The sequence below is a fragment of the Oryctolagus cuniculus genome, chromosome X, assembly GCF_964237555.1.
Source record: "Oryctolagus cuniculus chromosome X, mOryCun1.1, whole genome shotgun sequence".
Classification (NCBI taxonomy): Eukaryota; Metazoa; Chordata; class Mammalia; order Lagomorpha; family Leporidae; genus Oryctolagus; species Oryctolagus cuniculus.
In genome coordinates, this window is record NC_091453.1 from 128,381,992 (window position 1) to 128,506,694 (window position 124,703).

Here is a 124,703-nt window from a genome sequence, read left to right on the forward strand (position 1 = left end):
CCAACCGCAGGCAATTCTGAGTTTGTGGACTCTGTTGCATTCGTTTTGCCAGGTTTTAGTACACTGATGTGCATCAGCTTCTTAGTTTCTGTTTGCAGAGAAACTATGCAATGCTTAGTGGGGAGAGGAATTGGAATCAGAGGTTGGCCCCAGGCTGGGAGGAGGGGAAACAGCGCAGCCCCCCCATATGAATGCTGACCCTGTTCTCCTCCCAACCCTGTCACCAGCTCCTGAAAAGTTCCCAACTCCTGGGTTGCTCATGTGTGCAGCATTGCTTATCTGCTCCACCGTGCGGGCTCAATACCTAAGGCATCTGGGGCAGTTCCTGATGTTGTCTCATGTATGGCATGCGAGTGGCTGTCATTTTAACAGCACTGGACCCCAGACCTTATCACTCTGGGATGCTGTTGCTGCTGTATTGTGCTCTTTGGTATCATAGCACCACAGTACAGGCAATAATTAACCAAATAAGGAAGCGCCGTGAATAAAATTGGGTCAACATTCCCATGTAGAGGACATCTTGCACCATCTTCATGAGCGTGAAGTTCGAAGCTGCCAGAATGGAAGCCAGGGAAATCGTCATTTCTTCCTTCCTAGCTCACTTTCCAGCCAAAGCACTATTTGCATTCAATTCCTATTCATCCAAAACTTAACCTTTGTTTAGAACTGTTCCAATCACACACACACACACACACACACACACACACACACACACACAGAGTAACCTAATGACAACCCCAGAGGTACCTGCAAGGGTGTTTGGTACTTGTTTCCTGGGAGAGTCACTCTTCTGTCCCCAGAAAGCCTTGTACTTGAGGGCCCTCAATCACTTGCGTCTTGGCACTGTTAACCTCACTGGGACAACAGCCTAGGCCACCTTCCCCTGTTGTCTCAGGCACAGAATCCTCTCTGCTTTATGTGACACCCAGTTCTCAATTCCTGGCTTTTCTGTGAGACCTACCTACGACCTACTCCTTGAGGAACTGGTCCCTGCTGTGACCCAGACTCCTCACAGGGAACTCCCACACAAGGAAATGCAGTTTCCCTAAGACCACAACTCGTGGAATTTACAATCGTCTGTCCTTCCCAGAAACTCAGCTGCTCACCACTCTTGGCTGGTTCTGTCTCACAGGACATTTCTCCACCTTTGGCTGGTTCTGTCTCACAGGACATTTCTCCACCTTCTGCCTATGATGGCAGCTCCTGGATTCTACACTTCTCTGGTAAGGGGGCTGTGGCCTGCCCCAGCATCTCCACTCCTAGCACAGGGCCTCCACTGAGCAGATGCTCAGTGGATGTGGAAGGAACAAATGAGCCAGTGATTACAGGAACTTATTGCCTTAATTATTTTACATTTTTAAGTAAGCCTAGAAGAAGCCCCCCTCTCTCCCTCTCCCTCTCTCTCCCTCTCCCTTTCTCTCTGTATGTGTGTGTGGTGGGGAGGGGAGGGGGGTAACTTTACAGGACAACCAGAATGTGATACTTGGAGGAAAGAATGAATACAACATTTCTCTGGTATTCACGTATTGTACTGCTAAATTCATTCACATATCAAGGAAATACCTGTCCCACTGCTAGGATAGCTTAGCTACCAAGCACAAAGAGAGATGTGCAACAAGGAAAACTCTTATTCCTAATCTCTCTGTTGAGCAATCAGTGTGTGAATATGGACCTGCATTTACATCAATGCAGAAGCTCTTAATGTCTGGTTAATAGAAATAATAGAAATAACATATTAATAGAAATAACATATTTCAAAGACTAATTTATTTCTTTATTTGAAAGGCAAAGTTACAGAGAGGCAGTGGAAAAGAGAGTTGAGAGGGAGGGAAGGAGGTAGGAAGAGAGAGAGAGAGAGAGAGGAGAGAGAGAGAGAAACTTCCATACACAGGTTCACTCTCCAAATGGCTGCAACAGCTGGAGTTGGGCAGATCCGAAGCCAGGAGCCTGGAGATTCTTCTAGGTCTCCCAGGTGGGTGCAAAGGCCCAAGGACTCGGGCCATCTTCTACTGCTTTCCCAGGCCATAGCAGAGACTGGGGTTGCAAGTAGAGCAGCTGGGACTCAAACCGGCACCCATATGGGATGCCGACACTGCAGGTGGCAGCTTTACCCGCTACGCCACAGCATCGGCCTCTAGAAATAACATCTTGATATATGAAACGGTGGGGGGGTGGGGGTGAGAGTACTTTCCAAGTAACCCGCACAGAGGTAGGACAAAGCCATGATAGCCCATGCTTGAAAAGGGCACTCTGGCATTCTGCTAGTCAGAACTCTCATTGCTGTCTTCGCAGTGAGAGTAACGAACAGGCCCACTTTCACAGGGGGCAGCGCGAGACACTGGCCCTGGCCCTGGCCCTGGCTCTGGCTCTACCCTGCGACTCTCACTCTCTACGGCCCCGCCTGCATCTGCGGCCTGGACACTCTCTTTCTCATCTCCCACAGCCCCTTGATTCATGGATGGGTGGAATCTGGGGTCATTCCTATTGAACCTGGCCAAATACTGCAGGACTCTCATCTCGCTGGTTTCAGCGTGGGCCCTTGGACCCCACAGAAACTCGAAGCGAGCGGGATCGCTCTGGGGCACCTGCCGGTACTCCAGGTACCCTGCCTGCACCCATTCTTCGGTGATGAGCTTCCTGGGCTCCCCAAAGATGCAGTGCTCACTCCCAGCATACAGCCCCATCACACTCAGAGCTTCCCATATCTGTAGCTCGGGGACACACCTGCCCCCGATGAACACCAAGCCCAGGATGGATATCAAGAGCCCAGTCTTGGGCATGGTCTGGTCGCCCCCCAGCACATCATGGCAGGTGAGGCCTAGTGCAGGGACGAGCCCATACAAATGGCCAGTGAGGTCTGCTTGCTTCATCTCAATGCCAAAGATCAGATGGATGCACTCAAAGGCTTTGCAGAAGATCCCAGGGAAGTAGTCTTCGTAATATATGGTGACACAACTCAGCATTTCCTCCACGGAGATCAGCTCTTTCCTGAGATACTTGAGAAGCAGGAGCTTCACCAACTTGGCCATCTTCTCATCCAGCGCATCTTGGAGCAAGAACTCTGCATCTTCCAGGCACTGCCAGGGGGCTGGGCCCTCTTCCTCCTGGCTGCTGGGGCTGTCATCGGATTGGCTGCATCCCGAAGATGAACTGCTGGTGGTTGAGGAGGCTGGCTGAGGACTCTTGGGAGGACGCGGGACCGCAGCCCCAGGCTCCCCCTGGGGGGTACCTGGTATCAGATCAGAGGAGGGGCAGGAGCCAGCAGCAGTGGCCTCCTCTTCCCCAACCTTGGACAACCAAGCAGCTTCTCCTGGAGCCTGAAGGCCTCCCTCACTTTTGCAGCGCTGGCTCTCCTGACCGTGAGGCATCATGACTTTCCACGGGACAGCTGGCAGGAGGGTAGCCAGTAGCTGGTGACCGGGAACCCTCAGGCCTGGGGGAGAGAGAGCGCGTGAGTGACTCCAGCTGAGAATCCCAGCACTGGGGACTGTGTCACAGGCCCACGTACAGGCCTTCTCTCGGGGAGCTGAAAGAGGGCCTCACAGGGCACCTCTCCTGCTGTTGCGACTGTCCCCTGAGAAGTGCAAGGAAGGAGCCAGGGGAATTGCCAGCTAAGGCTTCCCAGGGTGCAGCCATCTGGCCAGCACTGTGCAAGGCTCCAGCGATGACAGCAGTGTTGGCAGCGCCAGCAGCCACCCGTGGGGTCCCTCCCACCTTGGGATGGATGGGGCCCTTAGTTCACATTCAGAGACTGTGCCTTACCTTGATTCTTGGCACTGCCTGGGCCTTGTGTGTTCTGTGACCTGACGGCCCTGCTTAAAGTCAAGCTGCTCACTGCCAGCTCCTGGTGCTCTGTTAGTGGAATGGAGGGGACCCTAAAGCTTCCTCCCTAGGCCCCTGGACCTCACTGGAGGATGGGCCAGAGTCATCAGGTTCCCATGTGTTGTGTGGATGGTCCCCTTTGTGCTCATTTACACCCTCACTATTTATTTATTTCCAATTTTTAATTTATATTAAGAGAGCCCGTTCCAAGTATTTCATAAATACGGTATTAAGAACATAATGACATTTTCTCCTTACCCTCTGTCCCTCACACCCTCCCTTGCCCCCACCCTCCCTCCTCCTTCCTTTCTTATTCTTCTTTTAATTTTTGCAATGGTATACTTGCACTTTGCTTTATAATCACAAGCTTAAGCCTCCACTAAATACAGAATTTAACAAGCAGAAAGCAGAAAAACCACTGTCCCTCAGGAGTATAGACAAGGACTATAAACAATATTCAAACCTGGACATGTCAGTTCATCCAACAAACGTTTCATGTTTTGTACTCCGACTTTAGTTGCCAGAAAACAGGGACAATATTTGTTATTTGTGTCTTTGGGACAAGCTTATCTCACTGAGAATAATGGTTTCGGGGCTGGCACTGTGGCGTAGCGGGTAAAGGCGCTGCCTGCAGTGCCAGCTGCCCATATGGGCGCCGGTTCAAGTCCCAGCTGCTCCACTTCCGATCCAGCTCTGCTATGGCCTGGGAAAGCAGTAGAAGATGGCCCAAGTCTTTGGGCCCCTGTACCTGCATAGGAGACCCGAAAGAAGCTCCTGGCTTTGGATAGGCACAGCTCCGACCATTGTGGCCATCTGGGGAATGAACCGACAGAGGAAAGACCTTTCTCTCTCCCTCCCTCCCTCCCTCCCTCCCTCCCTCCCTCTCTCTCTCTCTCTCTCCCTCCCTCTCTCTCTCTCTCTCTGCCTTTCTGTAACTCTACCTTCAAATAAATAAATAAATCTTACAAAAAGAGAACAACGGTTTCAATTGCAGCCGATGTGTTTCAAAAGATAGGATTTCATTCTTTTTTCTGGCTAGTAGTATTTCATCATGAATATATACCACAGTCTCCCTACAGATCAACGCCCTGACCTGGCCCCAAGTGCCTCTACCTGTATGAGTGAACACACCGGGAGCTATCCTTCCGACCTGCTCCCTTCAGAGCCAGGAACCAAGATATCCAGACTCTGTGGGGGCCCTTCTCTCTGGGCTGCGGTACCTTCAGGTCCCGTAAATGGGCTATACCCCGAGGCCTGGTCGTCACTGGGACTTCACCCTCTGCTTACCACCGTATGTGGCTCCCTCTGCTGACGCAGACCTAGACCCCCCCACACTGAAACCTCCTATCCCCCAGCACATGGCAGAAGGGACAGCATCCCAAGTACACTCACCCCGCCTAGTGACTTCCCAGATGGAGCATTAAGGAAGACAGGCTCTGTGAGTTCTCTGCTTCTAAGGAGTTTGCATGTACTTTCATGCTTTCCCTACATTCTTCAATTAGACTCCTGAGAGTAGTGCACTCCTCCCTCGGCTGGCGAGCTGTGGCTCTCTGTGCTGACTAATGCCTCCCCTCAGACCTATTCCCACCTGATGCCCGGGAAGCTGGAGGAGAGGTGCGTAGGATATGGCCACCAAGGCCGGGGCTTACCACGGCCAAAACCGGGGGCCAAAGTTCCCTTTCTGTCTGTGGTCTACCATCCCTCTGACTTCCTACTGCTTCCTCCTCTTGACTCCTGGTGGTGTCCAGGGATCAAACCTTGTGGACCACTCCCATTCTCCAGAAGGAATTCATGGCACTTCAAAAACCTCACAGCGGTGCTGGGTTGGATATTTTTGATCCCGGCTTGCTGGCTCTCTCAGTGCTCACCTTGACTCCCTGCAGGCCCTGAGTCCTGTAGTCTGCTCACCTAAGGCCTTGCTTCTACTAGCAAGCTGCTACCTTCTGACCTGCACATTAAAATCAGGAGGGGCACCATCTAGGGGACCAGCTTGCCTTACAGAAGTGGTGGGTCTATAGTCCCTCCGTCTTGCAGGTCTAGGTCCCCTGCATCTTCCTTATGGTCCCACCGTTACACCTGCCAGGGACTGCGCCAAAGCCTCTGTTCACCTGAGGCTCTGATGTTCTCCATCTGCCAGGCCTCCAAGCTCCCGAAAGTCCAGAGGTCCTGGTTCGAAACACAGACTCATCTACCACCCTACAAGGGGCCAGCCGCAGATTTAATTCAGGGATATGCTTCTGCAGAGCCCCCTTCTTCTGCAGACTAAGCGCTCCATGTTCCCTACATCTTCCTGTCGCCTCTCCTTGAAGCCTGACAGAACAGGGGCCTTGTTTGTTTGTTTTTTTAAAGATCTATGAGACTTTCTGATTTATTGGATAGGCAGAGCTCCAGAAAAGGAGAGAGACCAACAGAGCAAGAAAGAGCTGTTCCTTCCACTGGTGTACCCCACAAATAGCTGCCATGGCCAGCCCGGGTCAGGTCAAGCCAGGAGCCTGGGTCTCCTACGGGGGTGGCAGGGATCCGGGTACACGGGCCATCTTCCTCAGCCTTCCCAGGCCCATTCACAGGAGTTGGACTGGAAGCAGAGCCGCCAGGACTCCAATGCTGCCTTTGCAGGAAGCGGCTTAACCCAATGCCCTCCAAGGCCATCCCCAGAGCCGCTTCTCACACCACAGCCCTCACATCTCTCCGCCCCAGAGGCTAAGTGGGCGCGCGCGCGGGGGGGGGGGGGCAATTAGGCCTCCCCGTGTGGGGCTTCCCCGCGTGGACAGCTACAGATTGACTCAGTGGGTCCCTCTATTGGGGTAAGCGGGTCCCCCAAATCCACCGCTCCCTGCCTCCTCACCTCGGAATCAGGCAGGGATTGACTCTGCCGACCTCAGTCTACCGTGCCCGGCCGAGGCTCTGACTCCCAGAGTCCCGGATGCGACAGGGGGCGGGGACACCAAGGGAGAAGTGGGTCCGGGGTGTTTCAGCGAGGACAGCCGGGCCAGACCCGGATTCTCTGGGGCCCTCCATTTGGGGTGGGGGTTTCCTCAGTCCTCCGCTCAGCGTCTCACCTTAACTGCTAACAGCCTGGGCGTTCTTTTGCCCGACAGGGAGGCGGTCCACCACTCTGAGGTAAACGCTTGTTCTGAAAGCGGAAATGAGTGTGCGTCACATCCGGCCACTGTGCCCGGATTTCCCAGGGCAGACGAAGGGGAAGAACAGAATTCCTTCTGCACACCCTGTCTTCTCTCGGGGTCCTCCACTTCTGGCCTGGCAAAACCTGAGTCCTTGCCGCCTGCAGACTTGTGTCTGCGCCCCACCAACTAAGGGCCCGAGTCCCAGAATCCGCGGACATGGAAGTTGGGATAGCTGGGCCAGCTGACAACCTTGCCTGCATTTGAAAAGCCACTTATCTTTGCCACAGGGTCCTTACCCTGGTGCCTGGCAGAGCCTGAATCTGCACCTTCTGCCAATATATGGTCCCCTGAGACCAGGACTCAGACTGCCTGAATCCCCTGATGAGGTCGTCCACGGAGAGGAGTTCTGGAGGCTCCCACGGCTGGACGGGCTTTCCGCGGTCTCAGAACAGGTGGTGGCCTGAATCTCGTCGGTTTTTATCTGTTCTGGGGTATTGCCCGCCTCGATCTCTATCCACTCAGACCCACGTCTTACATCTGCCACCTTAACTAAATGGCTAGCCCAGGATGCCCGCTTTTTACCACCTGTGGCTTCCTGTCCAGTATCAATGTGTGCAGGCAATGGCTGTGGTCCCAGACAGGTTTGCCTGGTGAGTTGCTGCAGCACCAATGACCATGGTCACTGCTGGGGACGATCATCTCCCATGGGTGCTTTCAGCAGCGAGAGGGAATCTTTGGAAACCTTGCATTCTCAGATTTCTTTTATGCTGAAGAGACTGAGCCATAGCAACTGATTTGGTTAAGTGGTGCTGTTTTGATGTCATCTAACTTTTCATGGTGCAGTGCCGGGATTTTTATATCTTACTGCTCATTCATAGTAAGAAATACTTTTTACCTCTCGACCAAGGATATGCTTAAGTTACATGCGTTAAGTGTATATGGGGATTGTACTTATATTTGTTTATATTCCTCAATGCATAGTTGCATGAATATATGTATATATGATGCCTTTGCAATGTGTATGCGTTTATATGCATATGTATTTTATACACGCATCTAGTCTGAGTATTTGCACATTTATTAAAGAAATCCACTGGTACTATTCATGATTCACACTTCTACTCATTATCCTGTTTCTGGTGTATTCATTTTAGTCTATTAAAATAATTTTTTCTAACAGTCCAGTGCTCCTCAACAGAGGCAGTCTCAGATGGTGATTAAGACCAACTCCAGACACTGCATACCAGATCAGAGTTCAACAGGTGAAGTAAGTTCCTAGTGTTACAGAGCATAGTGGGGGAGACTATAGTTCACAATCATCTAGTGCATAGTGTATGAACCAGTAGAAGGATGACGCTCCAAGCTGCTGATCATCGAGTAACATTAAAGAAGAGGAACTGTTGAGGTGGGCTTTTGATGCAGTGTGTGGAACCACCACTTGTGATGCCCGCATCCCAATCAGAGTCCTTTTGGGTGCCCTGGCTACCCCGCTCCCATTCCATCTTCGTGATAATGCCTCTTTGGAGGCAGCAGCAGATGATAGCTCAAGTGCTTGGGCCCCTGCCACCAAGTTGAGTGATTCAGGTCAAGATCAAAGCTTCCAGATTTCAGTCTGGCATGGCCTGGGCTGCTGTGAATATTTGGGGAGTGAACCAGAACATGGGAGACTCTGTTTCTGTGTCTCAGTCTTGCATTTTTAATAGATGAAAATAAATGAAAAAAAAATTAAAAAGACAATATTGATTTCAGATTTTAACTAGCATACATTGTATGCATGTGCTGAAATTGTAGAACTGTATAGCCCATAAATGTAAATGATTTTTGTTCAGAATTAAAAACAATGTTTTGGAAAGGCCAGCGCTCACTAATGATCATGGTTAGCAATTGGCACAGACTCGAGCCACATCCTGCCAGCCAAGTCAATTGCCCTGCTACCCTGTCACTAACCCAGGGCTACAGGAACCTGTGGTATGAGGTGCTAAGGTTGTGCAATGAAGTGGGGCCAAATTTTTTTATTTATTTGGCAGGTAGAGTTATAGACAGTGAGAGAGACAGAGAGAGAGAGAGACAGAGAGAAAGGTCTTCCTTCCGTTGGTTCACCCCCCAAATGGCTGCCACAGCCGGTGCTGAGCCGATCCGAAGCCAGGAGCCAGGTGCTTCTTCCTGGTCTCCCATGCAGGTGCAGGGGCCTGAGCACTTGGGCCATCCTCCACTGCCCTCCCAGGCCACAGCAGAGAGCTGGACTGGAAGAGGAGCAACCGGGACTAGAACCCGGTGCCCATATGGGATGCCGGTGCCACAGGCGGAGGACTAACCAAGTGAACCACAGCACCGGCCTATTTTGAGGTTTTTAAGTGTTCTTTATATGTTTGGAATACAAGTCAATGCATTGATACATAATTTGCAAATATTTTCTCCCAGCTTGTCTAGCCTTTTTGTTTATTTCATCTTAATTTTGAGGGAGTCTGAATTTATAAATTTCTTTTATGAACCATATTATCTGTGCCATTTTTAAGAATCCTTCACCTAAACATGGTGCAGGGGCCTGAGCACTTGGTCCATCCTCCACTGCCCTCCCGGGCCACAGCAGAGAGCTGGACTGGAAGAGGAGCAACTGGGACTAGAACCCGGTGCCCGTATGGGATGCCGGCGCCGCAGGCGGAGGATTAGCCAAGTGAGCCACGGTGCCGGCCCCGTGGGGCCAAATTTAAAACTACCCTCCTAGCCATCCTGCCATCTGTCATCTGTGCAGGCCACAGACCCTCCCAACCTTCCCTTCTTAACCCCACTCCCCAAATTCCAGGAGCAGTTCCAATCCTACATGCTTCATTCTCCCACAATGGTTTCTCATGTTTCTTGTTTAGATTTTCCTGCTGATATTCTTTCTTTCCCATTTCTCTTTCCCTTTCTTTTCCTCTGCAGTTGTCCAGTATTGACTTGACATGAGAGGAAACAGCCTTAACTTCACTCTCACTTTGGCCACTACAGGTGAGGTGTTAAATCTATGAGGAATTTTGAGACAACTGGCATCTTTGTAATGTTCTCTTCCTCAACTAAGAATATGGTGTTATCCTCCATTTCTTTTTGCTTTTTCCATGAATCTATCAGGAAACTCATACACGTGCCTCCGTAGTGAACTTGGATATTTTTTGTTAGGCTGCTTGTTAATTTAAATTTGGATTTTATTGCAGTTCAGAGTGGTAGCTTTTCTATTTTCAGCTCTAAGTTGCTTTTGGGTAGCAAGGCTCTTTTTTTTTTTTTTTTTTTTGACAGGCAGAGTAGACGGTGAGAGAGAGAGAGAGAGACAGAGAGAAAGGTCTTCCTTTTGCCGTTGGTTCACCCTCCAATGGCCGCTGCGGCTGGTGCATCGCGCTGATCCGAAGCCAGGAGCCAGGTGCTTCTCCTGGGCAAGGCTCTTGATTTTGCTATTTTGAGCTTAATTATGTTGTCTTCTTGTCATTTGTATATTCTATGTATTGCTTTCTTGCCAATAATACTATTGAATTTTTTTTCATTTTTCAGTTGTTTTCATTTTATTTGAAATGCAGAAATATAAGCAAAGAGAGCAATATTTATCTTCCATCAGCTGATTCACTCTCCAAATATTTTCAACAGATGGAATAGCTCCAGGCCAAAGCTACGGACTTGAAATTCAATTTGGGCCTCCCACGTGGGTGAAAGAGACGCTGGAACTTGAGCCTTCATTTACTGAGTACCAGGGTATGTATTAGCAGAAACCTGGATTGGAAGCAAAGTGGTAAGTATTCGAACCGGGCACTCAGATATGGGATGTTGCCATCATGCAGCAGCTAAACTACTGCACTAAATGCATACCCCACTATTGTCTTATCAATATTCACATCTCTTCTTTATACTTGCCACAGTTCTGACTCTGGGTATATTTCAGGCGTGGATCTTTGTGGTGAGTGCGTACAACAATAACTTGTCCCTGACTTGAATGAGAATGCATGCGATATCTAATATTCAACCATGTTTGCTTCAATTTTAAGGAAAGAAAATTCAATTTTTCTTCATATATATTTGAGAGACAGATAAGGAGACAGAGAGCTCCCACCTTCTGGTTGGTTTCCCAAATTCCTGCAAGAGTCAGGGCCCAGGGTCTGGAAACTTAAGTCTCCCAGATGAGTGGCAGGAATTCAGTGATTTGAGCCATCGCTTTTGCCTGCCAGTGTCTGCATTAGCAGGAAGTTGGAGTTAGGAGCCATAACTGTGTTTTAAATCCAAGCAATATGAAATAAGACAAGTGGCACCGGGTAGGCATCCTAACTGCTGTGATAAATGCCTGTCCCTGCATGGTCCCATTTCATTTTAGTTTGCTAAAATATTTAGGTTGAATTTCTTTCGGAGGCTTTTTCTGCATGCATAGACATGCCACACGTTTTTGCTTAAATGGAGAGATTTAATAAGAAATTTTTTCTGAGGTTAAAGAATACTTTGATTTCTTGGATGCAGGCTGGTATGTTAAATATGCTATTAATTTACTGAGGGTATTTGCTGCTATACAGATGAAGTTGGCCCAAATGTTCTTTTCACAGGGAGTGGATCTCATTTGGTCTCAGAATCCAGGAGAGCTTCCATGGGAGAATGAGTGGAAGAGTTGCCTGTCATTTTGTGTGCTTTGAAAGACTGATATCAGATGCTGATGAGGTTTCTTGGACCATTTGGAAGAAGTGGACTCCATACCTGTGTGATGCAGAGCTTTGGAAGGTGGCATGCACTTTAAATATGCATTTTTTCAGATGTTCTATGATTTACTTACCTGTGCACCTCCTGAATGAGGTAGAGTTTGGCAATTTTGAATCATCTACTATACACAATCTTGTACATTCTTTTGCATGTTTGAGCCCATATTTTCAATTATCTTAAATAAAATCTGGGAGTATGTCTGCTGGATATAATGATAACAGCATGTTTATCTTTTTTAAAGCTTTGTTTCCTTGGTATTTGTAAGGGATAAAGAGAGGGACAGAGGGCCATGAGGGAGATAGGAAGTGAGAAGGTAGAGGTAGAGGTAGAGGTAGAGGTAGAGGTAGAGGTAGAGGTAGAGGTAGAGGGGTGTGTGTTTGTGTGTGTGTTTGTGTGTGTGTGTGTGTGTGGAGAGAGAGAGAGAGAGAGTGTAGAGAGACAGAGAGTTTCCCTCTATGCTGGTTTACTCCCGATATACCCACTAGAGCCAGAGCTGAGAAGACTGGAAATCCATCTGGGTGTCCCTTGTGGGTAGTAGGGAATCAACCACTTAAGCCATCATCTGCTGCTGCAGGACTGCATTAGCAGGAAGCTGGATGGGATATGGATCAGCTAGGGCTTGAACAAGGGGCTGTGCTATGGGATGAAGGCATCCCATGGGCAGCTTAACCTACTGCACCACAATACCCGACATTTTTTATAACGTGAAATTTACAGAAAAAGAGCAATATAATTTCAGAGAATTTCTTTATGTCTCATACTCAGTTTTCCTTATCATTAAAATTCTGCAGTAACATGAACCCTTTATCAAAACTGTCAGGGCGATATTCATCCCCAGTTTTCTTTTAGTGTTCCAGGATTACCACAGTTTTCTTGAAATCTTCAGCACTAATTCATTACCACAAGAAGGCTGTGGTGAATTGCCGGTGTTTATTTACTATTGTGCCCTTCAGCAGTGAGAATTCTGGCTCACACCACTCTTCCAGCCATGTACTTAGTTGGCAATACACAGGTATGAGAGGACTTCACAAATTCCATAAAAATGCATATTTTGGAAAAGCTGTGTTTGGAATCCAAAAATTTCCCAGCACTCTACACTATTTTTTAATTCCATTGTCCATGAGCTTTCTAAATTGCCCTCTGGATTGGATCAAGATGACAGAGTAGGGAGGGAGCTTACTGCTCTAGCCTAGGGGAAGATAGTTTAAAAAAAGTGAAGAGAGTACAGTCTCAGGGAAGAGTTAGCGAAAAACCACCAGTGGAAACTCCACACAAATCAGAGGGACACTGTGGACCTACGTAGAGGGTATGGACGTGCACAACTCAGGAACTCAGCAGCCAAGAACCTCAGCACCAGCTCTGGAGTGAGGTGAGACCAGACTGCAGCAGCCCAAGCCATTCGCGATTAAGCTGCTGGGAGAGCCTGGAGGACATCCGGCTGGGGGTCCTGGGGGGATAGTATACCTGCCAGACTAGAGGAGAAATAAAAGGGGGGGACAGGTTTCTCAATCGTCAATCACCCTGCAATGGCATCCTGTAACAAGCTGATAGAGAGCAGGTGCCATTTTGGACATATGTAACAGCTGCTCCAGCTTGTGTCCAAGCGCCCATCAATGAGCTCAGTGGAGATGCCTGAGTCTGGTCGGGAGAACTGACAGGGGCTTGGGTGCTTGAGACTGTGGGAGGCTTGGGTACCAGGACTGTGGAAACACTGAGGCTGTGTGGGAGGACTCAGGATGTGGCAGGGACTTTGGGCCATCACTGTGGGAGGCTCCATGTGATCAGGACTCCTTGATTCCCTGGGGAAGATCATTGCTGTGGAATCTTAGTTACACCGAGGACTGCACAGATTCTTTGTGTGGTTCTTGTGGCAGTGCAGGTGAATATTATACCCACTGGGGCTAGAGTCCAGGCACTGGTCTCCTTTGTAGAGAGGAGGTGAACCTGAGATTATGCCAACAGAGCAGAACAAACCTCCCCTCTGATTAAAAAAAAAGAGATTTACCATGCCCAACCTGGGTGTCACCTTGAACACTCCCTTTACACTGGAGCAGTGAACAAGGCTCCCTGGTCACACCCACCACTCGCCTCTAGGTGTTCACTGAAAAAGTAGACACTCCACTAATACAGAGAGGCATAGTCCAAATATAAAAGCTGCCACACAGAAAAAAAAAAAAAAACAAAGAGGAAACCACTGATATCATCACAAATGCTGAATAAGGAATGCAGCAATTCACGAAACAAGAATGAGGAAGACAACAAGACACCACCAAAAGAACTCAACATTTCAATAATAGATTGTGAAGATAAGGAGATTGAAGAAATGTCAAAAACAGGATTCAAAAAAATTGACGTTGGATTACTTAGAAGTAATCAGAAGCAAATGCAAGAACTAATCAAATCGTAGGTGAAATGAAAGAAAATTTCTCCCATGAAATTGAGATCTTAAAGAGAAATCTAAATGAAATCTTGGAAATGAAGAATTCAATAGAACAAATTAGAGAACTAGAAAACACTGTTGGGAATCTACAGGTTACTGTCAATCGACCCAACATATGGATCCTAGGAGTTCCTGAAGGGGTGGAAAGAGAAAAGGGATTGAGGTCCTTTTTTAGTGAAATAATAACAGAAAACTTCCCTAATTTGGAGAAAGAAAGGGACATCCATGTAAGGAAGCATACAGAATCCCTAATAGACATGACCAGAAAAGATCTTCACCATGACACATTGTAGTAAAACTCTCTACAGTAAAACATAAAGAAAAGATTCTAAAATGTGCATGAGAGAAATAACAGGTTACGTTCAGAGGATCTCCAATTAGGCTCACAGTTGACTTCTCATCAGAAACCCTACAGGCTAGGAGAAAATGACGAGGTGTATTCCAGGTATTAAGAGAAAAAAATCTATCAACCCAGAATACTGTAGCTTGCAAAGCCCTCATTTATGAATGAAGGTGAAATAGAGGTGTTGCATCATAAACAGAAAATTGAAATAATTTTTCACCACCCATCCAGCCCTACAAAAGATGGTTAAGGATGTTCTACAGTCAGAAACACAGAACCATGGTCATAATTATGAAAGAAGAAGAAGGCGGAAAATAGGAATATTTATTTAAAAATGGCAGGGCAAAGACATTACTTTCCAGTAGTTATCTTGAATGTAAATGGCCTCAATTTTCCAGTTAAAAGACACAGACTGGCTGAATGAAATTAAAAAAAAAAACATTATTTGCTGCCTACAAGAAACACATCTCACCAACAAAGATGCAAGCAGACCAAAAGTGAAAGGATGGAGAAAGATATTCCATGGTAACAGAAACCAAAAAAAGAGCTTGTGTAGGCATCCTAATATCAAGCACAATAGAAATTAACACAAAAATTGTTAAGGGATAAAGAAGGGCATTATGTAACGATTAAGGGATCAATTCACCAGGAAGTTGTACCTACTATAAACATAGATGCACCTAATTACAGGGCACCTGACCGTTTAAAATGAAATGCTCAGGGATTCAAAAGGAGACAGAGACTCCAACACACTAATATTGGGGGACTTCAATACTCCACTTTCAGCAACTGACAGATCCACCAGACAGATAATCAACAAGGAAACAATGGAGTTAATCAACACTATAGACCAAATGGACCTACCAGATATCTACTGAACTCTCAATCCTACAGCTGCAGAATACACATTCTTCTCACCAGTACATGGAACCTACTCTAGGATTGACCACAAGTTGGGCCACATAGCTATTCTCAGCAAATTCAAAAAAATTGAAGTCATAGCATGCACTTTCTCTGACCACAATGGAAAGAAGCTGGAAATCAGCAACTCAGGAATCTCTAGAATAGATAAAGAAATGGAGACTGAACAACATGCTCCTGAGTGAACAGTGGATCATTGAAGAAATCGAACGAGAAATCAAAAAATTTATGGAAACAAATGAAGATGATCATTACAACATTTCAAAATCTGTGGGACACAGCAAATGTAGCATTAAGAGGAAAGTTTATAGCAACTGGTTCATACATCCAGAAATGGGAAAGGCAGCAGATAAATGAGCTATCAATGCATCTCAGGGATCTAGTAAAACAACAGCAAACTAAACCCAAAACTAGAAGAAGAAAAGAAATAATTAAAATTAGAGCAGAAATCAACAAAATTGAAACAAAAATGCAATAATCAGCAAAACGAAGAGATGGGTTTTTATGAAAACATAAGCAAAATTGATACACTATCGATCCAACTAACCAAAAAAAGGAGAAGACCCAAATCAATATAATTAGAGATGAAAAAGGAAATGTAACGACACCCAAGAAATAAAAAGAATCATCAAAAATTACTACAGAGAGCTATATGTCAACAAACTGGGAAACCCAGAAGAAATGGATAGTTTCCTGGACACAAATAACCTAACTAAATTGAACCAAGGAGAAATAGAAAACTCAAACACACCCATAACCTAGATGGAAAGTCATTAAGTAATAAAGTCCCTCCCAAGAAAAGAAGCCCAAGACTGGATGGCTTCACTGTTGAATTCTAGCAGATTTTTAAAGAGGAACTGACTGAAATTCTTCTCAAGCCATTGAGGACAATTGAAAGGGAGGGAATCCTCCCAAATTCTCTCTATGCAGCCAGCATCACCTGAATTCTCAAACCTGAGATTGATACAACAGAGAAAGAGAACTAGAGACCAATTTCCCTGATGAACACAGATGCAAAAATCCTTAACAAAATCCTAGCCAACCGAATCCAAAACCACATCAGAAGGATCATTCACTCAGAGCAGTGGGATTTATCCATGGTATGCAGGGATGGTTCAACATTTGCAAATCAATTAATGTGATACATCACATTAACAAATTGAAGAACAAAAACTCTATGAGTAATTATCTCAATAGATGCAGCGAAAGCATTTGATAAACTACAACACCCTTTCATGATGAAAAATCTAAGCAAACTGGGTATGGGAGGGACATTCCTCAACATGATCAAGACAAAGTCAAAGAGACACATAACCAGCATCTGATTGAATGGGGAAAAGTTGGAAACATTTCCACTGAAATCTGGAACCAGACAAGGATGCCCACTCTCACCATTGCTATGCAATATAGTCTTGGAAGTTTTAGCCAGGGCAATTAGGCAAGAAAAAGAAATCAAAGGAATATAAATTGAGATGGAGGAAGTCACCATATCCCTATTTACAGACGACATGATTCTGTATTTAATGCATCCAAAAGACTCCACCAAGAGACTCTTGGAACTCATAGAAGAGTTTGATAAAGTGGCAGGATATAAAATTAACACACAAAAATCAACAGCCTTTTTTATAAACAGACGATGCCATGGCTGAGAAAGAATTTCCAAGATCAATCCCATTCACAATAGCTACAAAAAATCAAATACCTTGGAATAAATCTAACCAACAATGTCAAAGCTCTCTACAATTAGAATTACAAAACATTAAAGAATGAAATAGAAGAAGATACAAAAAAAATGGGAAAATCTTCCATGTTCGTGGATTGGAAGAATCAATAGCATCAAAATACCCATACTACCAAAAACTATTTCAGATTCAATGTGATACCAATCAAAATACCAAGGACATTCACCTCAGATATAGAAAAATGATGCTGCAATTCATATGGAAACACAGGAGACCCCCAAATAGCCTGAGCAATCATATACAACAAAATCAAAGCCAGAGGCATCACAACACCAGATTTTAAGACAGACTACGGGGTGGTTATAAAGAAAACCGGTTGGTACTGGTACCAAAACAGATGGATAGTCCAGTGGAACAGAATAGAAATGCCAGAAATCAATCCATATATCTACGATAAACCTATCTTTGACAAAGTGTCTAAAATCAATCCCTGGAGCAAGGACAGTCTCTTCTACGAATGGTGCTGGGAAAACTGGATTCCCACATGCAGCAGTGCACAGCAAGACACCTACCTTACAAACCTTACACAAAAATCCAATCCAAATATATTCAAGACCTAAATCTATAGCCTGATGCTATCAAATTATTAGAGAACATTTGGGAAGCCATCCAAGGCATTGGCATAGGCAAAAATTCTTATAAAAGACCCCAGAGACACAAGCAATCAAAGCCAAAATCAACAGAGGGGGTTACACCAAATTGAGAAGCTTCTAAGCTGAAAAGGAACTCCTAGCTAAGTGAAGATGAAACTGACAGAATGAGAGAAATTATTAGCACACTATGCAACCGATAAAAGATTAATGACCAAAATATATAAAATGATCGGGAAACTCAACAAGAACAAAACAAACAACTCAATTAAGAAATGGGCAAAGACTTTAACAGGCATTTTTTCCGAAGAGCAAATCCAAATGGCCAACCAACACAGGAATTGAAAGTACATTTTAGGGGCCGGCGCTGTGGCACAGCGGGTTAAAGGCCTGGCCTGAAGTGCCGGCATACCAGGTGGGCGCCGGTTCTAGTCCTGGCTGCTCCTCTTCCAATACAGCTCTCTGCTATGGCCTGGGATAGCAGTAGAAGATGGCCCAGGTCCTTTCTCTGAAAGGAGGACAAAATTCCCACTTTGTTTATGGCCTTGTCTAAATCCTGATGGAGTTTGTGGACCCAAAATGCCTCTAAATAACCTAGGTAGGCAGCTCATGTCAAGAGCTTTGGGTGATCACTGATGTCACACACAAGAGTATTAATTGTTAAATTAACAACAGGAGTCAGTGTGCACTAACTTCCCATGCAGAACCTCTGTCCCCAAAGAGTTTTATTATTAGAGTTAGCAGTAAAACTTGCTCTCAAAGATTTATTTCATTTCAGTGTATTAAGTGGAGGACATGCTTATGTTTCATAAGCTTTAATTATGCCTCCGTGTCCATCCCCGTTGCTTGTTTTCTTAGTTGCTTCCTTACTGAATGAGAAAACTTCTTCTCAAGGAGTTATTTTGTTTTAATGTATTAAATGAGGAGGATATTCTTATGTCTCGTAAGTTATAGTTATGCCTAACTGCTCACAAAAGACATATAATTCTTGGGTGCCTCTTTAACATTAATTAAGTTTCTAAAACAAGTGAAATTAACTTTGAGATGCAATGAATTTGAACAGCCCTTGTTTTGTCTGTGTAGGAAAAAGGTTTTGTGTGTCTCTCTGTGTGTGCAAGTTGTTGAACTCTTTGCTTAGTAGGGAGTTGGTGTTCTGTGTATAAAGTTAATTGAAAATGGAACTTAGTGGAGCATGGGCTTGGGAATGGGAGAGGGAGGAGGTAGAAGGGTGGGAAGAGTGGGTATGGTGGGAAGAATCACTGTATTCCCAAAGTTGTACTTATGAAATGCATGAAGTTTGTATTCCTCAAATAAAAGTTTTCTTTGGAGAAAAAATAAAGTGCCCACTGATATTGATCACAGAATTACCAAGGTCAATTCCTGTAGGAAGCAATTTATCAACTAGCTTGCAGTTCATGAATACAGATGAATACAATAACTTTTCATCTTGTTGTTACAGTCTCACTTGTAGCATTCCTCAGACGTGCACCGTTTCCCATGAGACCCACCACAAAAGTTGTGTCACACCTTTGTCTCACGCTTAAGATGCTGTGTCATATTCTGTGTTCCATCTGGCCTTTCTTGAACTCCTAGATTTTTCTAAATGTGAACACATTAAGATTCACTCTTTTTCCTGTAGATTCTATGCATTACGGAAGATTTATAGTGACATGTTGCTGCCATTACTCTAGGAATCCAAATCTTTTCACCACTTGAACACATCCTCTGTACTTCTCCCATTCAACACTCCTCCCTGATCCTCATCCCTGCAACCTACAGGTATCATTCATGTCTCTACAATTTGGTTTTCCAGAATGATAAATATATCAGCCAGATGGGCAAAAAAGGGATGAGGACTGGTAGGTAGATGGGATGCAGGACCTTTGACCGGATTTTAGTGTAGCTTCCAGAGGATGTGACCTGCAACTTGCATGTCCACGGGGAAGCAACTTCATCCTCACATCCTCTCTCCTGGACCCCAAGTGTTCCTGGGAACCTGGTCTCCTTTGCAAAGGGGGAATGCCATCATGGAACTGGGGAGAGGCCCAAGGGGCAGTGTTAAGAGCGAGTCTCTCCCTGCTTCCCCACAGTTCTTGACCATGTTATCTGAGGCACTGGTCATTCAGAAACAGAGTAACAGCTGCCCCTCCCTGGTTCATCTGAGCCACAGCCCAGGTCAGTGTGGAGATGAGGCTTTGGAACTGTAGGAGGTTCACTTTGAATACGACTCTTGTGGTTTTCAAGTAAAGCACATCACTTAACTTCCCTGGGCCTCAGTTTTCTCACCTGCACATTGGTCATAAGAGAAAAAAGTTCAGAACATTGGGGTCACTTTATACCAGCTGTTGTCTGCATGTAAAATGCAGGACCTGAATGAAGAGGCAAGGTGGGAGCAGCATTTGCTAATTTGGATCTGAGATGTATCTTGCCCCCATATTTTAATGTTTCCCGAGCAGTATTTGTCCTGTGATCCACATGTAAGTTGCTGGGTGCAGGCTTTCTTTACCTCAGAAAAATGGTTAATATTGAAGGTTACTCCCTCACCTTAGGACTGTGCACACCTGATATTGTAGCAGGATCCATGTTCTGAGACAAGACCCCAAGGCCTTTTAACAGGAAGTAGGTGTTTACGATGCCGGCATCATCCCCAGGTGAGATTTCTTATCCAAAAGCCTGAGTCCCGAACAAAGAGGGTATTTCCTTAAACATGATTTTAGCCTCATTGTCTCCCTTTTATGGTTACATGCATACATTTGCTTGGATATGCTAATATTACATGGTAGCCACAGGACTGATATAATACTGTGCACTTGAACGTAGTTACTGATGTTTTTGACCACACACATACTACGCCACTTTGTGTTCTATTTATGACAAGACATGTGTAACACATTAGAGAAAAGTACCCATGAAAAGTGTCCAAATGAAGAGTTTGTCCCTACAAGCTCAATCCTCAGCCTTCCAGTTTGTGTCCATCTGTGCTTTGCCCAAGAATGCCGAGGACGTGACCTGAGCCTTGCCCCTCTCCAAATGAGAAAAACAATGCTGGAGAGAGAATCAACCAGAATGTCGTGGACTGAAACCACTTTTCCCCAGGTAGGAAGAGGGGGCCACTGTTGCCAAGACATTTCAGAACCAGCTTCTCACATTTATCGAGGAGTCAGAAGCATTGAGCATAGTCCCCTCACTCGTCTCTGTTGTTACATACCCACTCTCTTGTTGCCGTGGCTCAAGGACATCACACGGCTGTGACTCACACTGGGAAATAAAGAAGTTGGCATCATTGATCCATAGAAGGAGATGGCAATGAGGATGAGAACACAGGGCTTATATGTGGCAGGGGCTTCAGTTAGCAGGAACAATGCCAGCTGTGCCTTAACGCTCCCATTGAGCTGAGGGTCACCGCACTTGGGGAAAGGACAGGCTGTGCCCCTCCCTCAGGATTGTCTTTCCCAGTGGTTGCAATGTCCTAACCACCAGTCCCTTTGTGCGTGATTCTCGGAGTACTAACTGTGGATTCATGGACCTGTGACTGGTTGTATTCTAAGTGCCTGTTCCTTCTGCCTATTCAGCTAGGTTAGAGATGGGGGAAAAGTGCAGGGATTCCCTGTGTCCTGAACTCGGGGCTTCCAGTGAGCTTAGGCATGTGTCATCCGGGTCTAGGCTAGAACTCTCAACTGCCTCACCCTGTGGTGATCTGATCTCAGCGCCCTTTGGGAACCCAGCACCTCTACAGTGGACCAAAGTGTGTGAGAAATTGTAGTACTCACAGAAAGCAGCCCAAATCAGGTTGAACCCGGCAGCAGAAGTGCTCATGGGCCCTGGCTTTGCATAGCAGCTCTGTGGGACAGGGCAATGGCCCTGGCATCTTCACCCAGGTCTTCATGGACTCTCCCCCAGCAAAGCACGGAATTCCATCCCCTGGCTCATTTCCGAGGCTCCCAGAAGGAGGCTTCACTTTGCAAGGCTGTGTGTAACCCCAATACATTGAGGACTTTCTCCTTCCATAGGATACAGGAGTAAATTCTAGCTCCTATGGGTCTCTGCTACCTGAGTCTTGTCTGGTGTTTCATGAACATCTGTGCAGGTGCCATAGTCACACCAAAAGCCAGTACTCTCCTGTGGAGCAGGTGTCAGTCTGAGACAGCAGAACATTGGTTCCAGATTTGTCCTCCTCAAATTGGAGCTACCATGTCCAACAAGAAACCGCCTTTCACCTTGTAAATGAGTCTCAGGGTTTTGGATTGCATTTCAATGATGATGGTTGCCCCCACCCGGCACTTACGAGTGATTTTGGATTCTGACCCTTGAAAGTAAGCTCAAGCCACTACATAGCTGTTCACTTCTGTGCTTTGAAAAGAAACTCACTCAAATCCAGCTGCAAATATCTGAAAACTCTCATTACCTCTTTCCACATTCACAGCCATTTGATTAAGGGACAAAACACTCCACTCCCATCCAATTGGTAAAACAAAAAGCATGTTGGCAACCCCAAGAGAAGGATCACAAGTTGTCTAATATCATGGTCCAGCACGAACTTTTCCGATGTCAGTTGTTGTGGTTCTCAGCGAGAACTGAGTGTGAGCTACGGCAGATCAAGGATTTCTGCAGGGAGAAGCAGTGCTGCGTGTCACGCCGAGTGCAGATGATCCTGCAGCCTCCACAGATGCCAGGCAGCAGGGAAGTCAAGGGCAGCAGGCCAGATTCCAGTGTTGGATGGAGGCATGTGGTAGAGGTGAGGGGACGGTCACTCCACTCGTGAATGTGCTGGGGGCTAGACTGGAAAGATCTACACTTTGGTAGAGTCAGCTGTCAAGGAACAAATTGCAGGCAACATCCAAACTGTATTTGATTCTCACAGTCACCTTCTTGGGGTTAGCTTGTATATATTGGTCTCCACCAAGATCCTCTTTTAAATTTTCATCAGGGACACCCTGTGGAGTAGTGATGGGAAAAAATGAATTAATCAGATGGTCTGTCTTGGACTGAGAAGAAGGTGAAGAGTGCAGGCCCCAGAAGAATTACGACCCAGGGTTGTCTCCCAGCCCTGTCACTTACTAGCCAGGAGTCCGTGAGATATTCCCATGGGGGATTCGTCTGTCTTCTCTTGGCGTTCTCGCCTGGTTGACTGGAACCGCCTGGATTGGTGCTGCCTGCCTGCAGACTTGTGTCTGTTTCCCACTCACCAAGTATGTGAGTCCCAGAATCCCCTGACAGTGGCAGTTGGGATAGTAGGAGGCAGAGGCTGACAACCATGCTTACACTTTTGGTGCCCATCCATCCATCCATCCATCCATCCTGTAGGGTCTTTATTTTGGTGCCAGGAAGAGGCTGAGCCCCCAACCTCTGCCAACCTGTGTCTGATCCCCACAGACTGGGGCTCTGAATCTCACTGTCCCCTGACTTGGTCGTGGTGGGGAGAGGCATGGTGAGGCTCCCAGTGCTGCAAGGGCTCTCCCTGGCCTGAGGGAAGGGGCTGGGCTGAATCTTGTGGGGTGTTGTCTATTATTCAGTGGTGGGGGGTTCCCTCAGTCCTTAGCCACGAATGCTGGCATCTTACATCTGCCGTGTTGAGTAAATGACTTGCCCTTAATATCACTTCTGGCACCTCTTCTGTGTGCAGGCAATGGCTGTGGTCCCAGGTAGTTTGCTGGGTGAGGCACTGAAGTACCATGACCACGGTGCACTGCCCGGGAAGAAGGGTATCTCCCACGGGGTCTCTTCAGCAGCCAGATGTGGGCTTTGGAAACTTTGTGTTCTCAAAGACGTACATCACGTGGAAGAGATAGAGCCACAGCATCGAGTTTGGGTATTGGGGCTGATTTGAAGTAATTTAACTTTTCTTAATAGAGTGCTGGAATTTTCACATTTTATTCCTCACTACTAGTAAGAAATACATTTTACATCTCAAGCAAGTGTATGTTCAAACTATATAAAGTGTATGTGTGGATTATACTTATATTTGCTTATATACCTCAATGCACATATTAATATATTTGTATATTATGACTGTAACATGTATGTGTTTATGTGTATGTGTTTATGCATACCTTTTGAGCATTTGCACAATTATTTTATTAAGAATATCTAATGTGGACATTCCTGATTCACTCTTATTCTCATTCTGGTACATTTTGCATAGTCTATTAAGTGAGGTCCAGCCTCAGGTTTTACAATGAAGTGGGGGCAGAAGTTAAAACCGCCCCCCCCCCCAGCCAATCTGACACCTGTCATCTATGCAGGCCACAGACCTTCTCCACCTCCCCTGCCCAGCCCAACACCCCAAACTCCAGCCTCTCTTCTCCCCCAATGCTTTCTCATGTTTCTTGTTTAGACTTTCTTGCTGACATTCCTTCTTTTCCAAATCCCTTTCCCTTTCACTTCCTCTACAGTTGTCCAGGGTTGACGTGGCACCACAGGACACAGCCTGAACTTCATTGTTACTTTGGCCACTACAGGTGAGCTACTAAAACTATAAAGAATTTTGCAATAACTGGCATCTTTGTAATATCCTATTCCTCACCAATGAATATGGTGTTCTCCATTTATTTCTTTTTTCTTTTTCCCTGAATCTACCAGGAAACTCTTATGGTTTCCTCCATAATGATGTTGGATAATTTTCTTAGGTTTTCTTGTTAATTCAAATTTGGATTTCATTGCAGTTGTGAGCAGTACCACTTCTGGTTCATGTTCTCAGTTGCTTTTGTGTAGCTAGTCTCTTGATTTTTGTTATTTTGTTCTTAATTATGTTACCTTTTTCATTTGTATAGTATGTGCATTCCTTTATTGTCAATAATACTATTGTATTCTTTCATTTTTATTTATTTTCATATTATTTGAAATGCAGAAATACCGAGAAAGATAGGGGAAGTAGGAGAGGGAGGAGGGAGGGACGGGGGAGGGGGGGAGAGAAAGATATACATATATATATATATATATATACACTCATATATATATATATAAAGAGAGAGAGAGAGAGAGAGAGAGAGACTGACTGCTATCCGATGATTCCCTTCCCAAATATTTGCAACAACTGGGATGACTCCAGGCTGAAGTCTGTCCTGAAATTCAATCTGGGGCACCCATGTAGGAGGCAGGGACACAGGAATTTGAGCCTTCATCTACCATATCCCAGAATATGCACTAGCAGAATCCTGTGTTGGAAACATAGTAGGGAGCATTCGAACCAGCCACTCAGTTGTGGAATGGTGGTATCCCACAGTGACTAAACTACTACATCAAATGCCTGCCCCACTGCTGTCTTTTCAATGATCACATGTCTTTTTGTTATGCTTTCCAGTTATGACACTGGGTTACATTTCATACATGACCAGTAATGGTGATGGCATACAACAGTAACCAGTCCAAGACTTGAATGAGAATGATTCCAACATTTCAAAATCAGGCGTGTTTGCTGTTGATTTTATGAAATGGAAATCCCTCATCACATATACTTGAGAGACAGACAAAGACACACAGAGAGCTTCCATCATCTGGTTCACTTCTCAGTTGCCTGGTAGGGTTGGTGCCCAGAATCTGAAAATTCAGTCCAGGTTTCCCGTCTGAGTGGCAGGAATCCAGTGACTTGAACCATCATTGCTGCCCCTCAGGGTCTGCATTAGCAGGAAACTGGAGTCAGGAGCCATAACTGTGTTTTAAACCCAGGCAATATGAAACTGGACAAGCGGCAGTTAACAGGCATCCTAACTGCTATTCTGAAAACCTGTTCCCGGGGATGCTCATTGACTCTTAGTTTGCTTATTTAGGCTGAATTTCTAACAGAGGCATTTTATGCATCATAGATATGGGCAAATGCTTCTGCTACTCCATCTTGTATGTAGCGATTCCCAAATGAAAAATTTTTCTAAGGTTAAAGAATATATTGATTTCGTGCATGCAGGCTGGTATGTTAAACATGCCATTAAGTTGCTGAAGGCACTTGCTGCTGTACAGATGAACTTGTCTCAAACGTTCTTTTCATGAGTAATGGATCTTCCTGTGCTTTTGAATCCAGGAGAGCTTGCCTGGGAGAATGAGAGGAAAAGTTGCCTGTCATTGTGTGTGCTTTCAAAGACTGAGATCACACAGTGTCGAGTTTTCTCGGGACATTTCATAGAACTGGCCCCCACATCTGCCTGCCCTAGAGCATTGGTGGGTGGCATGCACGTTAAATGTGCATTCTGTTTCGGATGTGCCACTCTCTATTTGCCCATGCATCCGCTGAAGAAGGAGATTTGGAGATTTTGTCATCTACTATAAACAATCCTGTAAAATCTCGTGCATCTTTGAACCTATGTTTTCAATTTACTTGAGTAAAATTTGTGAGTATGCCAGCTGGATGTAAGGGTAAGACTGTATTTATCTATTGTAAATGTTTAAATATTTAGTCTGTTTATTTGAAAGAGAGGAGGGATGGATGGAGGGCCAGGGAGAGGGTTAGAGGAGGGGAGAGGGAGGGAGACAGAAAGGGAGAAAGAGGAAGCGGGGGAGAAGGAGAGGGAGGGGGAGGGGAGAGGGAGGGGGAGGGGAGAGGGAGGGGGAAGGGGGCAGGGGGCAGAGGGAGAGGGAGAGGAGAGGGAGGGGATGGGGCAGGGGGGAGAGGGAGAGGGAGGGGGAGAGGGAGAGGGAGGGGGAGGGGAGGGGGAGGGGGAAGGGAGCAGGGGGCAGAGGGAGAGGAGAGGGAGGGGGAAGGGGGCAGGGGGGAGAGGGAGAGGGAGGGGGAGAGGGAGGGGGAGCAGGAGAGGGAGGGGCAAGGGGGAAGGGAGCAGGGGGGAGAGGGAGAGGGAGGGGAAGGGGGAGGGGGAGGGGGAGAGGGAGAGACTCTTCCATGTGCTAGTTGACTTCGCAATTACCACAACAGCTAGGGCTGGGCAGACTGAAGACAGAAGCTCCCAAATTCACTTGGGTAGGGAGGAAACCGCTTGAGAAATCACCTGCTGCCTCAGGGTTGCGTTAGCAGGAAGCAGGATTGGATGCAAAAATATCCAGGAATCCACCCAGGCACTGTGATATGGAATACAGGCATTCCATGGGGCAGCTTACCCAACTGTGCCACAACCTCTGTGTTTATAATGTGAGACTTTTAGAAAACTTGTAAAGCCTTTTCAGAGTTTCTGTATGCCTCATACTCAGTATCTTTAAAGTTGTGCAGTAATGCAACACCTTATTCACAGCTGGCAAGGCAGTATTCAGCCCCAGTGTCCTTTAAGTGTGCCATGATCACAAGAGGTTTCCTGAAATCTTCCACATTAATCCATTACCACAGACGTTTCTGGTGTGGTTTCTGTGTTTATACAGAAATGTGCTGTTCGACAGTGAGAAATCTGGCTGACATCATCTTCCAACCAGACTCTTAGTTTGTCCATGGCAATTAACATATACATGAGGGGATTTCAGAAAGTTCATAGAAATGCGTGTTATGGAAAAACTGTGCGTGGAATTCAAGGTTTCCCCACCACTATAAGCTCATCTTTTAATTACATTTTCTATGAAATTTTTAAAGTGCCCTCCAATATTGATCTCAGAATATTAACCCCAATCCCTGAAGGATCAGCTTTATCAACTAACTGCTAGTCGTTGAGTACAGTTGCTCTTGACCTTATTTCTATACATTCACTTCCAAAGTTACTCAGACCAGCACCATTTCTCCTGAGACCCATCACAGAGGTTGTCTCATACAATTGTCTCACAGCTACCGTGCTGTGTCATAGTTTCTGCTGCATCTGTCCTTTCTTGAAGTCCTGCATATTCCTAAAACGTGAACATCGTAAGGGTCACTTTTTCTTGAAGTCGCTACATATTTTGCAAAATGAATAGTGTCATGCAACTGCCAGTACACAACCATGCTGAGCAGTTTCATCACTTGACTAAGTTCCCTGTGCTTCTCCTATTCAAATTTCCATTCTAGCCCTCATCCCTGGAACGAACAGATATTGGTAGTGTCTCCATATTTTGATTTTCCAGAAGGTTAAGTAAGTAATTTAGCCAGCTAGACCAGAAGGGGAGGAGGTCTGTTAGGTGCCCGGGGTGCAGGGTCCATCTCTGGATTTCAGCATACCTTTCAGAGGGTCCGACCTGCAACATGTTCATTCAACTGGAAGCGACTCCAACCTTACAGACTCTTTTCTAAACACCCAGTGTCCTCCTGGGGACTTGGTGTCCATTGCAGTGGAGATGGTGACTCAGGGATTAGTTGGACAAAAGCTGCGTGGGCAGTGTGCCGAGAGATGCTCTCCCTGACTTCCCCACAGTTCTCAATGATGTGATCTGAGGAATCGAGCACTCAGTACCCGTGGGTGACAGATGCCACTCCCTGGTCATGTGGGCCACAGTGCTGGTCAGTGTAGGGACAGGGAATAGGACTTATAGGGGGCTCAGTTTAAGTATGATTCTTGTCCCTTCTAAGTAGAGCCCATCAGCTAAACCCCATGGCCTCCATTTCCTCATTTCCACATCGGGAATGTCGTAACACAGATGCAGAGAATTACAGTGACTTTATACCAGCTATCAGCTGCATGTAAAATGCCTGACCTAAATGAGGCGGCAAAGTGGAAGTGGCTTTTGTTATTCTATGCCTGAGACATAACTTACATCCACACTTTAATGTTTCTGAACCTGTATATGTCTTGTGATCCACATGTACATTGACGGGTACAGAATTTCGTTTTCCCTCAAAGCCTGTTATCAAGGAAGGTGCCTCTCTCACCTTGGTATTGTGCAGACCTGACACAAGTGGTTCTGTCGCTAGCTGGGAATACACTCAGGGCTAGTGCACCATTGGAAGGGATCAGGATGCTGGCCTGTGGGAGCTGGCCCTGGCAGAAGCTTCCAAGACATACATGCACCTGCAGAGAGGACAGAGGAAAGGCTGTGTTCCTCCCACAGCACTTTCCTCCATGGGGACTGGGGAGTCTATTGTGACCCAGAACCCGCTGTGCCTTTGTGATGACTGTTCCAAGACATCAAGGACAGAGCAAGGGGTGCACTTTTTCTTCTATTTATCACAGCAAGAAGATGTGTAACACCTTAGAGAAAAGTACCCATGAAATGGGTCCAAATGAAGAGTGTGTGCCCCTATAGGCTCAACTGTCAGCTTTCCAGTGATCATTCCGCTGTGCCTTTCCCACCAATACCAGTCATGTGACTTGATACTTGCCCCTCTCCTAAGGAGGGAGCAGTGCAGGAAACAGAAGCCTTTGGAACGTCCTGCACTGAAGCACCCCTTTCCCCAGGTAGGAGGAGTGGACCACTGAGACCCGGACCATGAGCTGAACGTCAGAACCAACTTCTCCCATTCGTCCAGGGGCCAGCCCGCCTTCAGACTAGTCTCCTCACTGTGTCCGAAGCTTATATAATCACACTTCTGTCGCTGTGGCTCCAGGACATATCACTGGGGCCCCTCACACTGGCAAAAGAAGGAAGCTGGAATCACTGATCCACAAAAGGAGGTGGGTTGTGAGGATAAAAATGCAAGGCTTAGAGCCTGGCTTGAGACTCAGTCAGCAAGAACAATGTCAGCCACGCCTGGAGCACGCTCCTTGACCTGAGAACCACAGCCACGGGGGAAAGGAAAGACTGTGGCTGGCTGCTGTCTTTCTCAGTTCTCTCAAGGTCCGAATCACCAGTATCTGTGTGTGATCCCCAGAGTGCTCGCTGACGACTCAGGCCCTTATGACTGGCTGTATTCTAAGTACCTGTTCCTTCTGCCTGTTCAGCTGGGTTAACGACATAGGAGGAGAGTGCAGGAATGCCCTGGGGCCTGTCCTCAGCGGTTCCTGTGAGGGTAGGCATGTGTCTCAGCCAGGTCCTGGCTAGGTCCCTCAACTGCTTCACCCTATGGTGGCTTGAGCTCAGCTCCCTTTGGAACCCAAGCACCGTCATCAAGGTCCCAAGTGTGAGCAACGATCGTACTCACAGAAAGAAGCTCGGGCCAGGGTAAGACTCAGCAGGAGAGGGGCTCATGGACCACAGCTTTGCACAGGAGCCTGGTGGGACAGCACACTGCCCCTGGCATCTTCAGCCAGGTCTGCCTCATCCTGTCCTGCCAAAGCAGAGCATTCCATCCTCTGGCTTGTTTCTGAAGCTGCTACACTCTGATTGCTCCACTTTGCAAGGCTGTGTGCAACCCCAATAGCCTGAGGCATATCTCCTTCCATATGATGTAGGAGTATAATTTCTAGTCACCATGGATATCTGCTATCTGACTCGTGACTATTTTGCCTGAGCACCTGTGCAGGGGCCATTAGTCACACCAAAAGTCAGTACTTGCCTGCAGAGCAGATGTCAGCCTGAGACAGTCAAAGATCGGTTCAAGACTTGTGCTCATGAAACTGGAGCTACCATGCCTATCAAGAACCTGCCTGTCACACTGTGAGTCCCAGGGTTTTTGGATTGCATTTCAATAATGGCTGCCCACACCAACCATTCATGAGGGGTGTTCAGTTCTGATCCTAAAGATAAGCCCAATCCACTGTTTAGGTGTTCAGTTCCCAGTCATGAATTAGAAGCTCATTCAAATCTTACTGCAAATATCTGAGTGCACTCATCCCCTCTGTCTACTTTCAGTGCTGCATCCTCAGAGCCACTTGATTACAGGACCATTACATTCGACTTCCTGTCCACTGGGAAACAACAGGATGTTGGCAACCCCCAGGGAAGTACGACCAGGTGTCTATGATCATAGTCCAGAGTGCACTTTCCCAGTGTCAGGGCGTTGGCTCTCAGATAGGTCTGTGAGGGATGGGGGTTCAGGGACTCCTGCAAGCAGTAAGAATGCTACGTGTGTCCAGGTGGCAGTTAAGGGCAAGGCAGCACGCTAGGTTCCAGGAGGCAGTTCTGGGACACCAAGGGGAGGGCGCTGCAGTGCCAGAACATGCTAGTACTGGACAGAAATGGCTACACCTTTGCAGAGTCAGCTCTCAAGGAACAAAGTGCAAGCAGTCTCTAAACTGTATTTGACTCTCACAGTCACCTTCACGAGGTCCACGTGAGAATGTTGGCCCCCTGCAGGTTCCTTTTTTTCATTGTGTAGTGGTGAGGGGAGAAATGAACTAGTCAGATGATTGGCCTTGGACTGAAAAGACTGAAGAATTCAGACCCAGGAATCTTCCCAGAAATTTCACTTAATAGTCAGGGGCCTGAGACATCACTGAGCCCTGGGTCCCAAACTTATGTTTTGGGTCTGTTCTGTTCTGGCCAGTAGCTCTATGGAACTTGTAACTGTACCTACAGCACCTGGCCCTGTGCCAGGCTTTCATGACTGACAGGTGGCTGTTACTGTAATATCGCTGAATCCAAGGGCTGGGCCCTCTGGGATGCTGCTGTTGCTGTCCTGTTCTCCAGGAGACATCAGGCAATATGCAGCTCAAAAGCAAATGGAATGATCAATCAGCCAAACAAGGAATCCTCGACAATACCAGGTAAAGATCCCCACTTAGAGGACACACTGCAATTTTCGCTTGTGGAGCAGCCTGCTGGAGCTTAAAGCTGTTAGATTTGGATCCAAGGACTTGATCCTTCCCTCCTTCCCAGTTCCTTTTCCACCAAAATTAACATTTCCGCTCATTTTATTATCACTACAAATCTAATCAGTGCTTAAAATCGGCAAGGATTACTCACTACAGTAAATTTCTAACAAAATGAGCAACAGCACTTGCAGCCAGCCAGAGGAGTATCTGCCAGGGTCTTCAGGTCTCTCTCCCCAGAGAATCATCCTTATCCCTCAGGACAGCCTTGCAACTGAGGGGCATCAATTACAGGATTCTTGTTGTATTCAACCTCCCTGGGACAAGACCCCAGGGTACTTTCGGTACTTGTCCCAGGTGCAGATTCCTGTGGTTTACCCAGTATGGAGGAGCAACTGCACGGAGAATTATTTGATTGCAGACTTTTCTGAAAACAGAGCCAGACTCTCCGAGAGTCTGGCTGGCATCTGCTACCACCCAGCCTCTTCGCAGGGAACTCCCGATGAAGGAAGCGCACTTTCCCAACTCTACCACACCTGGATTCAGGAAGGTTACACTCCCACGGCCTCGCCTGGATCCGCAGATTCTCAGCCCTCCTTTCTTGGTTCTGTGGGTCTCAGAGGACATCTCTCTGTCTTCCTCCTATGATGGCTGCTGCTGGACTCTACCCTTCTCTACTAGGGTGGGTGTGGCCTATGCCTACATCCCCTCTCCAGCATAGAACCTTCCACACAGCAGATATACAACAGGTATGTGAAATATGGAGCTGTTAATTTGACATCACTGAGCCAAATTTACGGAAGAGGTAATCACTTGTGCATGTTCATGAAAGGAAGAGAACCTTTGAGTACATGTATATGTTCCAATGTTACAGGGCAGACTAAAAGGGAAAAGAAAATACAAGAGGTGTTATCTTTTGTCTAATTCGTTATCTATGCTACTGTTAATTTCTTTGCCGTTTCCGAGAACACAGCTGTTCCACTGCTATCATTTCTTGTTCCAGACATCAAAACAAGATACATTTCCCAATTTATTGATCACATGGCAACAGTCTCATAAAGCTCAAGTAGGTAACAGCAATAAATGTGTGACTACTGTCATTCAACAACCCCCATGATGAAGGCATTTGAAATTTTGTTTATCAGCCAAAATATTTGAGAAATACAAAGGTCAACGTTGACACCAAACAAATAAAACAAGATCACACAAATGGAATACCGCGTGTGTCCTCCAACCCTCCCCGCCCTTGCACTACTCAGAATGCTGACCACTCTCTCTTCAAACAAGCCTGGAAATTGGTTTAAAATGGGCGGGAGGAGCTCCTGGAAGTGAATCTGGCTCAGGCCCTGGCTCCCCCACCGGCCCCAACTGCATCTCCTGCTTGGACCCTTGCTTGCTCATCTCTTAGAGCCTCTTCATACAGAGATGCGAAGGACCTGGCATCAGTGTTACTGAACTTGGCCAAATACTCCAGGACTCTCATCTTGGTGGTTTCAGCATGGGCCCGTGGCCCCCACAAGAACACACAGCAAGCAAGATCACTGTGGGACACCTGCAAGTACTCCAGGTAACCTTCCCGCACCCATTCTTCAGTCAGGAGCTTCCTGGGCTCCCCGTAGATGTGGTGCTCCCTGTCAGCATACACCCCCATGACACTCAGAGATTCCCACAGCTCCTTCTCAAAGGCACAGTTGCCTTCTGAGAAGATCAGGCCCAGGATCATTATCAGGAGGCTAGTCTTGGGCATGCTCTGATCATCATCCAGCATCCCATCATAGGTGAGGCCCAGAGCAGTGTTAAGCTCATAGGAGTGACCCACGGGGTCTACTTCCTTCACATCAATGCCAAGGGCCAGCTGCATGCACCCACACACCTTACTGAAGATCGCAGGGAATTGGTCTTCATAATTTTTGCCGACACATGACAGCATTTCGACTTTGGTGATCGGCTCCTTCATTCGATACTTATGGAGCAGGAGCTGCAGCAACTCACCCATCTTCACTTCTAGTGTCCCCAGATGTGAGGATTCATGTGCTGTTGGGTCCTGGCAGGCACCTGTGCCATCATGGAATTCACTGCCTGTAGTGATGGAATGTCAGTCAGAGAGGAGGCTCTTGGAAAACTGAGGAGGACTCAGTATGCCAGCAGCAGACACCTCCCTTTGGGTGCCAGATACCGGACTAGAGAAGGAAGAGTTAGTGGACTCGTGTTTCCCAGCTATGGGAATCACTGTCCACAACCTGCCTGGTGCCTCTCCTTGGGCCTGGGGTTGTCCTTCAGGCCTGTAGAGCTGACTCCTCTGATCCTCATGCATCTTGGCTTTCCTGGGGGCAGCTGGCACAAGGGTGGGTAGCGGCTGGTCGATGGAGGCCACCAGCCTGGGGAAGAGAGGGAGAGCATGAGTAGCTCAGCTGAGTACCACAGCCTGGATGGTGGAGATAAAGGCCCACTTACAGGCCTTCTCATTGGGTCGTTAAGGAGCGTCTCATAGGGCTGGTGTCCTGCTGTCAGGACTGTCCCTTGAGAAGCAGAAGGTGCAATGGAGAGACATGTCTTCCCAAGGGTGCAGTGGGATTGGGTTCTTTGGGGTCACCTCTGTTCTGTGTCAGTATTCAAGGGATTCATCTCACCTTGACTCTTTGATGCTGCCTGGGCCTTTTCTTCTCTGTGATCTGAAGGCACTGCCTCAGACCAAGACTTTCATCAGTTGGTTCTTGAAGCTCCTGTAAGATGAATTGTGGGGACTCTCAGGCTGCAGACTGCAAGCAGCACGCTCAGAACCCCAGATCTGACAGCAGGATGGGCTAGACTGTAGTTTCCACTGTGCTGGAGTGCAGAGTCCCCTCTTTGCTCAACTCAGGTTTTTGAGTTCCGACAGGGTCTGCACTTCACCCTTCTGCCCGCTTGAGGCAATGAATCAAACTCACAGAGGGAACAAAAGGCTATGCGGGCCTCACATCTGGCCATGCCTGCCCTAGGGCAGCAGCAAAATGCGGCCATATTCCCTGGGTGCATGTATACAAGTGTGATGCTCTTGGTCAGTCCTCACCATGACAAACGGCAGGGCCTGAGACTCTGCCTCTGTTATCTGAAGCACCTGCGGGCCCCCATCAGTATTCTGAGCTGGGAGTACTCTCAGTATTCCCTCCTGAAACTACGTTTGACACTCAGCAGGTCATACTTTCTATAGAAAGCTTTCTTAAATTTCATAAGTACAACTTTTGGATTATACCGGTTCCTCCCACCCCAAACCATCCCACCTCCTACTCCCTCTCCCATCCCATTCTTCATTAAGATTCTTTTTTCATAATTTTTTAAAAAATTTATTTATTTGAAAGTCAGAGCTACAGAGAGAGGAGAGGAAGAGAGAGAGAGAGAGAGAGAGAGAGAGAGAGAGAGAGAGAGGTCTTCCATCCACTGGTTCACTCCCTAGATGGCCACAACATCTGGAGCTGCGTCGATCTGAAGCCAGGAGCCAGGAGCTTCTTCCCAGTCTCCCACATGGGTGCAGGGGCCCAAGCACTTGGGCCATCTTCTACTGCTTTCCCAGGCCATAGCAGAGAGCTGGATCAGAAGTGGAGCCACCGGGTCTCAAACCAGCGCCCATGTGGGATGCCGACGTTTCAGGCCTGGGCATTAACCTGCTGCGCCACAGTGTCGTCCCCCAAGATTCATTTTTAATTATCTTGATATACAGAAGATCAACTCTATACTAAGTAAAGATTTCAACAATTTGCACCGACAGAGACACACAAAGTATAATGTACTGTTTGAAAACTAGTTTTACCGTTAATTCTCATAGTACAACACATTAAGGACAGAGGTCCTACATGGGGAACACAGTGACTCTGCTGTTGATGTAACAATTGACACTCTTATTTAGCAGGTCATATTTTTTAAAGGTTTATTTTATTTATTTGAAGGGCAGAGTTACAAAGAGGGAGAGAGACCGCCTTGCGGCGCTGGCATCCCAAATGGGCACCGGGTTTTAGTCCCAGTTGCTCCTCTTCCAGTCCAGTTGTCTGCTGTGGCCTGGGAGGGCAGTGGAGGATGGCCCAGGTGCTTGGGCCCCTGCACCCGCATGGAAGACCAGGAAGAAGCACCTGGCTCCTGGTTTTGGATCAGCTCAGTGCCGGCCGCTGCGGCCATTTGGGGAGTGAACCAACAGAAGGAAGACCTTTCTCTCTGTCTCTCTCTCTCTCACTGTCTATAACTCTACCTGTCAAGTAAACAAACAAACAAACAAAGAGGGAGAGAGAAAGTGAGAGAGGGGTCAGGGTTGGGTGAGGGCTGGGCCAGCCCATAGCCGGGAACCAGGAGCTTCATTCAGGTCTCCCACGTGGGCAGGGGCCCAGGGACTTGGGCTATTATCTGCTGCTTTCCCAGGCACATTACCAGGGAGCTGGATTAGAAGTGGATCAGACAGGACTTGAACTGGTGCCCATATGGGATGTCGGTGTTGCAGGCGATGGCTCAACCTATTATACAACTATGCTGGCCTTTTCAGCAGGTCACAAGACCATTTTGTCAGGACACCAGATCGTTCCCTGTGTTGACCTGATATCACCCACTCAAAACAAGTTCCTCACGTCCCTGGGTGCACACAGATGGAAGTGAGGTGCTAGCGCATTCTGTCTGCATGTGTGGGATTTCCAGGGATATCAGCAAAATGCAACTTTTTATGGACTAGGGGCTCCTTAGCTTCTCCTCTGCCCTATCCACCTGGTCTCCTGCCAGGGCCTGCCCGTCCTTACCCCTGCTGCTCCTGAGTTTAACTGACCTCTCCCTTTAGGCCAAGATCTCCACTCCCTGAGGACTCCCCACATGCCTGGCCCTTGCAGAAATCAGCATCCTGTGTAGGGTCACTCCTGAGCCAGACCCTCAGGATAGAGAACAGGAGGTTTTCAAACTCCGTAGGGTCCCATCCTTCTTGGCTGTGGGCCCATTCAGTGTTCACCAAGTGTCCATGCCTTGGCTTCTGGTAGATCCTGGGACTCCTCCCTCTGTTGATGGAGCGTGCTCCCCTGTGCTGACCTGATGCTTCCCTTCAGACCACAGATCTCAATTTCCTGATACTTGGGAGACACAGGTGAGTGTACATCAGCTCTGCACAAACCTGCATGAGGTTTCTCAAGGAAAGCAATTTCAGGGGAGCCTCCTCTCTCTGGGGTGTCATCCAAGTGTTCATCCTCGGTCCTCAGTGGGCCCAGGCCCTTTATGTCTATTCATGCTGCACAGGTCCTCACAGGGCCGATGGCAGGGGCAGGCTGCGGGGAGGGGGCCTTGTTCTGGAGCCTCAGCCCCCACCCCCGTTCTGGAGCCCGAGCCCAAGCCCCACCCCCACCCCCACCCCCACCCCGTTCTCCCTGTGCCCTTCCCTCGGTCCCTGACGGAGCGGGGCTCCCCTCCCCTCATACCCAGGCCCTCTCCCCTCCGAGGCCTCCACGGCAGGGACGTCCGTCGCAGCCTGCCTCCACGCGCAGGGCTTCCCGGGGCCGATGCAGGGAAAGCACGGGCTCTGGGGGTCCTTGGACTGGGCTGACGTGGGGAGCAAGCGCGGTGTGCCCCCTGGGCCCCTCCGCGCGGTGTCCCCCCTGGGCCCCTCCGCGCGGTGTCCCCCCTGGGCCCCTCAGCGCGGTGTCCCCCCTGGGCCCCTCAGCGCGGTGTCCCCCCTGGGCCCCTCAGCGCGGAGCCTCTCCGGGCCGTCCAGCTCTGCGCACCCGTCTTGCCCACGTCACTCTGAGGCTGCGCCTCCCAGAGTCCCCGGATGTGGAAGATGGGAGCCGGGATCTGCTCCACACGCGGGCCCCAGGAGGTGTGGCGCCGAGAGCAGGGGCAGGGCTGCGTCTTTGGGGCCCTCTGTGGGGGCTGGGGGCTTCCTAGCTACCCCTCGGGTCCAAGCTGGACTCCTCACAGAGCCTGGGCCCCGTGCCCCCCGAAGAGTGGAACCACCCACCTCAGACGTTCCTCTTGCATCACCAGGCGGAAGTTGGGCGAGCTCACATCTTCCGGGTCGCTGGTGGGCAGAGGTCAGAGGGCATTGCTATCCCGGGGGCCTCGCGGTCCTCCCAGCGACTCCTCCCCTGGTGCTCGGCATAGCCCGGAGCCCTGGTCCTCTGCGGAATCTTCTCCCATCAGACCAAGGCGCCAACCGCCAGGGTCCCGTGACGCGGTAATGGTGAGAAGGGATTGGTGTGGCTCCAGGGCGTCCTGGGGACCTGCAGGGCGGCAAGCAGGGCTGGGCTGAGTTGCGGGGGCGTCTTCTCTCTTCTCGGGTGGTTGGTCCCATCCTGGCTTCTGGATTAAGTGCTCCGTGGAAAGTGAGAGGTGTCCCTGCTACCCTGGAGCCTTTGTCCAGGGGCAGCCAGTGCACGAAGAGTCTGTGCGTGCCAGGCCAGACGCTTCATGGGGCCTGCAGTACCCATGGCCATGCCCATTGCTCAGAGAAGACACCCGTCTTCCACGGGTGCCTGAATCAGCCAGACACACCGGGGCACTTGAAAGGGTTCCTGCGAAGATTTGTATTGTTTATTTTATTCGCAGAAATAGAATAGTTTTCATTTATCTCAAAGATGCTATTCGAAGAACAAATCGATACCGCCATGCCCCACTACCCCTTCCTTTTTTGCTTTTAATTTTTCGATACTGTATTTTCAACGTACTTAATGATCACAGGCTTAAGACTCCATTAAGTATAGTGCTCAATTAGTGGAAAGTTGAAGGAGCACGTTTCCACCATATTCCAGAATATTGACCGATCTGTAAAGAATAATCAAATCATAAGAACTCAGTTTCACCCTTAAACATTCAGGTTCCAGATAGCTACATATAGCTGTATGTGATTTGTATTTATATCTACATCTATGTTCACAAAGACATATGTATACAGTGGGCCTTGAAATAGTCATGGCAAATGAACATCGTCTTTTCTTACCAGTAGTAGTATTTTTTCCAAAATTTTATTATTGTAAAATATACATAAGATAACGTTGACTAATCATTTCTGATTATCGATTTCAGAGGCATTAAGCATACTCACACTGTTGTGGCGCTATCACTACCAGCCACCTTCGAAATTTTTTCATCTTCACAAACTGAAAGTCTGTCCCCATTAAACACTCACTCCCTATCCTCATTTCCACAAGCCCCTGAAAATCACCATCGTACTCTCTGTCTATATGAATGTGATGCCTCTGAATATCCCTTGTAAGTGGACTACTACTGTATTTGTCCTTTAGTGACTGGCCTGTTCACTTAGCATAAGGTCCTCTGGTCTCACCCACATTGTAGTGTATATTGGCAAACCTTTCCTTTTTAAATGGTTGAGTAATATTGCATTTTGTGGATGTTAGACAACTATTTCCTCCCATTCTGTTGGTTACCTTGTGACTTTGCCGATTTTTTTGTAGTTCAGACTTCTCAGCTTGATGTAATCCCGTTGGACAGTTTTGGCTTTGATTGCCTACACTTTTCGGTTTTCTCCAAAAAGTCCTTGCCTGTGCCAATGCCTTGCAGAGTTTCCCCAATGTTCCCTGGTAATTTGATGGTGTAGGTCGAAGATTTAGGTCCTTGTTCCATTTTGAGTGGATTTGGTGTAAGATGTGAGGCAATGTGTCCAGTCATCCAAGGACAGACCCTCGTTTGGTTTTAAACTTTGGGATATATTAGTCATGCTGCTATGAACATGAGTATACAATCATCTCTTTGAAACTGTGCTTTCAAGACTTTGGAATATGTATCCAGATGTGGAATGCTTGGGTCATACCATAATCCTACTTCTAATATTTTGAGGAGCTGCCAGATTTTCCATAGCAGCTGTACCGTTTTATATGCTAACAGTACACCAGTCCTCCAGTTTCTCCATCTGCCCTGCAACACTTGCTATTCTTTGCTTTTTTCATCGTAGCCCTCCACGTGAATGGTTAAGTGTTTCTCATTGTGGGTGTGATTTGCATTTGCCTAATGATGGGTGAGTCACCTAATGATTAGTTGAACAGTTTTTCTTGTGCTTATTGACCACTTGTGTATCTTTGTTGAGGAATGTCGTTTGCCAATTTTTAATCAGGGCATTTGTTGTTGAGACATAAGGGTGCTTCACATTTCCTGGATAGTAACACCTCCACAGATATGATTCACAAATATTTTCTCCCATTCCATGTTCATCGAGGTGTGAAAAACTTGAACTCATGCAGAGATTTTATTCAAGAAAAGTGGGTGGAAAACACCAGTTATGAAACAATTATGTGTGGATTTCCAGTGTCTTTTACACCAAAATAACCTTGTCTTTTAAAAATTATTTATTTTTATTTCTTTGAATGAGAGAGAGACAGGCATAGAGAGGGAGTGAGTCTGAAGAGGGAGAGGGATAGAAAAAGGAGGGAGAGGGAGAGTGAAGAGAGGGAGAGGGAGAGTGAAGAGAGGGAGAGGGACAGCAAGCGGGAGAGGGACAGCGAGCAGGAGAGGGAAAGGAAGATGAGGGAGAGAGAGAGAGGAAAAAGAGGGAGAGAGAGAGGGAAGAGGGAAGAGAGGGAGAGGGAGAGGGACAACGAGAGGCAGAGGGAAGATAGGGAGAGGGGAGAGGCAGAGATCCTCCAACCACTGGTTCACTCCCCAAATGCTTGCAAGAGTGGGTGCTATGCCAAGTTGAAGCTAGTACCCTGGAACTCAATCCAGGTCTTCCACATTGTAGTAGGGACCCACGTACTTGAGCCATCGCCTGCTGCCTTACAAGGTTCACATTAGTAGGGAGCTGGAATCCTAATGGAGGCAGAGGCTCAATCCAAGGTACTCTTGTGATTTTTTTAACATCTGAAACAATGGTATATTGGCATTTACAAGGAAAGAGTCAGTGAATCCATACTTATCACTATGTACCAAATGATCAGACATCCACACATTTTCTATCCTCTATCTAATAGCTGCCCCAAATAAGAGAAAACATGTGATAACTTCCTTTTCTTGGCATGGCTTTCGTCATTACCGTGATGGTCTCCATTGAATCCATCTCATTGCAGATGTCATGATTTCCTTTTTTATGTCTGAATAATATTCGATTGCACTTTCTTGATGCAGCCATGAGTTGGTAGGCATCTAGGTTGATTCCATATCTAAGATATTGTGAATTGTTGTGTGTTATAAACATAGGAGTGCAGATAAATCTTTCATATGCTACTTTCATTTCCTTTGGATGTATTTCCAGGTCGGGATAGCTGGGTCATATGATAGATCTATTTATAGTTTTCTGATGAATTTCCATACAATCTTCTGCAATGGTTTTACCATGCTACATTCCTGTTAATAGTGTATTAGAAGTACCCTTTTCTATACATCCTCACCATAACTTACTATTTTTCGATTTGAGGATGATAGTCATTCTTTTTTTTAAAAGATTTATGTTATTTATTTGAAAGACAGAGTTACACAGAGAGGTAGAGACAGAGCGAGAGGCCTTCCATCTGCTGGTTCACTTCCCAGATGGCCGCAACGGCCACAGCTGCGCCCATCTGAAGCCAGGAGCCAGGAGCTTCCTCTGGGTCTCCCACGCGGGTGCAGGGGCCCAAGGACCTGGGCCATCTTCTGCTGCTTTCCCAGGCCATAGCAGAGAGATGGACAGGAAGAGGAGCAGCTGGGACCGCGCTTCAGGCCAGGGCTTGACCCCGCTGCGCCACAGCGCCAGCCCCAAAGGGGATGATAGCCATTCTAACTGGGGTGAGGTGATGCCTCATTCTTGTTTTTGATGTCTAGTGACTCTGAGCATTCTGTCTTGTGTGTGTTAGCCACATGTGTGTCTTACTTTGAAAAATGCTTGTTCAAATCCCCTTTCCAATTCTTAACTGGATTGTTTTTTATGTTGTTGTTGAATTTCTCAATCTCATTTTATATTTTGGATTTTAATCCTTTATCCAATGTATAGTTTGCGAATACTTCCCATATTCTGTTGGTTTTCAGTTTGTTGACTGCTGTGCAGAAGCTTCTTAGTTTAATGCAATCAAATGTGTGTAGTTTTCCTTTTATTGCCTGCACTTCATGGTTCTTTTATAAGAAAGAAGTCTTGGAAGGAGGTACCTTTCTCTGAATGGAGGAGAGAACTTCCACTTTGACTACGACCTTGTCTAAATATGATCAGAGTTGGTGAACTCAAAAGGCTTCCATAGCCTTGGCAACTCCTGACAAGAGCCTAGGGTGATTACTGATGCCATAAACAAGAGTGTCAATTTGTTAATTCAACAACAGGAGTCACTGTGCACTTACTCCTTATGTAGGATCTCTGTCCTTAATGTGCTGTTCATTGTGATTTAATGCTATAACTAGTACTTAAACAGTATTTTTCACTTTGTGTTTCTATGTGGGTGCAAACTGTTGAAATATTTACTTAATATATGCTAAACTGATCTTCTGTATATAAAGAGAATTGAAAATGAATGTTGATGTGAATGGTAGGTGGGAGGGAGTGGGAAAGGGGAGGGTTGCGGGTGGGAGGGAAATTATGGGGGGGGGAAGCCATTGTAATCCATAAGGGGTACTTTGGAAATTTATATTCATTAAATAAAATTTAAAAAAATAAAGAAAAGAAGTCTTGGCTTAGGCCAATGTGTTGCAGCATTTTCCCTATGTGTTCCTCTAGTACTGTCATCGTTTCAGGTCTTAGGTTTAGTTGCCTGATTATCTGTGAGTGGATTTTTGTAGAGGTTGCATGGCATGGGTCTTGTTTCAAAATTCTGCATGTGGAAAAATACACACATACACACACACACACACACACAGAGAGAGAGAGAGAGAGAGAGAGATCTTCCATCTGTTGTTTCACTCCCCAAATCTCTGCAGTGGCCAGGGCTGGGCCAGGCCAAAGTCAGGAGGCAGGAATTTCTTTCAGATCTCCCACATGGGTGCAGAGGCCCAATCACCCATAGACACAGCCAAATTTACTATTCTATGTTTATATTGGGATATATAATTAGTATTGTTCTAGAGTTAAAAAACCTTTCTTGGATGCAGGGTGATATGTTAAATATGCTTGTCTCAAACATTCTTTTCATAGGGTTTGGATCTTCCTGTGATTTTGAATCCAGGAGAGCTTGCCTGGGAGAATGAGGGGAAAAGTTGCCTGTCATTGTGTGTGCTTTCAAAGACTGAGATCACACGGTGTCGAGTTTTCTCAGGACATTTCATAGAACTGGCCCCCACATCTGCCTGCCTTAGAGCTTTGGTGGGTAGCATGCAATTTAAATGAGCATTCTGTTTTTGGATGTGCCATTTATTGAGACTTGCTTTATGGCTTAGCATATGGTCTATCCTAGAGAAACTTCCATGCACTATTGAAAAGAATGAGTATTCTGCATCTGTGGGATTAAATGTTTTGTAGATATGAATAAGGTTCATTTGGTTCTTTGTGTAGACTAGCTCTGCTTTTCCTTTGTTGATTTTTGTCTAGTTGTTCTGTTGATTGATGTAAGTAGGGTGTTGAAGTCTGCTACTATTAATGTATTGGGATTTGTCTCTCTCTTTAAATTCATTAACATTACTTTTTAAATTTTTTTTTATTTTTATTTTTTGACAAGCAGAGTGGACAGTGAGAGAGAGAGACAGAGAGAAAGGTCTTCTTTTGCCGTTGGTTCACCTTCCAATGGCCGCCGCGGCCAGCGCGCTGCGGCTGGCGCACCATGCTGATCCGATGGCAGGAGCCAGGTACTTATCCTGGTCTCCCATGGGGTGCAGGGCCCAAGCACTTGGGCCATCCTCCACTGCACTCCCTGGCCACAGCAGAAAGCTGGCCTGGAAGAGAGGCAACCAGGACAGAATGTAGCACCCCAACTGGGACTAGAACCCCATGTGCCAGCGCCACAAGGTGGAGGATTAGCCTAGTGAGGCACGGCGCTGGCCAACATTACTTTTTAAGTAGCCATGTGCCCTGGTATTGGATATACTCACATCTTCCTGTTGAATTGATCCCTTAATCATTTCATAGTGCCCTTCTTTGTCTCTTTTAACAGTTTTAGTTTTAAAGCCTTTTTTGTCTGATATTAGGATGGCTACTTCTGCTTGTTTTTGCCTTTGATTAGTATGGGATATCTTTTCCTATCCTTTCATTTTCAGAATGTGTGTATCTTTGATGTGCTTATGACAGTCAGCAAATAGATGGATCTTGTGTTTATTAGTCCATTCAGCCAGGTTGTTACTTTTAAATGGAGAATTTAAGTCATTTACATCCATGGTTATTATTGCTAAATAACAACTTGGCCTGCCATTTTTACATAAACACCCCTGTTGTTTTTTGCTTTAGATTTGCTTTGTACTTTTACTATGAGATTTTCTGCCTTCACATTCATTCTTACAGATGATAATCTACCTGTGTTTTTATGTGTCTCACATCCTTAATCATCATTTGTCATGCTGTATGAGTGGTGACAAATTCTTTCAATTTTAGTTTGTTTTGGAATGTCTTTGACCTTCATTCATAAATGAGAGCTTTTCAGGGTACAGTAGTCTGGGTTGACAGTTTTTTTCTTTTAAAACTTGGATTATCTTTCTCCATTCTTTCCTAGCCTGTAGGGTTTCTGATGAGAAATCAGCTTCCAGTCTTCTTGTAGATCTTCTGAAGGTAATCTGACATTTCTCTCATGTAGATTTTATGATTTTTGTTTACATTTGAATGTTGGAACCACTTTTTGGTTTTTTCCTCTGATGGCTTTATTTTTAAAGATTTTGTTTACTTATTTGGACATAGAGTTACAGACACAGAGATAGAGATACAGAGAAAAAGTTCTTCTATCTGCTGGTTCACACCCTAAATGGTTGCAATGATGGGAGTTGGACTGACTCGAAGCCAGGAGCCAGGAGTTTCTTCTGGGTCTCCTACACAGATGCTTGGGCCATCTTCTGCTTTCCCAGGCCGTAGGAGAGAGCTGGATTGGAAGAGGAGCAGTCAGGACATGAACTGGCACACATATGAAATGCCGGTACCACAAATGGAGGCTTAGCCTACTACACCACAGTGCTGTCCCCTTATCTGATGGCTTTTATTTTCTTTTTAAGAAAACTTTTTTTTAATAAATACAAATTTTGAAAGTGAAAGTTTTGGATTATAGCGGTTCTTTCCCCCTTAACCACCCTCCCACCCACAAACCATTCCACCTCCTACTCCCTCTCCCATCCCATTCTTCATTAATATTCATTTTTAATTATCTTTATATACAGAAGATCAACTTAGTATTTACTAAGTAAAGATTTCAACAGTTTGCACCCTCTATATTTTGATTTTCTAGAAGGTTAAGTAATTCAGCCAGCTAGACCAGAAGAGGATGAGGTCTGGCAGGTACATGGGGTGCAGGGTTCATCCCTGGACTTTAATGTACCTTCTAAAGGGTCTGACCTGCAACATGTTCATTCGATTGGAAGAGACTCCAATATTAGACCCTCTTTCCTAAACTCCAAGTGTCCTCCTGGGATCCTCATCTACACTGTAGTGGAGATGGTGACTTCATGGGGGCTAGGAAGAGGCTGAATGGGCAGTTTCCAGAGTGAGTCCCTCCCTGGATTCCATGCAGTTCTCAACCATGTAGCCTGAGGCATCAGGTATTCAGTAACTGTGGGTGATGGCTGCCACTCCTTGGTTTATGTAGGCCATAGCCCTGGTCAATGCGGGGATAAGGATTGGGACTTACAAGAGGCTCAATTTAAATATGACTCTTTGTCGCTCCCCCTCTTCATGGAGGAACGACACAGGACCCTGTGCTGTTCTTTTGTCTGCTCGGCCCTCCCCGGGTTTGCTGCTGGTTCTTCCCGGGTTGGCTACCGACCCTTCCACCTCCGTGGAAGGGCGGTTCCCCCTAGCCACTTTCCCCACTTCCGCGGGGGAGCGGCACACCGCCGGCCGGCTCTCTCGGGGGCTGCACAGGTGTTCCTTCAGCTAGATGTTCCTGGTGCATGTTGTCTCTCTCCTCCTTTATAGTCCTCTTCCACCAATCCCAACTCTGCTACCCACACACCGAGTACGCTGCTCTCCTCCAATCAGGAGTAAGTCCTACAGTTTATTGGTTGAACTGGAGGCAGCTGTGTAGAAGCTGTTTCTCCCTTCTCAGCGCCATATTGTGGGAGAGCAGATGCATAGAATAAGTCTTAATTCCAGTAACTTAGTCTAGTCCGAGTTGCTCCCCACAACTCTTGTGGCTTCCAGGTACAGCCTATTGCCCAACTGCCCTGGGCCTCAATTTGCTTATCTTGATATTTGGAATATGATAGTAGGCATGCTGAGAATTGGGAAATGTGTGACCCAAATGAAGAGACAAAGTGGAAGCACCTTTTATTATTATGTCTGAGACATATCTTACCTCCATATTTTAATGTTTCTAAACCTGTATTTGTCTTGTGATCTACATGTACATTGATGGGTGGGTACAAAATTTCTTTGGCCCTAAAAGCCTGCTATTCAGTAAAGGGTCCTCTCTCATCTTAGGACTGCAGACCTGGTATACGTTGTTCTAGCACCAGCTGGGGTAATAGGAATAATGCACTATGGGCAGGAATCAGTATGCTGGCTTGTGGGAGTTGGTCCTGGTATAAGCTTCCAAGTCACATGCACCTGCAGAGTATTAAAGGAAGTCTGTATCCCTCCTAGAGCACTTTCCTCCCCAAAGGTCTGGGGGGGTTCTATTTTGTCCCAGATCCCACTGTGCCTTTGTGGTGAGCGCTTCATAACATCAAAGACAGATCAAGGTGTGCATTTTGTGTTCTATTTATGACTACAAGAACATGTGTAACATGTTAGAGAAAATTACCCATGAAAAGCATCCAGATGAAGAGTTTGTGCCCCTATAGCCTCAATTGTCAGCCTTCCAGTAAGTATTCATCTCTGTGTTACCTAAGAATGCTGATGATGTGACCTAAGACTTGCCCTTCTCCTAATGAGCAAACAGTGCTGGAAAGAGAAGCAACTGCAACATCCTGGACTAAAGTCTCCTTTTCCCCAGGTAAGAGAAGGGGTCTACTGTCACCAGGAGACATGCTGGACATTTCAAGACCAACTTCTCACATTTTTCCAGGGGTCAGCATGCCTTCAAATTAGTCTCCTCACTGTGTCTCAAGATTATATAGTCACCTTCATGTTGCTATATCGTTAGGACATCTCACTGGTGTGCCTTACACTCAGGAAAGAAGGAAATTGGCATCATCATTCCATAGAATAAGGTGGGTGGTGAGGATGAGAGTACAAGGCTTAGAGCCTAACATGGACCTCAGTCAGCAAGAACAATGACGGCCAGGCCTAGAACACTTTTGTTTAGCTGAAGGATACTGTGCTGGGCAAAAGAAAAGGCTGTTTCCCTCCCCCAGTGCTGTCTTTCAGGTCCTAACCACCAGTCCCTTTGTGCATGATCCTCAGGGTGCTCTATGTGGATTCAAGGACATGTGTCTGGATAGATTCCAAGTGCCTGTTCTTTCTGTCTGTTCAGCTGGATTAGTAACATAGGAGGAGAGCTCAGGGATGCCCTGGGACCTGTCCTCAAGGGTTCTTGAGCATCTAGGTATGTGTCTCACCCAGGACCTGATGGACCCACAACTGCCTCAGATTGTGTTGGTTGGGTCCCATCTCCCTTTGAGAACCCAGTGACATCACAGAGGTCATATGTGAGTTAGAAATGGTGGCTTTTCAGGAACATAGTTCAGACCAGGGTAGCCACAGCAGGGAAGGGGTTCATGGGCCAGGGCTTTGCACAGAAGCCCTCTGGGACACTACACTGAACCTAGTTACTGGGGCCTGTTCTAGGGTGGTCACTCTCTGCCAGTCTGTGGTCTCCTACTACCCTAGTCTTTTTCTGAGGCTCCCCCAGTATAAGTGCTGTGAACTTGGGCCCAGTCTGTCTATCTTGCCCTGAGACCACTGAACCTGGTAGTTTTGGAGTCAGTGGGTTGTGTTTAGAAACAACCCAGGCAGTAGCTTCCCTTCAGCCTGAACTTGACAGTTGATAGAGCTCTAATTCGTTTTTAGACCTTTCCTCATGAAAGCTCCTGGCAACCCCAGCTTTGTTTTCTTTACAGATTGCTCAGCAAACTATACAGAGGGTTGGTGCTGTGGTTTGGTTGAGGATTAAGTGTCCCCAAGGGTCTCTTGTGATTGTAGGCTTTGCCCCAAGGTTGACTGTCTCAGTACATGCTTTGGAAACTTTGAGTAATGCAGCTTTGCGGGAGGTCCTTGGGTCACAGGAGTCATTCTCTTGGGCATGCTCTGGTAAGGTAATTCTTGTATGACTCCTTGCATTGAATAGCAAAGGCCATTATATAAAAAGCAAAACTATCATCAAATCTCTTGAATTCTCTCTCTGCCTCTTGTTTCAGTCATGACTGCTTCCTCTGACGTGCACTTCTACTGTGTGCTATGTGCCATGTGGCATGGTGTGGTGCAGCCTAGAGAGAGGGCCCTCACCAGAACTGAGCTGATGTCAGGGCCATGCCTTCAAGTCTCTACAATTAGAAGATGATTATACCTCTTCTTCATAACTAGCCTGTGTAAGGCATTTTATTTTAGTGACAGGATGGCTGAAGCAGTCAAAATAATGTGCTATTACTAAGTTTGGTAAAATATGCAATGTTTTACTGGAAGATAAGTTTTTCAATTTATTTGGAGAATGAGGATTTTAAGAGTTTAAGAATTTGGGGCTAGCATTGTGGCTCAGTGTGGTAAGCTGTGACTTGTGATGGTGGCATCCCATATCAGAGCTTTGGTTCAAGTCCCAGATGCTCTGCTTCTGAAGCAGCTCCCTGTTGTTGTACCTGGGAAGTCAGCAGAAGATGGTCCAACTAATTCTGGTCCTTCCTTCTACCTGGGAAACCTGGGTGGAGTTCCTGGCTCCTGGCTTTGATCTGGTTCAGCCCTGGCTGTTAGAGCCATTTGCAGACTAAACAAAGATCTCTTTATCTCCATCTGGCCCTCTCTCTGTAACTCTGCCTTTCAAATAAATAAAACAAATATTTTAATTACAACTGCCCTGTAATATGTCCTGAAATCTGGTATTGTGATGCCTCTGGCTTTGTTTTTGTTGTACAAGATTGCTTTAGCTATTCAAGGTCTCCTGTGTCTCCATATGAATTTCAGCATCGCTTTTTCCAGATATGAGAAGAATGTCTTTGTATTTTGTTGGTATCCCATTGAATCTATAAATAGCTTTTGGGAGAATGGACATTTTGATGATATTGATTCTTGCAATCCATGAGCATGGAGGATTTTTCCATTTTTTGGTATTCTCTTCTATTTCTTTATGATTTTGTAATTCTCATCGTAGTATCTTTATCGTCCTTGGTTAAGCTTATTCCAAGGTATTTGATTGTTTTTGTGGCTATTGTGAATGGGATTGATCTTGGAAGTTCTTTCTCAGCCATGGCATTGCCTGTGTATACAAAGGCTGTTGATTTTTGTGCACTGATTTTAGATCCTGCTACTTTGCCAAACTCTTCTATGAGTTCCAATAGTCTCTTAGTAGAGTTCTTTGGATCCTCTAAATGGAGAATCATAGCATCTGCAAAGAGGGATAGTTTGACTTCTTCCTTCCCAATGTGTATTCCTTTAATTTCTTTTTCTTGCATAATGGCTCTGGCTAAAACTTCCAGTAGTATATTGAATAGCAGTGGTGAGAGTGGGCATCCCTGTCTGATACCAGATCTCAGTGGAAATGCTTCCAACTTTTCCCCATTAAATAGGATGCTGGCCATGGTTTTTTCCTAAATTGCTTTGATTGTATTATAATCAAAACAGCATGTTACTGGTACAGAAACAGATGCATAGACCAAAGGAACAGAATAGAAACACCAGAAATCAATCCAAACATCTACAGCCAACTTATATTTGGTCAAGGATCTAAAACCAATTCTGGAGAAAGAACAGTCTATTCAATAAATGGTGCTGGGAAAACTGAATTTCCACATGCAGAAGCATGAAGCAAGACCCCTACCATTCACCTTACACAAAAATCCACTCAACATGGATTAAAGACCTAAATCTATGACCCGACACCAACAAATTATTAGAGAACATTGGAGAAACCCTGCAAGATATAGGTACCAGCAAAGACTTCTTGAAAAGACCCCGGAAGCACAGGCAGTCAAAGCCAAAATTAACAATTGGGATTGCATCAAATTGAGAATTTTCTGTATGGCAAAAGGAACAGGAAAGTGAAGAGGCAACCAAGAGAATGGGAAAATATATTTGCAAGCTATTCAACAGATAAAGGGTTAATAACCAGAATCTACAAAGAGATCAAGAAACTCCACAACAACAAAACAAACAACCCACTTAAGAGATGGGCCAAGGACCTCAATAGACATTTTTCAAAAGAGGAAATCCAAATGGCCAACAGACACATGAAAAAATGTTCAGGATCACTAGCAGTCAGGGAAATGCAAATCAAAACTACAGTGAGGTTTCACCTCACCCCAGTTAGAATGGCTCACATTCAGAAATCTACCAACAATAGATGCTGGCGAGGATATGGGGAAAAAGGCACACTAACCCACTGTTGGTGGGAATGCAAACTGGTTAAGCCACTCTGGAAGTCAGTCTGGAGATTCCTCAGAAATCTGAATATAGCCCTACCACAAAACCCAGCCATCCCACTCCTTGGAATTTACCCAAAGGAAATTAAATTGGCAAACAAAAGAGCTGTCTGCACCTCAATGTTTATTGCAACTCAATTCACAATAGCTAAGATCTGGAACCAACCTAAATGCCCATCAACAGAAGCCTGGATAAAGAAATTATGGGACATGTACTCTATAGAATACTATACAGTAGTAAAAAACAATGAAACCCGGTCATTTGCAACAAGATGGAGGAATCTGGAAAACATCATGCTGAGTGAAATAAGCCATTCCCAAAGGGACAAATATCCTATGTTCTCCCTGATGGGTGACAACTGACCGAGCACCAAAAAGGAAACCTGTTGAAGTGAAATGGACACTGTGAGAAACAGTGACTTGATCAGCCCTTGCCCTGACTGTTGATGAACAATTTACTACTTTATTCCTTTTAGAATTTTTTTGTTCTACTTAATACTCTTGGTTGAACTCCTGTAATTAATACACAATTATTCTTAGGTGTTGAAACTTAACTGAAAAGTGATCCTTGTTAAATATACGAGTGGAAATAAGGGAGGGAAGAGATGTATAATTTGGGATATGCTCAATCTGAGTTGCCCCACATGGTAGAGTTAGAAACGTGCCAGGGGATTCCAGTTCAACCCATCAAGGTGGCGTGTACCAATGCCATCTCACTAGTCCAAGTGATCAATTTCAGTTCACAATTGATCATAATGATAGGTCTAAGAGTCAAATGGATCACATAAACAAGACTAGTGTCTGCAAATACTGATAGAATAAAAAAGGGAGAGAATGATCCAACATGGGAAACGGGATACACAGCAGACTCATAGAATGGCAAATGTCCTAAACAGCACTCTGGCCTCAGAATCAGCCCTTAAGGCATTCAGATCTGGCTAAAAAGCCCATGAGAGCATTTTAGGCATGAAATGCCAAGACACTTTTCCAAAAAAAAAATTGAAATGACCTAAATGAAAGATCTCTGCAAGTCATATCCCACATTTCTTACTTTTGTGTGTAACAAGAGTCTATTTTCATTTACATGGTAAGATTCAATTAAGAAATATTTATAACTATATACCAAATGATATGACATACACACAATTTTAAACTGTATATGTTAAATATCACAAATGAGAAAATTTGTAATATTTGTCTTTTAGAATCTGGCTTATTTCATTCATCATCATGATCTGACATTTGCATCTATTTTGTTGCAAATGTCAGGATTTCATTCTCTCTCTCTTTTTTTTTTTGCAATAAGTACTATTTGGTTGTGTATATTTACAACTTTTTTCATCCAATCATCAGTTGATAGACATCTAGGTTGATTCCATATCTTAGCTATTATAAATTGAGGGTGGAGATGTACAGTTTGGCACATGCTAACTCAGACTTACCCCTAATAGTAGAGCTAGAAACATGCTAGGGGATTCCAAATGAATGCCATCTTACTAGTCAAAGTGATCAGTTTCAGTTCATAATTGATCATAATGATAGTATTAAATGTCAAAGGGATCACATAAACAAGACTGGTGTCTGCTAATAATAGCTAATAGAATTAAAAAGTAGGGAACGATCCAACATGGGAAGCAGGATACACAACATACTCATAGAATGGCAGTTGTCCTAAACAGCACTCTGGCCTCAGAATCAGCCCTTAAGGCATTCAGATCTGGCTAAAAAGCCCATGAGAGTATTTCAGGCATGGAAAGCCAAGACACTGTGGCAAAAAAAAGTGACCTAAATGAAAGATCTCTGTGAGTGAGATCCCAGCGGAAAGAACGTGCCATCAAAGAAGGAGGTAGCTTTCTCTGAAGGGAGAACTTCGACTTTGATTATGGCCTTGTCTAAGTAAGGTCGGAGTTTGTGAACTCAAGAGGCTTCAAGGCCGGTGCCACAGCTCACTAGGCTAATCCTCTGCCTTGCGGCGCCAGCACACCGGGTTCTAGTCCCAGTCGGGGCGCCGGATGCTGTCCCAGTTGTCCCTCTTCCAGGCCAGCTCTCTGCTGTGGCCAGGGAGTGCAGTGGAGGATGGCCCAAGTGCTTGGGCCCTGCATCCCATGGGAGGCCAGGATAAGTACCTGGCTCCTGCCATCGGATCAGCGCTGTGCGCCGGCCACAGCGCGCCGGCCACGGCGGCCATTGGAGGGTGAACCAATGGCAAAGGAAGACCTTTCTCTCTGTCTCTCTCACTGTCCACTCTGCTTGTAAAAAAAAATAAGAGGCTTCCATAGCCTTTGCAGCTCATGACAAGAGCCTTGGGTGATTACTGATGTCATTAATAAGAGTGTCAATTGTTAATTCAACAACGGGAGTCACTGTACACTTTCTCCCCATGTAGGATCTCTGTCCTTAATGTGTTGTACTAAGTGAATTAATGGTAAAACTACTACTCAAACAGTACTTTTTACTTTGAGTATCTGTGATGGGTGCAAACTGTTGAAATCTTTAATTAGTAAAGATATATAAAGATAATTGAAAATGAATATAAATTGAAAATGTACATAAAGATAATTGAAAATGAATCTTGGTGAAGAATGGGATGGGAGAGGGAGTGGGAGATGGGATGGTTGCGGGTGGCAGGGAGGTTATTGGGGGAAAAGCCACTACAATCCGAAAGTTGTACTTTAAAAATTTATATTTATTAAAGTTTAAAAAAAGAAAATGCTATATTTTATCAAATGCTTTCCCTGCATCTATTGAGATAATCATATTGTTTTTTATCTTTCATTTTCTTTATGTGATATACCATGTTTATTGATTTGCATATGGTTCAACATATGCAATTCAATAATTCCCACTTGGTCTAGATGGATGACCTTTTGGATGTGTTGTTGGAGTTAATTTGCTAATATTTTTGCTGATTATTTATGCATCTATATTTATTAGAGATATTGGTCTATAGTTCTTTTTTTTTGTTGTTGTGTCTTTTTTCTGGTTTTGGAATTGGGGTACTGATGGCCTCATAAACTGAATTTGGAAGTGTTCCCTCCCTTTCAATCATTTTGAATAATTTAAGAAGACTCTGGATTAGTTCCTCCTTAAAACTTTGGTATAATTCAGTAATGAATCCATCTGGTCCTGGGCTTTCCTGTTAGGAGGCTCTTTTTATTGATCCAATCTTAGTATTGGTTGTTGGTCTATTCAGTTTTTCTATTCCTTTGTGCCTCAATTTTGGTAAATTATTTGTGTCCAAAAACCTATCAATTTCTTTTTTTTTTTTTGACAGGCAGAGTGGACAGTGAGAGAGAGAGACAGAGAGAGAAAGGTCTTCCTTTTGCCGTTGGTTCACCCTCCAATGGCCGCCGCTGCAGCCGGCGCACCGCGCTGATCCGATGGCAGGAGCCAGGATCCAGGTGCTTTTTCCTGGTCTCCCATGGGGTGCAGGGCCCAAGCACCTGGGCCATCCTCCACTGCACTCCCTGGCCATAGCAGAGAGCTGGCCTGGAAGAGGGGCAACCGGGACAGAATCCGGCGCCCTGACCGGGACTAGAACCCGGTGTGCCGGCGCCGCAAGGTGGAGGATTAGCCTATTGAGCCACAGCGCCGGCCTAATTTCTTCTAGATTTTTAAATTTGTTGGCATATATCTCTTTGTAACCATATCTTCTTCTTATTTTTATGGCTGTGATTTCAGTTGTAACATATCTTTAATCTGTAATGCTATTAATTTGTGTTTTCTCACGTGTTTGGTTAGTTGTGCCAATGAATTACCAATTATGTTTATTTTTCAAAAAATACAGCTCTTAATTTCACTGATTGTATAGTTTTAAATTTCTAATTTGCTTATTCTCTAGTTTTTTATTATTTCATTATTCCTACTAACTTTGTGTTTAGTTTCTTGTAGTCTGTCTAGATCCTTGAGATGTTAGATCAGTTATTTGATAATTTTCCAATTTTTTGATGTAGGCACTTTTTGCTATAAACTTTCCTCCTAACACTGTTTTTGTTGTATCTCCTGAGCTTTGATATGTTGTGTTTTCATTTTCATTCATTTCAATTATTTTTTTCATTTCCATTTTAATTTCTTCTATCACCCATTATTTATTCAGGAGCATGTTGTTCAGTCTTCATGTGTCATTATATTTCCTAGAGTTTCTTTTGTTAATTTCCAGCTTCATTTCATTGTGGCCAGAGAAGATACATGATATGATATCATTTTTTTGTATTTGTTGAGACTTGTTTTATAGCCTTGTATATTGTCTATCTTAGAGAATATTCCCTGAACGGATGAAAGGAATGTGTATTCTGTAGATGTGGGATGGAATGTTCTGTAGATATTTATTAGGTCCATTTGTTATATATTGTAGATTAACTGTGTTTTTTTATGATTTTTCATCTGGTTAATCTATCCATTGATGAAAGTGGAGTGTTGAATTTCCCCATTATTACCGTACTGGAGCTTATGTCTCCCTTTCAGTCCATTAACATTTGTTTTATAAAACTGTGTGCCCTGGCAGGCGCCACGGCTCACTTGGCTAACCCTCAGCCTGCGGCGCCGGCACCCTGGGTTCTAATCCCAGTTGGTGCGCTGGATTCTGTCACGGTTGCCCCTCGTCCAGTCCAGCTCTATGCTGTGGCCTGGGAAGGCAGTGGAGGATGGCCCAAGTGCTTGGGCCCAGCACCCACATGGGAGACAAGGAGGAAGCACCTGGCTCCTGGCTTCGGATTGGCGCAGTGCACCAGCTGTAGTGGCCATTTGGGGGGTGAACCAATGGAAGGAAGACTTTTCTCTCTGTCTCTCTGTCTCTAACTTTGCCTGTCAAAAAAAAAACAAAAAAAAAAACAACTGGGTGCCCTGGCATTGGATGCATATACATTTATAGTAGTCACATCTTGTTGAATTGATCCGTTATTCAAAGTCCATTTTTTCTGATATACCTATTCCTGTACATTTTTGATTTCCATTGCATGGAATATCTTTTTTCCATCCTTTCACTTTCAGTTTGTATGTATCTTTAATGGTGAGGTACGTTTCTTGTAGGCAGCATACAGCTAGGTCTTTTTTTTAAAATCTATTCACCAAAATGTATGTTTTAACTGGAGTATTTAGTCCATTTGCAATCAAGGTTATTATAGATAAGTAATGGCTTTGTCTAGCCATTTTTCCGTAAGTATTCCTATTGTTTGTTTTCAGTCTTTTTGTTCTTTTATAAAGTTTTCTGCCTTCACATTCTTTCATATGCTGATTGTATTCCTGTTTATGTGTCTAGTATATCCTTATGTGTCTAGGCTGGCTGGGTGGTGACAAATTCTTTCAATTTTTGCTTGTCTTGGAAGGTTTTTATTTCAATGTAATTTATGAGTAAGAATTTTTCTGGGTAAAGTATTTTGGGTTTGTAGAGATTTTTATTTTGTTTTTGTTTTAGGCCTTGGACTATATCTGTCCTTTCTCTCCTGGCCTGTAGTGTTTCTATTGATCAATCTGCTTCCAATCTGATGGAAATTCTGTATTGATGGCATTTCTGTATTGTAAGTGTTAGGATATTCTCTTTAAATTTTGCTTTTTTTAAAGGTTAGCTGATTTGTTTGAAAGTCAGAATTACAAAGGGAGGTAGGGGAGGAGGGAGGGGAGAGGGGAGAGGTGAGAGGGGAGAGAGAGAGAGAGAGAGAGAGAATCTTCCATCTGATGGTTCACTCCCCAGATGATCACAAGGGCCAGGACTGGGCCAGGCTGAAGCCAGTAGCTAGGAGCTTCTTCCAGGTCTTCCATGCGAGTAGCAGGGATCCAAGCACCTAGGGCATATTCCGCTGCTTTCCTAGGGCATTAGTAGGGAGCTGGAACAGAAGTGGATATGGGATGCTGGCATTACAGAAAGAGTCTTTATCCAGTATGCCACAACACTGGCCCTTGTGTTTTACTTTTGAAAGTTTGACTATAATGTGTCGTGGTGAAGAACTTTTCTGATCATACGTATTTGGGGTTCTATGTGCTTACTGTATTTAGATATTTATATGTTTCTCCAAGATTGGGAAATTTTCTGATATTATTTCACTGAATAAGTTTTATAAGCCATTGTTTTTACCCATACCTTCAGGAACTCAGAGAGGACCTCTGCCATACCACTTCTGGTTTAGGGGGTGGGTCTATCATGCCGTGAGTGGCTTGGTGAGTCCTGGTGTCCCACACTTGGAGACGCTTCATCTTCTACTTGCTTAGTGCCTGGAGGAGACTTGAGGTCCTCTGGCTCACCCTTCACATTTCCTTAGTGCAGATATCATAACCACTCTCCTCTTAATCCTCACAAAGAGTTGAGCGGAATATCATCTAAAGAGACTTCAGTAGAACTGCCACCATCATTCCCAGTTAAAAAAAAGAAAAAATCCAGTCATGAGGATTGCCTGCACTTGTTATCAACCTGTGTCCCCATGCAATAGGATTCCAGTGCTCCTGGAAGGACATCATAGGAAATGTAACAGTCCCAGAAGGAAGCTGCAGACTCAGCATTCACCAACTTATGCAAGCATTTCAACCTGGGAAAATGCTTGAAATTGGCATATTAGGAAGCACACCAGGCCAGTGAAGAGGGACTGTGAAGTAGAAGATCAGGGCAAGGATTTGGTGCCTTCACAATGCAGTGTCAGCAGCAATAGAATCAACCCTGGTGCGGAGTCCTTGGTCACAGGCCCTTTGTGCTAGGGGCTATGACAAGACCAGCAGGTTTGTGTCACCTTCATTGGATACCCTCAAGCATTGGTGTAGCTAATATCCAAATATGGGCTGGGAGGACACTATTTTACTAAGAAACAATCCCCTACCTACTCCTATTATAATTTAAAGTGATATGGAGACACAGAAGAACATCCACCACTAGGTGACATTGGTCCTTGAGGAAGACTCCAGCTCCAGTGACCCAATGGCTATAATAATTTGCACACTGGAAACCAGCTGGCCCCATTCTCAGAACATTCTCCATATTATCCCTCAGCCAAGGTCATCACGACCTGGAGAGGGGTACAGACCCAATAAACAGCTCCATACCCAACCATCCCCCATCTGAGGCCACCCAATTTGCACCAGATAGTAGTCTGGGAACATCTACCCAACTGAAGCCAGTGCCTCAGACGTGTTGCCCCTCAAAAGGCTTGCAATCCCATACTTTGTTCAGGGAATAGACTAGTCTGTCTTGGAAGAAAAGCTTGGTGAGGCATTAAAATGTGTGGACATACTGCCACATTTTGCTGAAGCTACAGAGGTTTAACTGGGCATGAAGCTCTTCCTGCATTCCCTTTCCAACACTTGGTTGGGGCTGCTCCTTTCCAGAATCTCCTGAAACAATTTTGCATTGATCCCTGTATGATTCCACAGTCATCCCACCAGACGGATGCACACTAATTGCTGCTGATGCTGGTCCAAAGTTTTTAGGAAAGGGAAGTAAGAAGAGATACCTCCCTTCCCTCTGAAGGTATCTCAGAAGCAAGGTGTGGCTTTTTCAGGGAAGGCTCTTATATGAGAGCTTGGAGAGTGGATCCTTCAAGCAGCAGCCTTAAGTCAGGGGGCTCAGAAGACATGTGGGACATCTACGGCATAAGATGGACATTCTGTGGGTCACTCTGTGTTGGGTAGGGGTCACCTATTGAATGAAGGTTTCAGGGCTGGTGCTGTGGAGTAGCAGGTAAAGCCACCGCCTGCAGTGCTGGCTTCCTATATGGGTGCCAGTTCGAGTCTCGGCTGCTCTACTTCCAATCCAGCTCTCTGCTATGACCTGGAAAGTGGTGGAAGATGACCCAAGTCTTTGGGCCCCTGCACCCATGTGGGAAGACCCGTAGGAGGCTCCTGGCTTTGGATCGGCACAGCTCCGGCCATTGTGGTCATCTGGGGAGAGAACTGGCAGATGGAAGACCTCTCTCTCTGCCTCTCCTTCTCTCTCTGCATAACTTTTTCAAATAAATAAATAAATCTTAAAAAAAAAAACAAAAAAGAATGAAGGTCTATTTCTGCCAGACAAGGGTCTTTCTCTGCTCAAGGAAGGTCGCTCTTTGCACACACTGAGGGAACTCCTATATCCAGAGGAAAATACACCATTTCTTTTCTTTTCTTTTCTTTTTTGACAGGCAGAGTGGACAGTGAGAGAGAGAGAGAGAGAAAGGTCTTCCTTTGCCATTGGTTCACCCTCCAATGGCCGCCGTGGCCAGTGCGCTGCAACCAGTGCACTGCGCTGATCCAAAGCCTGGAGCCAGGTGCTTCTCCTGGTCTCCCATGGGGTGCAGGGCCCAAGCACTTGGGCCATCCTCCACTGCACTCCCTGGCCACAGCAGAGAGCTGGTCTGGAAGAGGGGCAACCTGGACAGAATCCGGCACCCCGACCAGGACTAGAACCTGGTGCACCGGTGCCGCAAGGCAGAGGATTAGCCTACTGAGCCACGGCGCCGGCTGGAAAATGCACCATTTCAAAGCTGTGCTTCTGGCCCCCAGGACTACTTTCCTCACTTGTAACCATATGTGATGGTTCGTCCATGGTTCACATAAATCTGAGAGTAGCATGGCCAGTAAGAATCCCTTTATAATAAGCAGCTCCAGGACATCACAAAAGGAGTCAGGTTGCTTGGGAGTGGAATCACAACATATCCAGCCAATGGTCAACATAAAAGACCTCAGCTAGTCAAAGGACCTGTCAATGCATCAACATCTGGTCCACGTGCAGCCATCTCCATGAGAAGATGACCACAGTGCCTGTCTGTGCTGAAGGCAGCCTGTCAAAACTCAGGCATAAGCCATGAGCTGCCTTCTTATTCTTGAGATTTCAGGAAATGGCAGAGCTACATTAAAACCCTGACTAAAGAAGTTCAGAAATGCTTGTGGGAGCCCAAAGGCCAGGTGCTGCCACACAAGGTCTAGGCCTTTAAACAGACAGCCAAGTCCAGTACAGTGTCCATGGGCTGCAGTCACACATCATCCTTTGAACACTGTCACAGCTGGGGTGGCAGTGTGCTCCCTATAGACCATGTAAGGTACTCATACCATTGGTTAGGATGAGGCAAATGGCAAATCATGTTAGGTCAATGGGTCAAGTCACTGTTGACTTTGTGGCCTGGTGGGGAATAGAAGTTGCCACCTATCTTGCCTCTCCTCAGCCTGCCTGTGTCTCCATCCAAGCAAAGAGAGCCTTCTCTGGGTCTATATGGTCACGCTGTGACAGGGAGTTTGGCTACTGGCCTTCACGTCTTATTTTCTTTGACAGATGTCTCCAGAGAGATATGTGTGGGTTTGTGCCTGGTATTTGATCTCTACAGTTGTTCCTTTGGGGTGTGGTGCTAGGTCAGGAGGGAGGCATTTATCCAAAGAAGATGGTGTCACATTGTCCCCATACACAGGGCCAGCCCTCCACACATTAGCCCTATGTGATTCTGGATATGGAGCTCAATGATATTTTAGAGATTTTCATGCACCAATAAGGCATCATCTATATTTGAGACATCATGATCCCAAGGCCCTCTGGCATCACAGGTAAGGGTCAGGGGCCTGCAGGCAGATAGCCAACATTAGTGTCTCAAATTGGTTATTTCCTAGCTTTAAGCAGGTTACTTCACTTCTCTTAGCTCCCATTTCCTTATGGGAACAAAAGCAGTCCCACCTGCTTTCTGGAGTTGTGAAGACTCAATGGGATTTATAGGCAGGACCAAGGCCCCTTACGTTGTCATGGATACTTGCTGTTACTTAAGATGGTGTTTTCTGGAACGTCAAGTGTCATGCCTAATGACTACAGAAAGGCCCCATCTGTGCCCTTTGGATACCTTCATGAGACCCTTCAGTCAACAGCAAGTGGTGGATTTTGTTTTAATGTTTGTGAACCATGAGCTGCTACACCGCCTGAGTTAATATCTTAGTAAAGTGTAGCTAGGGCAAGTTAGACAGAAATCAAAAAGAACATTGTTAATCTGCAATTCTCAGTTGTTGCATGTCCAGACAATGCCTCGGGAACACTGCCAAGGCGATTTCCACTGTAGACTATCTTGGAATACCAGGAATGCTCTAGAAAGCCTCCTCAGGTGTAACCATGATGGTTTGGCATTCCCTGGCCAGTGGAAGGACCTCAATGACATTCCTTTTTTCCCTCCATATACCCTTCAGGATGTGCAGCTAGCCCCACCAGCCTCAGAAGCTTGGGGTGACTAGAGGCTGCCATTCATGCTAGCTAAGAACCATTGAGGTTTCCCTGATCTTTTGTGATATAAGATACATACAGTGCACCTGTAAAATGAGGAAACTGTTTATTGAACAGCTAAGGGGAGCAAAAATAGTGGATTTAGCTATTTTGATTTTTACACACAGAGCAGGAAATACTACACCATTCTGTTCTCCTTTTCCCTCCATTCATAAAAGGCCAGTTCCAGGGGCAGATTCAGGTATGTGTGGGGCTTAAATTATGCCTGATATAGGCCATCTAGCAGTTGTCCATGTTAAAATCCCACATTTCCTTTAGGGTGAGAATATCCACACTCCTCATCCTCCTTTAAAAGTGAACTATGTGCTTTCTTGCAGAAGGATAGCCCACTTGCAGGACTGGATCCAGAGCTAGAACTAGAAGTGCCCAGAGGAACTGTGATCACATGTGACAGCCTCAAGCCTGCTCCAAAGTGCTACAGTTGCTGGCAGACAAAGCTCTGGACCTGAACACAGACCCCACTCCATAGCCATTACTACTCTGCACTGCTCCAGAGTGTCCTGCCTCAGGTAATGCTTTTGAGGGGGTGTTGCTAGCTGGTGTTCATCACATGTTAGAGAAGCACAGGCCATCTCTTGCTCCTTGCAGCAGCTCTGGCAGAGGCAGTGACTACGTGCACAGGGGAATTCCAGGGTATCCATGGCATGTCCCCTGCTGGTGTGGCATTTCCTTGGGGCAGCGCCGGAGCGCTGCCACCTTCTTCTGCAGCAGAACATGTCCATCCCTGGCACAAGCTTGTAAAAAAATACTTTAACAGGATATACTATACAGAACTAGGATCTGACACTGTATATTACAAAGCTAAAATATTTGTATAAATACTGTACAGGCATGGAGTCACTCCACTGGAATGGGCTCACCGATGAAGGCATTGAAAGCTGCTGTGGATACTCCCAGAGCAAACTACTCCAAAGTAGGAACAGGGTAAAGGATGTCTGTACTGTGTCTACACACGTCACATGATGCATCCAAGACATCTTATAGTTCCTACTGACCACCCACAACAGGACACTCTGAGCTACATGTGCAGGCAGGCCCTGTTGAAAACATTTTTAAACACTTTGGATGGGAATTTAATACTTTGGAAAACTCCCATGTAGATTAGCTTCTCCTTCTGTGGGCCTATTAAGGTAGCTGTGCCACAGTGGGGATGATGGAGCCCAGCAAGTGCCTCTGGTATCCACCAGGGTGAGGCTGGCCTCACCTTTCATGTTCTTCCTGGCATCCACGTCGCATGGACACCTGACCCAGTCCCCTGCCATGTCCGCATCCCATCATGGTGAGTAGCTGATTGGCACTGAATGCAAACAAGGCATGAGATGGACTTCCCTGGAGGCCCAGCTCCAGTTCTGGGTCTGAGTTGGGGGGTGAACAAGAGGCAGAGAAAGGTGGAGAGAGGGTACGTCCCAGTCCACTTACACTCTGTCCCTGAGAGTGGCATTTAATCTGGCATTTCTATATTCAGTTTGGGAGGAGGCAGGACATACTTTCCAGGGCTCTGGGTAATAACCACTCTGGCCTTCTTTCGAAACATAGGAGCAATTTTAGGGGGTTCTGGAACTGGGGTTTCTTCTGTTTCTTCATTGTCTTCATGATGGAGGTCATATGAAATGTTTCCATATTCTCTCAGAAATGGGAAGATTTCTAGCAGAAATTGGCAGAAATCTTTGCGAATTCCAAACCACCCTGAAAAACAAGAATGTACTTTTTCACATGGTAGACTCCACTGGTTTTTGGGCTTTCTCTTCTGAATGATAAATTTCACTTACCTGTTGGAAATTTTACTTCACCCAGATTCCTCAGAAATGAAGACAGCCCAGGGCCTGAATGCCCAATATAGAGAAGAAGTATGTATGACCTATAGCTCCAGGGTTCCCTAGGTAGAATTTCTGGTCCTGTAGTGACAGCACCTCAGGTTCACAACTTCCAAATCAGAAACTGTGGGGTGAGGTAGGGCCAAGAAATCCCCTTAGCCTGGCCTGCAGGGATTCTGGGGGTGCTCATGTTTGAGAATTACTACCCTAGTTGAGTGTCCAGTGCCTGTGGGGCATAGATTCTATTGTCTGCCTCTCAGTACTCTGCACTAGATAAACTCATGGATGACAATGAATGTCTTCCAAGAGGATTTATGTCTCATTTGGCATCCAGGAGGACATGAGGCATGTACTGCTCCAAGCCAGGAAGCAGTTGGAGCTCATGGAGCCACTTCACAGGTGTATCTCCAATGCCCACTATCTTCTCTGTATACCATGGGTCCTCCTGAGGCTTGTTCCCCTCTCTGGGGACAACAGGAGTCCTGGTGCCTATTGCCCTCTCTGGGTACCAGAGGACCATCAGCTCAGTGCCAGTTTTCCCGGGATACAAGCAGCAAGTATAGCCTGGGCTGCAGGCTCAGCACTGCCCCTACCCGTATTGACTTCCAGAAGAGCAGTGTTCTGGGGTTACATGCAGTGGAGCTGACAGCCTCATGAGAAAGTGACCTTCCTCTCAGATAAATTCAAAATGGTGTTGTGGAACAGCAGGTAAAGGCACCACCTGCAACATCAGCATTCCATATCGGTGCTGGTTTATATCCTGGCTGCTCCACTTTGGATCCAGATCCTTACTAATGGCCTGGGAAATCAGTAGAAGATGGCCCAAGTAAGAGGGGCACTGCCACCCACATGGGAGACCTGATGACGCTCCTGGCTCCTGGTTTTGGCCTTGCCCAGCACTGGCTGTTGTGGCCATCTGGGGAGTGAATCAGTGGAAAGAAGATCTATCCCGCCTCCTATCCCCTGCTCTGTAACTCTTTCTATATAAATAAATAGATCTTTTTTAAAAAACTGCCACAGCATGCATTTTGGAAAGGAAGAGAGCCAGCAAGGTACACCTGATAAGACTCAGTGATGTCAGGAGTGACATGGGGAGGGAGAAGGACAAAAAGGGACAGGGGGTGGGGATGATTTCATGGGTTCTGATGGGAGATGTTGATTTCTCATCCCATACTCATGAGTGCTGGAAGGAGAAATCTTGATCCCCATTCTGCAGCAGGTGTTACAGGAGCTCAGAGAAGCTGCTTGTCTTGTTGGGTCCTGCCTCAGGCTGTAGCATGCACTGCAGGACAGCCATAGTGCAGGGCAGCACAAAGCCAGGGGGACAGCATGCAAGCCTTGTGCTTGGAAGGTCCTTGACCTTCTTTAGCCCTGCTTTTCCCATACACATGCCTAAATTGGGACTCCCCACCACCACCACCACCACCACCAACACACACTCACACACAAGTCAAGGGCTCTGGAGTGCTGAGTACATACAGTGGTTTCCTCCTTTCTGTCCAAATGTGGTTGCCATCAGAGTGATCAGCGAGAGCCACAGTGGGACAAATATTGGAATACACGAGAATGCGTTGTGGCCGTCCAGCTTGTGAACCAGCAGAATCTACAGAACGAGACAGTCCAGGTCCTATCGATACAACATCTGAAAACACAGCATCTCAAGTGACTTCAGTAGGCTGCCCAGCCCATCAGGCCTCACAGGGGAATGTCTGCACCCAAGGACCTGCAGAAAGCTGCCTGTCTTTTGGAGATAGAGTAAAACAAGCCTTCACATTACTCCTCAGGACCAAGCAAAAGTCCTTCTACTACGAAAGTTTCAGCACAAGTTTTAGGGGAAATTCCTTCTGGTGTTTGTCCTAAGGAGACATCAGTGCCCATTCTAGAATTCTCCACAGGACATAAACATGAAAATATGATACCCAAACCTTCTCTTTTGAAAAGTAGAAAGTCAACATACACATATGCATCCTGAGTAGCAAGGCACACATCCCACTGCCAGATTTGCCCTTCTCCAACAAGAGAGAAAGGGTTTCTCATTTTCCTGAAGTGTGTTCTCAGCCTGTTCTCCCAGAGGGGATCATCGCCATTTCCAAGGTAGCAGGCAGCCTTTCTAGACATGCAGGGTATTGTGGCAGGGAGAGTAGCATTCCGAGGTTGAGGAGGGGTCCTGTAGAAGCTTACCTCAAAAGTCAGGAGAGGCACGACAATGGTCATCCAGCTCAATGCCATGGTTATGTGAGTCCTTCGCTGCTCTGCAATCACATCCATAGAGCGCAAGAACAAGACAGACCACACGATGTAATAGAGGACCACGAGGCACAGAAAGGACATGAGAATCCACAAAGGGACACACACCACCTGAAGGAAGGAGCAGAGAGGCCATCTATTTAGAGCTTTTGATGCAGGCGTTGTTTTCACCCTGCTGGTCCTCTCAAGTTAGGACAGTCCTGCCTCCTAGGACTGCTGCGAGGATGGCCTTGAACAGAAGCTTATCCACCAGGGGCCTGTCTCAGGGACACCCTCAGTCACCAGTCCCTCTTTGCCCTTCTGTGCCAGCCTTGCATCCAATCTCAGTGTCCTTATTTTCTGTTAGGACTGCACTCACTCACACCTCACCTTATCACTCTCACATACTTTGTGACTCTGGCTTACAACTCTCACTCACTCTCACCTTACTCTGTCACTTGCATCTCAATGTGTCAGTCACTCACATCTCAGTATCACTCTCCCACTTCCACACATCACTCACAAACTCACACACTACATTGTGTCATTCACTCACACCTCACTATTTCACACTTCAATGTATCACTCACCTCACTCTCAAATCTGTCAGTTTCATACCTCATTCTGTGTCTCGTTCTCACCTGCATAACTCAGTCACACCTCACCCTTTCACTCACATACACCTTGCTCTGACTCACTCCATCACTCTCACCTGGTGCTCACACCTAAATGTGTCACTCACTCACATCTATCGGTCTCCCCCACCTCAGTCAAAATCACACACACCTCATTGTGTCACACACTCACACTCTGTCACTCACACATACCTCATTTAGTGAGTCACTCATGTCTCACTGTCACAAACTCAGTCACACCTCACTGTGGTACTCACACCTGTCACTCATTCACTCACACCTCACTGTGTCACTCATTCACACCTCACTATCACTCACTCTCACCTCACTGTCACACTCACCCATACCTCACTTTGACTCATTTGCTCATAAATGTGTTACTGAAAAACTCATACCTCACTGTGACACACCTCACTTTCACTCCATTTGCTCACACCTCAGTCTGCCATTCAGTCACACCTGCCACTCACCCACACTTAACTCTGTCACTCACATTCACTTCACTCTTACTCAGTTATACCTGTCACTCACATACTCACACTTATTATTCATTCATACCTCAGTGCTTCCCACACTTCATTCTGTCACTCATCTCTCTTTTACTGTTACACCTCACTCTGTCACTCATAATCAAACTCACACTTCAGTCTGTCCCTCACATATTCATTCACTCACACCTCACTTTCATACACATTCATTTATTCACTCATTTGCATTCACAAACTTTGTCCCACACTTAGGAACTAACTCTTTCACACACTCACATCTTGCTCTCTCACTCAGTGGGCCATTCAGTCATAGTCACTCACACTTTCTCAGACACTCAGGGACTCACACATATACTCCCATTGACTAAATCATACAATCACCCACTCACACAGTCACTCACTTATAGTCCCACACTCACACATCCTCACAAGTCACTTGCTCATTTACTCATAATTACACATTCATTCACATCCTCACTCACTCATTCTTATTCAGTGAAACAGTCACTTCCTCATTCAGTTACTCAACTCTCACACTTCCTCACTCATACTTATTTGCATATTCACTCACACACTGACTCACATTCAATACACTCATATACACTCAGAAAGTTACTGTTACTTATTCACTTATTCACTCAACTAACCTACTCATACACACAGAATTCATTCACACTCACTCACACATTCACTCAGGAAGTACCCCATACATTCTCTCACTGTTACTCACACATTCATCCATTCACACAGTTATGTACTCACACACACACACACACACACACACACATACACACTCACACAATCATGTGCTCACAGTCACCTCACTCACACACTTGCTTATACACACTCACACAGCTCACACACTCACTCCATTACCCACACATTCCCTCACTTATTGACTCATAAACTTACTCATTTACATACTCATTCAGGAAGTTACAAATTCACTAATTCTCACTCAGGAACTCTCACATTTGCTTACATACTCATTCACTTATTCACCCTCATATTCACTCACTCACTTACTCACATACTCATTCACTCACATACCTCATTCTCATTCAGAGTTCACACATTCACTCACTCAGAAACTCACACGCAATTGACACATCCAGTTACTCATTAACTCACCCCCTCACACATTCATACCGCTACCCCTAATCACTCACTGTCTCACTCCTAGTTATTTGGTGTCTCATATTCTGCAGTCACTCACGAAGGCTCTGCAGACCTCAGAGTTTCCAGACAGAACACAGCAGTGCTGTTACTCCTATGCACATACATAAGCTCTCACCCTGACATACTTTTCACAGGCAATACTTGCACAACCTGCTGGAAATACTCAGTCAACAAATTTGGGAACATGACCCTGGAAAATGTCTCTCAATCCCCACCCTATCAGTGAACTTGGCAGACTGATGTTGGGTAGGTGAGGCTACCCTGTCTCCACCACCATGATCAGGTGCATTCTGAGGATATTGCTGTCATGGCCAAAAGACCTTTTCTCACCTACACACAAGCCTACAGGATAACCCCTAGGGTATCACCTGGCCAGGTTCCTATGTGCCATCTTTCCTCCCTCCTACCCCTGCCCTCTCAGTTATCTCTTTTTCTTTTACTAGTTATCATGTAGCAAAACTGATCCTTTTCTCTCTATGAGTTTTAACATATACAGATTCACATAGCAACAGCCAGGGTTATCAGTCATCCAGTACAAATCACTTGTGCTGTCCCTTCACTGTCACACCATCACTCCATTGTAACTTCTAGCAAGCATAAGATCTGTTCTTTGTTACTATGTCTTTGCCTTTGTAAAAATGTTCATACAGCAAGTAACCTTTAGAGAGTGGCTTCTGTCAGCATCATCCCTTTGAGATTTGCCCCAGTCATTTTCTGTATCCACAGTCTCTCCCCTTCACTAAGCAGAAGTCCACTGCTTAGAAGACCACACTGTCTTTATCCTGCCACCCACTGAAGGTGGTTTCCAGCTCTAGGCTTTTACCAACAACCCAGTATAACAACTTGTGTTCTGGTTTTTATGGGGTGGCACATTTTCATTTCTCTAGGATAAAAATAAAGCCAGGAGTGGGACTGCTGGGACTCAAGCAAGTGCAGGTTTAACTGTGGAAGAAGTTGCCAAACTCTCCCACTGTCCCTACAAGTCTGCCTTAACTCCAGCCATGTGGAAGTATACCAGTTCCTCTGCACCTTCCCCAGCACTTGGCATTGCCGATGGTTTTCATGTGTACATTCCAGTAAATGTTATACAGGATGTCATCCTTTAGTTGGCCTTTCCCTAAAGGACAATGATACTGAGCATCTTTTCTTGTGCTTATCTGCTATGTGTTTATCCTTGTGTATATTGTCTACTTAAATTTTCTGCCAATTTTTAAATTAGGTATGTTTTCTTATTTTGAGTTTTTTTAATTTATTTATTTGACAGAGTTATAGACAGTGAGAAAGACAGAGAGAAAGGTCTTCCTTTCGTTGGTTCAGTCCCCAAATGGCCGCTATGGCTGGCACTGCGCTGATCCAAAGCCAGGAGCCAGGTGCTTCTTCCTGGTCTCTCATGCGGGTACAGGGGCCCAAGCACTGGGGCCATCCTCCACTGCCCTCCCAGGCCACAGCAGAGAGCTGGACTGGAAGAGGAGCAACCGGGACTAGAACTGGTGCCCATATGGGATGCTGGCACCACAGGCGGAGGACTAACCAAGAGAGCCAAGGCACCGGCCTATTTTGAGGTTTTTAAGTGTTCTTTATATGTTTGGAATACAAGTCAATGCATTGATACATAATTTGCAAATATTTTCTCCCAGCCTGTATAGCCTTTTTGTTTATTTCATCTTAATTTTGAGGGAGTCTGAATTTATAAATTTCTTTTATGAACCATATTATCTGTGCCATTTTTAAGAATCCTTCACCTAAACAGATGTTGCCAAAATTTTATCCTATGTTTTCTTCTACTTGTATTGTTTTGCACTTCACTTTTATTTTTTAATGACTTTTGTTTCTTTTTTAAAATTTTTAGTTTTTAACATTCAATGTAGTGTGTAGATACAATTCTTTTTAAGGGTTTTTTCTCCTTTTTACATTTTTATTTAGTTTTTACAGATTCAATATAATTCATAGATACAATTCTTTTTTCTCTCTTTTTAAAAATTTTAAAGTGTATAACAGATTCAATATTGTTCATAGGATTTGTGTTGATATATGATCGTAAATTCTCTTAACTAGCTTGCAGGCTTTGATTGTGGGATTTTCTGCAGAATTTATGCACAGCCTATTTTCCCTTTTGTAATGCATATCTGTCATGAGACTAATTTATTGGAGTTCCCTTCAGAGGTGGAATGTTAGTGACCTTAACAGACTCACTTGCTGTCTGTTGCACAATAACATTGCTTCATCCACTGAGATCTGAACAGGATGAAGGGTAGAAAAAACTCCTATACTTACTTGCAGAAAGCACTCGAACTATTTCCCCCCAATTGTGCCTATACTAAAAATTTGGCCTTATCTGGCCTTGTTTCCTCCACGTCACAACAGAAACAGATATAGCACCCTGAAGATACTGGATGGGAACCTAAACAATGTCTTTTATTATGAATGTTTCATGAAAGAATTTCAGCAGAAGTGATTAGTCTCACCTACACTTTAATTCTGGAGTACTTAGTTTTCCTAATTTTCTTCCCTGTCCCCAAGTGAGTATGTTCTTTTTTTTTGCTATAACGTTTACTGGTTTTTAAAAGGTAAATTATATTTAATACAGGAAATGGCAGTATAAGTCTTCTGCCTTTGTTACAATCTTCTTTCTGTGCATTTGCTAGATGAAACAATATGGCATTGCCTACTTCACAGCCTGTCATTTATCTATCTATCTGGCCTTCTGTCCAGCCATCCATTTAACCATCCATTGTCAATTTTAACCAAACACTCACTAATTCAGCCACAGTTTAGAAGCATGACTTAGACCCATCCTTGCTAAGAGTTTAAATTGGTACAGCTTTTTGGAAAACCAAATGTAGTATTGAGAGTACTCTAAAATTATTTGAAATTTATGTATAATTTTTTCATAATACACATCTTTTACAAAAATACTTTTTAGCACCAAAATACACTCATACTCATACTTCAAATTCTCTTTTTTCATAAGCTGTTTAAGAATTTCAAAAAAAGTTCCCAATCTCTAGCCTAATAATATTATTTCTAGTGTGTTTCCTAAGAAAGCAATAACATATAATCAGGCAAATATTTTTATGCACAAAAATATACAATGCAGCATGATTTAAAACTGCAAAACACTGGAAATAACCAAAATATTCAGAAATAAAGGGATGTATTTTAAGAATATTTTGCATGAATTAAACTTTAAGACATGTTCATAAAGACCTTTTATTGACATAGGCAAATGTTTATGATACAACATCAAAATGAACAATCAGGACACGAAATTATACACATAGTATGATCACAACTATTTGTATATAACAAGCACATAAAAAATACTACCGGGGCCAATGTTGTTGCATAGCAGGTTAAGCAGCCGCCTGCAATGCCAGCATCCCAAATGGGTACTGGTTCCAGTCTCAGCTGCTCCACTTCTGATCCAGCTCCCTGCTAACATGCCTGGGAAAGCAACAGAAGATGGCCGAAGTGCTTGGGCCCCTGCACCCACATGGTAGACCCAGAAGAAGCTCTGAGCTCCTGGCTTCAGCCTGGCACAACCCTAGCCATTGCAGTCATTTGGAGAGTGAAAAGTGGAATGGAATCAATCAATCAATCAATCAATCAATCTCTCTATCTCTCTCCCTCTCTCCCCTTCTCTCTCACTCTGCCGTTCGAATAAATGAATCAATTAAAAAATTGAAAAATACTACCAGTTTATTGTCTGCTAGTTGTATTATGGATCAGTCTGTTACCTATGCTTGTCTGTCTTTTACAAGTTTTCTACAATGAACACAAATTATTTTATAATAAAATAAGAAAAGTTTATTTAAGGATTTAAGAAGTTACATACAAGCCAGGGCCAGTGGATGATCTTGTCCAGTCGTAAGGCAATGAATATGAACTGAAGAATGTTGACAGAACACAGGATTTCTAACTGAAAATTAAGAGAAGAATAAGTTAAAGTCATAGTCAATACCACAGTTACCTGGCTAGCACACTAAAAGTCAATGCAAATTATAATACAGTAAAAGCTTTATTATGTTACACTAGAAACTCCTGAACTGCAGTACCAGAGCAGAGCAGCAGCACTACGTTGAGGAAAACGTGCATGGCTTTCAGCTTCACCTGCCTGCTCGGTGGTGGCCTCACCCTCTGTGGCTCAAGGCTTGATCACTACTTGCCCAGAGCATGACCTCATTTGCAGGAGCACCAGGAACAAAGGCCATCTGCAATAGGGCCCACAGTCTTCCTTCTGCCATTACTAATGCTCACTTTTCTTCATAACCCTCCTTGTGCTTCCTTCTTCTTGTACCCAGGGTTGGGTCTTCCTTTTGGGTTTCTTGAGGACCCTGTTACATCAAGTCATCATTATTGATTCTTTGTTGCATCTTTCACCTTATCTACTCCACTGATTCTTTCTAGCAGCAGCACAAAAATAACAACTCCTTCTGATTAAAGATAGGAACTCCCAAACCAAAGAAATCCACCCCTCTGATGATCTAGCACCCCTTAGCCTTGGCTCGCTCTCTCTCTGCTGCAGCCAAGCTTTGAGAACTGTAATGGTTACCTAAGGCACCACCAGGAAACTGCTTTCACCAGGATCACTTGATAACTGGGATGCAGCATAATATTTCAATTCCTATCCTCGTGGGTGCCTTTGCAGCATCTCATATTGTTGACTAGTCACTACTTCCTTCTCAAACCTTACTTTCTGGCCTTCTAGGAGCTCACCATGTAGTCTTTGTGTCTTACAGGTGTCTGACAATTCCTTCTCTAGCTCCTTCCCTCTCTTTAAATAGGGATGCTCCCCAGAGCCTTGAACTTAGTCTGCTGTCACCACTAGGGAAATGTATACACACACACATTCACTAACTCATTCCATCCTGAGGGTGGGATACAAAAATTTCAGCCACATTCCTGGCTTGCTTTACTTCTTAGAGGTTGTTTCTCATCTTCTCTGACCCAGCCCTCCTGCTATGTACCAGACCCTGCTGTGCACATGCCACTCTTGGCTCTCTCTCCTAGGGACACCTTAACTGAAGCCAGTCCCTGGTGGAATTCACTATCCTTTGCATCTTGAACTCTGTCTCCTTCCTACACATTCCTATCTCACTGGAAGGGACTACAGAAATTTAAATGTCCAAAGCATATACCTGGGAAGTACCCTCTATTCTTCTGTCCACACTCTTGTGTTCAGTCACCAAAGCCTGTCTATTCTGTCAGCTAAATTTCGCCTGAATCCAATAGTGACTACCTCAAGAAAATTTTTGCATCGCTAATCTTTACTCCATAGCCAGGCAACTACTGCCTGCTTCCCTGCCTCCAGTCTTGATGGTCCCCTGCTCCCAAAGGCCCTTCAGGCTGCTCTTCATTGTGGTACAGTCCTCATGTCACCTGCAAAATGAAAATCTGTGTTTGGGTCTGGAGTATGCCAAAAGTTTTCAGTTCACAAGCATTTAGTGACTCTTAATTCTTCCACAGACCTCCAGGCCAAAAGAAATATCTACCAATACCACTGGGTTTAAGTAAATAGATCTAACTTTAGTATTTCTGTCCTAAGTAGTCATTGAAAGAAATAATTCACATGAAGTGCAAGAAAAATATTATTTTAAAAATTTCATTTTAAAAAACCCACCACTATTTCATACTGAGATGTGTGTGCCTGTCAGTTAGTACACGTTCTCCAAACTTTGGAATTAACAAAGGTACTTTCACTCCCATTACCTGTTCTTTATTTGGATTCTGACACAGTGCTAGCTTTATTTACAGCCAGTGCTACAAATCCAGCTTTTTAAAGATACAATGTCATTGAAAGAAACGTGTGACTCAACAATAAACCTGTAAGCTATTTCCATCTAGTAGCTGGTATGATATCTCAACAAATGTCAGGTATAACTGTTTTCCTCAAAGTGTACACTATCCTTTGGTGCCCAAGGAATTCACTAAGGTGTCCCAACCCCTTTGATAGAAGCTCCCTTTCCCTCAACTCGCACGCTTCCATCCTTTCTGCCTTTGTTCTAGCCACAATTGAACTACATTTAGTCCACTTGGCTAACGGGTTTCTCCTTCCTCTGTGCCTTAGTGTGCCTGAAAACTACCACCCAGTTCCACCTAGGGCTAGGGCTCCCCAGCAGATCCTGACTTCTCCACATTTCCACAGAAGCCTACCCCTATCTGCCCTCACCAGCATAGGCACTCCTCTTTCTGTGCTATCAGAGCCAAGAGCTCACTTCCTGGCATCCTGTTTCTTCTTAGGTGGGAATGCCAAGAGAGTGAGTACATGAAAGACATACTTGTAGCAACTCATGTCCCATGCAGTTCTATACCTGGGACACACTTTTGCATTCAAAAACCAAAGTTCCACATTTTTACGGGTTTCTTAAATTTTCCTCTCACCTACTGTCCAACAGTCTTTAGATAACTATCAGTGTTTCTCAGTGGGGACAATGCTATTCACCACATTGGGGAAGGGGGCTAGGATATGGGCAGAAGTGCTTTTGGATGTCTCATAGGATTGGAAGGACAGTATCTCCACTGTATTTAGAGGGTGAGATCAGGGATAAGTGTCTTACAACACATGGGACAATCCCATGCGAAAAAAAAGTTTCCTATACAAAATGCCAATGGCACACCTCCCTTCTGCATGGAGAAATGCTGAACCAAACAGGTACTAGCTTGAATATTTTAATTTCTGTGGTTTTGTTTAATGTAAGCTTTTGTAAAGATTTTCAAAAGTTAGTTTTACTTCATTTGCACAGGTAATTAAAAAAGCATGCAAAATAACAGAGGCATAAAGTAGAAACATGTAGATGTCTAGGTGGAATGCTGCCTTTACCCAACAGAGGGAAGATATTGGGGTAAAGCTGGATAAGGAGTCTGGAGCAGAAATATGAGGTCAGAAAGAGGACTTCAGGAAGCCACAGCACATAAGTAACAGGGAAAACAGGAATGTTAACAATATGGTTCAGAGTAAGTATGAGAGAACTTCAAAAATCTCATGGAAATGTGCGTTATCATTTACTTCCATTTTCCCATGAACTTTCTAAAGGCTACATATGTATAGTGAGAAGATAAAATGCCCAAGATATGATTCCAAAGAAATGACAACTTAAAAGCAGTAGGTAAAAGAAGAACTCAGCAAAGAAGATAAAGGCAGATGTGGCCAGAGCTGAGGGCAGTCTCTCTCATGTCAAGAAATACCTAACAGAGCCAGGATTTCTTAAGTGGAAAATGGTATGAAAAGATGAGGACTGAAAGAGGCCCACTGCACTTGGCCATGGGTGCTCATTCCAGGTTTTGGGGAAAGCAGGAGCTGAGCAGACTGAGAAGCAAGGAGTAAGGAAGTGAAGATGGACTAGCACTCTTTCCAGAAGCTAGTTTATGAACAGCTTTATGAATGGTTTAGATGAGAGATAACAAATTAACTAGAGAAAGCCTGGCCAAGTTCAGGAACAAATGTTAAGATAGAACAGGGTCTGTAGCACAAGTGTGAACAGCCTTTCTCTAGAGGGAAGACAGGAGAGAAGGTGGAGAACAGAGAGGTCTTAAAAAGTGGCAGAGGCTACAAATGGCCCCTGGAGAATATGGGCACCATATTCAGATGGTGCTTAAGGGTTAGCACAGGCACATCCAAGAGCTACTTCAGTGCTTATCAACTTTGTCGTCATTACTGCACCCCTGCCCCATAATCCTTGTTGGACATTTGTTTCCTAATGGAACCCCCACCATGACATTTTAACACCACAGATATTTTGTATAGAATTTACAATAAGGTATATCTGTGCTTTATTCATAAAAATAATTTTTTCCTACTACTCACACCAAACCAATCCACCCCCTAGTGGGTGCCAGGTACTATGGACGGTTGATAAAACATGACCTGATTGAAGTTGGAGACCATAATGGTATGGTGGTTCAGTCTACAGGTCACAGGACTTCCTTCTGCAGTCACAAGCATGCAGCCAGGGAACGGCAGTACAGAAGAGAAGTGGATGGATTGTTAAAGACTCAGGGAACTATAGGGAGGGTAAGAGTGGACCAGCCATCAGCCGGTAAACTCCTTGGTCCACTCCTTCTACCTAAAGTCTATCCTTACCTACTAGCCACACCCATGCTATGGTCCTTCTACCAGTACAAGTCAAAAATCATTCCCTCGTTCAAGATCAAACCCTTCCTGGTGTTATGGGTCCCCTAGGGCTTGGTTCCATTATGGTCCCGCTCTTACAGATTTCTTTTCATTAAATCTATATCTGGCATCAAGGATCACATGCCAGACCCATCTTCTGGCTCCTATGTTCCTTTCCAACACAACCATAGTCTTTCCCCTCACTCTTATGTGCATAGCTCAGAAGAAACTAGGAATCTACAGCTGTCCTCCACTTCTCCTCAGGGAATATGTTAAGACTTCCAGGAGATGCCTGAAATCATGGATGATACTGAACCCTATGTACACCATGTTTCTTTTGTTTTTTCCTATACATACATACCCATGGTAAAGTTTAATTTATAAATTAGACACAGTAAGAGATGAACAACAACTAATAGTAAAGTGGAATGATTATAACAATCTACTGTGTTGTGTCGCTGACTTTTAATATATCTTATTATATCGTTCTGTAGTTTCAGACCATAGTTGACCATAGACAACTGAAACCTTGGAAAGCAAAACTGTGGAAAAGGTAGGGTGCTACTGAGATCCTCTAGTTTTCCCCACATCCCATTAGTACGTGGCTTTTAGTTTCTGTGCAGCTAAGTTCCTGGGATTTTGTAGACAGGCCAACAGAGATGGAATTCTAGCCCTGCCCCTTACTTACTCACTCTCTCTGGAAAACAACTTGACCTATCTAACAGAGATGTTGTGACTAATAAGATAGTAGTATATGTCAAGTGTCTAATACGGTGCCTGACACTTAGTAAGTGCTTAAAAAATGTTATGCACAATTATTTCATTACTAGTATTAGTGTTGCTAGTACCAGTATCTTATAGGCATAGGCAAAAAGGGCCTGGCAAAAAGTGAATCTTTGATCAGTGTTAGCTGAGTGAACAAATATACATATGGGCAAAGCAGGATAAGCCAACCAGAAAGCAGTGAAGGTGCTAGATTGTGGGGTCTGAGGTAGTGGGATGGTAAATTTTATCTGTCAACTTGGCTGGGCTACAATTTCTTAAAACACTAAGCTAGGGGCTGCAGTGAAACTATTTACTTCAGATAAAGAAGACTGTCCTCAGCAATGTGGAATGCCTTGTTCAATCAGTTGAAGGCCTTAAGAACAAAGACCAGAGTTTCTTGGAAAGGAAGAAATTCAGCCTCAGGACTATGGCATCAATTCCTGTCGAGTCTCCAGCCTGGCTATTTGTCCTACAGAATTCACACTTGCCATCTCCCAGAATCATGTGAGCCAGCCCCTAAAATCCATCTCTTTAAATCTGTTTCTCTATCTATATTATTATTTCTGTTTCTCTGGAGAAGTCTGAGCAATGCAGGTGGGATGAGAAAGATGGGAAGCAGAGAGAAAGCTGATGGTGTAAGGGGTAAGCTACCATTCTAAGTCAAGAAAGAGAAATTAATATTTACATTGATTTTAGTTCCCTTTATATGCCATGTACTAGAGTTAATGAACAATCTCTTCCTACCAAAGGACAAGAAATTGACATTAGAACAACTGACCCAAAGATTTTACTTTTAAATAATGAATTCTCACCTCCAGTGACCTGTCATGTCGAAAGCCCCATACACAAGCTGCAACAGACACCGGGGAAACAAAGAACAGCGGCATGAAGACCAGAAGCCAGAAATGGCTTCCTCTCTCGATCCTGTCACAGACCAGAACTTCAAACATCAACAGGAGCAAGTGGATGCCCACTGCAATTAACATGGCTTTAAACTCCACACATGTTTCTCCTTCTGCTCTAAAAAAGGACAGAAGATGAACAAGAACATCACCCTCAGTTCAGCATCTCCATTATAAACAAGCAAAGTGAACACCAGCTTATGTTGACACTTTGAATTTTCTTTGTAAATCTGACAAAAAACTAAACAGACATGAGGTAGAAAGCTAACAAATCAACTTAAATCTAACCTTTTAAAAAATTATTTGAGAAAGAAAGAGAGACAGACAGACACACAGACAGCATGAGTGTAAGCTTGAATGCAAGTGCTCATGTTTACTGATTAACTTCACAATAGCTGGAGTTGGCCTGGGCCAAATCCAGGAGCCAGGAACGCAATCCACATTTCCCATGTGAGTATAAGGAACACAATCACTCTAGCCATCATTGTACCTCCTAGGGTCTGCATCACGAGGAAACTAGAATCAGCAGCTGGAGCCAGGTAGCAAACCCAGGCACTCAGTGTGAGATGTGTGCATTTAGAAGGCTAGGCCAAATGCCTGCCTCAAACCTAATTAATAGGCAATCTTTCAAATATTAAAGAACAACTACAGGACAAGGAATTAACATGATAACCAAAAAAGATTTTAATATTTTAACAGTTCACAGATATTCTCAGAAGAAATACTCATTATTTCCCTGGCATAAACACTTTTGTTCATAACTTTACATCAATTTCCAAGAATTACTTTCAAAGTTATTTAAACTGATTGCTTCTATTATTAAAAACTGACAAATATCTCTTAATGCTCATGATCCTAATCTCTCATTAAATCAAAAATCATATAAATATTTCATATAACACTTTAAAAATAACCAGCTTTATGAACAAGTATGGGCTACATTAGGTACTATTTTAGAATGTAAATAAAAAGTGTAAATGTCTTGTTTCCCCCTTTCTATTCCATTAGGATGAATTAACACCTGCAGATGAAAAAGAAATAAGAACAAAGGAATTAAAAATTGTTCTCAGAAAAAGTATCAATTTAATTAGCTGTTGAAGCATCATGCATAAATTAATAAATTAACATTGAAACATGACAAGGCCACTTATCAGGAAAATATGAAGCATCTGAAAGGTCTATAATGTTTATTCAAAATACAGATGAACAACTATGATACACATTATGTTGTTGGGGATAAATATACCTGCGCTTAGGACACAGAGAAAATGAGGTCACAGTTATTACTGTGGGACCCAAAGCATTCCATTGGTTAATGTTAACACTGGAACAACCATGCCTATACATTTAACCACCAATTCTTTGCCTTGCCTGATCTTAAACTACAGAAGACAGTTCAAACATAACTAGTGCAACTGAAAATGTTATTTTACTTTTCATTCTTTGCAGAACAAGCATCAGATATCTGAAAACATAAAAGAGAAAAGATGTGTGGCTACACAGGTAACAAGCTTTCAAAAAAAATCTAAAAACTTTAAAATAGTTACATGAACAGCCATGGCAAATGAAGGTTACTTGTGAGTAGCTCTTTTAACGTTTTTCAAAATGTATGTGATATGTAATTTACATGATCTAAATCTGAACCTATTTTTAAGTCAGTAACCAAGAATTTTAAAAGCTAAGATGGACTCAACCTCTACAGTTTTCCTGTATCTCACAGCTCCCTCTTTCCTCCCTACTGGGTATTCCTTTAGTCCCCATCTTCCTGGTGAGGTTTAGCATAGCCCCTATTCTTCAGCCTCCTCTTTTCCTTGTATGTTTTAGTCTCTGAAAGACAGGGTCCAGTGACACAAGTCTGTACCCTATCTTCCCTGCCTCCACAGGCTTCTTAGCATCTGGTCCTCAAATTGTCCTCTTCTCCTGTCTATCCCAGGAACTCAGAGTCTCCTGGCCAAGCTACCAGCTCCACCCTCTTAATCCCAGGACTAGGAGATGGAGAAAATGGCAGCCCCAGTTCCAAATCTGAAGTGGGGAAACACAGATCCTTGATAATCAAAGCTAGAATTATGAATGCCTTCTGAACATAGGCTGGTTTTATGCTTCGTAATCTAGTATGACATCACAGTTTGGATTACAGAGATTTGTGGGCTGCATAGGTATTTAATCACCCAAAACAACATTGTTTTTCTAAGAAAATATATATCAAAGCACATAATTTTTAAAAACATAGAAAGAATCTCAGTTTATCTGTATTACAGTTCTTATAAAACCACAGACAGGTAGAAAAGGAAATGTTCTTTATCACAAGTGAGAAAAACTAAGAACTTGTTCCCTCAGGATAGATACTGAAAAATTCTGTAAGGCAATATTACCGATATTGAGGATTTCGTGCCCAGACTCCAGTTCCAACTGAGGCTCCAACAATGACCATTAACTTCCACAGCCATATTGGAGCAAAGACAGCCCAGTAACTCCACTGAATAATGCCATCCAGACGAAGGGCCAGCAGTACAGAAAATAGCAGCAGGCAGGCATAGATGAGGAATTTACTAGGAGAAAAGTAAAATGATTAAATAGGATTCATTGTGATAAACATGTGATACTGAAATGTAGAGATTTTTCAGTACATAATTTTTTTCAATATTTTTCAAAACATAAAAGTAGTCACTAATTCAATAAACATTTACTGAACAGTTTCATGAATTACATATATTCTTACAGTGCTGGAGGCAAGAGAAACATAAAGGTGACTAAAGTAAGTTCCCTGTTTTCCAGGGCAGGGCGTGACGGGAGCCAGCAAGAAGAACTGTGGAATCTAAGGCACTGTGAAGCAGAAAGGTGACAATCCTAGTGAAATGAGGAAGCATTCCAGGCAGAAGAGAATGGAAACTAGCTATATCAACACATGGAGACTGGAAAAGGTTGTATATGTTCAGGATATGGTCAAGTTCTGTCACTAACTGATTACTGGGTTAAAGTTTTGTTTTAAAGGCAACCATTTACCATGTTCATAAGTTATATACATTTTAATATACCTATATTTTCCATGACTGAATTATACACACACATACTTTCATAATTCACATAAAAGGAATTGCTGTAGAGGATGTCCTTGAAGTATTAATTAGAAATTTTATTGAGGACTTCCACTTCCAGCAATAGCATACCAATAGAGTTGAGGACTTCTACTACCACCATTAACATACCAATAGAGTTTATCTTCCTCAATCAAAGAAAGAATGGACAAAATATGTGATATAACAGCTTGCAGACACTGGATGATAGGTCGTGAAGAACAGGGAGGGAGGGGGGAAACAAAGGAGATAAGGTAGTTTCCAGGCTGCAACAAGGATGTAGTTAAAAACCAACCCTTAAGGCCAGCATTGAGGCTTAGTGAGTATAGCCAACACTTGGAAAGCTGGCATCCCATTTGGGCACTGGTTTTTGTCCTGGCTGCTCCAGTTTGATCTGATTCCCTGATGGCAGTCTGGGAAAGGTGGTGAAGGATGGCTAAGTGCTTGGGCCCTTGTCACCCATGTGGGAGACCCAGATGGGGCTCCTGGCTTTGGCTTGGCTCTGTCCTGGCTGTTGCAGACACTTGGGGAATGAATCTACAGATGGAAGACCTCCCTCTCTGCCTCTCCCCCTCTAATTCTTGCAAATAAGTACAAAAATCTTAAAAACAAACAAACCTTGTCATTAATTACATTAAATGTAAATGGTCTAAGTAACAATTTATTTATTTATTTATTTATTTATTTATTTATTTTTTACAGGCAGAGTGGACAGTGAGAGAGAGACAGAGAGAAAGGTCTTCCTTTTGCCGTTGGTTCACCCTCCAATGGCCGCTGTGGCCAGCGCGCTGCGGCCGGCGCACCGCGCCGATCCGAAGGCAGGAGCCAGGTGCTTCTCCTGGTCTCCAATGGGGTGCAGGACCCAAGCACTTGGGCCATCCTCCACTGCACTCCCAGGACACAGCAGAGAGCTGGCCTGGAAGAGGGGCAACTGGGACAGAATCCGGCACCCCGACCGGGACTAGAACCCGGTGTGCCGGCGCCGCTAGGTGGAGGATTAGCCTAGCGAGCCGTGGCACCGGCCTAAGTAATAATTTGAAGACAAAGTTGTTCAGATCAGCTAAATAAGCAAGGCAGTTGTATGCTCTCTATGAGTAACTCAACCTATCTGTAAAGTAACAGATTAAAAGAAATGGGATGAAAAATGTTATACTCCCCCTTAAAAAACCCTACTAACAGAAAGAGCTGGAGTGACTATATTAATATGTTTTGGTCTTCTATTGTGACGATAACAATTTACCACAAATTTAGATGCTTAAAACAAAACAGATTTATTATCTCACAGCTCTGCATGACAAAAGGCCAATGGGCTTGTTTGCTTACTCTGCTCAGAGACTCACAAGGCCAAATCCAATGTCTGCTGGTAGAGCTCTTATTGGGATACTGGGTAGAAGCAACTTCCAAGCTCCTTAGGTTGTTCACAGTGATTATAGGACTAAAGTCCCTGTTTCTCTGCTGGCTGTCAGCTGGGAGCCACCCTTAGATATTAGAGGGCTCCACATTTTAAAGCTAGCAACAGCATATTGAACCCTTCTTGTGCTTCAATTTTTTCTGATGTATTCTGCCATATCTCTCTTGTTTCCAGAGAAAATTCTGTGCTTTCAAGTGTTCATGTGATTAAATTTAATCTACCTTGATAAGCCAGGCTAGTTTCCATATTTTGAATAAAAAAGGGAGAGAACGATCCAACATGGGAAGCGGGATACACAACAAATTCATGGAATGGCAGATGTCCTAAACAGCACTCTGGCCTCAGAATCAGCCCTTAAGGCATGCTGATCTGGCTGAAGAGCCCATGAGAGTATTTTAGGCATGGAAAGCCAAGTCACTCTAGCAGAAACAAAACAAAACAAAAGAAAGAGGGAGGGAGGGAGAGAGAGAAAGGAAGAAAGGAAGAAAGGAAGAAAAGAGAGCCGGCGCCGTGGCTCAATAGGCTAATCCTCCACCTTGCGGCGCCGGCAAACCGGGTTCTAGTCCCGGTTGGGGCGCCGGATTCTGTCCCGGTTGCCCCTCTTCCAGGCCAGCTCTCTGCTATGGCCAGGGAGTGCAGTGGAGGATGGCCCAGGTGCTTGGGCCCTGCACCCCATGGGAGACCAGGAAAAGCACCTGGCTCCTGGCTCCTGCCAGGATCAGCGCGGTGCGCCGGCTGCAGCGGCGGCCATTGGAGGGTGAACCAGTGGCAAAGGAAGACCTTTCTCTCTCTGTCTCTCTCTCTCACTGTCCACTCTGCCTGTCAAAAAAAAAAAAAAAAAAAAAGAAAAGAAGAAAGGAAGAAAGGAAGGAAGGGAGGGAGGGAGGGAGGGAAAGAAAGAGAGAAAGAGAGAGAAAGAAAAAGGAAGGAAGGAAGGAAGGGAGGGAGGGAGGGAGGGAGAGAGAAAAGGAAGGAAGGAAGGAAGGAAGGGAGGGAGGGAGGGAGGGAAAGAAAAGGAAGGAAGGAAGGAAGGAAGGAAGGAGAGAAAGAAGAGAAAGAAGGAAAGAAGGAGAGAAAGAAAGAGAGAAAGAGAGAGAAAGAGAAAGAGAAAGAGAGAAAGAGAGAAAGAGAGAAAGAAAGAGAAAGAGAGAAAGAGAGAAAGAGAGAAAGAGAAAGAGAGAGAGAGAGAGAGAGAAAGAAAGAAAGAAAGAAAGAAAGAAAAAAAGAAAGAAAGAAAGAAGACGACCTAAATGAAAGATCTCTGCGAGTGAGATCCCAGTGGAAAGAACGGGGCCATCAAAGAAGGAGGTACCTTTCTCTGAAGGGAGGAGGGAACTTCCACTTTGACTATGACCCTGTCGGAATAAGATTGAAGTCCGCAAACTCAAAAGGCTTCCATAGCCTTGGCAACTCATGACTAGAGCCTAGGGAGATTACTGACGCCATAAACAAGAGTGTCAAATTGTTAAGTCAACAACAGGAGTCACTGTGTACTTACTTCTTATGTGGCATCTGTCCTTAATGTGTTGTCCAATGTGAAATAATGCTATAACTAGTACTGAAACAGTATTTTACACTTTGTATTTCTGTGTGGGTGCAAACTGATGAAACCTTTACTTAATATATGCTAAACTGATCTTCTGTATATAAAGATAATTGAAAATGAATCTTGATGTGAATGGAATGGGAGAGGGAGCGGGAGATGGGAGGGGTGCGAGTGGGAGGGAAATTAGGGGGTGGGCATTGTAATCCATAAGCTGTACTTTGGAAATTTATATTTACTAAATAAAAGTTAAAAAAAAGGAATGCGTAGTTATGTTAGGCAAAATTCTAAACATGTTTCCTGATTTCTGTCCAATTAAATGGTAATCTAGGGGCCGGCGCAGTGGGTTAATGCCCTGGCCTGAAGTGCTGGAATCCCATATGGGCACTGGTTCAAGACCCGGCTGCTCCTCTTCTGATCCAGCTCTCTGCTATGGGCTGGGACAGCAGTACAAGATGGCCCGACTCCTTGGGCCCCTGCACCCAGGTAAGAGACTCAGAAGAAGCTCCTGGCTCCTGGCTCCTGGCTTCGGATCGGCTCAGCTCCAGCCTTTGCGGCCAATTGGGGAGTGAACCAGTGGATGGAAGACCTCTCTCTCTGCATTTCCTCTCTCTGTGTAACTCTGACTTTCAAATAAATAAATCTTTAAAAAATGCTAATCTGGGTAATAATGTGAAGTAACTTTGCAGATGGAATTAAGGTTACTTATCAGCTAATCCTAAAATAGATAGATTATCCTAGATTATCCTGTTGGACCCAATGTAACTGTATGAACCTTTAAAAAGAACAGGTAGGCTGAAGAGTAATTCAAAGAGATGGTTTGAAATAGGAGAGATGAGGTAGAAGGGGACATCAGAGAGATTCCAAACATGAGGACTTGAGCTGACATTGATAGCTTGGAAGATGGAGAAATGCAGAAATTCCAGGAATATAGGCAGCCTCTAGAAGCTAACAGTGACTTGCAGCTAAAAGCAAGTAAGGAAATGGAAATCTTATCCCTACAACACTAAGGATCTAAATTCTGACAACAGCCCACATGAGCCTGGAATCCCGAGCCTCCAGAAAGGAATATATCACTAACATTTTCATTTCAACCTTGTGAAACTCTAAGCAGAAGACCCAACTGAGTCATGTTGTACCCATATTTCTAACCTAAAACAAACAAACAAAAACCATGAATAAAGTTTATGTAGTTTTAAGTCAGTGAGTTTTTGGTAATATGTCACAGTAACAATAGAAATTAACACTGTAACCTTAACTACATCTGTATGTTCCCCTTTGCTATGTCATATGATATATTCACAAGTTCAAGTGTTCAGGGCCTGGCTATGTTTCAGGGGTCATTGTGATTACCACAATATAAATCACAGTATATTTTTGAATAAGGAATATTACTAGGGACAAGGTAGGGGCAATTCATAATGATAAAAGGGACAATCTGTCAGAGGAAGGAATAATTTTAAATATTTATGTACTTTATAACAAAGCTTTTAAATATATGTAAAGTCATTAAAAGAAGAAATATAAAAACTCATAATTATAAATGGAAATGAATACTCCTTACTCAGTAACTGACAGAATGTACAAACACAATTACTAAGGGAATACAAGACTGTAACAACACTATCAACAAGGTTGATCTAATTGATAAAAAAGTTCCCCCCAACACCAGCAGAATACCAATTCTTTTATAGTTCACATGGAACATTCACCAAGGCAGGCTGGATTATGGGTCATAAAATAAGAATGACTAACTTTAAAATGATTACAATCACATAAATCAAATATCTAAACACACAGGAATCAAACTAGCAATCAACAGCAAAATGATATCCAGAAATATTTGAAAATTAAATGCCATACTTTAAAATAATCCATAGGTTAAAAAAATAAGGAAAGTTTAAAAATATTTTGGACTAAAAGTAAAAATGCAACCTACTAAAATTTTGTGAAACACAGCTAAAGCAGCATTTAATAAATGAATATCATCAAGTGCTTGTAAAAGAGAAGATTTGAAGTCAACAATCTAAGATTTCAGCTTAAGAAACTAGGAAGAGGATATCTTTTAAAAGTAAACAAAACAAAGGAAATACATATAAACACAAAGTTATGAAATAACAGTAGAAAGATATGAGAGAAAAACTCATGAGAGCAAAAGCTAGTTCCTTGAAAATATATTAAAATGATAAATCTACAGCCAGAGTGATCAGGAAAAAAAAAACAGCTGACATAAATTATCCATATCAAGAATGAAAATGATGAGGTAGACATTGAGCACAGTAGGTTAAGCTGCAACTTTGCATAACTGCACCTCTGTATAACTGCACCTCCTAGAGTGCTGGTTCAAGTCCTGGCAACTTAGGTTGTGACCCAGCTTCCTGCTAACACATCCTGGGAGGCAGCACATGATGACTCAAATGCTTGGGACCCTACCTCCCACATGGGAGACCAGATGCAGTTCTGAGCTCCTGGCTTCAGCCTCACCTAGCTCTCACTGTCGTGGACATTTGGGGAGTGAATCAGCAGATGGACAATGTCTCACCCTCTCTGTATCTTTCTCTCTGTCGCTCTACCTTTCAAGTATATAAAAAGAGTTTTTTTTTTTTTAAAAAAAAAGGATGAAAGTGAGGATTATCACTACAAGTCCTACATTTGAGGCATAAGAGCTAAAAATATATTATGAACAACTTTATGCCAATAACTGTCTTGAAAGAAAGAAAATATCAAAGTTCACATAGGAAGAAATAGGTGCTCGCTTATCCATGTATCTATTATGGAAACTAAAATTCTAGTTAAAATCCTTTCCACAGAAAATACCAGGCCATGGTAAAATTCATTTTACATTTAAGGAAGAAATAGCATCAATTGTTCAGAAACTCTGGAAGACAAAGAATAGGGAGTGAACACTTTTTTAAAAAGATTTATTTATTTATGGCTGGCGCCGCGGCTCACTAGGCTAATCCTCCGCCTTGCAGCACCGGCACACCGGGTTCTAGTCCTGGTCGTGGCACTGGATTCTGTCCCGGTTGCCCCTCTTCCAGGCCAGCTCTCTGCTGTGGCCAGGGAGTGCAGTGGAGGATGGCCCAAGTACTTGGGCCCTGCACCCCATGGGAGGCCAGGAGAAGCACCTGGCTGCCGCCATCGGATCGGCGCGGTGCGCCAGCCGCAGCGTGCTGGCCACGGCGGCCATTGGAGGGTGAACCAACGGCAAAGGAAGACCTTTCTCTCTGTCTCTCTTTCTCTCACTGTCCACTCTGCCTGTCTAAATAAATAAATAAATAGATTTATTTATTTATTTGAAAGTCTGAGTTACACAGAGAGAGAAGAGATAGAGAAAGAGAGGTCTTCCATCCGCTGGTTCACTCCCCAATTGGCCACAATAGCCGGAGCTGTGCTGATCGAAAGCCAGGAGCCAGGAGCTTCCTCCAGGTCTCCCACACGGGTGTAGGGGCCCAAGGACTTTGGCGATCTTGTACTGCTTTCCCAGCCCATAGCTGAGAGCTGGATCAGAAGTGAAGCAGCCAGGTCTTGAAACAGCGCCCATATCGAATGCTGGTGCTTCAGGCCAGGGCGTTAGCCCACTGCGCCACAGCACAGGCCTTTTTTTTTTTTTTAAAAATGAGGCCAGTATTATACTGATACCAAAATCTGATCAAAAAAGAAAACTATAAACCAATAACCTTAATGACATAGATGAAAAAAATTAGCTAACCAAATCCAGTAATGTATAAAAAGGACATTACATTATGATCAACTGGAGTTTAAGGATGACTACAACCTGGCTTAATATCTGAAAATCAGTTACTGTGCTTCACTGTAATAGTAGACTGAAAAATTAAAAAAAAACAACAGTTGGCAGAAAAAAGCATCTGGCATAATACACTACCTGTTCAAGATAAACATTGTAAAGAAATTAGAAATAGAAGAGCATCTATGCAAAACTTATAGTTATAATGTTTGATAGTGAACGACTAACTACTTTCCCCCCAAGAGAGGAAACAAGGCAAGTATATCTACTTCAACACACCTATTTAACATTGCACTAGAGGACAGAGCCACAAAACAGTAAAAGAAAAAGTAATAAAAGTCACACAAATTTGAAAGACAGGAGTAAACTTGTCTTTATTCAGAGTCATCATTGTCTATGCAGAAAATGCTGGGGAATCTACAAAAACACTACTAAATCTAATAAGTGAATATAACAAAATTACAGGACACAGGTAAATATGCCAAAAATACTGCATTTCTATATAGTAGTAACACACTGGAAATGTAAATTGGAAAAAAAAAGAAACTATACCACAACCCTATTATAAATCTAAAACTATTCTAAAATTAAAAGAAAATGCTGCATATAGTAGCAATGACACACTGGAAATAGAAATAGGAAAAAAATTACACTGTACCCCTCCTATAAGTCTAAGATTGGTCTAAAAACAAAAGTTTATATGAGAACTATCATTTATATAGGAATATGAGGCTTGGGAAAATATGATAAAATGTGTGTAAGATTTGTGCATTGAAGTCTACCACTGTAGCCTTACACCATTCAGTCTGCAATAACAAAATGCCACAGATGGGGTGATTTATAAACAATAGGAACTTATTTCTCACAGATCAAGAGGCTGGAAGCATGAGATCAGAGTGCCATCACGGTCAGGTTCTGGTGAAGATGGTATAAAAACAGTGAGCCTCATATGGCTCCCTGACCTCTTCTTTTAAGGTACTAATCTTAATTATGAGGGGCCCACACTCATGACATAATCATCTCCCCAAAGGTCCCACCTCCAAATTCTATCACTTTAGGGATTAGGTTTCAACAAATTAATTTTGAGGAAACACAAACATTCAATCCATAATAATTGACAGGAAAAAAACACTATCCAAATAAATGGAGAGATATACAATGTTCATAGATTAGTAAATTCAATATTATTAAGATTTACATCTTACATGTATTCATTTCCTAATGTTGCCATAATAAATTAACACAATTGTGGTATCTTAAAACAACACACATTTATTCTTTGGAGGCCACTGGTCCAAAATGAGTCTCAATGGGCTAAAATAAAGATATGAGCAGGGCCCTACTCCTTCTGGGTACTCCAAGGGAGAATCTACTATTGGCCTTTCCCAGTTTCTAAAACTATACTTTTTAGCAAAACTAATACATGTGGGCTTTTCTTCTTTTTTTTTTTTTTTGAATTTTAGCTCCCACATATAAGGGAGAACATGAATTATTTGTCTTTCTGTGTCTGGGTTATTTCACTGAACATGATGTTCTCCTGTTCCAATCATTTTGCTGCAAATGATAGAATTTCATTTTTGCTTTATAGCTGAACAATATTCCATTATGTGTACATACCACATTTTCTTTTTTTCTGTTCATCTGATAATGGATACTTTGATTGATTCCATATTTTGGGTATTGTGAACAGTGCTGCTATGAACAGGTATCTCTTGATACCATGAATTCACATCTTTTTGACATATACTCAGTAGAGGGAATGCTGGATCCTATGGCAGTTCTATTTCTAGTTTTTTTTTTTTTAAATCCATACTGTTTTCTTCAATGACTGCACTAACTTACATTCCTATCAACAGTGTATAAGAGCTCCTCTTTTTCCACATCCTCACCAGCATTTGTTGCTCTTTTTCTTACATCTTTTATTTATTGATTTATTTGAAAGGCAGAGAGACAGAGAGAGAGAGAGAAAGAAACATAGAGAAACACTGAGAGAGTTGCTACCTGCTGGTTCACTATCCAAATGCCCACAATTGGTACTGGGCCAGGCTAAAGCCAGGAGCCAGGAACTCAGTTCAGTCCAGGTCTCTCACATGGTGGTAATGACCCAACTACTTGAGCTGTGACCTGCTGCATCCCAGGCTGTGCATCAGCAGGAAGCTAGAATCTGAAACAAAGGCAGGACATGAACCCAGGCATTCCAGTGTATGTTCTGGGCATCCCAAGTGGTGTCTTAAACACTATGCCAAATGCCCACCCCCTTTTGTCTTTTTAATAAGTAACTATAAATAGTATTAAGTGATATCTCATTGTGATTTTGATTTGCATCTTCATGAGGACTAGCGATGTTGAGCAGTTTTTTTTTTTTATGTACCTGAAAGCCATTTGTGTGTCTTCCTTTGAAAAACATCTACTTACAGGTTTACAAGTATTGCGATTTTAAAACTGGATTGTTTTTTTGCTATTGAGTTCCTAGTATATTCCAATTAGCAAATGCTTGTTAAATGTATAGTTTATAAATTAAAATTTAGACTTTTAATGTAAATTGTGAGTTTTGACACATCCATATGCTTCCATTAACTACCACTCAAACATATAAAGACCAGTTTCATCACTGCATAATATTCCCTCACATCCTTATATAGTCAGCCTCTTCCCCTAACATAGCCACTAGTAACTGCTGATTTGTTTTCTATGTCTACAGTTTTCCTTTTACAGAATATCAAACACTTTAGAGCTCACTATACAATATGTTGTATATTCAGTCTAAATTACTTAGCAAAATACACCTCATTTTCATCCATGTTTTTGTCTGGATCTATAGTATGTTCATTTTCACTGCTAATTTGTATTCCATTGAATGAATTTACTTCAAATGGTTTAACCTTTCATAAATTTATGGACATTTGGGTTGTTTCCAGTGACTCCCTTTTTCTTAAGTAAACATCTAGATGTGTGGTTAGTGGGTCATAAAATAAGTATGTACCTGAAACATTGCCAGTGTGTTTTCTAAAGTGGTTGTATTGTTTGACATTCTCACCAACATATATGAGAGTTCCAACTGCAGTACCTCCTTGGCAACACATGCTATGGTTAATCATTTTCATTTTTGTCATTCTAGTGAGTTAGTAATTTTATCTCATTGTAGTTTTAACTTATATTTATTTGGATATTGAATTTTTCCTGTCAGTTATTATGGATTGAATGTTTGTGTTTCCTCAAAATCCATTTGTTGAAACCTAATCCCTAAAGTGATAAAATTTGGAGGTGGGACCCTTGCCCATATGGTATGCTGGTGTCACAGGTGGAAGTTTTACCAGCTATGCCACAATGCTAGCTCCTGACAAACGTAAAAATTATTGAGAATCCTTGAATGGCCTCACAACAAAGAGATGGCAAATATTTAAGGTGCTAGGTGTGCTAATTACTCTGATTTCATCATCACATAATGTGTACATACATCAAAACCCCACCTTGTACCCCATAAATAAATACAAATATTACATGTCAATATTTTTTAAAAAATTACTGATTTCCTCTAAGGGCTTCTATTGATATGGATTACCTCTATTAATATCTCCTGTACCATACAATAAAATGGTTATTTTAAGATATTTACTATTTAAAAGTAACAATAAACATATTACATATTAACATAATTATATGAAAAAAACTATTTTCCAAAACCAATATAAATTTAGTGAAAAGAGTGGCATTGTTTCTATAGTTTTACAAAGCTTTGAATTTCTGGCTTCACAGAAGACACTTGCACTCATTCTGTTGCAATGTATTATTTTGATTCAAACATAATCTGGCCTTATAGAGATACACATTTAGAAAAGAACTTTTCTTAAAGGATTTATTTATTTGTTTGAATGGCAGAGTCACAGAGAGAGAAGGAGAGAGAGAAAGATCTTCCACTTGCTAGTTCACCCCCCTCCCCCCAAATGCCTGCAAGGACCAGGGCCAGGAGCTTCTTCTGGGTCTTCCACGCAGGTGCAGGGGCCCAAGGACTTGGGCCATCCTGTGCTACTTTCCCAGGCACATTAGCAGGGAGCTGGATCAGAAATGGAGCAGCTGGGAATTGAATTGGTGCTCATATGGGATGCCGATGCTGCAGGCCATGGCTTAAACCTTCAGTGCCACAATGCCAAAACCAGAAAAAAAAAGTATTTTAACAGCTTTTTAAGATAATGGTAGATATTTCCTTCAATAAGTCACAAAATTCAACAAGTAGAAGTTTCCTTTTTTAAAAGATTTTTTTTATTATTTATTTGAAACGTAGAAGGAGGGAGGTAGAAAGGAAAGGTTGGAGACACAGATATAAAGGCAGGGAGGGAGAGAGAGGGAGAGATAGAGGAGGGGGAAAGATTGTCCTTCTATTGGAGTTCACTTCCCAAATGCTCACAAATCCCAGGGCTAGTCCAGGTTGAAGCCAGGCACCAGGAGTTCCACCTAGGTCCATCACATGGGTGATAGGATCTCAAGTACTTGGGCCATCTTTTGCTGCCTCACAGACACATTAGCAGGAAGTTAGATCAGAGGCATGAAGTAGCCAGGACTTGAACCTGGCAATATCATCTTGGATGCAGGTGTCCCAAACAGCCATTTAAGCTACTGCACCACATTACCAGTCCCAAGTGGAAGTTTCTTAAATGTTAACTGTAATGGGGGCCGGCGCTGTGGCACAGCGGGTTAAAGCGCGGGCCTGAAGCGTTGGCATCCCATATGGGTACAGGTTGGAGTCCCGGCTGGTCCACTTCTGATCCAGCTCGCTGCTGTGGCCTGGGAAAGCATAGAAGATGGTCCAAGTCCTTGGGCTTCTGCACCTACGTGGGAGACCCAGAAGAAGCTCCTGGCTCCTGGCTTCAGATCAGCACAGCTCCAGCCATTGCGGCCAATTGGGGAGTGAACCATTGGATGGAAGACCCCCTCCCCCTCTGCCTCTCCTCTCTATGTGTAACTCTGACTTTCAAATAAATAAAAACCTTTAAAAATGTTAACTGTAATGTAGAATTGGAAATCCTATCAATGAACTTTTGAACACTGCAACATTAAAATGCACTAGTCTCTCCTGCACTTTGAATCTTTTAAGAAAATTTTTATTTAATACAATATAAATTTCGAAAGTACAACTTTGGGATTATAGCGGTTTTTCCCTGCATAATCACCCTCCCATCCACAAACCATCCCAACTCCTATTCCCTCTCCCATCCCATTCTTTAAGATTCATTTTTAATTATGTATATATACAGAAGATCAACTCTATACTAAGTAAAGATTTCAACAGTTTGTACCCACATAGACACACAAAGTATAAAGTATTGTTTGAAGACTAGTTTTTCCATTAATTCTCATAGTACAACACATTAAGGACAGAGGTCCTACATGGGGAGCAAGTGCAGAGTGACTCCTGTTGTTGATTTAACAATTGACACTCTTGTTTATGACATCAGTAATCACCCAGGGCTCTTGACATAAGCTGCCAAGGTTTTGGAAGCCTCCTGAATTCACCAACTCCGACCTTATTTAGACAAGGCCATAATCAAAGTGGAAGTTCTCTCCTCCCTTCAGAGAAAGTTACCTCCTTCTTTGATGGCCCCTTCTTACCACTGGGATATCACTCACAGAGATCTTTCATTTAGGTTTTGTTTTGTTTGTTTGTTTGTTTTTTGCCGCAGTGTCTTGGCTTTCCAGGCCTGGGAAACTCTCATAGGCTTTTTAGCCAGATCTGAATGTCTTAAGGGCTGATTCTGAGGCCAGGGTGCTGTTTAGGGCATTTGCCATTCTATGAGTCTGCCATATATCTCAATTCCCATGTTGGGTCATTCTCTCCTTTTTAATTCTATCAATTATTATTAGCAGATACTGGTCTTATTTATGTGATCCCTTTGACATCTTTTATCCCTGCATGACTGTGTAATTCCATGTAAGTTGACTGAAAAATACTGGTTCACTGATCATTGATCTTTCAAATGTTGACTTATTTCACTAAATGAATAGCAAAAAATAAAAATCACAGTAGTTGTTATGACCACTCAGTTGGAAACATTTTAGGTACTGACACACTGCCAAGCCATCGTAGTGGAAAGAAGTTTCTAAAAATTCTGATTTTCCCATGCTTCATTTCAAATTTTACCATTTGCACCAAATACTACAAGTTGTTTTCCTTGAAGAAGCAAGTTCAATTTTTGCATTCTTGAGACAATGTCTGCCAAATATCCTTATGCAAATGACCTATCTTATCTCTTAGTTGTCCTTCCAAATGAAAATGGTGTTCCATGAAAAGAGCAGCTTACAACTCAGACACACATTGCTTTGATTCAACTGTTGCACTTCAGTCTACAGCAGAAAGCCTTTATGCATAAACCCCATTTCATCACATGGAATGTTAAAACAGATGCCCACTCAGGACTCAAGATTAAATGAGATTAATATTTCTTCTGCTTTATCAAGGACATTCCTAAGTGATGCAGTCATATTTTTAAACTGCAAGTCTATGGAGGTGAGGAAACCAAAGACAACTAGTGCCGTGCAGCTGGTGCCATTGTCCTGATTTGTGCTCAGGCACCTGCTGTTTGACACACATCCCCACTGCATCTACACCACCAGTACCAATGCTGAAACAAAATACTTCTCAGTATTATTATGAAACAAAAGAAACAAAATATTTCTCAGTATTATTATGAAAGTAATTTTGACCTTGCAGACTACTGTAAAGTATCTCAAAACCCTCTAGAGCTCTGTGTAAATGTCTAATAATTGCTGTACTAAATATATGTTAGTCATTATTATTAATACTAAAAAACAAAGACATTTTAAAAGCTACCACAAAGAAAAAGAAAGCTAATGTTGAAACATGCCAAGACAATAATGACTTCATCCTTTAGACTTTTGCAAAGAAAAGGGCTCATGGTGGTGGGGTGGGAGGGAAGGATTCACAAGTTAATAGAAATGGAATCATCACCACAAATATAAAAAGTAACCAGCAGAGACAACCTTTTTCATCTCTTAAAGCAGAGATGATGGAGCTGATGCTGTGTTGTAGTATGTTAAGCCTCTGCCTGAGGAGTCACCATCCCAAATGGGCACCGGTTTCTGTCCTGGCTGCTCCTCTTCCAATCCAGCTCTCTGATAATGGCCAGGAAAGCAGTGGAAGATGGCCCAAGTGCTTGGGCCCCTACCTCCATGTGAGAGACCTGAAAGAAGCTCCTGGCTCCTGGCTTCGGATGGGTCCAGCTCTGGCCATTGTAGCCATATGGGGAGTGAAGTAGTGGATGGAAGACCTCTCTCTCTGTCCTTCTCTGTCTGTAGCTCTGCCTCTCAAATAAATAAATCTTAAAAAATAAAAAGCAGAGACTATTGTAAAATCTAGAAAATAAAAATCAAGCTTTCAACCAAAGTCTATGGCTACAAATATCATTGTCAAAAATGATGGCCTTGAAAACAAATTATTTGAAAGAAATCAGTGGGGGCTGGCGCCATGGCACAATAGGTTAATCCTCTGCCTGCAGCACTGGCATCCCATATGGGTGCAGGTTCTAGTCCTGGCTGCTCCACTTCCAATTCAGCTCTCTGCTATGGCCTGGGAAGCAGTGGAAGATGGCCAAGTCCTTGGGCCCCTGCACCTGCGTGGGAGACGCAGAAGAAGCTCCTGGCTCCTGGCTTCAGATCGGTGCAGCTCCGGCCACTGTGGCTATCTGGGGAGTGAACCAACAGACAAAAGACCTTTCTCTCTGTCTCTCCCTCTCACTGTCTGTAACTCTACCTCTCAAATAAATAAATAAAATCTTTTTTAAAAAAAGAAAGAAATCGGCCGGCGCGTGGCTCAATAGGCTAATCCTCCACCTTGCGGCGCAGGCACACCGGGTTCTAGTCCCGGTCAGGGCGCCGGATTCTGTCCCGGTTGCCCCTCTTCCAGGCCAGCTCTCTGCTATGGCCAGGGAGTGCAGTGGAGGATGGCCCAGGTGCTTGGGCCCTGCACCCCATGGGAGACCAGGAAAAGCACCTGGATCCTGGCTCCTGCCATCGGATCAGCGCGGTGCGCCGGCTGCAGCGGCGGCCATTGGAGGGTGAACCAACGGCAAAGGAAGACCTTTCTCTCTGTCTCTCTCTCTCACTGTCCACTCTGCCTGTCAAAAATAAAAAAAAAAAATAAAAAAAAATAAAAGAAAGAAATCAGTGAACTATAACATTCACAAATGTAAAGATAACGATAGACACAGGATTCACAGGTAAGATACTATGTAGAGGTAATTATTTTCTAAAGGAATTTCAGACTATAAACAAAAAGTAGATGATAGGGTAAACATGCTGTAAGCTAAATTCATTATCGTCCATAAAAAAGTGTTTTATTTATATAAGAATATTGGAACTAATGAAAACAGAAGTACTAAAATATTCTAAATGTCAGAAAGTGATTTTCTTTACCTAATTTAAAGGGAAATGAAGAGTTTTTTTTTTTAATGTTTATTTTCATCTACTCAAAAGGCAGAGCCAAGAGCAAGAGCAAGAGCAAGAGCGAGAGATTGATCTTCTATCTGCTGATTCACTCCCCAAATGTCCACAACAGCCAGGGCTGGGTCAGGCTTAAGTCGGGTGCCCAGAACTCAATCTGCTTCTCCCACATAGGGGGCAGGAACCCAATTACTAGGCCATCACCTGCTGCCTCCCAGTATGTATCAGCAAGAAGAGGCACCATAAGCAGGGTAACCAGGACTTGAACTGGCACTCCAATATGGGATGTGGGAATGCCAACTCAGAAATTAAGAGATTATGTCAGGGCTGGTGTTGCAGCTTAGTGGGTAAAGCCATCCTCTGTGCATACCCTATGGATAATAGTTCATGTCCTGGCTGTTCCACATCTAATCCAGATTCCTGCTAATGGGCTGGAGAAAGAGTGGAAGATGGTCCAAGTGTCTGGGCCCCTGTCACCAATGTGGGAGAATTTCCTGGCACCTGGCTTTAGCCTGGCACAGTACTAGCCATTGTGGCCAACTGAGGAGTGAATCAGCAGATGGAAGTGCCTTCTCTCTCTCTCTCTCTCTCTTTCTCTCTCTCTCTCTCTCTCTGTAACCCTGACCTGCAAATAAATAATTGTTTTTTAAAAAAAAGTTTGTCTATTAAATTAAAATTTTTGAAAATAGAAAGAAATATAAATTCATAAGAAGACAAGTAATAGTACAAACATATAATTCAAATACTGGGGTTAGAAAATATGATGGATTGACTGCCCTGTGTATTAATTTCCATTTTGCTGCCATACCAAATTACCACAAACTTAGTGACTTAAAAAGAAACATCATTATCTTACAGTTCTGGTGGCCAGATGTCTAATTTGAGCCACACAGGGCTAACTCAAGGTGTCAGCAGGCTATATTCCTTCCAGAGAGTCTTGGGAAGAATGTTTCCTTGCTTTTCCCAGCTTCTGCAGCCCTCCTCCTCCATCTTCAAAGTTAGCAATGGAGAGCCCATTTGTTCTCATCTTGAATTACCCTGACCTCCTCTTTTGTCCCCCCTTTCTACATTTAGGATTAAAAGATATTGTTGCAAAGAATATTTGAAATTCACAGATACAGGGGTTTTTCAAAAATGTATGGGAAATGTGCATTATGAAAAAACTAGATAAATATTTCAAAATTTACGTATTAAAATAAAATTACTTTTTAAATTCCATTTTCTATGAATTTTTGAAGCACCCTCATATTTTCTAAAATAGTCTCCTTATTTTAAGGTGAGATCTTTAGAAAACTTTCATACTTCCATTCCTCTTTGCCATGAACTGGAACATATTCCCAGGTTCCAAGGATTAGAATGTAAACATATTTATTCTGCCTACCGTAGCTCTACAAGAAGAAAGGTCATGTAGTAGACTAAAAATCCAGAGGTGACTGTTCAGCCTAGGAGTTAAGACACAGGTTAGGATATCTATGTCCCATATTGAAATGCTTAGGTTCAACACTTTGCTCTTACTCCACTTTCCTACTAATGCAGACCATGAGAGCCAGCAGTCATGGCTCAAGTTCCTGCCATCCACCTAGAAGACCTGGATTGAGTTCCAGGCTCCCAGCTCCTGTCCCAGTCCCAGGCTATTGTAGGCATTTGGGGAGTATACCAGCACAGCAGATAGGAGGTTTTTTTTCTTCTCTCTCTCTCTCTAATAAAAGCCCCTGCTTTTGACTCATAGAATGGTGGATGTCCTAAACAGCACTCTGGCCTCAGAATCAGCCCTAAAGGCATTCAGATCTGGCTGAAAAGCCCATGAGAGTATTTCAGGCATGGAAAGCCAAGACACTCTGGCAAAAAGATCTCTGTGAGTGAGATCCCAGTGGAAAGAACAGGTCTTCAAAGAAGGAGGTACCTTTCTCTGAAGGGAGGAGAGAACCTCCACTTTGAATATGACCTTGTCTACACAAGATAAGAGTCGGTGAACTCAAAAGGCTTCCATAGCCTTGGAAACTCATGACTGGTGCATAGGGAGATTACCGATGCCATAAACAGGAGTGTCAATTTGTAAAGTCAACAACAGGAGTCACTGTGCACTTACTCCTCATGTAGGATCTCTGTCCTTAATGTGCTGTACAGTGAGACTTAATGCTATAATGAGTACTCAAACAGTATATTTCACTTTGTGTTTCTATGGGGGTGCAAACTGTTGAAATCTTTACTTAATGTATACTAAACTGATCTTCTGTAAAAAAAAAAAAAGAAGAAATTATCAATTCCCAACTTGACTCTCACTGGGATTAAACATGACAATAGGTCTGATCTGATTTCATCATCATTTAAAACATCATCTATTATTTTTCACTTTATGTTTGTGTGGGAGCAAACTGTTGAAATCTTTACTTAATGTATGCTAAACTGATCTTCTGTATATAAAGAGAATCGAAAATGAATCCTCATGTGAATGGAAGGGGAGAGGGAGTGGGAAAGGGGAGAGATGCGGGTGGGAGAGACGATATGGGGGGGAAGCCATTGTAATCCATCAGCCATACTTTGGAAATTTATATTCATTAAATAAAAGTTAAAAAAAAAAGAAAAAAAAAAAGCCCCTGCTTTTAACCCACTGTGCCATGCTGCCAGCCCCTTGGTTTGACTTTTTGACACTGGTTTTCAACTGCGCCTTTTGAATGCAACAGATTCATAATTTAGTTGTTTATTGTTATATTATTTATTTATTACCTCACAAAATGCAGATAACATAGATAACATCAACTCTAGCAGACAGTACTAAGGTAAGGATTAAATAGTTGATTTGAAAGTACTTGTTGGGGCTGGCTCCATGGCTCACTGGGTTAATCCTCCGCCTGCAGCGCCAGCATCCCATATGGGTGTCAGGTTCTAGTCCCAGCTGCTTCTCTTCCAGTCCAGCTCTCTGCTCTGGCCTGGGAAGGCAGTGGAGGATGGCCCAAGTGCTTGGGCGCCTGCACCCGCATGGGAGACCAGGAGGAGGTACCTGGCTCCTGGCTTCAGATCGGCATAGTTCTGGCCATGGCGGCCATTTGGGGGATGAACCAACAGAAAAGGAAGACCTTTCTCTCTGTCTCTCTCTCTCACTGTCTGTAACTCTACCTGTGAAATAAATAAATAAAATCTTTAAAAAAAAAAGTACTTGTTACATGGCTTGCACCAAGCAGATAACACTCAATAAATGTTAGTTTCTTTCCTTAAAAACAAAATCAAGGATTAAACAGAACATTATCATTATTACAGAATATTTAAAATACACTTTAACACAACTATAAATGTCAAAAAAGCTAGACTTCTGCCAAAGTAGAACTCAGAGAAAAGGTATATACTCCAAAAGTTTAAATAAAAGCAAAGAGGAAAAAAGATGCAAACTAAGTAAGTTTCTATCTAAAAAAGCCAAAATATGAAAATAATAAAGTTAAAAGTGGGGGAAAAAACTAAAAGTAGAAATAGATGTAAAAATAGAGCTGACAAGTAATACCAACAGCTTGTTCTTTGAAAAAATTAAACTACAAATAAAACAAATTGATATAAGCAGAAAATTTGAAAGATGAAATTTATACACATTCTTTTAATTAGAGGAAGAAGCAATAATATTTCAATAATACCAATACATTTGGGAGCCAATTCCAAAAGATGACTGCATATCAAATAGAAAATATTAAGATTGGCAAGACAATGTACTTGTAGCAATAATATGGTGATAAGAAAACCTAAGTTTTTTAAAAAGGCACAAATTGTAAACTATTTTGAGTTACTATTAGTTTTTTAAAGATTTACTTATTTATTTGAAAGGCAGAGAAGGGAGGGAGGGAGGGAGAATGAACTGATCTTCCATTTACTGGTTCATTCCCCAAATGGACACAAGAGCCAGGGCTGGGCCAGGCAAAAGCCGGGAACCTAGAATTCCACTCAGGTCTCCCACATAGGTGTATGGAGTTTTCTGCTCAGGCTCAAATTTCATCTCTTCACTACTGGTAGAGGGAACAGGGACAAAGGGAAGAATGACAACAGAGAGGGAAAATAGATATAGATAGATAGATAGATAGATAGAGATGTAGATAGAGATGTAGATATAGATATAGATGTAGATATATAGCAAAGGGATGACTGTGCTGATAAAACTTCTAGTTCTGTTTTCTGCAAATCCAAATAATGAAGTGGAATCTTAAGAACCATCCATTTCCTCCAGTGGAAATTTCTGGCTTAACTGGAGCATGTACCCGTACACAAACACACACTCACTTTGGGTGGCATATTCCTGTCTACAGCTTCAGATAATAGCTCCAACTGACAAATTGCTAACTGACATTCTCAAAAACTATTAAAGGGATTGCACCTCTTACACTGAAAAGAATCATATTAACCACATTTAAAATCTTAGTGGCTATTTTAACTGGATTTACCAAGATGAAATATTTTTAAGAGCATTTAACCATTTATAAAAAAGCACAAAAAGCCAACTGAAAACAAATCACTCTTAAGAGAGGATAAAAAAGAGCATAGGCTGATAAAAATATCTGCATTAAAGTTCCCCATCTGTCATTTATCAGTTGTGCAGTCTTGGGTGAGTTAATTTTCCCTAAGTCTGTCTTCTCATCTAATGTCTCATATACTGATTCACTAAGCCAAAAGGTATGTGAAGGCTCTGTGAAAATGATACAATTTACCTATTTTAGCTCTAACATTATTATGAAAGAGAAAAGTTCTGCCACACTGGCATAACAGTTTCATTTAGCAATCATTTTTTTTTTTTTTTACTATTGGGACAGAGCTGACAAATGATGAACCATCGGTTATACAGAATCCATCATCAGAGTTTAATTCAAGGCTTTGTTTTAAATTCTAAGGGTCTTGTACAGGGATAGCCTATCACTGGGCAAGGAATTAGAAACCCCAACATTAGGAAACTTAACTCCTAGAGTTCCAGGAAACTATCAAATACTCCTCCCAACCATCATTTCTCCTCTACAATGAGTTTTCCGGTGATATATGTCCATTTTATATTGAGCATTTACTCGAGTATGCAGCATATTTATTCAGCACCTTAAAATCTTGATCTTCGGCCGGCGCTGCAGTTCACTAGGCTAATCCTCTGCCTGCAGCGCCGGCACTCCAGGTTCTAGTCCCAGTTGGGGTGCCAGTTCTGTCCCAGTTGCTCCTCTTCCAGTCCAGCTCTCTGCTGTGGCCCGGAAAGGCAGTGGAGGATGGCCCAAGTGCTTGGGCCCTGCACCCGCATGGGAGACCAGGAGGAAGCACCTGGCTCCTGGCTTCGGATCGGCGCAGTGCCAGCCGTAGCGGCCATTTGGGGGGTGAACGAACAGAAGGAAGACCTTTCTCTGTCTCTCTCTCACTGTCTAACTCTGCCTGTCAAAAAAAAAAAAAAATCTTGACCTTTGGTGAACTCTGTCAAGGAAGTGTGCATGTAATTACCAAATAATGGGAATTATATTTTTAAAATCAGAAAATATGCATTCAAATTAGACTTGTCTCCTTTAACCAGTTCCCTTGGAAGGCAATCCACTAATTCCCATGACACTTCATTGCTCAAACTATCTTTTGAGCCTTCTTCCTGGAAGTGCCTTGATAGCCTACAGTCTGTTCTTTCGAATATTCTAAGTGGTGCCAAATCTTCACTAATAATGTATTTGATTTTTGGAAATAGTCAAGACTCAGCCAGAGCCAAGTTTAGTGAATACGATGTGTGATCAAACCAGGTAGGACTATTTTGATTAAAAATGATATATGATTATAAAGTAATGAGATGGATTTTCTTATGATTTATAAACTGACACTAAAAGGAATCCCAGATGGTGGCAAGGAGTATGAGCACTGGAATAGGTATACATATTGTTTCTCCATGTAATTTGTTTAAATACCAATACTATAAGCTCCAATATAAAGTCTGCTTTATTTAATCACAGCTTTATAAATATAAAGTTCCTTAGTATATTGGACCTACTGTGTCATGAGAGAAAAGGGTTGTCACTAAATTAGTGAGGCAGCATGATAAAAAGAACACAGACTTCAGAAGAAGACTGATCAGGATTAGAATCCTAACTGGGTCCCTTAGTGCCTTTGCAACTTTAGAGAAGTCACAAACTCTCTAAGACTCTCTAAAATAAGGTTGAGGTGTAGGTATTGTGGTGCAATAGGTTCAGCCCCTACTTGGGACATTCACATCCCATCGGAGTGCCTGGTTTGAGTCCCAGGTACCCTACTGATTCAGCTTCCTGTTAATGCATGCTGGGAAGCAGCAGATAATGACTGAAGTGCCTCTGGCCCTGACACTCGTGTGGAAGACCTGGATGAAGTTTAAAAATAAATAAAATAAGGCTGAAATGTAACTTGAAGGGCTGTTGTAAAGATCAGGGATAATGGATACAAAGCATGTATATTGTACCTGGCACATGAAAGCTACTCACTAGGTCACAGCTATTATTAATAATAATCTCAGTAACATCAAAACAATTATCTAACTGTAGGTAGCTTAATAGGGCAGACCGATAAAGAGTCACTCTGGTAGTGAGTAGTTCCCTGACTGCTAAGTACTAACAATCTGTTCACACTGACGCATTAGGAGATGCTTTCGTAACAATGATGTGTAAGGAATACTTGCAGAAATTAACACTATGTATTTTTTAAGTCCCATGTCATGTGCAGTGCTCCTACCACACTTACCTGTTCACTACTCTCAGAACATCTCAGGCTCTCTCATGATGCCAGGTCTTCATACATTTCTAAGTCCCTTCTAAAACGCCATTCCTGCTCTCTGCTCTGACAAAATCCTACAATTACCTTTCAAAATATAGCATAAATGACACTTCTAGGGACCAGCGCTGTGGCACAGCAGGTTAAGCCTCCACCTGCAATGCTCACATCCCATATGGGCGCAGGTTCATGTCCCAGCTGTTCCACTTCTGATCCAGCTCCCTGCTAATGTGCCTGGGGAAGCAGTAGAAGATGGCCCAAGTGCTTGGGCTCCTACACCCACAAGGGAGACCTGGAAGAAGCTCCTGGCTCCTAGCTTTGGCCTGGCCCAGCCCCAGCCATTGTAGCCATTTAGGGGATGAACCAGCAGATGGAAGATATTCATTCATTCTTTCATTCATTCTCTCTCTCTCTCTCCTGTTCTCTGTAACTCTGCCTTTCAAATAAATAAAAACAAAAACAAATATTTTTTTTAAAAAATCTTGATCCTAAGAAACTAAGAGGTTACCAAAAAAAGTCGCTTCTATGACAGAATATTTCCCACCTACTGTAAACAGAATTAGTGGCTCTACCCTTTGTACTCCCATAGCATTTGGTATTCGGCTTTGTAATGCCTCAGACTGTTGAACTTTAATTTCTCTTTCCATTTCTGTTCCTTTCACTAGGCTTGGGACCTGAGAGAGGGACTCATTTATTTTGGCACTTAAAGCACCTAGCACATCTCCTGGCACATGATAGAAAGGCAAAAGACATTTGGTGAGTTAATGCTTTTAAAAATATTCTGCAAAATGACTGATAAAAGTCAGGTGGCTGTCTTCTGTGAACTATTACTAGCAATGACATTCATTTTTCCCAATTTCAAATAAACGACAGCTTACTGGGCCAACCTTATAGTGTAGCAGGTATAGATACTACCTGTGATGCCAGCATCCCATACGGGTACTGGTTTTGGGCCCCATCTGCTCCACTTCCAATCCAGCTCTTTGCTAATGGCCTGGAAAAGCAGTGGAAGATGGCCTAAGTGTTTGGGCCTCTGCCACGCATGTGGGAGATCCAGGTAAAGCTCCTGGTTCTTGTCTTAGGCCTGCCCCAGCAAGGGCCATTGCAGCCATCTGGGAAGTAAACTAGTGGATGGAAGATCTCTCTTACTCTCTCTGTAACTCTTCTTAATAGATATTAAAAAAAAAAGACAACTTACATTGAATGGCTTTAGAAAATGCAGCATATACAAGTTCCTAAAATGACAATTACTTCATCAATCCTCATGCTCATATGCCAGAATCCCCAGAGAGACATTTCTCTGCCTTTTGTTCCAGGCCAATATACAACCCAGCAGAGTTCTCACAGCTTCCAATACCTGTGCTACCTGGCTACCAAGCTGAAGGTCCTCCTTTGAAGCAGCAACTCCACCAAGGTAGCAGAAAATCTCAAGGATCTTTGGTGTGGGCAGGCTACCCACTTAATGCCAACTATTCCTGGGTCTCTACCTCCAAGGAATGCCTCAGAATCAGAGTTTGCTATTTCTATATAGTTCTAACAATTTGCCTATTCTCTGAATAAGGTTCCATAGGTGTTGGAAAGTGTCAGGCCTTCAAGGAAGGACTTCTTGGAGGGTCAAGTATGTCTATTTCAGCAAGTCTTACCCTGTAAAACAGAAAAGCAATTATGAAAAAGAAGTTCCGGGGCCGGCGCCTTGGTGCAGTAGGTTAATCCTCCGCCTGCAGTGCCGGCATCCCATATGGGCACCAGTTCTAGTCCTGGCTGTTCTTCTTCCAATCCAGCTCTCTGCTATGGCCTGGGAAAGCAGTAGAAGATGGCCCAAGTGCTAAGGCCCCTGCACCTGTATGGGAGACCAGGAGGAAGCACCTGGCTCCTGGCTTCGGATCAGTGCAGCTCCGGCTGTTGTGGCCATCTGGGGAGTGAACCAACGGAAGGAAGACCTTTCTCTCTGTCTCTCCCTTACTGTCTGTAACTCTGTCTCTCAAATAAATACATAAAATATTTAAGAAAAAAGAAAAAGAAGTTCAGGACCAATGTTACGGTGTAGTGTTAAAGGCATCACCAGCACATACCATTTGGAAGCTGGTTCATGTTCTGGTTGATCGACTTCCTATCCAGCTCTCTGCTAATGGCCTGGGGAAAGCAGTACAAGACAGATCAAGTGTGTGGGCCCCTGGCACCCACATGGGGGACATGAATGAGGATTCTGGCTTCGGCCTGGCACATCCCTGGCCTTTGCAGCCCGCTGGGGAGTGAACCTGCAGATGAAGGATCACTCTGTCTCTCTCTCTAATTCTCACTTTCAAATAAATAAATAAATCTTAAAAGAAAAAGAAGAAAGAAAAAGAAGTTCAGGATCAATCAGTTTTGTGCCAGATGGAAATAGGCAGAGGGTCAGCTGGTAGCCCTGCATGTCTGAATGTTGACACCTGTGAATCATTCTTATCGCTAGTTTCCAGAACCTTGGCAATATAGCAGTGGGTTCAGACTCACCAAGATCCAAAAAGTAAGGAAGGAGATCTGGACCCACAGTCCATGCCTTTATACCCACCAAACTATGGTAGTGACTATTTCCGTGACATAGACATCATCTGCAAAGTAAAGGCAGCCACATTTTGCCTTCCCCTCTCTCCAATGGAATGGCTGATCTTCGAAAACAGAGGCTTAAGGGAAAGAGAACTAAGCTGAAGATCACAAAGAAAGCTGTGATTAAATGCAGCAGTTCTAGATTTCCCTTGCAGGCCTGAGAGTTACTCACTTATTCACTCCACAAATATTTATTGAGTCAGCTACTATTCCAAGTATGCAAGCTAAAATAATGTTGGCTCAGAATTAGAGGTAAGGAGCAAAGTAGTAGCACTGAGATTTGAGACCCCAGCACAAGGTATCTTCCTGTCTATACCATTCAGTTTTCTCTCTAGCTATCTTGAAGACTCTCCTTGGCATGCTACAAGATAAAAGCACAATTTAAAACATACAGTATGCCCATAAGACGTGAAACATTATCAGTTTTAAAAAAGATATCTAGGAGCTGGCACTGTGGTATAGCAGGTGAAGCTGCTGCTTGTGGTATCGACATCCCATATGGGCACTGGTTTGAGTCCTGACTGCTCCACTCCTGATCCAGCTCTCTGCTATGGCCTGGGAAAGCAGCAGAAGATGGACCAAGTCTATGGGCCCCTGCACCCACATGGGAGACCTGAAAGAGGCTCCTGGCTCCTGGCTTTGGATCAGCCCAGCTCAGGCTGTTGTGGTCATCTGGGGGAGTGAACCAGCTGATGGAGGACCTCTCTCTCTCTCTCTCTGCCTCTGCCTATCTGTGACTCTGCCTTTCAAATAAATAAATAAAAATCTTTTTAATAAAAGATACCTAATTTACCAATATTACCTGACCAATGTCTTTCTGAAATATCTGTAACTTACCACTGCTCACTCCCAACTGACAACACTGAAATCAGGAAAACAGCCCAACAAAAAGCACCTTTGTACTTTTCAGGTAGATGCATTTTAATCCATGGAGAATTAAGGTATTAATAAAGATGCTAACGATTATTAAAAATCTACTTAGATAAATAGTGTTATAATTTCCACACACTTTTTTTTAGGGGGGTAAGTAGTTAAAGGAAAAAATGGTTAAGGGTGTTATCAGTGCAGCACTATTTTCCTTTGGCAACTCTGTTTGCCTGATAGGTCACTTGAAGCAGTTCCTTGTGGCTTGCAAATTATCTGTCATATAGTAAATAATTCATGAAACTTTATATTTGTAAAGCACTTTGCAATCAATCATTAATTCAACCTCCCTATCATTCTGCAGATAAAACAGATAAGTGGGTTGCCCAAGGACACAAAACAATTCAGCTTTTACTTATCACCCTCTACAAACAATGAAGACACACAAGGCATGCCCAGCTTCAGCACAAACCTTACAGTTGGACAAACCAATCCTAACCCCAGGAAAAGCAGAGGAAAGTACTGCAGTTAGTTCTCTGATACCTACTGTAAACAAGCTCCTCTATGGAGAGTGCCTTCAAGGCCAATAACGGTAATGACTGCACTGTGATAGGGATGTTGGCATTAGAGTACAGAATATTAACTGAAAGAGGAGAAATGACAGTACATTCACAGTCACAATGGTCCACAGCTTAAAATTTCACCATCACTAAGGAGACTGTACTCCCAACACAGTCCCCAAGACTTACTTTCATTCCCAAACAAGTAATCAAGATAATGATCTGCACTGGCCTCCCAGAGCCCAAGCCTTGCATGGTACTATAAGCCATCTATTTACATGACCTTCTACATCTCCAAGCTGGGACCATGCAGCACCTAAAGTACCTAGCATAGGACCTAGTGTACAAATAAAGGGTTTATTAAGTGCATGACTTCCCACTAGTAAGTGAGGGAAATAAACACTACCTCCATAGAGCAGTGAACTTAAGAGATCACTTAGGTCAGGAATGGGGAATGTCCAGCCCGCAAGCTTTATAAGAACTATGAAATCATTTGGTCTGGTCCCTGCGAGGCAACCCCAGGTGGGACTCAAAATTCAACAAGTCGGGGCCGGCACCGTGGCTCACTTGGTTAATTCTCCACCCGTGGTGCCAGCATCCCATATGGGCGCTGGGTTCTAGTCCCAGTTGCTCCTCTTCCAGTCCAGCTCTCTGCTGTGACCCAGGAAGGCAGTGGAGGATGGCCCAAGTGCTTGGACGCCTGCACCCACGTGGAAGACCAGGAAGAAGCACCTGGCTCCTGGCTTCGGTTCGGCGTAGCTCCGGCCGTGGCAGCCATTTGGGGGGTGAAGCAACGGAAGAAAGACCTTTCTCTCTGTCTCTCTCTCTCACTGTCTAACTCTATCTGCCAAATAAAAAAAATTCAACAAGTCTATAGTGGGCTAATTTTTAAGCTGATAATTCTGTGAGGCTCCTGAATGATATAATAAATATCCAAATGGCCCTTGACATAAAAAAAAAGTTCCCAACCCCTGAGTTAGGTCAACCTCTTAGTTTAAGAAATGGCCAAAGGGCAGAGAATCACCCAGTTATATGTGGCCTGGTCTCCAATCCAGGTCTTTTGGCTTAATTTAGTTCCATACACGTTTTACAAGTGCCTACTATGTGCTAGACACAGTATGTGAGAGGTAATGGGGATAGCAAGAAGAACAGGGGCTGATCTCTGTTTCAGGGAGTTCACCATATAGGGGAGGGAACACAGTTAGAGAACATGTGGGCAAGTACAAGGACAGATACTTGATTCCTTAGCCAGTGTTTTCGACACACTGTCCACTGGGTGTTCCCATCTGGGAAATAAAAAACGGTAATATCTACTTCCTGCAAATAAACTTACAGTGAAGAGAAAATGCGTATGAAAAATGCTCAGGTTCAACCTCAAAGGCATTATGTAAGGTATTGTCATACCCTGACACTGACTCCAAGAATTCAACAATGTTTCAGATACCAGTTCAACAAAGAAACAAACAAGCAAGAGGTGGGCATAAATCCAGGAAAACCTCAAGGGCTGAGAGGAACTGGAGGAAACAGCTGGGGTGGAGGCTGAGGGTGTCTGGTCAAGTGAGATGGCCTTGGCATAGAGAATGGAGGACAGGCAGCTGAGTGGGAGAAGATAGAATCAAGAGGGGAAAGTTGGGACATCAATGAGGGAGGGCAAGCTGGGAGGAATGGGGTTCCCCTGGGGGCCGGACAAGGCTCCGGGCCGGGCTTCTTGGGCCGTGGCGAGGCAGTTATAGTTGGCGCAGCCGGGCGGGAAGCTGAAGGCACCCGGAGCAGAAGGAACCAGGCAGGCACCGAGGCCGACTGCTTTATCAGAGAACCGCTCACATCCGCACAGAGGCTCGGGTAGGCGCCCTGGTTCTCGGGCTGCAGCATCATGACCGCTGCGCCTCCGCGGAGTCCGCACCCTAGTCCGTGCCGGAGCCCGCGGTGCGGACTCCTGGGGGGTGCCGCCAATGCCGCCGCCTCACCTCGGGTTGAAGTCCTGGAAAAGGCCCCTCAGGTTCATGGCGGAGAACTTCAACGCGGCGTCCTTCTCCTCCTCCTCCTCCCTCCCCTCGTGCCGCGAAGCCTGCGCCTTACAGCGGGTTCATGATCCCAACCGCCGCCGCCCCGAGAAACCGGAGCCTCCGCCACCTCCCCTCCTCCTTCCGGGCTTCCGTACAGTGGCCGCGCATGCGCCCTGAGTCCCGCCCCGCGCTCCCTGAGCTCGGGAGCTTCCCTGGCCCTGGGTCTCCACTCCATCTGCAGAGGAGACAGCTGGGCGATGGAGGCTAGTAAAGAGAAGGGTAACCCCGAGGGAGAAGGCAGACGACTGCGTGAGTACGCTGACTTGGTGAAGGCCTACAGTGGGGGAACATGCTACCCAGGAGTCCTGCAGAGTTCTTCACAAACACCTGTCACCTGGGCCTGCCCTGGCTTCTGGAGATTTCCCCCAAAGACTACTGACCCCAAGGGAGGGGAGGGACAGGAGGGGGAGGGCGGAGAATAGTGGCAAGGGGTGAGACATTGCCTTTTGGTAATCTCATCCCAGGCTTCTCATGCCAGATCTGTCAATGACTACAAAGTTTGCCTCTCAACTTCCTCTTCAAGCCCTGAGCCAGTACATCAAGCTATGTTGGCCATCCAAACTCACACTGTCATTTCTCCCCTCCTAGTCGAGTTCCCCTATTTGGTTCCCTCTGTTGGCAGCAGGGGGATTTATAGAGGATGCCTAAAGTAGAGATGTAGAATCCATCCTCACTTATCTAAACTAGTGAAGGATTCCTTGGCTTCTTCCAAGGCTTTGTGATAACCTCACTCTGTCCTCTTTTTCTACTCCAAGTTATCCTACCTATAAGTCAGGTCCATTTTTTTTTTTTTTTGACAACATAAACATCTCTGAGTTTCATTTTTCTCTTCTGCAAATAAAAACGGTAAAAAACAGTTTTCCAAGTTTTCAGGAAAGATCCAGTGATATAGTCTACATAATGCACTTCCTGGTGTATTCTACATGTTCAAAGAATGCTGTTCTTATCTGGTAATCTTGGACGCCAGCCTCTTTAAGGATTTCATTTGCTTTTGGAGTCCAATAGCAGAATAAGCTCATAGCAGGTGACCTAGTCTACTGTCTCCACTTCCTGCTGATTTAAGAGTTTTTCATCAGCACAGCAATGCCTTAAATACTAGTCTAGTATCATTATGGATAATAGTCATAGTTTGTTACAATAGCAGATTTTCATGGCAGTCTTATACTAGCTGCCCCCAGGGGCAGCTTGAGAGGATCGCAGTTGGGAGAGGTATATTTTGCTATGATGTATCACCCTTCTTCTGAGCACTTGAAAACATTTAACAAGTGGTAATTAGGCTTTCCAACACCCACTGGGGAGTGGACATTATTATATGAGCTGCTTTCAAGGATGAGTAACCAGAATCAACTTTTCAGCTGCTGGAGTGCCAGGACCCTGTCAGAGACTGGTGCAGCTCCCCTGCCCAACCTCTTGGTTAAGTCTGACATCTAGCACTGAGTTGGTTCCCAATGAACATTCAAATACAGAAGAGGAACTAAGATACAGAGAAACCTGTATAACATGCCCTGAGTCACTCAACTAGTAATGGTGGAGGTGTGAAGATGCAACTCAGCATTTGGCTGAACCCACAGGCCTCACTCTGTTAGAGATACCTACCTATGGTCAGACTGATTAACACCATCTTAATTACCAGTGATCTTGACCCAAACAGGCATTGAGAGGGAGGATACTTGTCAGTTCAGACACTTGAGTAGCAGGCATCATAACTCAAGAACTGCACAGAGTGGCCATGTACGCTGCTCAGCGTCCAGGAACTCAGAGACAGAAACTACTTTCATGAGATTCCAGGGAGTCCTAGAACTGGCTTTGTAGGCCCACATATTCCATTTTATCACTTTCCCCAAAGAAAGCAAGGCCATAGGGACTACCTAGCCTGGGTAACAGGACATGAACACACAAACCACTTGTTGATATACTCATTTGCTCTGATAAGCTAAGTTACCAAAGGGAGAATATGAACCTGTCTGTGTGTACATACAGGAAAAATTGGACTCTCTTAAGCAGTCATGTTCCCAGTATTAATGAAACATATTACCAGGTGTGCCTCAACTCACTGGAGGCCCAACGCTGTACTCCCCTGGCACTGCCATGGAAACAAACAGCAAGAAATGACTTTATTTCGGCTTTTCCTTAACTTGGCACCAAATTCCAAGGCCATCTTACAAGAGGTTCTCTACATTTTTCCACCTAAGGACAAGAAATGGCTCTGGATTGAAAAACCATGACCCTAAATAAGATAGAAATGATTTGGGAAGATAGAAATGATTTGTGAATGAACACATGTCATATTGTTCCAGAAGCAGTATATATGCACCATGGTTTTAAAGACTATCTTGGTTTCCTATCCCCCTTTTGATAACTTATTATCCCTAAAGTGATGGTCTGAAGGGCAGACTTCTAAAGATAAGGGTCTTGCAGGAGAGAATCTTTGTGTAATCTGAAACTTTTAATGCTGGCCTGAGTTAGAAGAAAGTGGCAGAGACTTGACTTTCTGCATCACCAGGGCCTCTCCCCTGGGCTTCAGCTTTACCACTGCTCCAATGAGGGAAAAGCAGTTGGAATCCAATCCTGGGAAAGGCTGGTGGGCTTACTAAAGAGCTCTAGGGAGATCAGATTGGCAAGTTCTTTATGCAGAAAACGTGAAGGTGCCAGCCACCAAGGCTGATCCTCTCAGCCTGAAAGCTCCCACCCTGCATTCCCTAAAGTCCACATCCTGAATGCCACCAATTAGAAAATTGCTGGAGACCCTGGGGCTTAATCTGTTTGCAAAATGCAATCCCCTTTCCCAAGAAGGTCCTTGTTTCTAACAACTTTAGCTTAACTTAGATAAACATGTGGGCTTTCTGATCCTGCGATCTTCCTAGGTAGTGGCTGGGCTTGGAATCCAGACATGGGTTTTATAGGATTCAAGGCTGGATTTGGAAACTTGAAGAACTAGGAAAGAAGTTGGGAGGGGCAGAACAATGGCTAAGGAAATGATAACTATGGTTCTGCTGGATTTGCAGCTGCCCTACAGTCTTCTTCCAGAGTCCATAAAGAGCCACTCCCTTCACGGAGGTCCCAGTGGCCCTCCTGCTAACACAGTATGGCCCAGTTTTTATGGGCATATATATCTCAATTTTTATTACAAGTTCTTACCCCCATGTAGACAAGAATTCAAATCAAGGACTTTTAATTCTTATATATTGTATAAGTGAGAGTAGGATTTATCTTTAAAGTGAGAGAATGAATATATATTCACATGACAGCATGGGCAACCCCACAGGAAGACATGAGTGAGCCACATGAGTGAGCCAGAGAATTGTTTACGAGCAAAGAGCATGGGAGGAGGCCAGAGAAGGACCCATAAGAAACGTTCAAAAGCCAAAATGCAAAAAGGGGCATTCCCACATGTTACAGTCACTTTTATGGGGTAAGGAGTAGTGCCCTAATTGAATACAAATGGGATGGAATCTAGGCAGGATTTAGTGTGTGTAAGATTTTTGGGGAGTTATATGGCACCTCCACTTGGAGCTTAACTTCCACATGGCCATAATGGCATCTCCTCCTTCTTAGTCCCAGATGAGACAGAGGTGCCTCATGGGAAAGTGGGCGTACTGGATTGACAGGGTGGAGGAGTTACAAGGCAGTGCTGGCAGAAATTATTAGCAACATCTTCCAGCTGACATATTCCTACCTGATCTTCCTGCCTAGTTTTCCCATACAACAGGGAGGGGGTGAGTCATCTTTGCTTATGAAGCAGCTTCCCACTGAAGGGTGAGGGGCAGGGGCCATTTCCTGTTGGAAAGCAGAGTGGGGAGTCTGTGCCTAGGGCCTGTAGAGCTACTGTTGTATAACCTATCTTTTCCCCCTTGTACTTCTTCTGCCACCATGGTTTCCAGGAAGTGTTCCCAGGTGGAAGGGGAAGCTCCTTGGACCTCTTCGTCCAGCAGACATGAGGTGCCCAGTTTGAGGCAGGAAGGAAGAAGAACATATATTTAGGGCCCCTGTGACAGCTAAATTTAGTAGCATTCACTGCAGGAGCACTCCCTCAGCACCTACTGTTTAACGGGCACCAGGGACACAGGGAGAAACGCCTAGGTCAAGTGTGTGTGATTGGTAATGTAGAGCAGACAAGAAGGAATGTATCTGCCAGAGATCACCAACCAGCTTTTATTCTTGTCATGATTCTGCTCTCATTCCTGAGTCTTCACTTACTGCTTGTTTTGCCCATTGTGTGCTTTCACAGAATTCTGTCACGTTCCTCTGGGCCCTAACTAATCAAATGCCCTCTTCAGCCTTTCACCTTCCTCTAATATACCATTATACCAGGGCAGCCTTAGCTTTCAGGCCTTCTGTTGCTTTCATCAAACCTGTGTTTTCTAAAGTATTTGCTTTGTGCCAGGCACTGTAGGAAGCACTGAGAATACGCACACACACACACACACACACACACTCATGAATAATCAAAACACAACATTGTGCACAATACAATTATAGGATTTGCACTGAATCTGAAAGGAGAAGTAAGATTTCAGGCTGAGAACAGAAAAATGGTATTTAAGGCAGAGGAAACACTTTAAAGGTGCAGAAGTCGGAAGGTGGAAGCAGATGGACTTCTGGAAGAAAAATATTAACTACAGGCACCTTTAGCTTTCCTTCCTCCTGCAGACCAGTCTTTCATCCAGACTTGTCCAGACTTGCTTAAAAGGATCACATGACCAGGGTAAATTTATTGAGCCATGGACTCCAGCCAAGGGCTCGAATACCTTCTATCCAACCTTGAGTAAATTCTCTATGGAGTATCTGAGGTACCCTCCTTTTATAGATTCTCTAATTTGGGCTCTGAGAGCTCAACACAAAATCGTTTTACCTCAGCTGAATCCTGGGTTAAGACAGGACTCAACTGAAATTGTATTAAGTTATGTGTACAAACAGCAATGCATTTTTTTTAAAAAAAGCTTATTTCAAATGGAGAGAGAGACAGAGAGACAGAAAGATCTTCCAACTGCTGGTTCACTCCCTAAATAGCTGCAATGGCCAGGGCTGGTCCAGATTGAAGCCAGGAGCCTGGAACTTCATCCAGATCCCCTTCATGAGTAGCAGAGGCCCTAGTTCTTGATCCATTTTCTGTTGCATTCCCAGGCACATGAGCAGGGAACTGTATCAGAAACAGAGCAGCACTCATATGGGATGCTGGCATAGCAACTGGCTGCTTAATCCACTGTACCATAACACTGGCCCCAAACACATATTTTTAATACAGGTAGATTGTTTTCTTGTCACAATCTTCATTCTGTACATATTTGGATCTTGCAATCTCCTAAAGTGACTTTTTTTCCTTCCATCCCTTTTAACCAGCATACTCTTCCCCACTGTGGCCCATGTGCACTCATGCATGGGCTTTCCTAAGTTTCTATGCATGAGGACTAAGCTCAGGTCACCTTGATGCTGCCAGACATCTCTCTGTGTCCCTGGAGCCTGTTAAACAGTAGGTGCTCAAGGAGTGCTCCTGCAGTGAATGCTACTGTTTAGCAGTCACAAGGCCCCCACATATAAGCAGTTCTTCTTCCTCCCTGCCTCAAACTGGGCAACTCATGTCTGCTGGAACAATGATCTTTTCTTCCTAAGTTTCTAGGAGCTGCAGGCATTATCCGGGGGCACCCATATTCCCTTGTCCCACCAGATTTTTTGAGGTCATTGACACACTGAGGTTTTTTGATTCTTATCATAGAACAATTTATAGCATGTTTTCCCAGTTCTAAGATGTGAAATGAGCCATCCAATTAATAATACATTTTCAAGGGAAAAAAACTGCATCAGTTCATGTGCATATGAATCATAAGATTTATATTGATTTGAAAATATTAAAAATGTAGAGAAGATGGTGCACCTTAGACATTCAGCAATAATAGCTCATTTTATAGACCATCCACTTTGGTCCTTTTTTGTCAACAGAAGTTACCTGTGTATTTTCTATTTTCCATGCTATTTGAAGGCATAAGAGCTTTGTATCAGCTTTCTACAATAAAGTGTTTTAACTTTATCTAGTAAACTATACCGCTTAGGAGATAAAAGCATCTCCACAAGAGAAAGCAACTCAGCGGACCCTGCTGTTAAAACATTTTTCCAGAATAAACAGATATGCATTATGGCAAGGTAGTTTTCAAATATTTAAATTATGGTAAGATGCATTCAAAATATCTGCATTGCTCAAACCAGTGTAACCAATTCATTGCTAACACTGAAGGGAGGGCACAGATTTTGTTTCATTAATCAAAAAGCTTTTAAGGTAGCAAAATAAGTTGCATCTATGCTCTCATCATAGTAGTGTTATCAATTGTGGAATTGCTGAAAGCATAGTTTAACAGTAAGTAACATGTAGAAAAGCTGTAACAAGTAGCCTAAATACAGAGTTGGACAGAATCAAACAAGTTATGTCAGTAATTATTCAGTTAAAACTAGTAAAGACACATTCAAAATAAAGATGGAGATTATAACTAGTATTTAGAATAAAATTTGAAGACTTTCTTGATAAAAATGTAAGTATGTTCTTTTGAAATTGGAAATGAAACTATCAATTGATGGAGAGCTAGAAAGAGACTTGTTAACTTTGCCTGCACAGATAAGGAAATGAGTGGCAAAGTGTCTTGCTCTGAAGTTATAATTTTAACAGCTTTACATGTAATACTTACATATAAAAAATTAAATGCTTTTCTCCCATTTAAAATCTAAACAATTAAAAAAGAAAACCAATATTTTTTAAAAGTACACATTTATAAACTATGTATATTCTGTCATGAAAATTCCACACCAACATTATACACTTGGAAAAAAACACAATAAGGATATGTTATAAATTCATGTAGCAATAACTTAGTTCACACTGGCGTCACCACTGCTACCACCCAGACTGCACACTTTGGATCATCTTATCTAATCTTTGTTATGGATTTAATTGCATCCTCTAAAATATATGTTAAAGTTCCAATCCCTAATGCCCATGAAGTTGAACTTATTTCATTTGAGGGACTTTGTGGGTATAATTGAGTTAAGATGAGGTCATTAGAGTGGGTCCTTGATCCAATAAGACTGATACCATTATAGGAAAACAGAAATTTGGACACAGACACAGAGGGCAGACAGCAGTATGAAAATGAAGGCAGTGACTGCAGTGATGCTGCCAGAAATTAAGGAACACCTGGTGCTACCAGACGCTGAAGAGGAAAAGAAGGATCCTCCCCTAGAGCCTTCAGAGACAGCATAGTCCTGCCAATGCCTTAATTTTGGACCTAGAACCTCCAGTATTATGAAAGAATAAATTTCACTTAAAGATGTCAAGTTTGTGGTACTAGGTTATGACAACACCAAGAAACTAGTAGTATAGCACATCAGTGCTCTGTGGTTGTACTTTTTCTATCCCCATACATACAAGGACACTAGCATATCACTAGGGCTCTGGCATGGAAAAGGCAGAGTCAGGTATACCAGTCTTTTAGAGTCTTACCCAAACTACTGGGAGGTAGCTTCCATTTAATTGTGCACACATAATAATTTCCTCAGTGTCATAATTCTTCTGACTATTCTCTAGGAGAGAAGTGGAATAAACGAAATTTGTACAACAGAAGTTTGCAGTCATCAACAAGGTAACTGCAAGCTATTTCAAATCTTGAAAATGACTGACTGAAAAAGAACAGTTTTTTAAAAATCATGTGGTGGGCCACCCTGCAATTCTCTGCTGTGGCAGAGAGAATTTGCCAGGAGACATGAACCTGGGATGCTAAGGACAGGCACAATGAAGGGTATTTTCTGTAGTATTTAACATGTCCACCTGAAGGACTCCCTCTGGCAGAGCTTTGAAACATGGGGTGGAGGAGGATGCATTGGATATGGACTGGAGGATATCTTGGAAGCATCACCATCAGCGAACTGCCATAGATCACTTGCCCTGGGCCAGTAACCTTGAGTGTCACTCAAGCCAGGGACAGAATAAGTTATAGCACGTCTTCACAGTCTCAAGATGTCAGAGGGGACTTTCATGACAACAAATTGTTGAGGAGGAAGAAACTGCACAGACCAATACACACATGGACCAAAAGACACAAGTTTAGAATTATGAAAGCAAATAAATGGAGGCATTTAAAACAAATGTACATGGGGCCAGCACCGCAGCTCCATAGGCTAATCCTCTGCCTGCGGCGCCAGCACACTGGGTTCTAGTCCCGGTCGGAGTGTCGGATTCTGTCCCGGTTGCTCCTCTTCCAGTCCAACTCTCTGCTATGGCCTGGGAGTGCATTGAAGGATGGCCCAAATCATTGGGCCCTGCACCCCATGGGAGACCAGGAGAAGCACCTGGCTCCTGGCTTCAGATCAGCGTGGTACACCGGCCGCAGCGCGCTGGCTGCAGCAGCCATTGGGGGGTGAACCAACGGAAAAGGAAACCTTTCTCTCTGTCTCTCTCTCTCTCACTGTCCACTCTGCCTGTCCAAAAAAAAAAGTACATGGATAAGAAGACTCAATATTATCAAGACATCAGTTCTTCCAACTAGATCTACATATTCAACACACTCTTAATCAAAATCCCAGAAATTTATTGTGTAGATGTTGACAAATTGACTGCAAGTTCATATGCAAAGGCAAAACACCCAAAATAGCCAACACAAAATTGAACAAAAACTAAACCAAACTTTGACATTCTTTGATTTCCAGACTTACTATAAACTTTCAGTTATCAAAACTGGGTAGTACCATCAAAGAATAGAGCAAAGGAGCAGAATAGAGAACACAGAAATGGTTCCAAACAAATCTAGTCAACTGAATTTTGACAATGTCAAAGACAGTCCAATGGAGCAAAGATAGTGTTTTCAACAAGTGGTGCTGGAACAACTGGATGTGTACATGTATAAAAAATTTAGACCTTCACAAAACTAACAAATCTTGGCATATTTTATTCAAAATTAATTGCCTTTCAAAGATTAACTCAATATGGATCAAAAGCTTAATCATAAAAAAGCAAAATAATGAAACCCTTACAAAATAACAAAGAAAATCCAGGTGACCTTGGGTTTTGTTTTGACTTTATAGGTACAACACCAAAAACACAATCTATAAGAAAGAAAATTCATAAGTTAGACCACCCAAATTAAAAAAAGCACTCAGTGAAAAAAGACTGTTTAGAGATGGAAATAATAAGCAACAGACTGCAAGTAAATCTTAGTAAAACATGTATTTGATAAAGAACACATATGAAACTCTACAATAAGAAAATAAGAAGCCTAATTTTAAAAATCAGCAAAAGATATGAAAACACATCTCACTAAATATTCAGAGATGGCAAATGAAAACGTAAAAAGTGTTTAACATCATATGTCATCCCTATCAGCTCACAAACTCTTGTGAAATGGAAGTGAAGGCCCTGGAAGAGAGATGAGACTAAGAACAAAGCCTGTGAGAACAGACATCTACGTTGGGAGTGCCATGTGGTCTGTGGGTCAGAAACACCACAAAAAGCTTTGGCAGCATTAACAGGACTCTGGGGCTCCACAGAGGCCCTCAGTTTGGGAGGGAACAATGAGCAGGTATAGAGGAAATAGGAAGGGGCTGCACTCAATATTTTTTCTATTTTTAATAGAAAATTTTATTTAATATATATGAATTTCTAAAGTACATTTTTTGGATTATAGCGATTTTCCCCCCATAACCACCCTCCACCTGCAAAACATCCCATCTCTTACTCCTTCTCCCATCCCATTCTTCATTAAGATTCATTTTTAATTATCTATATACAGAAGATCAACTCTATACTAAATAAAACTTTCAACAGTTTGCACCCACACAGACACACAAAGTATAGAGTACTGTTTGGAGACTAGTTTTACTGTTAATTCTCATAGTACAACACATTAAAGACAGAGGTCCTACATGGGGAGTAAGTGCACAGTGACTCCTGTTGTTGATTTAACAATTGACGCTCTTATTTATGATGTCAGTAATCACCCGAGGCCCTTGTCATGAACTGCCAAGGCTATGGAAGCCTCTTGAATTCACAAACTCTGACCTTATTTAGACAAGGCCATAATCAAAGTGGAAGTTCTCTCCTCCCTTCAGAGAAAAGTACCTCCTTCATTGATGGCCCTTTTTTCCACTGGGATCTCACTCAGAGGTCTTTCATTTAGGTCATTTTTTACCACAGTGTCTTGGCTTTCCAGGCCTGGGAAATTCTCATGGGCTTTTTAATAAGATCCAAATGCCTTAAGGACTGATTCTGAGGCCAGAGTGCTGTTTAGGACATTCGCCATTCTATGAGTCTGCTGTGTATCCCACTTCCCATGTTGGGTCATTCTCTCCTTTTTAATTCTATCAATTATTATTAAAAGACACTGTTCTTATTTATGTGATCTCATTGACACTTAATCCTATCTTTATGATCATTTAGTGTGTGCTGAACTGTATATCTCCTCCCTCTCTTATTCCCACTCTTATTTTTAACAGGGATCAATTTTCAATTGGATTTAAACACCTAAGAATAATTCTGTGTTAATTAAAGAGTTCAACCTATGGTATTAAGTAGAAAAAGAAAATACTAAAGAGAATAAAATAGTAAGTTGTTCCTCGAAAGTCAGGACAAGGGCTGATCAAATCATTGTTTCTCATAGTGTCAGTTTCACTTCTATAGGTTTCCTTTTAGGTGCTCGGTTAGTTGTCACCGATCAGGGAGAACATAGGATATTTGTCCCTTTGGGACTGGCTTATTTCACTCAGCATGATGCTTTCCAGATTCCTCCATTTTGTTGCAAATGACTGGATTTCATTTTTTAATGCTGTGCAGTATTCCATAGAGTACATGTCCCATAATTTCTTTATCCAGGCTTCTGTTGATGGGCATTTAGGCTTATTCCACTGTCTTAGCAATTGTGAATTGAGCTGCAATATAATTTGAGGTACAGATAGCTCTTTTATTTGCCAATTTAATTTCCTTTGGGTAAATTCCAACGAGTGGGATGGCTGGGTTTTGTGGTAGGGCTATATTCAGATTTCTGAGGAATCTCCAGACTGACTTCCAGAGTGGCTTAACCAATTTGCATTCCCACCAACAGTGGGTTAGTGTGCCTTTTCCCCACATCCTCGCCAGCATCTATTGTTGGTAGATTTCTGTATGTGAGCCATTCTAACCGGGGTGAGGTGAAACCTCATTGTGGTTTTGATTGCATTTCCCTGATGGCTAGAGATCTTGAACATTTTTTCATGTGTCTGTTGGCCATTTGGATTTCCTCTTTTGAAAAATATCTATTGAGGTCCTTGGCCCATCTCTTAAGTGGGTTGTTTGTTTTGATGTTGTGGAGTTTCTTGATTTCTTTTTAGATGCTGGTTATCAACCCTTTATCTGTTGCATAGTTTGCAAATATTTTTTCCCATTCTGTCGGTTGCCTCTTCACTCTCCTGACTGTTTCTTTTGAAGTACAGAAACTTCTGAATTTGATGCAATCCCAGTTGTTAATTTTAGCTTTGACTTCCTATGCCTCTGGGGTCTTTTACAAGAAGTCTTTGTGCCTATATCTGCAGGGTTTCTTCAATGTTCTCTAATAATTTGATGGTGTCAGGTCGTAGATTTAGATTTTTAATCCATGTTGTACACTCAACATTTTTTAAATATTTATTTATTTATTTATTTGAAAGGCAAAGTTGCAGAGAGGGAGCAGGAGAGAAAGAGAGAGAGAGGGAGAGAAGGAGAGGGGCAGAGGGGAAGAGGGGCAGAGGGGGAGAGGAGAAGAGGGGAAGAGAGAGAGGTCTTCCATCCACTAGTTCACCCCCTAGATGGCTACAATGTGCAGAGCAGAGCCAACCCGAAGCCAGGAGCCAGGAGTTTCTTCTAGGTCTCCCACATGAGTGCAGGGGCCCAAGGACTTGGGCCATCTTCTACTGCTTTCTCAGGCCATAGCAGAGAGCTGGATTGGAAGAGGAGCAGCCGGGACTCGAACCTGATGCTGGCACTGCAGGCGGTGTCTTCACCCATTATGCCACCATGCCGGCCCCTGCACTCAACATTTTGCTCCCCTGTTTCACCCTGTTTCATTCAGAAAGGAAAATTTGCCATGTAACATGGAAAGATAATATCCATTATACACAAAATGACAAGGGAGGCCTAGGAATAAATAAACCAGGTGAGAAGAATGGTGGAGTATTTGGTATAAATTGCCAAGCATCCTTTCAGCTAAGGGCTCAAGGACAATTGTCCAGGAAAGGTCATTACTTGCACTTGGACTTAGGTGCTGCAGGTACAGCTCTGTCAAGGCTACACTAATGTCTATGGATTGTCCCTACACTCCTATATACATGCACAGCCTTTTGCCCTTCTCTTCCTATTGGCTAAATGACCTAATATTGCCCTGTAGATCAACTCCTCTGAGAAGATTTCCTGTCAGGCACTCAATGGGCAAACAGGCCAGAGCATATGCCCATAGAACATATGAAATCTTGCATCCACATGGGTGTCAGTGTCTGTGGAGTCATTTGAATTGATCCACAGGATAAATGCTAGATAATGTTGGCATTGCCCCCAGATCCTGTCTTGTGCATTATCCTTGGCTGTGCACCATGCATCCTGCCACCAGTCCTTTTCATTTTTACACCCAATCTTAGTTCTGGGATCAAAGGTAAAGAGAAGGTTTAAGGCCAGCACCGTGGCTCACTTGGTTAATCCTCCGCCTGCGGCACCAGCATCCCATATGGGCACTGGGTTCTAGTCCCAATTGCTCCTCTTCCAGTCCAGCTCTCTGCTGTGGCCCGGGAAGTCAGTGGAGGTTGGCCCAAGTGTGTGAAAGGGTGCTTGGGCCCCTGTAACCACATGGGAGATCAGGAGGAAGCACCTGGCTCCTGGCTTCAGATACGTGTAGCTCCGGCTGTGGCGGCCATTTGAGGGGTGAACCAACGGAAGGAAGACCTTTCTATCTCTCTCTCACACTGTTTAACTCTGTCAAGTAAATAAAAAAATGAGGAGGCTTAAGATCTCTCACATACTCAGGAAGGGCATAAGGACACCTGGCATGGGTCATTGCCAGAGTAAGGCTGGTAAGAAACAAGCAGGAGGCCATCCCCTTGCCAAATAAGTAGGGACTGATATCAGGGATTTATTCATAATAGGTGACACAAAGTGGTATCTCAGAGGAGCAAAACCATAGCTGAGAGGCCTCAGGTACAACCTCGGAGCATTCAGAGAGTCTCATGATGTCTCCATGGGCATAGTGAGCTTGCTGCATGCTCTGTCCTGCTCTTCTCAGTGTTGGCTCAGTACCTGGGTATTGAAATCCCACACAGGAGTTGTTTCAGGGGATGCTAAACCTGGAAATTACACCAGGAAAATGATAGGGCTACTTGGGTCATCTGGTTATTGCAGCCCTGCCATCCATGGCCTCTCTGGGCCAACTCTCTCCACACCCTTCATCTCCTTCCAAGAATAGTCATGCAATGTCCTTGTCTCTAGCAGAGTGCTTGCTTCCTTGGTTCCATGATGGACTACCACACAGGGGTTCTCCCTGGGCCTTTTCCATGGTCACAGGGTTAATGACATTGTCCATGGCAACAGTTCCCTGCTGATTTCATTCTGTTAACATGTCCTTTCCTGGCCATCCCAGGGCACTTTTAGGTCTAATGGGGAGAGCACATCCTCAGTCTCTCCTGGAGTCATTGATTGTTATCACAACCTACATCCCTCAGGACCCCAAGACCCTCTCACACATAGCACCTTTCCAAATTCTGCAATGAGCTGAGGTGTTTTGGGGATTGAGTAGTCCCTGTCCCCCACATTCCACTTTAATAATCTGCTATAGCGTTTAACCTGTTCAACTTTATGTGTGGGGACACCAGGGTACTTCCTGGCTCTGTAAATGACTGACAGGATGCCTTTGTGCCACTTCTCTGGATTGAACTCAGAGAACAAAATCTCATAGCCATCCAGTTATGTGGCTCAGTTTAATCAAAGTCTGGGGGAGGGGTGGATATTTTGACAGAGTGGTTAAGACACCTGCAGCCTATACTGGAGTGCGTGGGTTCAGGTTATTGCTCCACTGCTAAGCCCAGCTTCCTGCTAATGTACACCCTAAGAGGTAGTAGGTAATGGTTGAAGTACATGGGTTCCTGCCCTCTACATGGGGACCCTGGAATGAGTTTCTGGCTCCTGGTTTCAGCATGTCCCACCCCCAGCTGCTGAGGACATTTGGGGAATGAACCAACTGATGCGATCTCTCTCTCTCTCTCTCTCTCTCTCTCTCTCTCTCTCTCTCTTTGTTGTTTTGATTTTCCAACAAATATAAATAAATAAATAAGAAAACTTTAAAAAGAAAATGCTGTAATGAAGACTGAGTCTACTCATATTTCATTGTCTTCAGGATTCTTGGATTAATTCTCATTCCATGATAGTCATTAAAGAGCCATTGGATGCATAGCACTATACTAGGTATTTTAATATAGTTCTATGTTCCAGTGGTCCTACAAACAAAATGTCTATCAAACCCATTTTAAAGATGATGACCATGAGGCTCCAAGAGCTTGGGGTTTCCTAGGAACACTGACTAGTAAGTGACAGAGCTGGAAAAAAGAATACTGATCTGAATTTATCTGGAGCATGCACTATTCCCATTCCTTTTCATCCTGAGGCAAAGATCTATCTATATTTCTTTACTCAGTACTGTATAGTGTCTCAGTTAACAGAAAGAAAGACCCTGAGACCAAGGTACTAAAAGCTCACCTAAAATGTGAAGGTAAAAAAATGATTCTCTGAAATCTACATCCTGCTCCTCATAGAACAGCACAGAATCACCTGCCCTCCCCCGAAGAGCATGACACCACCTGAATCATAAAGCATGCCTACATCCTGAAGTTGTCCATATGCCTCATTATTCATGTTAGAATATCTCTAATAGCAACACCCCTTTGGTATAAAAGTTCACTTTGAACAGTGATGTTTAGACACTTGGTTATATTACACACATGTACAATCATGCCCAAGAATGCAAATGCACAAAGTTTTCCATCTGATTGATGAATATAGTCTGATTTGGCAAGTAATCTACTTTTTCCTAGGATACAATGTTAGGATGGTTTCTGAAACCATGCTGATATTGTAGTAGGCTTTTAATGGAATGTCTGATTAGAAACAGGCCACTGAACACATAATACACATGAAAGAGCTTATGTTTGATCTTATTGATTACAAAAAAAAAGTGCCTCATAAACTATAGATGAGGCAAGACCACAGAAATCACTATTATATTCACAAGCCCTGGAGTCCCCCTTAAGTGAAAAAAATGCTTCTTTGTTGGATAAGCTGACTCTGATTTTAATAGTAAAAAAAATTCATCTTCCCACTGTTTATTGTGTATTTCCCCAAGGAAAATTCTGATTTATAATCTAATGGCACTTGTACATGTGTTCAGGCATTCTCAATTATGTGGAGGGCAGCAAAGACTCACAGGTTGAGATTTTGACCATGATTCAACATAAAGGAGAAAATTTTCAGCCTACTGAGATTAGAGACTATTGCAAAGGGAATTGCAGAAAAGCGCTATTGGAGGAAGAAGGCTAATCTTCCCTGCTGAGATTTTTAGAATAAATTGAAAATTAAATATGATCCTGTATCTGAAGCAGTTACTGCATGGTAGGTATGCACACAGAGAATTTCCAGGCAAACTGACCTTCTCAGAAATTCTTTTTTAAAAAAGATTTTTTAAATTTATTTGAAAGTCACAGTTACATACAGAGAGAACAAGAGACAGAGACAGAGACAGAGACAGAGACAGAGAGAGGTCTTCCATCCACTGGTTCACTCCCCAATTGGCCACAATGCACCGATCCAGAGCCAGCAGCCAGGAGCTTCTTCCAGGTCTCCCACGTGGGTGCAGGGGCCCAAGCACTTGGGCCATCTTCTGCTGCTTTCCCAGGCCATAGCAGAGAGCTGAATCAGAAGTGGAGCAGCCAAGACTCAAACTGGCACTCATACGGGATGCTGGCACTGCAGGTGGCAGCTTTTCCTGCTATGCCACAGTGCCAGACCTGGTCACTTGTCTTAGACTCAAGAAATTCTGCCACCACATCCAGTACCATGAGAGAAGGAGTGGATGTACTCTTCTGTTGGTGTCCCAGGTTCCCTCAGTTCTCACACTGCATCTTCCTATTGACTGCTGGCGGGACCTGGGCCCCTTCAAACTGCTGTCTCTCCCTCTCACTGTATGTAACTCTACCTCTCAAATAAATAAATAAAATCTTTTCTTAAGATTTATTTATTTATTTGAAAGAGTTACACAGAGAGAGAAGAGGCAGAGAGAGAGAGAGAGAGAGAGAGAAAGTTCTTCCATCCACTGGTTCACCCCCCAATTGGCCACAATGGCCAGAGCTGTGACAATCTCAAGCCAGGAGCCAGGAGCTTCTCCAGGCCTCCCACGTGGGTGCAGGGGCCCAAGGACTTGAGCCATCTTCTACTACTTTTCCAGGCCATAGCAGAGAGCTGGATTGGAAGTAGAGAAGCCCGGTCTCAAACCGGTGCCCATATGGGATGCTGGTGCTTCAGGCCAGGGCATTAACCTGCCGTGCTACAGCGCAGACTCCAATAAATAAAATCTTAAAAAAAAAAAAGAAATGTTGAAAGCATTCCCATTCAGGTCAAGGAAAAACTCACTGCTACTTGTCCTAGGTTCAAGTGGAACTCAGAGTCAGATCTGTAGATAGAAAGGTAAAAGGAAGTGTGAACATTAAAAGGAAATGATGATAGAATTTGTTGTATGATTATCTCTAAATAAAATTCAAAGAAACTGAAAGACCCAATGTTCAAGTGAATAAGAGACTTCAAAAAACAGCCATGCGGAAGATCACTACAGCAAAGGCAACAGATTTGTTACACAAATGTAACTTAGAACATGAAATAGAAACAATACCACACATAAGTGAAATAAATTACAAATTTAAATGAACAAACCTTTTTTTTAACTTTTATTTAATGAATATAAATTTCCAAAGTACAGCTTATGGATTACAATGGCTTCCCCTCCATAACTTCCCTTCCACCTGCAACCCTCCCATCTCCCGCTCCCTCTCCCCTTCCATTTACATCAAGATTCATTTTCAATTCTCTTTATATACAGAAGATCAGTTTAGCATATATTAAGTAAAGATTTCAACAGTTTGTACCCACATACAAACACAAAGTGAAAAATTCCATTTGAGTACTAGTTATAGCATTAAATCACAATGTACAGCACATTAAGGACAGAGATCCTACATGAGGAGTAAGTGCACAGTGACTCCTGTTGTTGACTTAACAAATTGACACTCTTGTTTATGGCATCAGTAATCACCCTAGGCTCTTGTCATGAGTTGCCAAGGCTATGGAAGCCTTTTGAGTTCAGCGACTCTGATCATATTTAGACAAGGTCATAGTAAAAGTGGAAGTTCTCTCCTCCCTTCAGAGAAAGGTACCTCCTTCTTTGATGACCTGTTCTTTCAACTGGGATCTCACTCACGGAGATCTTTCATTTAGGTCATTTTTTTTTTTTTTTTTGCCAAAGTGTCTTGGCTTTCCATGCCTGAAATACTCTCATGGGCTTTTCAGCCAGATCAGCATGCCTTAAGGGCTGATTCTGAGGCCAGAGTGCTGTTTAGGACATCTGCCATTCTATGAGT

At 43.7% G+C, this 124,703-nt stretch overlaps 3 protein-coding genes across 5 annotated transcripts; all 3 read right to left on the reverse strand.

The window, feature by feature from the left end:
- Positions 1-1,810: 1,810 nt before the first annotated feature.
- LOC127487102 (melanoma-associated antigen 8-like) lies at positions 1,811-6,960 on the reverse strand. Of its 2 annotated transcripts, none has more exons than XM_051831610.2 (2): positions 6,882-6,960; positions 1,811-3,433 (listed from the first exon to the last, which is right to left on the reverse strand). In XM_051831610.2, exon 2 carries the CDS (start codon positions 3,369-3,371, stop codon positions 2,262-2,264), a length of 1,110 nt encoding a protein of 369 aa, XP_051687570.2. In that variant the 5' UTR covers positions 3,372-3,433; positions 6,882-6,960; the 3' UTR covers positions 1,811-2,261. The 2 variants fall into 2 exon arrangements, with proteins under 2 accessions (XP_051687570.2, XP_051687569.2); XM_051831609.2 differs by having other exon boundaries at positions 6,668-6,953.
- Positions 6,961-32,170: 25,210 nt separating this feature from the next.
- Positions 32,171-33,955, reverse strand: LOC103352053 (melanoma-associated antigen 10). The gene is made up of 3 exons (XM_051831613.2): positions 33,784-33,955; positions 33,394-33,531; positions 32,171-33,228 (listed from the first exon to the last, which is right to left on the reverse strand). The coding sequence occupies exons 2-3, from the start codon at positions 33,465-33,467 to the stop codon at positions 32,493-32,495; spliced, it is 810 nt and encodes a 269-aa protein (XP_051687573.1). The 5' UTR covers positions 33,468-33,531; positions 33,784-33,955; the 3' UTR covers positions 32,171-32,492.
- A 25,977-nt stretch (positions 33,956-59,932) lies between these two features.
- On the reverse strand, positions 59,933-107,158 carry TMEM185A (transmembrane protein 185A). Of its 2 annotated transcripts, none has more exons than XM_008273468.4 (7): positions 106,956-107,158; positions 78,395-78,571; positions 75,933-76,140; positions 70,081-70,164; positions 63,899-64,075; positions 63,197-63,320; positions 59,933-61,589 (listed from the first exon to the last, which is right to left on the reverse strand). In XM_008273468.4, exons 1-7 carry the CDS (start codon positions 106,991-106,993, stop codon positions 61,345-61,347), a joined length of 1,053 nt encoding a protein of 350 aa, XP_008271690.2. In that variant the 5' UTR covers positions 106,994-107,158; the 3' UTR covers positions 59,933-61,344. The 2 variants fall into 2 exon arrangements, with proteins under 2 accessions (XP_008271690.2, XP_051687571.1); XM_051831611.2 differs by having other exon boundaries at positions 63,161-63,320; positions 106,956-107,147.
- Positions 107,159-124,703: the final 17,545 nt, after the last annotated feature.

Excerpts from the sequence above, each read along its gene's own strand:
- LOC127487102 (XM_051831610.2), bottom strand. The coding sequence starts at position 3,371 with ATGATGCCTCACGGTCAGGAGAGCCAGCGCTGCAAAAGTGAGGGAGGC.
- LOC103352053 (XM_051831613.2), bottom strand. The coding sequence starts at position 33,467 with ATGCATGAGGATCAGAGGAGTCAGCTCTACAGGCCTGAAGGACAACCC. Across the intron at positions 33,229-33,393 it reads CAAGGAGAGGCACCAGGCAG|TGAATTCCATGATGGCACAG; the intron begins GTTGTGGACAGT and ends CACTACAGGCAG.
- TMEM185A (XM_008273468.4), bottom strand. The coding sequence starts at position 106,993 with ATGAACCTGAGGGGCCTTTTCCAGGACTTCAACCCGAG. Across the intron at positions 78,572-106,955 it reads TTCCAGGACTTCAACCCGAG|TAAATTCCTCATCTATGCCT; the intron begins GTGAGGCGGCGG and ends CTTTTCTCCTAG. Across the intron at positions 70,165-75,932 it reads GACATGACAGGTCACTGGAG|TTAGAAATCCTGTGTTCTGT; the intron begins GTGAGAATTCAT and ends CTTAATTTTCAG.